The sequence below is a fragment of the Micromys minutus genome (assembly GCF_963924665.1).
Source record: "Micromys minutus genome assembly, chromosome: 18".
In the NCBI taxonomy this organism is placed as follows: domain Eukaryota; kingdom Metazoa; phylum Chordata; class Mammalia; order Rodentia; family Muridae; genus Micromys; species Micromys minutus.
Genome location: NC_137953.1, coordinates 24,722,853 through 24,867,031, shown reverse-complemented (window position 1 = coordinate 24,867,031; position 144,179 = coordinate 24,722,853). Strand labels below are relative to the sequence as shown.

The 144,179-nt window shown below is 39.9% G+C and overlaps 2 protein-coding genes and 2 pseudogenes across 4 annotated transcripts; 2 read left to right on the top strand and 2 right to left on the bottom strand.

Annotated features, from left to right (window-relative positions):
- Positions 1-31,355: 31,355 nt before the first annotated feature.
- On the bottom strand, positions 31,356-90,236 carry LOC308432243 (protein FAM98A-like; annotated as a pseudogene). The gene is made up of 2 exons: positions 90,227-90,236; positions 31,356-32,374 (listed from the first exon to the last, which is right to left on the bottom strand). The product of its transcript is annotated as a protein FAM98A-like (transcript).
- Positions 59,309-59,843, top strand: LOC308432806 (chromobox protein homolog 3-like; annotated as a pseudogene). The gene has a single exon. The product of its transcript is annotated as a chromobox protein homolog 3-like (transcript).
- LSM5 (LSM5 homolog, U6 small nuclear RNA and mRNA degradation associated) lies at positions 85,988-89,164 on the bottom strand (the record flags this gene model as incomplete). Its single annotated transcript, XM_080932210.1, has 5 exons — positions 85,988-86,224; positions 86,557-86,629; positions 87,512-87,539; positions 87,829-87,924; positions 89,119-89,164. 5 exons carry the CDS (start codon positions 89,162-89,164, stop codon positions 86,192-86,194), a joined length of 276 nt encoding a protein of 91 aa, XP_080788336.1. The 3' UTR covers positions 85,988-86,191.
- A 6,187-nt stretch (positions 90,237-96,423) lies between the features above and the next one.
- On the top strand, positions 96,424-137,659 carry AVL9 (AVL9 cell migration associated). The gene is made up of 16 exons (XM_080931848.1): positions 96,424-96,617; positions 102,723-102,843; positions 104,167-104,252; positions 105,278-105,349; positions 110,648-110,737; positions 111,608-111,674; positions 112,687-112,727; positions 113,596-113,634; positions 116,433-116,502; positions 117,172-117,710; positions 122,025-122,159; positions 123,909-124,128; positions 126,140-126,257; positions 128,803-128,856; positions 129,297-129,385; positions 137,387-137,659. The coding sequence occupies exons 1-16, from the start codon at positions 96,525-96,527 to the stop codon at positions 137,500-137,502; spliced, it is 1,950 nt and encodes a 649-aa protein (XP_080787974.1). The 5' UTR covers positions 96,424-96,524; the 3' UTR covers positions 137,503-137,659.
- Positions 137,660-144,179: the final 6,520 nt, after the last annotated feature.

Sequence of the window (144,179 nt, the reverse complement as noted above, 5' to 3'; positions counted from 1 at the left end):
GAAGGAGAAGCAAGAGGACCACAAGTCCCAGACCAGAATAGGCTACATGATAAAACCTTGTCCCTCCCCATCCACACAAAACCTCATAAAATGCCATTTATGACTCCTCCAAAGTCCATGTCACCTCCCCCTATATCTCTAAAACTTTTGTGAGCCTTACTACACTTGCCAGCAGGAGCCAATGGCGCCCTCAGACTGACATCCCATAACCAGAGCATTATACAGTGAGGATGTTGGCATGCAAAAGAAGTCACACTCTAACACCAGATTTATGGGGGTGACAAAAAAAATAATAATGTAGTTGGTTCTCAGGCTCACACTAAGGAAGGCAGCTTGATCCCAACCTGGCTAAATATTAAACAAAATTTTAAAAAGTCTCAAAAATTACTGAACTGTGCAAGAACAATTTTATACTCAGAATGGAATAGACAATTTTCTAGGAAAACAGATTTTCCCTGATATTCCTTAATAATTTAAAAAAATAAGTATTCTAAATTCTCAAAGAAGGTAAAAACTTTAAAGCAAAAACAAAGCAAAACAAAACAAAAATCAACATGTCTACTGCAAAAAAAAAATGATCAAGTCTCACAGTTTTCTAGAATATTTACATAAATGTTCAAAGATAAGATGGTTTGATAATTTTTACACTTTTCTAGATTATAAAAAGAAAAAAGAATGTCTAATTTATTTTTGGTGGTATTACATTAATAATAACATCTAATAAGTATTTCATGCATGGTAAATTCTAGAGGAAAATCTCACTCAAGAAAGTCAATACAAACTCTTAAATAAAACACTAACTAGCAGATGACAGCAGTGCATTAAAGCAATAATACATCATGTGACTAAAGCTTCTTCTGGAATCAGAGATGTTGAAGTGTTAGGAATTCTAATCATTCATTTGTATTTATTGTCAAAGGGGGAAAGTCATACTGATCCCTTAGAGGCAAGAAGAACGGTTAAAAACTGCAATCCTGGCCTTGATGTAAAAAATCCAAATCAAACAAAATAGGAGCCATTGAAAAATTCCATAAATATCTATTATGAGGTATATAAACATATACAGACAATGGCATACATATATTCTTTACATGGGACTATATCCCTTAACATAAAATATATATTCTTTTCCATGTATGCATTTACACGCATGCCTACAGTATTTTAATAAAATTACAAATAATAAGCCTTACTCTTGCAATTACCATTTAACCTAGTCCCAGAGACCAGAAGAAGGCAGTTTTATATGTAACTATGCACAAGAAGAAATGAGAAGAATAAAAACTGGAGATAAATATATATAATGGGGGTGGCTTTGTGAAGTTCGTATAACAACTGGGGGAAAGGCTTGGTAAATTCAAGCAACCCAAGCATAAGGATTAGAGCTTAGATTCCCCAGGACCCACCTGCAATCCCACATCTAGGAGGCAGAGACGGAGTCCTAGGGCAAGCTGGCTAGCTAGACTCCACAGAATTGACAAGCTCTGGGTTCAGCAAGAGACCTTCCTAAGTAAGAAAATGGAAAGCAATCAAAGATGACATCTGATTTCCAGTTCATGTTACATGTGTACAGATAAGTGTGTGTGTTTTTGTGTTTGTGTGTGTATGTGTGTGTGTGTGTGTGTGTGTGTTTCTCTTCTTTTGGTGTTGCTTGTATGGAATTATCTATTTATTGTGTTTCCTAGGATATAGTTACCTTACCCTCCTTGTGAAAAACACTGCCTATAAGAGAATATCTATCTCTGTATGTGTCTGTTTCTCTGTCTCTCACTCCCCCCTGATGCAAGCACTTCTCTGGTTTATTTCAAAATAGACCCTACTTCAAATAAAAAGTAAAGTTGTAAAACATTTTTAAGTGGCTGTGATACGTGTGTAAGGATGAAGAAGAACATGAAAAAAAGTTCTGGAATGATAGTCATGTCTACACAGGGGTTTAACTTGTAAACATTTCTCAAACCTTGATTTAATATTTCTGTACATTTTGTTTTATAAGTTTTTCATCAAATCAAAAAAACAACAAATATAAAATTTAATAGCATGCAGGCTCTTTGTAGGACATTTATGCTGTCTGAATTTGATTTTTTTCTTACAACTTTATATTTAAAAAAGAGAGATACATGTACATATTTCTAAAAGCATTTTGGCATAAAACTATATGAATATATTTTTGTCAGTACTTTATTTTTTTAAAGGTTTGATAGTATGCATTGAAATCTTACTAGTTACCATAAGTATAAAGTACATGTAGAACAGTCAAGTGAAAGTTTTCTTGGTGTATATAGATTAAACATAATGATTTTTAAATACCAAAAAGCCCCACCATGTTCATAGCAGCCTTATTTATAATAGTCAGAAGCTGGAAAGAAGCTAGATGTCCTTCGGTAGATGAATGGATACAAAAATTGTGGTATATTTACACAATAGAGTACTACTTAGCTATTAGAAACAATGACTTTATGAAATTCCTAGGAAAATGAGTGTATCTAGAAAATATCATCCTGAGTGAGGTAACCCAATCACAAAGAACAGACATAATATGCAGTCACTGATAAGGCATTTTCAATTCATGCTAGAATACTAATTGTAACCACACCTGTGGATTTAGAGCAACAACGGCTCTCAGAAAAGGAAGACTCTCACCCTATGTTTGAGTTCTCACAATGTCAGTGCTTGCCAATAGAATAGAAATTCAAATTTCACAACAAACTCCAAGCTTGACACCTATGCGGCCATGGGTACTTGCTTTGTAAAATCCCCAGTGACCAGATTATTCAGACACCAGAAGTGCTATAGTACTCTTTGGCTTAGGCACTAGAGAAGATTATTCCAAATGGCATTAGTAAAGATGATGATGGTAGCAATTAAAACACAGTATGGATTCACAAGTCATAGAATATAAAGTAATAATAATAATAAATAAAAAAGTAATATATACTAAATCAATATATTCTCTTTAACTCCAGATTTCTAAATACTTGTAGGAAAAGAAATAAAATAAATATAAAGAACATCCCTGTATATTTAGACAAAAACAAACCAAACAAAAACAAACAAAGATTGAGGTCCATCCAGCAATCAACAGCTGAGGGGAAGAGATTATGGGAACAACGCCAACACTGGCTACATGGCCAGAATATATCTTAAAAATATTTATATTTTTAAAGGATTTTCTCTAAGAGGAAAAGTGAGACCTCTGTTAGATATGGGTCATTTTACTGAGAGAAAGCATTGAGTATGGGTCAATCCTGAGGCTCCCTGACTCTCCTATGCTTTCTCCTCATCTGACCTTGGGGAGCCTGAAGCCCACTATTGATAACGAAGCAAGGCCTGTAGGCCAGAACAGAGCTGGGAACACAGCTGCCAGCTTCCCTTCTCCCTGGAGAACTCACGGTGAGTAAGGCTGTGGAAAATGTGACGAAGTGGAAAACACAAGAACTCAAGTCAGCCAACTTTCAGCCTAGGTGTCTCCAAGGTCATAAGACAGGTATAAATCCCTACAGCAGATAAAATTCTTCCACACTAATGTGGGCAGACTAGCTCTGAGTGGAGCAATGCAGAGGGACTGTGTGCCCTGACCCACGGTGGACAGGCCAGAATTCTCTTAAGTCTCCCTCCAGGAGATTCTAGATGCTGTATTGTTTGACCATGCCTTCATGCAGAGCCTGAGAGTTTGTCAGGGGTATATATGTATATATGCAGCAATATATATATAAGTATATATGTGATGTAACAGGAGGCAGTTTCCTGGCCAGAAGATTACATTGAATATTTTTAATCTGAGGTAAGGGGTCTTCCAGAAACCACCTTTCAGGCTCTTTATGGTATGAGGGTCTCACAGTATACTCTAGAATAACCTAAGCATTTATACTCAGAGGAAAGTTGAGGGCCTCTAGATACCTCCTTCCCTGTGTGTACCTTAGAAACTGTGGGCATTCCAACAGCTATTGACATAGTTGCTTGATGTGGTACATAACTCACATTATTTTAAAGATGTAAGAAAAACAACACATCTCATTTCTTCAGCCAGCTTCATCCTTGGCTGCTCACCCAGGCTATGGCTTTTTTTTCCAGTGTATAAGTAGGTGCCCTGTGATGAGACAGTCTGTGAAAATCAGTGAGACCTATGGGAAGCAGAGAAGGTATAAGGCAGTACAGTTCAGGCTTGGATAGGGTCTAGGCAGTCTTAGAAAACACAAACTGCTCGGAGAAGGGACACGCTAAAATATCCACTTAGACACCGCTTCTCCACAGACGAGTAGTCTTTAAGAGTGGAAGAGGAAGAGGGAAGAAGAGCCACAGACGGTGCCCTTAGCAGAGACCAAGAAGGACAAGTGGCCGGTATGATAAAGAAACACAGAAAAGAGCTAGCCTCAACCCCCCACCACACCTCATGTCTGGCTGTCACAACCAACACATTAGCAGTGTTCCACAACCTCAGTGCAGACTGAGCCTGCCTGTCTGTGGGAAAGCGCAAGGCTCTAATGAACTGTAAATGCCACCAGGAGCAAAGTGCCATGCACATCTGGGTCTCTTGATTCCACAGGGGCTCCAGGTGGGCACTGCCAGTTTTCTGGCACAGGTATCAAATCGGGGAGATCCAAAGATGACTAGCAAAACTGTGCACAACAGAAACTCGGGCAAAGTTAAATCTTAGTTCTAACTAAACTCTTAGAAAGTGGTAGTGGCAGTTTGGTTTCAAAACAGTGCAATTGTGTTTTCAAAAAACTTTATTGTGCACACACACAGAGACACACAGAGGGGTGTGGAAGGCAGAGGACAACTTATAGATGTTGGGTCCCTCCTTCCACCATGTGTGTAGTGGGGATTGAACTCATGTTGTCAGGTTTGGTGGCAGTCACCTTTATACCCACTGTTGACCCACTGAGCCACCATTACTCACTCATTTCAGGTATCAGAAATCCATATTAAAATAGACATTACTGCTGTTAAAAAATTATACCTCTAGTAATAAAGATCCTAACTGAGCAGGGTGTCTGCACCTAACCCTGTGCTAAGAAAATCACACTAAGCCCATATACAACAGTATAACTTCACGGTGAATAAAAATCCCTATTTATCAGGTGAGAAATCTGGCTCTGAGGGGGTTTGACTAACATAGAGAAGCCAGCACAATAAATGAAGACAAAACCCACATCCTTCCTGTCTACTCCAGAGCTTGGCTCCTACTCGTTAGTATGAATTCCCAGAAAAAATCTTGATATTTTTATGCCATGATTTCAGCTAGGTAAAGGCCTTAGTATACACCTAAACAAAGAGTGATAGGGGTACACATAGACAGTAAAACCCCTGTTGTATTAGAGAGACTGTATTTCAGAGATTCTTTTTCTTATTTCACCTTTTTTCTTTGTATTAGTTATCCCAATTTATTCTTCAGTCTTCACCAAATAAAAACAATCTGACTCAGTAGTAATTGAATGTTACCTGTCAATGTGTTTACATCTTACTCTGGTTGCATAAATGAAATTGTTTATAATATGTGCTTTTTTGCACATGTCTGTGGTGTGTGTTATGTATGTTCTCATATATGTAGATCCACATGTGTGCTCATGAGTGTAGAGCCTGGAGGCTGACCCTGGGTATTTTTTTTTAATTTGTTTAGTGAGGCAAGATCTCTGGCTGAACCCAGAGCTTACCAATTCTGACTAGTCAAGGTAGTCAGCATGTCCTGGAAAGTTAGCCAATCTTTTGTCCATGGGTATAAACTAGTGGGTTTCTTTCTCACATACACAGAGTGTACTTAGATTGTATTCAGGCAACTATCCAATTCTTATTGGCATATATATTACACATGATAAGTTTTCATAAGAGCATTTTCTTGTTTCAGTGTGTCTGTACCACACATGCATGATGTGTGGGTAGGCGAAGGTGTAAATATCACAGTACACACACACGTGCAAGTCAGAGGAAAACTTTGTGAAGTCAGTTTTCTCCTTCCACCTTGGCATGGGTTCTGGGGTTTGAACTTGGGTCCCAAGGCTTGGTCTTCAACCACCCTTTTCTGCTAACCATCCTATAGCCCTGTAAGAACATTTTAACAAAGAATATGCTATAATTTGACCATGTTCTCCCCTACTTTTTTATTTCTTCTTATTTGTTTTTTCTGTGCCCCCACAGACCAGAGATAGGTTCTTCTCTATTTTCATAATGTGCGTGTATGTATGTGTGTATATGTGCTATATGGTCTTATGTACCTATATAGAATATATTTATATGTTCCCCAAATGAGATAAACATCCAGTATTTGTGTCCTGACCAAGTCGGTGAACTTTCATCAGATTTGATCTCTAATGCCTCAAGCAAATCAGCGCCGAGCTTAAGCTCTGGGTTCATATCTTGCCACTTGCTAGGTATGTGACATCAGATGATGCTCCATGCTTCAGTGACTCTGTTTATAAAATGGCACCCAGAATTGCTACAGCATTCAGTGCCTGACCAACAAGTGCTTGTTGAGAAAAAGCTAACACATTGTTCCTCAGATACTGTTATTTGATTAGTTGTACTTTTCTAATAATTAAACGGAAATCAAAGGCTGGTGAGATAGTTCTCTGGGCAAAAGTACCCCTGGGAACCTAACACCTGATGCTATCCCCAGAATCCATGTGGTGGGAGAGAACTGACTCCCTAAAGTTGTTCTCTGACCTCCACACATATGTGTGTTGGGTGTGCACACCCACACATATTAGCACGCACATAGTAAATTAATTAATGTATTTTTAATCAAAGGCATGGTAGTAAATACCTCAGACAGCTAAAGCAGGAGGAATTCTAAGTCAAGGCCAGGCTAGATTACGTAGGCTCTATCTCACAATTAAAATGATAAAGGATAAACATGACCTCCAAGTACTCCAAGAAAAAAAAAAAGCATACACATTCCAGTAGAGTCATCAAAAGTCTCTAACCTGGGGTTAGGGGGAAGGTAACAGCGTCCCTGTCTACTTGACAAGGTTATTAATCACCATGGTAACTCACCTCTGAGTTTATTGATGACAGTGTTTTCAGAAAAGTTTAACTGAGTAGGAAAGACTTTACCCTGAATATGGAGACCACTCCATGGGCTTTGGTCCTGGACTGCAATAAAATGAGTAGGTGAGCTGAGCATCAGAATCCATCTTGCTTTGCTTCTTGACTGAGGATGGCTTGAAGCAGTCTTCTCTCACGCCTGCTGAATGCCTACCTTTCCCACATGCTGACAGTGTCCCTGCAGACTATTAGCCACTTTAAAGGCATCTTTCAGTTGCATTTTGTCAGATACATTTGCCACAAGAACTAGAAAGGTAACTAACTTGGGAGTCTGGTACAATATCTTTGTCTCCCGGGCTGGAAGAAGATGCCCAGTTATTAGAATGTCAACATGCAAGAATAATAAACTCACAAACAACTGCCAGAGATGGAGAAACTCTCCAGAGCTCTGATGTGTAAATTTTTTAGGACATGAAAATAAGGGCTTCTCAACTGTTGAAGTGACTGGGCTAGGAGCCAGACCTACTAACCCCAAGGACTTAATGAATGGTATCTGGCTGTTCCGACTGGTCCCTGATTTGGATTGTTGGAGTTTATTAGGAATCTCTGAGGTCAGCAAGGTTGTCTAGTCCACTGACTGGCAGAGCAAATGACAAATGTGATAGACTATCCCTGGAATCTCAAAGTGATGGGGCGGGGAAGGAGGTGTTGAAAAGCAACCATGAAGAAAAGAACTTGCCACTGAATCTGAACATCTAATAAAATTTATTGAAGCTCAGAAAATGCCCTGAATTATTATACCCTGGAATACATTTTTAATTAAAGGCACTTGTATGTTTTAATAATCCCTCCAATAGATACAAATTTAGTTCATGAAAACTCAGACAAGGGACCAAAGTTAACTGAGAAGGTGGATCTTTAGAAAAAAGGGGATACAAATGCCTTTGCTAGCACCAGAAGCACTGTATAAGAGACTCTGTCTGGGAAAACTGATCACAAGCTACTTTCCCTTTGCTAAGCATCACTCATTTCCCAAACATATCATTTACCACTGTAAGATCATCTGGCCCACTCATTCACATAAGATCATTTGCTACCCCATCAAAATTGCCATAGCCCCGGTGTTCCTCTCTCTTATGAGGAGGCGCGTAAAAGTGCCTGGTTCTCACTGAGCTACTGGGTAATCACATTTCTGTGACTGTTCCTTCTCGTGTTAAATTAAGTTGTTTGCTTTCTTCTGTTGATCTGCCTATTGTCAGCTCAGCCCAATGAACATTCACATAGATGACTTTTTCTTCACCCTGAAAATGTATATGTCTAAATTAACACCTTTTTAGTATATTCTAGAGCATTTTGTTAAGACAGATGTAACCAAGAATAATTTCTGAAAAAAAAAAAAAACAGTAAATGCAAAAAAAAAAAAGAAAGAAAAAAACGGATATTAGAGAAGGTCCAAAAGTGCAGCCCCTCCAGCTACAGAGTTGATCCTCCCAGGATCATTCTAGATCCATCATGGAGGGTAAGCTCTCAGAATGTGAGGGGATCAACACTGAGAGCTTCACACAGATCTAGGCATCTGAGGAGACATGTATGTACATGAGCAGTGTACAGAGGTACGCATGTGTTTTTTTTTTTTAAGTAAAGAAAAAAAATGTGGCTAAGTTTGTTGGCTTGAATAAGGATCGCCCCATAGGCTCATATGGTTGAATGCTTAGTCACCAGGGGCTGCAACTGTTTGAGAGAATTAGGATTAGGAGGTGTGGTCTTTTAGACTCTGCCATTTTCTTTCTTTCCTTTTAAATTAGATATTCTCTGCATTTAGATTTCAAACGTTATTCCCTTTCCTCTCAATCCCATCCTCCCTCCCCTCCCCTTGCTTCCATGAAGTTGCTTCCTTTCCCAACCACCCTCTCCACCTCAGCGACTTGGCATTCCCCTAAACTGAGAAAACAAGCCTTCACTAGACCAAAGGCCTCTTCTCCCATTGATGCCAGACAATGCTATCCTCTTCTACATACGCAACTGGCACCATGGGTCTCTCCGTGTGTGCTCATTGGTTGGTGTTTTAGTTGCTGGGAGCTCTAGAGGGTTTAGTTGCTTAATAATATTGTTCTTCCCATGAGATTTCAAACCCTTTCAGCTCCTTCAGTCCTTTCTCTAGATCCTTCATTGGGGTCCCTGTGCTCAGTCGATGGTTAGCTGCAAGCATTCTCAACTGTATCTGTATGACTCTTGGCAGAGCCTCTAAGGGGGAATCCATATCTGACTCCTGACAGTAAGCACTTCTTTGCATCAGCAATAGAGCTTCGGTTTAGTGGCTGCATATGGGGTGGATCCCCAGGTGAGTCAGTCTCTGGATGATCTTTTCTTCAATCCCTCTTTCTTTATTTGTCCCTGTATTTCCTCCCATGAGTGTTTTGTTCTCCCTTCTAAGAAGGATTGAAGCATCCACATTTTGGCCTTCCTTCTTTTTTGAGCTTATGACCTTCTTTTTAAGGTCTGTGAATTATTCTGAGATTTTGGGGCTAGTGTCCATTTATCAGTGAGTGCATATCATGTGTGTTCTTTTGTGATTAGGTTACCTCACTAAGCATGATAGCTTCTAGGTCCATCCACTTGTCTAGAAATATCATGAAGTCATTGTTTTCAATAGCTGAGTAGTGTAAATGTACCACAATTTCTATATCCATTCTTCTTGAAGGACATCTGGTTCTTTCCAGCTTCTGGCTATTATAAATAAGACTGCTATGAACATGGTGGAGCATGTGTCCTTGTTATATGTTGGAACATCTTTGGGGTATATACCCAGGAGTGGAATAGCTGGGTCCTCGGGTACTACTATGTCTAATTTTCTGAGGAACCGCCAGACTGATTTTCAGAGTGGTTGTTCCAGCCTGCAATCCCTCCAACAAAGGAGGAGTGTTCCTCTTTCTCCACATCCTCACCAGATCTGCTGTCACATGAGTTATCTTAGCCATTCTGACTGGTCTGAGGTGAAATCTCAGGATTGTTTTGATTTGTATTTCCCTGATGACTAGAGATGTTGAGCTTTCTTTATGTGCTTCTCAGCCATTCGATATTCCTCAGTTGAGAATTCTTTGTTTAGCTCTGTACCCCATTTATAATAGGATTATTTGATTCTCTAAAGTCTAACTTCAAGAGTTCTTTGTTTATATTGGATATTAGCTCTATCAGATATAGGATTGGTAAAGATCCTTTTTCAATCTGATGGTTGCCATTTTGACTAATTGACAGTGTCCTTTTCCTTACAGAATCTTTGCAATTTCATGAAGTCCCATTTGTCTATTCTTGATCTTAGAGCATAAGCCATTGGTGTTCTGTTCATGAAATTTTCTCCCATGCCCATGTGTTCTAAGCTCTTTCCCACTTTTTGTTCTATTAGTTTCAGTGTACCTGGTTTTATGTGGAGGTCTTTGATCCACTTGGACTTTAGCTTTGTACAAAGGATAAGAAATTTTGATTTGCATTCTTTTGCATGCTGACTAACAGTGGGAATAGCACCATTTGATGAAGATGCTGTCCTTTTTTTCATTGAATATTTTTAGCTCCTTTGTCAAAGATCAAGTGACCATAGGTGTGTAGGCTCATTTCTGGGTCTTCGATCTACCTGCCTGTCTATACCAATACCATGCATTTTTTAATCACAATTGATCTGTAATTCAGCTTGAGGTCAAGAATGGTGATTCCCCAAGAAGTTCTATTATTATTCTGAATAGTTTTTGCTATCCTGGGGTTTGTTGTTGTTATTGTTGTTGTTGTTATTTTGAATTAATTTTCAAATTGTTCTTTCTAACTGTATGAAGAATTGAGGTGAAATTTTGATGGGAATTGCATTGAATCTGTAGATTACTTTTGGCATGATATCCATTTTAATTATATGAATCCTGTCAATCCATGAGCAAATTTCTGTTGTTCAAATAATAAAAAACTGACTGTAAAACTGAATTATTATTTTTAAAAAACAAACTAAAATTAGTAACTTGTTAGCATTTTTTTTTTAATTTTGCTTAGGTTCAGGCTGTTGAAAATAGAGATGATATCTAAGAGGTATTTATTTAAGCAGAGCACACCTTGGTTTCCTGGAATATCTATTCATCAGTTTCTATTCCTCCCAATACTGATCCAATGTCCACTTTCCTGTTCCCTTTATTCCATGAAAATCAAGTTTCTGTCTAATGTCTGCATACTGCCTCACAGCCCTCCAGCATACGCAGTCTCATTTGACCCAGTTGTGACTCATTCTGTCCATGAACAAATAAATCATTTGTACTCTCTATGGATGCTGTGGACACTCTGGGAAAACCGTTTTCAAAGATAAAGTGAATACAATTCACCTCACTCTACAAATCACAATGTAGATTTCTTGTATTTACCTCTAAAGATTCATTCCAGATAGAACTCTGTCTGGAATGAATCTGAGGGGTCCTGAAAGAATGTATTTAAACAAGAATCCAAGTAATTCTGGGGCAGGGGTTTTCCAGCACCCTTTGAAAAAACGATAGTGCTTGCAATGTACAGAATCAGGCTTTCTCTTACACTGTTCATCTTTATAAATTTGACTTAAATTTATCTTCTCTCTACCCAAATTACCAATATGAATCCTAGCTTTGCTGTCTTTTTATAAGGTCTGTAGTTGTTTGACTTTTATGAGCCTGTCTTCTACCTGTGAATTATATTTTTAAAAATAGACTTTAAAATGTGCTAATGGTCAGTGTGCAAAATATCTATTATTCTGTCTCTGTCCCTGAACACCCATTCTCAACATCTTGTGCCTACGTGAGACTATCTATCACATGCCAAGAAAGCAGGTCAGCCATGTGAACAAGAGCAAGTCTTAAATCCTCTGCCATTAGCATCCGGTCGAGGATTGTAGAGTAGGAACCACTGAGGAAGGCACACATGGAATCAATATCTGTGGGCAGGCATGGATAGAACAAGGACCACTGGGCAGATATGGATGGAAATGGGGCCGCAGGGGGCAGCATAGGTGGCATGACACATCAAATTTTTACATCTAAGACATTTACTAACAGAAGGGCCTGGTAAGATTTCTGAAGAATTGACACTTCTTAAACATCACTTACTTCCCTGCTGAAGAGTATTTCTAATTTTTCATTGATTGATTTTAAAAACTTTTAATATGACCAAATATAGCTGCAAATATAATAATTCACTACACATTGAATATTTTATTTGGATAGTACCATTTATTAACCTCTCTCCCCAGAGGACAGATTAAAATCAACACACATTGCAATCTAAGTTGACTAATTTAGTTTGTAATAGACAAATTTTCAAGGATGATATACATATGTGAGACTGTAGGTCTTGACCCCAGAAGTAAGTGATCTAGACCACAACCCCTAACCACCTACATGTTTGTTCCTTGTCTACCTCTGCCTTCAGTTTATCTATGGCCTCTCCTGGTTTGCTTACTCTGCTTAACTGCTTGATTCCCAATGAAGAGTCCTCATGTCATAATTACATGAAATGATGGCTATGCCAATAGTATGGGCCAAGCACAAATATATAACTTGTTTAGGTGAGGTCCATACCATTTCCATTTCCCAGATAAAGACTCAAAGCACTCTGTCCTTAAAGTTAGGGAATATCCAGGCCTCCATGATTACAGACAAGCTTCCAGAGCTTTCTGCCCTGGAACCACAGTGTGAGAAAGAATTAGTACTAAGATTCCTGAAAGTCTAACTAACTACCACATAATGAATAACCTCCAAAAATTAATTATGTATATTCCCTGTATTGAAGGAAAAACCACAGATGCTCTAGCATCTGTTGCTGTGATAAAACACCAGCCAAAAGAAACTTGAAGAAGAAAACGTTTATTTCAGTTTATAGCCCATCAAGAAAGGAAGTCAGGACAGGAACTCAAAGCAGGAAGTTGGTGGCAGGAACGGAAGGTGAAGCCATTGAGGAATTCTGCTTACTGGATTGTTCCTTAAGGCTTGCTTAGCCTGCTTTCTTATACATCCCAAGACCACCTGCCCAGGGGTAGGCACCACCCACCATGAGCTGGGCCCTCCCACATCAATCATTAATTAAGAATGTGCCCTACAGATTTGGCTACAGGTCACCTAGTTGAGGGCAGCATTTAATTGACTGAAGTTTTTCTTCCCAGACAGCACTAGTTTGTATCAAACTGACAAAACATATCTAGGACAACAGCCATTGGGTTTATCCATTGAGAAAATGGTGAAGATAATAAAGAGACCTCTCTGTGTCTCTTACACTATTAGTACAGTAGAGAGCACAAGCATTCCTTCCCTCAAGTCATTCACCAGCAAGAATAAATGCATCTCTTGTGCCTGGAGATGCATTTGGCTAAGAAGCTTGGTGCTCTCTGTCATACATTAAATCTGACTCAAGAAAAGAAAAATAACTCATAATTACCACAGGAGAGAATCAAAGGACAAGGATCCGTGACTTCTCAACTGTGATAGGACTCTGAGTCAAGGACAGGCCCCCAGGGTGAAGGAAGAAATTTGGAAGAGCCCCTGGAGATAACTGCTGAGTCCAAGAGCCTAGCACTCAAAGGTCCTTGTTCTTACCAGGCCTCATCTGTATCTCCTGTCACAAATCTAAGCCTTAGAAGTTTGCTTCTGTCTGTTTAAATTAGCTCAGAATAGGGACACACATCAAGAGATGCCCTGAGTGGTGAAGATGAAAGCGCTTGGATGCAGCCACCTACCCATCCACCCACTATTTTAGGATGATGGGCGTCCTGTTCTATTTTCACATTAGTCAGTCTTTTTTAATTCAGATGAAAGTTATCAAAAAAATTAATCCCAAGTTAAAAGCTTGACTGGAAAAGGTTCATAATCACTCTGACATATTAAAAGCTGGCTTGAGAGTGGTTGCTAAGGGACTGGGGAGGTGAAGGGATGAAAATGGCTTCCCTGACCCCAGAGCATCTACCCTTGCTTAAGAAAGGAGACCCATGCTTCTAACACCACATTCCTGGCTAATGTTGTCCTTCATGTTATTTCTACAGATGTTCTTCAAGTGTGATCATTTGAGCAGTAACGGTAGAAACATCTGGGAACTTGTCAGACATACAGATTCTTGGGTTGCTCATCTGGCTCACAAACAAATCTGAGTGGCTCTAAAATGTTATCCAGTAACTGTTATCCTTAGGTGGGAACACAGTCACCTGGGAGAGTTGGTTCACATACTACTATCCCTGTCCTGTCCCATAACCACCAGTCTGGGCTTCTGGAATTGTCTTTCTAGGTGAGACCCACTGATCCTAACGTTTGAGAGAACCTAGGCAGAGATATACAGCAGTAATTTTCTTAGTTGTCATAAAAGATATAGCCAGGAAGCAATCAAAACCTCTACAACACAATGCTTCAAGATTGCAGTTTAAAAATATTGATTTTACATTGTGTATGTATATATGTATGTATGTATGCACACATACACTCATGCCTGTGTCTACATGTGTTACTAGAGTGCACGTGCAGGTATTTGTGCATACACAATCAAAGCAGGAACTTGTGTGCTTTCCTCTTTCATTCTCTGCCTTATTGCTGTCCCAAAAGACCACTGGTCTTTTAACAAACAGAAAGTTCAAGGTCTCAGCTATTCTAGTTGGCCAAAGAACTCTTCAGACCCATCTGTCTCCACCCCAATATCGAGGTTACAGGTATATACAGCCATGCCAATCTATGGCTGCGGGGGACTCAAACTCAGGTTCTAATGCTTTCAAAGAAAGTGTTCTTATCCACTAAGTCATTTCCCCAACCCTTTGGCTGTAATTTTAAATCACTGCTTTGAGATTGGAAGTGTACCTTAGTGGTAGATCACTTGACAGATACAGAAGGCCCTATGTTTCATCCCAGTAAGGAATCAAGAGAATGAGGAACAGTGACATGGAAGAATGAGAGATTTAACACTTATAACTCATGCAAATGTTAAAACAAGACCAAAAAAATGTCAGGCAGAAAAAAATAAAACTTTAAGAAGTCTCCAAATGGCTAATGACTGTTAACCTTAATAAAACGACTTTTGCCAACAGTATCAAAATAAATATCTATTCATTCAGAGAGGTCTCTAATAAAAGCTAGGAGCCACTGGTAATCTGCCATAGAGACTTGAGCAATACACAGACAGCTATGGAAGGCTTTTTTCCTTTTATTTGTTGTTTATTCTGAGTGAGATTTTCACTGAAAGTGGATTGAGATTTAACCCTAAGACTCTGAAAACAAATAAATATATAAAATACCTGTTTGGGACTCAGATGGTAAAAGCAATGCTCTACAAGCATGAGGCACTGAGTTCAAATCCCCATGAACCCATGTACAAAGTTAGACATGATCATAGCTTTCTGTCTCCCCAACACTGGAGGAAGCAGAGGCCGCTGTATACCAAGAGCTCACTGGCAACCAGCCTAGCTCAAACAGTGAGCTTCTGCTTCACACAGCAACCTTGTCTCAAGGCCATAAAGTCAAGAGCCATAAAGGGAAACTCCAGATATCCTGCTTTGCCGTCTCCACGGACATAAATGAGTGCACATACACCACATAACAGACAAATAAGTAGACAAATACAGTAAACACTCATCCTTACAGTATGCCAGATCCCCATTTGAACTTTGACACCTTATCTCATTGCATTTTTACCAGGAAATAAAAGAGGAATAGGGGACTATCTCCTTCCTCAATGAAATATATCTCAGAGGCTCAAAGAACTTACGTTTCTATGATAAGGTACAGCCAACTGTGGACCCTGAGTTCAGATATCCTTAGCCTCCCCTGGCTTTAATTATCACTTCAGTAATACCCAAGGTGATCCTTTCTCCTTCAAAGCTCTGATACTCTCCTTGCAGAACTTTCCATTGCCTCTCTTCCCCACAACTAAGACAAAGCTTTCAAAGCATGCCACAAAGTCAATAAACTACAGGAGTTATAAATGAGAACTAGACACACAAAATCTAATACCTAAGCATGGAGAAATGAGTTTGCATCTCTAGAGACTTCCTGAGACTAGATTCCTGAGTTTGCTACATGAGGAGTTAGCCTTTGCCTTACTGTCTTCCTCTGTAAAAATGATGGCACGGTTTTCCATGTGGCAATCTCACTCAGCACTTGTCAGAGTGGCTCATACAATTAAACACTTAGGATTCAGCATAACAAGCTAATGTGTTCCTGTAGTTCACAAATTCTGTGCTATTTTGTATGATATCATAAATTTATAGTGAAATCCAATGCAGTTCAGCCAAACACAAACTAATACTATGAGGGCAATTCACCCTATTCTTACAGAAGGTAAAAATCAACCTGGTTTACAAGCTTAGTTACCTAAACCAACTGCAGTTTTAAGATATGACCTTCACTCCCTCCTCCTCTTCTTCTTCCTTCTCTTCCCCTTCTTCTTCCTCATCTTCCCCCTCCTCCTCTTCTTCTTTTATTTTTCATTCCTTCTTAGTCATGGTCTTACTATGTTGCCCTTGTGGCCTGGAACTTGCTACATTAATACATATACCAGGCTGTCCTAGAACTCACAGAGATTTACCTGCTGTTTCTGCCCCCTGTGATCTGGAATTAAAGGTATATGCTGCTGGGCTTGGTGGCACATTTCTATGATCCCAGCATTCATTCGGGAGATAGAGGCAGGCAGATATCTGTGAGTTCCAGAACAGCCTAGTCTGTAGAGTGAGACCCTATTTCAAAAATAAAAAAAAAGATAGAAAGATCAGAAAAGAAAGAGAAAAAGGACAGATGGACAGACAAGGGACAAGGCGTGGCATGTCTGGCCTATAGCTTTCTTTAAAAAAGAGAAAAGTACAGAAATCTATTAGTTTTGCTTCTGCTTAAGAATCTTATGTGATCTAAAATTCAAAACATAATTTCAAATGGACATAAAGACATGAAACAAAAATTGAAGACTTGTCAAAGCTACTCTTAAGCAATGAAAATGTTAAAGTAAAAAGTACTTCCAGGGTGTACTCGTGGCCTCTAGAACAGAAATTAATCCAGTGCAAACTACCAGAAATTTGCCTTATGAAATTATAAATTATACAAATTATAATACCCAAATAATTATTCCATATCAGGAATGTATATGTTTTAAATTCAACTATACCACCAAAAGCTAGTACTGAAGAGTTCCACAAAGGAAGCCCAAACTTCATCTTATGGAATTAAGGCACAAACCACGACACATTGTATAAAAGCTAGGTATATGTTCACGTTAGAAAATACCTCTAAATAGCTTAGTACTGCCTCAGTATGGATTCTTTTCTGACCATTTTACCTCTAATACTTCCTTTGAGTTTTCACTGCAGAGGAAGCAACACAAACAGAGCTGAGCTCACTTTAAAGCAACAACCTATAAGCTTAAAGAACAAGTACCTGTCCTAGAATGCTGACCTTAGCAGAACACACTCTTCTTTCCAGGAGTACACCAATGCACTGCTTCTAGATGGAGAAAATGTCCATACAAATAACATTTTACAATAGCAAACCCTCCCGTCAGGACGTTATGTATGTATCCTCTTTCAGCGGAAAGGTTGTTCTAAAAAGACAAAAGCTGACACAGACATTGACAATATTTATAAGAAAACGCTTAAAAGCATGAACGTGGATGTATTCTTAGCTCTCAGAGGGTTGAAGTGTAAGCGAGGCTCCCCTCCACTAGCCTCAGTCTCTTGCTTGTTAGCAAAACCAAAATTGCACACCTAATCTACTGAGTCCTTCAGAACATGACAAGCAACCCCACCTAGTATTCATGACCAAAGGGCAGGTCAAGGAACACTTTGTGAGTTCCTGTTTTTTGATAAGCTAAAGAATTTACTTCTAGTTTCACAAAATAAAAAGACCTGATTTGATTCAATGAATCCTACAAATGTCTAAAACTAAAAAATGTCAAAATGGGTTTTTCCTCTTTTCTATTTTGAGAAGGTGGAAAGATTTTGTGCCTGTATAATACTCAATATTTGCATAGTATTCTTTCATTTACAAGTCTCTGCTTGAATTGTATTCCAGCAAACTAGTGAAATAAGTACTTCTGCTACCCCCATACCACAGATGAATAAATTGAGTCTCAGGCACCTGTCTGACTCAAATTCACAAGAAAATCCACCGGCGGAAGCTTAGACTCACATCTTTGTTCAGATTCTGTGTGAGCTTTTCACTTCTAGCACACTCCCTATCCAAGAAAAGTTCTACCCCACCAGCACACCTTCATTCTTCACCCGTAGAACATGGTCTTAGACCTGCAGAAATTTCCTTATCACTTCCTGATCCCCCTGGAAGGAAGCAAGAAAAAATGACAAAATTCTTTTGTCCTGTGTATGACAAGAAAGCTTTCTTCTCGTGGTGCTGATACAGGTGCAAAGCCAGAAAAGAGGGTCTTTAGGGTACATCTGTATATTTCCCTTCTGAACTTAAAACCCTATGAAAGAATGACAGTCCTGAAATAACCCTTACCGAACCAGAAATGAATCTTAACTCCAGAAAGACGCCATGGGTACGAAGACAAGAAAACTGAAATAATGTTGCAAGACAGAACCTCTTCTTATCCCCAAAGGCAAGAACCTACGCGCGCTTCCGCGGGTCTCCAAGCAGGAGCAGCCGGCAAAACTCACTTGCTGGACTGTGGCTGGGGGAGGGTTGGGACATAGTCGGCAAACGCTTCAGCACCGGGGACAGCTCCACACTCTCCAACTTCGGAAGCTCCTGCGGGCTGTGCCTGGCCAGCGTTGGCTCCCAGGCTGGGGACGGTCCCGAAGAGCCTTGAAGCCCGGGTGGCCGCCGCTGGGTTCTAGAGTCTTTGAGGGGTGTGGGATCAGCGAGCCGCACTTCGGGCTGAGGCGGCGACGATCCTGGCTGTACGACGGTGTTGCGGGACCGTGCCAGCAAGGAGGAGACAGAGCCCATCCCAGCGGGCCAGGCGGAGATCCTCGGGGATCCGCACCCCTTGGCAGCCAAAGGCTGGCTCCCTTCCCACCCAGGGTCTCCCCTGGCGGACTGCGCCTCCTCTGACAGCCACAGGAAGGCAGCTAGCTGAGCAGGGTGCAGGGAAGACTAAATGCTGCCAAGGGAAGTGGACTGAAAGTAGTCTGGTTGGTGTCTGCCTGTCTGGCTGACCAGAGTGGATAGGGACACAAGGGGATGGAAGTTTGCTGATACAGAAGATGTCCTGAGGCTTTACTGGAGGAGAAAGGGCGTGGCAGTAAGCGAGGAGTAGTGTTTCCTCCTTCCTCTTTAGTACAGTCCCCAGAGAGGATAAAACCAGCATCGTTTTCATACACACACACACTCACACACACACACACACACACACACACACACACACACACACAGAGCAATATTCTTGATAGTTTCATGCATGTAATACAATGAAATCTGATTACATCTATTCACATTTTTCTCCCCCCCCCAACTTCTTCCAAAACCCACATACACACTTTGTGTTCCCAGTTTTGTGTGTTTCTTTTAATAACCCACGAAGTTCAGTTAGTGTGTCCATCTGTGCACGGATGCGGGCTGACCACTAGAACATGAGAATCTTACCAATAACCTCTTAAAGCTAATGTCGCTTCTGTAGGCTGTGAGTCTTTGATGAAACCCTGTTCAGTTCTGTCCCTGAGCCTAGCTTGTCAACCACCTTCCTTCCCTCTGTGTTTTCACTATCCCCTCAGCCTGGGCACTGCTCCCTTTGTGGCTGCCAATACTGCCTACTCTGCTTTTCAGAGGGTGATCCCAGGGAGGGAAGGAGAAGTAGAGAAAGAGTCGTCTCAGCTAGTTCTGTTCTTGAGAGCCACAGAAGAGGCGCCAGCTCTGAGAACTTCCAAGGCATTGCATCGGACAGCCTGGGCTCCGTTAATAGCCTGCCTTTCTGCCTGCCACTGGCTCCATTCTGTTCTGCCTGCAGTAAGAAGATAGTGATGTGGGATGCAGGAGGGGAAAGGGGAACCTGGGACCGTGTTCTAGCTAAAAGATGTTGCCCAAAGGGGTTTTAGGTACTGCGCAAGGTCACACAACCCACTAGTTATGGAAGTGGACTGTATAGGACCCCTCTTTCTAAACCCAGTTTCCTATCCATTCTGTGCCTGTTGTAAAGGTTTTTAGACACTGGACTGTGAAGCCAGACAATTACTTGTTCAATATACAGTATGTTTGAGGTTACATTGTATAAAGGAAGGCAGACCTCCCCTGTACAGACAGAGTCCAGCAATTTATTTAGAGGTATTTAGAGATAAATCAGAAGATCAGCCAGGGCAGGACACCTACGGGACACATAGCTTTCTGTCTTTAGACTTGTTTCACATAGGTGGGAAAAAGCCAAAATCATAACGCTTGAGCCACAATGTAACTCAGGAGACTCTGACTAATTGGACCACACAGGGCATAACCCCACTCCTTTTACCTTGCAAGAGCTAAGGCAGTGTCTTTTTACTCAGCCAACCTCAGAGACCCACCCTTTCAGGGCAAGCCACATGTTACAGGGCCCATGAACAGGGAGAGAAATGCAAAAAAAAATAAGCAGATATAAACAGAGGAACCGAGGTGAGCATAAGGAACTGGCTCGGATAAAGGTGAATGATGGAGGATGAATGGCCTCGAGGCCTATAGTTGTCTAATTGAAGGTCCAGAAGAGGTTCTATACATTTCAGTTCCGTTCCAAGGTCTAAGAAGTGGCAGAGATGGGATCAACCATCTGAGTCAGAATCAGGACAGCCAGAATCCCTGCTTGAATACACAAGCCCCTGCTCCTTACTCCACCTCTTTGTTCTAGTCAAGCCATTGGCTTGACTAAGCTTCAGAGCCCATAGCAGGGGTAGGCAGACTGCTTTAACCAGTCCACCAATTCAAACATAATCTTATCCTCACAGACACTCCTAGGATAACATTTAACCAAGTATCCAGGCTCCACCAGTCAACATGAAACTAACCCTGCCACTGAAGCTACATCAATTGCTTTTTAATTCTTTGACCCCTTTTTATCCTTTCTTTGCTAACCACAGATCTATAGCCTTGTTGTAAATTCTCACTCTGGGAGGCACCTGTAGGAGGCAGAATTTCTAGGCATGCACCTCTTATTCTGGCACTTGACCTGGTTTTCCTGTGAACCACACTTGAGCAACTTGATTGGCCAGGTTCAGACATAATTCAACCACCAAACGTTTGTATACATATATATATATATATACTCATATACTCACTTATAAGTGGATATTGGCTGCTAAGTAAATAATAATCATCACAATTCACAGACCCAGAAAAGCTAAGTAACAAGGAGAGGTCTGAGGGGGGATGCATGGAAAGTCCCACTAGGAGGAGATTTTCTCTAGTCCAGTATTTCCTCCCTATGCCCCCATTCTCCCTTTTTGGAATGGTGATATATATATCCTGTGGCATTTTTTGTCAGAAGCATATTATCTGCTTATTTTTTAAAACATGAGCTTACAATTAAGCGATCTCTTCAAGTCTAAAAAGAACTTTAGACTTGGGCTTTTAAATGGTGCTGAAACTGTGAAAGACTGCAGGGACATATACTGTTGTATAAGATGCATGTTGTATCATAATTTGGGCGAGGGAGTGAAATGTGGTGTTTTTAATGAATAATGTTCCCTAGCAGTCTTAAGAATTTGAATAGTGGTAAGGCTTAGATGGTACAGCCTGTGTCACTGGATGTGGGCTTTGGAATTTAAAAAAGCCTTGTCTGGTTCTAGCTTGTTCTCTCTGTTTAGTGCTTGAAGTTCAAGACATGAGCTCTCAGCATCAGTTCCTGCTGCCATGCCTGTCACTTGCTGTCTTGTTTCTCCTCTGTGAATGTCATCACTTTGGAACTGTGAGCTAAAGTCCATCTTGGTGAACCAATGAGTTTTTGTTGCGGTACCAACAGGAATATGGCTGCAGGGTTAGTTATAAGAGTGGTAATGACTCAAAATGGCAGCTGGGTATCCAGGAATCCCACCCACAAGGATAATGACTCAAGAGAGCTGCAATCTAAGAACTCTCTGAACAATTTACAGGAAGCTTAGCACAACTAAGAAGTCTCTGTTCCCTGTAGTTTTAGCTGCTTAATCTTTCCCTTCACTGGCTTTGTGCTCTTTTTCTAGAGCTGGGAGGGGCTTTCAAGAGTCTTCCAGGGCTAGAGAGATGGCTCAGCGGCTAAGAGCACTGACTGCTCTTCAGAGGTCCTGAGTTTAGTTCCCAGCAACCACATGGTGGCTCACAACCACCTGTAATGGGATCCGATGCCTTCATCTGGTGTGTCTGAAGAGCTACAGTGTACATATGTATATATGTACACTGTATATATATTATATATATATATAATATATATATATAATACATTTAGAAAAAAGAGTCTTCCAGTTTTCCACTTTCCCACATACGTGACCTTTAGTTATCTCCTGGGTCTAAGGAGCTTCCCCCTCTCTCTTGAGAAAAAAAAATGTTTTGATTCAGAAAAAAAATATGCATAAAATGAAACGTCCTATGACCTGGGCATGGTGGCTCATGCCTTCAATCCCAGCACTTGAGAGGCAGAGGCAGGCAGATCTTTGTGAGTTCAAGACTGGCCTGATCTTTACAGCAATTTCCAAGCCCACCAGGGCTACTTAGTAAGAACCTATCCCACAAAAACAAACAACAAAATTGAAAACCATCTACTTGACAATTATTGAGTTTGAATGGAGGTGCCCATTCATGCTTGAGTGAATAATATTGCTCCCAGAATCCACAAGTTACTTTTCTCTCATTATGATCAAACACTGACCAAAACAATTTATAGAAGGAAGGGTTTAAGGAAGGCTTATAGTTCTAGAAAGTTAAGATTCACTTAAGTTAAGTGATAGGGACATCATGGCAGCAGGCAGAAGACATGGTGCTGGAGCAGCCACAAAGAGCTCATATCTCACACCACAAATAGGAAGCAGGGAACAAACTCAAATAGCACAAGTCTTTATGTTCTTAAAATATGCCCCCAGAGTTATATTTTTTCAGCAAGCTACACCTTCTAAGCCTCTCCCAAACAATGCCACCAACTGGAGACCAAGTATTCAGATACCCAAGAGTATGTGGGACACTTTCATTCCAACTACCAGTTATTAAACAGAAATCTCAGTGCCAGATGAAGAATACCATATTGTGAGGTTTTTGGTCAAGGAATTCCCAGAGATTCCTAGTATAATATAGGCTATCTTGGTCAGGGTTTCTATTCCTGCACAAAATATCATGACCAAGAAGCAAGTTGGGGAGGAAAGGGTTTATTCATCTTACTCTTCCACATTGCTGTTCATCATCAGAGGAAGTCAGGACTGGAACTCAAGCAGGTCAGGAAGCAGGAGCTGATGCAGAGGCCATGGAAGGATGTTACTTACTGGCTTGCTTCCCATGGCTTTCTCAGCTTGCTTTCGAAAGTAGAACCCAGGTCTCCCAGCCCAGGGATGGCGACACCCACAATAGGCTGGGCCCTACCCCCTTGATCACTAGTTGAGAAAATGCACTACAGCTGGATCTCATGGAGGCATTTCCCCAACAGAGGCTCCTTTCTCTGTGATTAACTCCAGCTTGTGTAAAGTTGACACAAAACCAGCCCTTACATAGGCTATTGCCAAAGTCCTCAGCAACTTTGACTAACAGTGGACCTTTCAGGTTACAATACCTATTTGCCAGGCAAATTTTGCCCACTGATGTAATAGTGGTATGTCTGTTGTGAAAGTAGCCAACCAACAACTGAATGGTTATGAGATCTTTGTACACCCATGTTTATTGCTGCACTATTCAGAATACTTAGGAAGCAGATCTCTCTTCAATGTCCATCAACAACTGAGTAGATGTTAAAAAAAATGTGGTACATATACACAACAGAATTTTACACCACCCTAGTGAAGAATGAACTTGTGACAATTTCAGGAAAATGGGTGGAGCTAGAGATAATTATGTTAAGTAAAATAAACGAGACCCAGAAAAATCACATTTTCTTTCATATGCAAGATCAAAAGCAAATGCAAAATTAAAACAAAACTATGTATGTGTGTGTTTGTACACACAGATGATGATGATGATGATGATGATGATGATGATGATGATGATGATGATGATGATGTTCTCCTGAGTCTGTGCTTGGGAAGAACAGCAAGTTGGTAAACTGAGAATTGTCCTCATCTTTGTTTTTCACTTGAATTACCACAAGTCTGTATATGGACAGATGGAGCTTGGCTGCAGGAGCTGTCAGGGAATGTACTGACTATAGGTGATATAATTTTTCTACATGTACCTACAGTCTCTCCTCCCACGCTTGTGACTTCATCCAGCCAGGGCAGGAAGCAGAGTTCTGCACTGAGAAAGACAGTAAAGATCTGACTCACCTGCCAGCATCCCACTAGAAGCTGAACGTCATCAATACGGAACAGATTTTGGGGGGATACTGATGGTTTTTTTTTTTTAAATGACAGTGTTGAACTTTCCCTGAGCTCTGTGCTTCTGGAAGATGATGGAACTTAATACTCCCCCATCATTCTCAGTCAATCCAGGCTGTTCTGAAACAAGGAACACTATAGACTCAGTGATTTATGTAATGTTTGTTCCTCATAGTTCAGAGGCTGGGAATCTAAAACTAGGAATTCGGCATAGTTGTGGGCTGAGTGAGGACCTTTCTCCTCACGTGCTTCACATAACTTTCTTTTTTGTTTCCCCTTCATTTAATGAACACTTTACAAAGTACAAAATATACTGTCTTTTTTAGGGGGAACATTAGGTACTTTTTTTTCTCGTCATCATACGGTACACAACTCTCAAGGGTTTTGTTTCTTTGACAAGGAAAACGAAAGCATGAGGGGCCCTGGAGGCAGACAGAGTAGGACACCACCCCCCCTTCACCCAAGCCGCAGGACTAATGAAGTGCCATTGTTGCTGGTGACCTGGGCACATGCCAGGTGAGGGTCAGCAGGGGCTGTGGTCAGGGCAGGGTCCCTTAAACGCCACAGGGCACCCATGCCTGCTCCCCTGCCTCAGGAAATGATTTTGGCATACAGGAGGAGGGCTGGGAGGACGACTGCTGTACTTCTGTCTCCCTGTTGTTTGGAGGATGACCCTGCTCTGACTCCTCCTGTGACATGGGTAAACCGAGTCAGTAGAAAGGTGAGTCGTGCTAGACTCAGCCCACAGAAACCTAAATTTTGCCCATTGCTGGAGTCTATAGCTTTGTGGATCCTTTCCCAAGACGAGTTTCTGGGAAGCAAGGGGCACCTCTTGTCCCTAACCTCTCTCTGTGCAAATACTGTCTTTAGAACTGAAGTGTTTGAAGAACCCCATGGGTGGGCCTAGGCTAGCTCAGGCTGCCTGCATGGACTTCCTGGGCTGCTGAGGAGCCTTTAGGGATGCAGTGAATGGGGAAAGAAGCCTACCCCACATTCCACCTTAGAGCCAGGGCCCGCATCCCTATCTGCCACATTTAACTGAGTGGCAATGGGTTAGGCTAGGGGGGCAAAAACTGCACGAAACAGCTCTCAGATCTGAGATGGGCTCTGCACACATGGGCATAAACACTCCTGCCTACTACATGTACACACACACACACACACACACACACACACAAATAAACAGCATTCTGACACATGGGACCAGGCCTCCCTGCATTTCTGACTCTCCCAGCTTCCCTTCTCTTCTACCAAGAGCCACAAATCACCCCCAAACTGATACCCGAAAGAGCTATGGCCTAGGCCTCGGGCCTCTCCTGCTGCCTTCAGCTACAGGCCAGCATCTGCCCTTCCCCGGTTGAGTCACCTTCAGAAGAGGGGCTAGAGGTCAAGCTGGGGTTTCCCTGGGTCAGTTAAATGTGTCCCTTTGCTGCTGATACTTAGAAAACGAACATGGAAAAGGAAGCTGGGATGAACTCTAAGGTTAGGTCTTGAGGTGCCTTCTACGCCTTCACAGCAGCTCCTGACAGCAAATCAAAGCTGGCCATGTTGGCCTCGCTTCCCTCCTGGATGTAAAAATGGAGGTCTGCCATCCTTCCAGACTACAATCCCACCTTTAGCACACCCTTCACTTGAAAATCCCAAGTTATGTCCCTATACCCCCTCCCTGTTAGAGAGCCCCTCAGTCTCAGCAAGGCTCTCCTCACCAAGCCAAGTGCAGATGCCACCTACGGCATCCCCAGCACTGCCCGCAGAGGAACACAGCAGGGTGAGAGGTGTCCTGTGATGGTTAGCAGTCATCCTGACAGGATCAATACGGCCTCGAAGACAAACGGTCTTTTGAGAAACGGAAAGATTCCGAGTCAATCTGTCAAGAAGACCTACCCTAAATGTGGCAACCTTCCACGGGCCAGGCTCTGGTCCTGAATAAAAAGGGGACAGTGAACAGAGCAGCAGCCACCTCTCTGCTTCCTGACTGCAGGTGCAATGTGGCCGGCTGTCTTGCGGTCCTGCCGCCTGTGGTCCTGCTGCCATGCCCTTGCCTGCCATGATGGACTGCACCCCATCAAAGCCAAGAGTTAAAACCGACACTACCTCCCTTGGGCTCCCCTCTTCAGTTGCCTCAGCAGAGGCAAGAAGAGCCTGTATTGTCCCCACATCCAATCCAGAGGCTCTGGCCAGTGGCCCAGAGGTGGCTGGGGACTTTTAAAGGGCAGCCTCGGAGATGTGGCTAGGAGCTGGTGGCAGGTAGCTCAGACCTTTGAAGATCATGTACCAGACAAAGGGTGGAGGGATGGGGTGGGCTGCCTGTGCTTAGGGGCTAGCTCTTTTCCATCTGTCTGAGTATCTCTTTACTTCCACGGTTCCTTCCATTATGGGGGGAACCGACTCACCAGCCTAAGCAGGCTGCTTCAGCAACACTGCCCAGTGGGCAGCAGACAATGTCTTCTTCCCTTTTTGTAAAAGCAATAATCCCATTAATGGGCTTCCAGCTTCTCAGCCTAATCCAACCCTAGTTAGCTCTCAAGGATCCTACCTTGAATATCATTACACTGGGGATTAGAGTTTTAACAAATTATTTCGGGGGGCAACATAATCAGTCTATAGCATTCTACCCAGTTGTATTCTAAGAAACCACTAACCAGAGGAAAATAATACCTTTCCCTTATTACTTAGAGGCATTATGAAGACCATTTTACCTCCTTGCTTACCTATTACAAGGCTAGACATACACCTTCCTCTCTATTCTCTATTTTAAATGAATCACTAAATCTTTCATTAACACTGGCCTGTGGAGAGTTTAAGTGTTACATATACAGAGCCAAGTTATCTTGAGCTTTCTTTTGCCCCCATTAATATCCATTCATTGGCCAACTCTGTGTCTGACATAATATCCTTATGACTACCAGGTAATTCCATTTGGAATGTATCAACAGGGTGCAGCAGAGATGTCTAGTGCTTTTCCCAAACACACCTACCTGATATTCCCACCGACTGATTCCTAAGACATCTCTGAGGACTCCAGAAAAGGCCCAACCCAGGCAATGGGTTATTTTTAGTCATGTCAGATGTTAACATTGAAGTTGTAGTCTGCTCTGAGTTGCTCCATTTGTATAAAATAGTCTTTTCTGATTGCCTTGCCCTGAGAGACTCCAGTTTAAGATGACTCTGTACTTGGGTTCACACACACACACTTAATGCCATCTGTCTGGCATCACTCATATGGAACAAACTGATAAATGACCCGTTCCTATTGAAAGTAGGAAGAATGAACTGGGTCTGTAAGCACATTAATATACTAAGAAAATACCAAGAGAATCAGGCACAATGACTTATCAAACACAGCAGACTAAGGAAAGAGTACAACCCCTTCACCTGTGCCCCATGAGAAAGGTGGAGATTCGATGCTGCAATGGTAACAGTTCGCAGTACCAGGTCACCTAACCAACCCATGTGTGTGTCAGAGGACCAGAAGACAGGTATTTCCCAACTGTCCCAATGACTTCAGCTCAACTCAGTCCCTGCTGTTGATGTAGCCTTCTCCAGTTGTCATCTGTCCACACTCCTGTTCACCTGTCTGGAATTGCCATACTTCTGTCTGCTCTGATCCAGTCCTGTCTTCCCCCTCACTCTAATAGCTGAACTCTGACCCTGTGGCCTGCCTTTACTGCCAACAGCAGCAGTAGCTTCTCAGTGTTGTCTGCCCATCAGCTGGTGAATTATTTCACTCCCAGGGTATTACTTTACATTTTTATCAATTTCCCAGATTTGGCTTCTTGGGTGTCTTTGAAATCTTTTCCTCGTTAACTTCTTATTAACCTACATATACACATACACACAGATAAATTTACCATGTAATATCTGATGTGCAATCTGAAAGCGTGGAATAAAAGGAGCTTTGAAAGCCTCCACCAAGACTATTGAGAAAAGCAGAAGTGTCTGCTCATTCGTTGCCAAAGACACTGCCAGACATTGCGGATTTATTGCTATTCAATAAATTCTGACATTGGGGATGACACAAACTTTCCATGTTTCTGATATAGCCCTGCTGACTACACCAAAACACAAGTGCGCAGACTCGGCCTCCACAGGGATCATGGAGCATTGATGATCATCGAAGCCAAGTGCAGAACTAGAGGTGGTTTCTACCCAGTGGGAAATATGTGAGAAAACCCATAGTGCTGGGAGTATGAGGACTCAGCACCGGCACCAGTGAGCACAGGGAGAAATGTGCAGAACATAGTCTGGGAGGGAGAAGGGATTTGCACCAAGGGGCTTCACCGTACACGTCTAGTATACAACAAGGATAAACATCACAAGTGTTGATTTTGAAAATAATGGTACACAGGATGTTTTTCTGCTAGATGCTCCCTTGTTTAATCTTCCTTCGTAGTATCCTTGTAGATTAGAAAAGTTAAATGTATTAGTCTTTCTAGTTTCTTAGTCTAACAAAATTAAGACTAAAATAGATTGTCTCAGCTTAAGTAATGAGCTAACCACTGCTCAAACTATCATAAAACCATTATCTTCAGGTGTAATACTCACATACGTACACACTGAAAAAAAATGGGCTGGAGAGCTATATACTCCACTTTTCTATCCAGTATGGGACTTCTGCTAAATCTCTAGCAAAAAAAAAAAAAAAAAAAATAGTAAAATTGACACTTATAACCTATAATTAATGCCTAGGATGAGTCCACCATTTTTTGAAATTCATTCTTTTTAAATTTTTATCATCTTTTTATTAAAGAAAATGTATTGAAATAATATAAAACTATGGGGTACCAATTTCATAACTGTGGAAAAACATAAACAATCAAAGTTAACTATCAGCAGTGCTAGGTTTTAGATGTAGAGTGAGTGTTCTAAGAGGTCTGACATGGATTTCTGAGAAATACTGGGTTGGTTAAGGAGTAATTAACAACTTGGAGAGACAGACAAGAGGCACAAAAGCATGGGAAGCAGAGCACAGCCCAGCTCCATAGACACATGCATGTGTGCCTGTGAAGAGAATCAGACCCTCTGTGGTGGAATCGGAGTCTAATATTGTACTTTTCTGGGAATGGCAGAAGGTTTCACACCACAAGCCAGCAACAGGCAGGAGGCAGAGAATCAGGTGGGCAGTGGGATGAGCCTGGCCCCAATATCCTAACACCCTGAAATCAAATACCTTTGGTGTTAACTCACTTCCCAGGTGAGAAATCCTGTGGGCAATGTCAGTATCTGAGAGAGGATAGCTGTTACAAGGGGCATATTACACTCTTAGAGAATCAGCCCAGTGCAGCTACAGGTAGCTGGAGGAGTGACCCACAAACCTAGGGACCTCATTCGGGTAAAGCCAGGTCCTAGACGACACCAGAGAAAGGAATTTCTGGAGAGTCAGACTCTGAACACAGTCTAGTTTATCAAGTTGAAATAGGGGATGGTGGGTGTCTCAGATTTAAATGTGACAGACAGAAGGGGAAGGAGAGAGACAGACTTGAGTATCTTTAGTGTGTGTGTGTGTGTGTGTGTGTGTGTGTGTGTGTGTCTGTGTGTCTGTGTGTCAGTGTGTCTGTGTGTGTGTGTTTAAGTTGCATTGTTTAAAAAATGTAATTTCCAAAAGGTTAAAAGGTTAAGCACTTTTAAATTTAAGTAAAAAGATAGCTGAGCTGGTTTTCGTGTGTGCATGTGTTTCTTTTGTAACTGAAATTATTAAGTGGTGCTGTTGTTTAGATTCAGAAACGAGAAGAGACAAACTCAAAGTCACAAACACTGATTCTGGGAATGTCTGTTTCTATTATACTCCTGAAGAATTGAAGAAGGAATGTCCTGTCTCCACAGCCAACTTTGGTTTGATCAGTTGTGTAGAGGTTTCTTTTTCTTTTTTCTTTTTTTTTTTTTTTTTTTTTTTTGAATGTACAAGTACTTTATTGCTCACCTCTCACATAAAACATACCTCCAGCCACTTTCTTTCACAGCTTGACAGTGTTCACACATACAAAAACCCGGCAGAAGCATCAAGTGATTTCGGTACAGACATGGAGGGTGACTTGGCCAGGCTCTGTCTTCTGCAGCAATAATGAAGCCCCCCCTCCCGCACCGAGCAGACTCGCTCCCACTTCGTAGTGCACTTCCGTCACAAGAAAGGTCTCTTACCTAAAGCAAGCTAGCTTGCATTTGCTGAGACAGTAGCACGAACTAGTGCATAAAGCTAGTCTGCTCACCATTTCTTTTAGCAAATTTCAAGTAAAAAACAAGGTTGAAGGAGGGACTTTTGTCTCAGACAGATGCAGGTCTATTGAGTTGCTATACTTAACTAAGTGGCTACAGGTACTACGGTTCACGACTCAGTTTGCTTTTGTCGTCTTTATGGATTTTGGCTGTGTTCATGGGTTTTGGAGGGGCATGTGGTACAGGATTCCACCAACAGGATAAGGCTACTGAATGTGATATCTGCAAAAGAGCTCATGTAATAGGAACCAACCCAACAGGTCTATCAGAAAGAAAGGTGATGAAGTCTCTCTGAATAAAATGCCAATCAGGGCAGAGCTAAGCTCAGAGAATAGACATCAGATAGTTTACAAAAAACACACATGGGTTGTTAATATAAGGAAGGTTTCCCAGCAGTAAATATAAAAAAAGTCTAGGCAAATCCTCATTTTCAAAACTTGCATATTGAAAGTGTAAAAACTATTTTATTCAAGTAATTTCTTCAAAAAAGCATGTATGTTCCAACTGGATTAATCTACTGGTCAATTAAAGGCAACTTAAATTGCCTTTATGATTTGTTTTTCATAGAAAAAAGAGATATGTTTCTTAAATAAACAATGTTATGTAAAACTGTTTAGTAATTAAAAAGAGAAAGAACTGAATGAAGACCAGCAAATGGTTGTCCCAAGCACGAGTGTGGATGTTGGATTGAGGATTCTGAAACTAAGTTTCTATTACTTGAGCTCTAGCAAAATACGAGTCTGTAGCCTCAGCTAGTGTAATGTCTTCCTGTCCAAACCCAGAGTGAGTGTACTGATAGCCCCCGTGCTGGAAGTGCTGTTCAAACTGGCCGCCTTGGTGATAAGTCTGGCTCCCTCTTCCTCCCCAGCCTCCTCCCCAACCTCCTCCCCAACCTCCTCGACCGCCTCTTCCCCCACTACCACTGCCTCGTTCGCCATGGTGCCCACCATCGTGGTATCTATTGTCCTGCTGGTAGCCACCACCCTGGTATCCACTTCCTGTATATGAAGGTGTTTGGAAACCACCATAGCCACCACCTCGGTAGCCACTGTTGTGGCCGCCATGATAGCCACCAGGCTGGAAGCCCGAATCTCGATAACCACCATCCTGGTAGCCACCTCCACCTCCACTCCCTCCGTCTGTCCAGCCTCCTTGATGCTTACTTCCTCTTCCTCCCCCTCGGCCACCATGCTCATAGCCACCACGTCCACCTCTCCCTCTTTCTTCATGACCTCCTCGGCCTCCATATGAGGAACGTTCATAACCACCTCTCCCTCCGCCTCGGCCTCCTGCTTGCTGCTGGGAGCCATCTTGTCTTTTCTGGCACCGTGGCATCTCTGGGGGTGGAGGCTCAATTTCATTAGGTCTGCCACCTCTGCCAGGCACCCTGCCCATCAGCACCTTATTAATGGCACAGGCAGTCTTTTCTCTTATGGACCCACTACTTGTCCTTAAAACCTTTGACAAGTCTTGTCTGGTGGCCAAAAGACGAGCAATGGAAATATTACCTTTAGGAGTCAAAACTGAATGCTTTGGCTGGTAAACCTTAGCTAATTTTTCTGTCTGACTCTTAGCTCTGTCAGACCAGCCAAAGGACTGGACGGTGACATCCAAACGTTTGATCAGCAGCTTCCTCCGGACTTCATATACATTGGTTATGGCTTGGTTAATGGCATCTATCTTTTCCCAGTGGGCTGGTCCCATCGACTTCTTCAATAGCGGCTTTCCCACATGATTAGGTGGAACTTTTGCTAATGTTTCCTTTAACTCAAGCTGGAACTCTTCAGCTTCACCTGGACTGTTAGTTGTCTGCACATTTTCTTCTAGTTGACAGAGGACTCTTAATTCAGACACCAGCCAAGCACAGAGTTTGGTAAACTCCGGGGAAGCGGCTCCAGCAGAGACGGCCTGCAACAGTGCACCATCATCCAACAATGGGCCCTTGTAACCTAGATCTTCCAACTACTCCAAGATGTCAGCCTCCATGAGGTCACACTCCATGCTACTGTGGTATTCAAATTTCCGAATCGTCAGGCTGCCCTCTCGCCTGCAACGCGTACATTCTCGCATGCGCTTCTTCCCGTGTAGAGGTTTCTTGACTCTCAGACATTAGAAAACAAAAATTGGATCCCAGGACTGAGGCTCCTCACTCTTCCTATGTTTTCTTAATTTTTCCTCTTTCTAAATTGCCTTATGTGCACAACTTTCTAAGCATGTCTGTACATATGCCTGTACGTGTGCACGTGTGTGTGCAGGGACATGTACATATGTGCACATGACAATGGAGTCCAGGAGACAACCTCTGTGGTGTTTATATTTATTGGATTTTGTTTTGTTTTCTTGAGATAGGGTTTCTCACTAACCTGGTCTCCAAAGTAGGCTAAGTTGGCTGACCACAGAGTCCCCAAAATGTATCTGTCTCTGTCTCTTCAACACTGGAATCACAAGCAAACACTGCTATGACCACCTTTTTCACATGGGTTCCAGAATCAAACTCTGGTTCATGCAAGCTCTTTACGGTCGGAGTTATATTCTCAGCACCTAGATTCACTTCTGATGATGAGTTCCCTCAAAGACCTGATATATATTTAAAATATATTCTGACAGAAGAAGCTGGTGAGGATGTGGAGAAAGGGGAACACTCCTCCATTGCTGGTGGGATTGCAAGCTGGTACAACTACTCTGGAAATCAGTCTGGTGGTTCCTCAAAAAACCAGGCATAGTACTACCTGAAGATCCAGCTATACCACTCCTGGGCATATACACAAAAGATGCTCCAACATATAGCAAGGACACATTCTTCACTATGTTCATAGCAGCCTTATTTATAATAGCCAGAAGCTGGAAAGAACCAGATGTCCTTCAACAAAGGAATGGATACAGAAAATGTAGTACATTTACACAATAGAGTACTACTCAGCTATTAAAACCAATGACTTCATGAAATTCTTAGGCAAATGGATGGATCTAGAAAATATCATACTAAGTGAGGTAACCCAGTCACAAAAGAACACCCATGGTATGTACTTACTGATATTAGCCCAAAATCTTGGAATATGCAAGATACAATCCACAGACCACATGAAGTTCAAGAAGATGGAAGACCATAGAGTGGATGCCTCAGTCCTTCTTCGAAAGGGGAACAAAATATTCACAGGAGGAAATGCAGAGACAAAGTGTGGAGCAGAGACTGAAAGAAAGGTCATCCAGTGACTCCTGGGGGTTTATCCCATATACAGTCACCAAACCCAGACAATACTGTAGATGCCAAGACATGCATGCTGACAGGAGCCTGATATAGCTGTCTCCTGAGAGGCCCTGCCATAGCCTGAGAAATAGAGTTGGATGCTCTCAACCAACCACTGGACTGAGAATGGGGTCCCTAATGGAGGAGTTAGGAAAAGGACTGAAGGAGCTGAAGGGGTTTGCAACCCCACAGGAAGAACAACAATATCAACCAACCAGATCCCCCCCCCAACAGAGATTCCAGAGATTAAGCTACACATGGAGGGATCTATGACTCCAGCCACATGTGTAGCAGAGGATGGGCTTGTTGGGCATCGATGAGAGGATGTGAAGGCTCAATGCCCAAGTGTAGGGGAATGCCAGGGCATGAAGGCATGGGAGTGGGATAAGGGGATTAAGGGGATCCCAGAGGAGAAACTGGGAAAGGGGATAACATTTGAAATGTAAGTAAAGAAAATATCCAATTTAAAAAATTCTTTAAAACCTAATACAAAGGAAAGAAATATATTCTGTCTTAGCAAATAATCAAAAGGAAATAAAAAAGTTGATTCTTCTTATTACATTCTCAGTAGTCACTTATAAATCAGGACAAATAGTCTTTAAAGGTGTTCTCGTAAAAAAAAAAAAAAAAAAAAAGTCAGCAGAGGAAACTAGAAAAGACTCAACTTAACCTTAAAATGGTGAGAGTGGACTTTAGAGTTCTAAGAGCTGAGTATCCCCAAACTTAGAAGCTCTGTATTTGAGGTTTAGGCAGAACACAATGTGCAAGGTCTGAGAATCAGTGTTTGTAGTGGAGAAAGGAGAGGAGTTGGGGGGACAAAGTAAGAAGTGGGGAAGCTGGGAGAGGAGAGAACCTAAGAAACTGCTCTTCTGGATAAACTTGTTTGGTTTTGCTTTGCTTTGCTTTGTTTTAAATGCTTGATGAGAGCAAGTCATAATGTCTGGTTTTGTTATGGTGGGGCTCCAGGGTGTGCAATGGGGCTTATCATGGGTAGTAGAATTTTTTAAGCCTGAGTGTTTATGCCCCTAGTTTGAGGATGGGAGCTTTCTTTTAGTTCTTACTACTTGTTCTGGCCAGTTACTATCAATAGCCCCTAAAATAACATAGAGAGAAGCCAACCAGAGAACACGTGGAGGCTACATGGCAGCTTGTGAAGCTATGTTCCAGCTAATGGGACCTCAAATGAGATATACCAACTGCGCCCAAACTTTTGACTTTGAGAAATGGTTTTGTCATTGACAAATGTATTGGGCAGTGGGGCTGTTGGTTGAATGTACAGGGTGCACTGTGAAACTGTAAGACGAGCAATGGATTTCTTCAACAAATACATTGCAAGCATGCTGAGGAAGGGGCCATAAGAATCTTAATTGAGCTATTTACATAAAATCAACCAGTGGCTTGGTGTGTGGCTTAGTGGCTAAGAACGAGGGCTCTGCAGGCCTGAAGTCATGAGTTCAGATGCCCAGCATTACTGTGTGTTCCTGTAACCATAGCCTTGTAGAACAGTGAGAGGTAGATCCTGAGAGTTCACTACCCACCTAGCTGAGCTGGAACGGTGAACATCCAGTTCAGTGAGAGACCCTCTCTCAAAGCAAAAAGCCTATAGAGTGATGAGGATCCAGATGCCCTGCTCTGGCATAAGTGCACTCAGCTCTCGAGTGCATGCACAAACACACACACACACACACACACACACACACACACAAACACACACACTGGTAGGGGGCTTGTGGAGATAGATAGGGGAGAGAGGGAGAGAGGGAGAGAGAGATTGAGAAAAAAAGAGACAGATGAGACAGAGAGAAACAGGGAAACATATCAACCAATTATATTGATTTTATTTCGCTTTCCATTCAAAGAAATTACCAGAAACATTAATGATGTGATTGTGAAAATATAAAAACTAGCTGGATATTTGATAATATTAAGAAATTATTTACTATTTTTTTAGACAAAACAGGTACTACGCTTATATTTTGTACATAATCCTTAAGTGTGCTTATTGAAAATTTTACACATTGTATAATAGAACTAAAATTGTCTGGAATAAACAGGTAAGGATGAGAGAAATGGAATAAGGAAGGTGGGTCATGAGTTGGTAAAACGACATGCTCCTGGATGTTGATAGTTCCATTTCTCTGCTTTTATATGTACTTTCAGTTTTCGGTAACAGAAATGGATTTTTCTTCAGGCGACTCTTGGTAGTGTGCTGCAATTGCTCTTACTTTCTCTCACTGCACGTTCTAATCCCTGAAGCGGTGTTCACCAGCTCCGAGCTTGACTTTGCACTGGGTCATGAAGCGAATGCAAAAGCTTCCTTTCCTCCCCAACTTGCTTCTTAGTCATGATATTTTGTGCAGGAATAGAAACACTGACTAAGACAAGTCTCAATGGGCTCAAAATCTCTAAATAACAAGGTAGGTCTCAAATGCACTATGCTCCTGTGCAGTCTCCTGAAAGCTGAGCTTGCAGGAGGATACCACTACATCTGGCACACAGAACTGTCCTTTTGACACGTTTCCCTATGCATGTCCAGGCAGAGCAGGAAAGAGCACACTGATGACATAAAGATGCTAGTCAAGGAGATGGATTCACATGCGCTCTAGCCATTGTCTGCCCACAAGGGCTGATGTCCTTTTACTGTGATTAGCTTTCTGCCAAAGTCCTGTGCTTGAAACCTAAAGGCTATAAGAAAGACTAGTGTAATTGCTCTTAATTGTCACTACCATGTAGTAGGAAATAATGCCAGAAAAGGAAACCTAATGCCTATAATCCACAACAGCGTAAAGGACAGCTGTGTGTGCCACACTAATTCTATCCAGCTGCTTTTGAGCAAGAGTGTGTACTCGGGGCAGGAAACACTTCTAAAGGAAACCAAAAGAGAGAAGAAATGTTAGTAATGTTATGCTATTTTTCATTAATTAATTTATTTATTCACTTTACATCCCCATCACAGCTCTCCCTTCCTCCCCCCCCCTTAAACAGCCCTAACCCTCACACTCCCCTTCCCTTCACCTCTGAGAAGGGGGAGGTCTCCACTGTGTACCAACCACTCTGGCATCTCAAGTCATTGCAGTACTAGATACATCCTCTCCCACTGAGGCCAGATAAGACAGCCCAGTTAGGGAAACAGGATCCACAGGCAGACAACAGAGTCAAGTAAGTCTCCCCTTCAGTTGTTGGAGGACCTGCATGGGGACAAAGCATCATATCTGCTACATATGTGCAGGGGACCTAGGTCCAGCTCTTGTATACTCTTTGGTTGGTGGTTCAATCACTGGGAGCACCGATAGGTTCAGATTAGTTGACTCTGCTGATCTTCTTCTGGAACAATCTATCTCCTCCTGGCTCCCTAATCCTTCCCCCAACTCTTCCACACGACTTCCCAAGTTCCATCTGATGTTTGGCTGTGAGTCTCTGCATCCATTTCAGACAGCTGCTGGGTGGAGCCTCTCAGGGGACAGTTGTACTAGGCTTCAGTATACAAGCATCAGAAAGTATCATTAATAGTGTCAGGTTCTTGCCTGTGTGATGGGTTTCAAGTTGGGCCAGTCATTGGTTGGCCATTCCTTCAGTCTCTGCTCTATCTTTGTTCCTGTACATCTTGCAGGAAGGACACATTTCTTGTTGAAGGCTTAAATTGGGAAAAAAAAATAAACCCGCTTCAGCCTCAGAACTGGCTGGGACCATGCTACAAAAAATATATTTATTTTTGTTTTTCTGGGATACAGGAGATGGCCTTCAAACTAATATCCCCTACTGCCAGGAGTCTCAGCTACAATCACCCTTGTAGACTCTCTGGAAACTCCCCAAACACAGGTCTCTGGCTCATCCTAGAGATTACGCCCCCCCTCCATCCACTCTTTTGGCCCTTTTTCGCTGGCTTTCCCTACATCTGATTCATCCCCATAACCCTCCCCCACCCAGTTTCTTTCTTCCATCTACTTCATGATGTTATATAAATACAACTTGTAGAATAGTTACTTTTCTCATTGCTGTGGCCTGACAAAACACACACACACACACACACACACACACACACAGTAATAATATTCCTCTCAGGAGACACAGACCCAACTACCTAACTACCTAACTAAACCCCAAGTGATAGGAAGTCCCTTAAATTGTTAGTCAGGAGAGTTCAAGGGACTTACAACACAAGATAGGCTATTGCCACTGCCCTTGGGTGCCTCACAAAACCTGAAGGTAAATTTGCTGAAAATTCCAAACACTTTGGACACAAGACTTAGAAAACTGAGCTGTAACTGACATGGAAGCCTCCTCCTTGAAAACTAGATCTTATATTATCCAAAGGTTCTATGCAAACTGACAAGGAGAAAAGCAAATAAGGAGCTGTAGACAGTAGATGGCTGCTAAAAGAGAAAAAATAAATTTTCTTCAGGGAGATGGATTATCTCCATGGTAGATTATCTAGTCTCAAGTGGCCATCCCTAAGTACATACATATATGACTAACACTAACTGGATTCAGTGTGTTATATATGTAACAGTAATGATGCTATATGAGGCTGTGAAATTGAATTAAGAGGCAGAGGAGGGCACATGGGAGGAGTTAAAGGCGGGGAAAGAGGAGGGGGAAATAATGTAGTACAGTATGCATGTATAAAAGTCTCAAAGAACAAAAGTAAATATATTGTTTGAAGCATGACCCCAGCCAGTTCTGAGGCTGAGGTGGGTTTATTTTTTCCCAGTCTGCTTTCATACCATTTTAATTACATGCAAGTAATAAGGTCAGTTCTAGATTAAGAGAACAAGCAAGACAATAAACAGAAATAGTCAAGGAACAAGCAAGGCAATAAACTAATAATAAAATAAAATAAAAGTCCCTATTACTGTTTCTAAGGGTTATCAATATCTGAGCCTACTTCCCTGTCCCAGCCCAAAGTCATATTCTTGCCTGAAACTTACTTCTTTGTTCTAGTCTAAACTCAGATTCCTGCTTGAGCTTATTTCCATGTCCTGGGCAGTGTCAAGGTAAATACATTTTTTTAATTCTACAGGTAACTTCTTGGCAGAGATGGTATCAAAGTTTCTGAGGAAAGAGATGGTCATCCTGTAGCTCCTAAAATGACTTTACTATTTTCCAAAGGTAATAGCAGGCTCTTAGATTTAGGAAATAGTTTTATACCCATCTTGCTTTCATTTAATTTTAGATATATTTATTTTATGAGCATGAGTGTTGTCCCTACATGTGAGTATGTCCACATGCATGTGTGGTGTCTGTTCTGGATGGTTTTATGCCATTTTTGTATCTATATCTTGACACAAGCTAAAGTTACCTGAAAATGATTACATAAGATTTAGTTATAGGGCATTTTCTTAATTAATGATTAATTGGGTAGGGCCCAGACCATTGTGCCATCACTGGGCTAGTAGTCCTGTGTTCTACAAGAAAGCAGATAAAGCAAACCATGACAGACAAGCCAGTAAGCAGCACTCCAGATGGCATCTGTATCAACCCCTGCTTCAGGTTTCTGCCTCACTTGAGTTTCTGTCCTGACTTCCTTTGATGACAACCTGTGATGTAGAAGCATAAATTGAATAATCCCTTTCTTCCTCAAGTTTCTTTGCTCATGGTGTTTCATTATAGAAAGAGTAAGCCACTTCTTGTTATGATTAATAATTTGAGTCTTATTTGTAACAGATAAGAGACCAATGTATTTTCCATGTATTTTCATGTTAAAAAAAATAAATCTTGTTTTGAAGACAAAAAAAAAAAAAAAAAAAAAAAAAGAGTAAGTCTAACTAAGACTATTGGTACCCATTGAGAGAAGTGGGTATTGGGTAACTGTAACAAAAATCACAGGTGGTTGTGAGTCACCACATGGGTGCTAGGTTCCAAACCCAAGTCCTTGGAAAGAGCAGTCATCTCTCTAGCCCCCTTTTGCTGTTTTCTCAAGCAATGAATGCACTCAGAACTCGCTCAGCAAAACAATAATATAATTTCTTTTGTTTTGGACACATCTTGCTATGTGGTCCTAGCTGGCCTCATCCACTTAGTGTAGTATAAAGTGTTATCATTTTAAGCATTCACCAACATATGCTGTCATTCTTTTTTAATGTTGAAGCAATAATTTTCTTAGGCTTACTGTTGTTTCTGCTTTTATGGGAGGGAATTTTTTTTAATGTACAGAGATTCAATTAAAATAAGATGAAGCACTTTCCCATAGCTAGTTTGTTGATTTTTTAAAGTATTATTATAGTTTTAAAGATTTGTTTATCATATATAAGTATGTAGATTTATATTAAGGTGATACAAGTACATTGCATTTATCTTCAGACACACCAGAAGAGAGGATCATATCTCATTACAGATGGTTGTAAGTCACCATGTGTTTTCTGGGAATTGAACTCAGGACCTCTGGAAGAGCAGTCAATGCTCTTAACTGCTGAGCCATCTCTCCAGCCCGTGTTATTACATTTTTACTTGGGGTAATGTATGTGGAAGTCAAAAGACAATTTGTCGAAGTCTCCTTCTAGCATTTGGGCTCTGGCTATCAAACTCAAATTATCAGACTTCACAACAGGTCCCTGTACACACACAGACACTGACCAGGTTCATTAATTTAAATGTGAAGTGTGTATGTGTATGAATTCAGCCTATGGATTCTGATTATTGATGTAAAGACAATCAACAATTGCTTAATACCTCAGATAACAGATCCTCCAATTTTTTTGGATATATATTATCTACATTTCAAATGTTATTCCCTTTCCCAGTTTCCCCCTCTTAAACCTCCTATCTCCTATCTTCCTGCTTCTATGAGGCTACCCCTCAACCCTTCCTGGAATTTTCCTACACTGGGGCATTGGGCAGAGGCAGGACCAAGAGATTCTCTTCTCATTTATGCCTAACAAGGCCATCCTCTGCTACATATGCAGCTGGAGCCATGTATCTGTCCATTTGTACTGTTTGGATAGTAGTTTAGTCCCTGGGAGCTCTGGTTGGTTGGTATTGTTCTTATGGAGTTGCAAACACCTTCAGATCCTTCAATCTTTTATCTGATTCATCCATTGGGAACCCTACTCTGAGGTCAAAGGTTGGCTATGAGCATCTGCCTCTGTATTTCTCATGATTTGGCAGAGCGTCACAGGAGACAGCTATATCAGGTACCTGGTACATGTAATTATTGGCATCAGCAATATCGTCTGGGTTTTGTTGCTGTATTTAGGATGGATTTCCAGGTGAGACAGTCTCTGGATAACCTTTCCTCGTGTGAATATTTTTGTTCCCCATTCTAAGAAGGACAAAAGCATCTGAACTTTGCCCTTTTTTTCTTTTTGAGCTTCATAAGGTCTGTGAACTGTATCTTGGGTATTCTAAATTTTCAGGTTAAAATCTACTTATCAGTGAGTACATACCATGTGTGTTCTTTTGTGATTGGGTTACCTCACTCAGGATGATATTTACTAGTTCCATCATTAGCCTAAGAATTTCATGAAGTCATTGTTTTTAATAGCTGATTTCTTCTGTTGAAGGACTTCTAGGTTCTGTTCAGCTTCTGGTTATTATAAATAAGGCTGCTGTGAACATGGTGGAGCATGTGTCCTTGTTTTATGTTGAAGCATATAAGAGTATAGACGAAGGAGTGATATAGCTGGGTCCTGAGGAAGTACTATGTCCAATTTTCTGAGGAACCTCCAGAATGATTTTTAGAGTGGTTGTACCAGATTACAACCTTATCAACAATTCAGAAGTGTTCCTCTTTCTCCTCGTCCTTGCCAGAATCTGCTGTCACCTGAGTTTTTGATCTTGGCCATTCTGACTGATGTGAGGTGGAATCTCAGAGCTGTTTTGACTTGAATTTCCCTGATTACTAAGGATGGTGAACACTTCTTTAGGTGGTGCTCAGCCATTTGATATTCCACAGCTGGGAATTCTTTGTTTAGCTATCTGCCACTTTTTAATAGGGTTATTTGATTCTTGGGAGTCGAACTTTTTGAGTTCTTTGTATATATTGGATATTAGCCCTCTATTGAATGTAGGATTGATACAGACCTTTTCCCATTCTGTTGGTTGCCATTTTGTCCTAATGACAGTGCCCTATGTCTTACAGAAGCTTTGCAATTTCATGAGATCCCATTTGTCAATTCTTGATCTTAGAGCATAAGCCATTTGTATTCTGTTCAGGAAATTTTCCCAGTGCCCATGTGTTCAAAGCTCTTCCCCACTTTCTCTTCTAACAGTTTTAGTGTATCTGGTTTTATGTGGAGGTCTTTGATTCACTTGGGCTTGAGCTGTGTACAAGGACATAAGAATGGATCAATTTTGGAATCTGAATACATACATTAGGAAGTTATTTGTCAATAATTAGTCATATTCCATTTTATCTTATGCATTCATACTTACTGTCATAGTGCTTTGTTATTATGTTTGTGGACATAAAATTATATATGTTCTCATTACTTTTGTATGAGAGAATTTATTCATATGTTTTACATAATACATTTGTTTTATGCAACAAAAAAAGAAAGGATCAATTTGCATTCTTCTGCATGCTGACCACCAGTTGGACCATCATCATTGGTTGAAAATGCTGGTTTTTTTTCCACCAGATAGTTTTAGCTTCTTCGTCAAAAATCAAGTAACCATAGGTGTGTGAGTTTATTCCTGCATTTCCAATTCTATTCCATTAATCTATCTTCTTGTCTCTGTGTCAATACCATACAGTTTTTATCAAAAGTAATCTGTAATACAGCTTGAGGTCAGAGATGGTGATTCCCACTAAAGTTCTTTTATTGTTGAAAAGAGTTTTCACTATCCTGGGTTTTTGCAAATTGACCATCTACTCTATGAAGAATTAAGTTGAAATTTTGATAGGATTGCATTGAATCTGTAGATTGCTTTTGGCAAGATGGCAATTTCTAATATATTAATCCTGCCAATCCATGAGCATGGGTGATCTTTCCATCTGCTGAGGTCTTCAATTTCTTTCTTCAGAGACTTGAAGGTCCTGTTATACAGATCTTTCATTTGCTTGGTTAGAGTCACACCAAGGTATTTTATATTATTTGTGACTATTGTGAAGGGTGTCAATTTTCTAATTTCTTTCTCAGCCTTTTTATCCTTTGAGTAGAGGAAGGCTACTGATTCGAGTTAATTTTATATCAGCCACTTTGCTAATGTTGTTTATCAGCTGTAGAAGTTCTCTGGTGGAATTTTTGTGGTTACTTAAGTATACTATCATATTATCTGCAAATAATAATATTTAGAATTGTTCCTTCCCAATTTTTCTTCCTTTGACCTCCTTTTGTTGTCTAATTGATCTGGCTAGGAATTCCAGCACTATATTTAATAGTTATGAAGAGAGTATACACCCTTGTCTAGTCCCTAAATTTAATGGGATTGCTTCAAGTTTCTCTCCATTTAGTTTGATGTTGGATACTGGTTTGCTGTATATTGCTTTTACTATGGTTAGGTATGGGCCTGGAATTCCTGACTAGTCAAAAACTTTTTTTTAAACAACTTTATTTTACAAAACAAAGATAAATGTAAAGATTTTAAACATTTTTTGCTTAAAATTATACATTTTTGTCAGTACTGTTTTTTTCAGACATTAAAATAATTTTTACATAAAACCATGTGAATATATTTTTTAGTCAGTACTTGATTTTTAACATGAAGGAGTACTGAATTTTGTCAAATGCTTTCTCTGCATCTAATGAGATGATTATGTGTTTTTCCCCCTTTGAGTTTGTTTACATAGTGTATTGTGTTGATGGATTTCCATATATTAAACCATCCCTGGATTTCTGGGATGAAGCCTACTTGATCACAATGGAAGATTGTTTTGATGTATTCTTGGATTTGGTTTTCGAGAATTTTTATTGAGTATTTTTGCATTGATATTCACAAGTTCTCTTTCCTTGTAGGGTCTTTGTGTGGTTGAGGAATGAGCATAATTGTGGCTTCATAGAAGGAATTGAGGAGTGTTGCTTCTGCTTCTATTTTGTGGAATTGTTTGGAGAGTATTGGTATTAGGTCTTTTCTGAAGGTCTGATAGAATTCTGCATTAAACCCAGCTGGTCCTGGGCTTTTTTTGGTTGGAAGACTTTTTATGATTGTTTCTGTTTCTTTAGGGGTTATAGGACTGTTTCGATGGTTTATCTGGTTCTGATTTAACTTTTGTACCTGGTATCTGTCTAGAAATTTGTCCATTTCATCCAGATTTTCCAGTTTTGTCAAAATAGGCTTTTGTAGTAGGATCTGATAATTTCTTGAATTTCCTCAGTTTCTGTTGTTATGTCTCCCCTTTCATTTCTGATTTTGTTAATTTGGATACTCTCTCACTGCCCTCTTGTTAGTTTGGCTAAGGATTTATCAATCTTGTTGATTTTCTCAAAGAATCAGCTCTTGGTTTCGTTGATTCTTTGTATAGTTCTTTTTGTTTCTACTTGGTTGATTTCAGCCTTGAGTTTGGTCATCTACTCCTCGTGGGTGTATTTACTTCTTTTATTTCTACAGCTTTCAGGTGTGCTGTGAAGCTGCTAGTGTATGCTCTCTCCATTTTCTTTTTGGAGGCACTCAGAGCTATGAGTTTTCCTCTTACAACGGCTTTCATTGTATCCCATAAGTTTGGTTATGTTGTGCCTTCATGTTCATTAAATTCAAAAATGTCTTTAATTTTTTTCTTTATTTCTTCCTTGGTCAAATTATCATTGAGTAGAGCATTTTTCAGTTTCCATGTGTACATGGGCTTTCTGTCCATTTTTGTTATTACTAAGGCCAGTCTTTTTTTTTCTCATTTTGTTATTCAATATTCTCTGTATTTACATTTCAGATGTTGTCTCCTTCCCCCAGTCCCATCCCCCTACTTCCATTGCCTCCATAAAGGTGCTTCCTCTCCCAACCACACTTTCCCACCTCAGCACCTTAGCATTATTCTACACTGGGAAAAAAAAAAAGCCTTCACTGGACCAAAGGCCTCTCCTCCCATTGATGCCAGAAAATGCCATCCTCTGCTACATATGCAACTGGAGCCATGTGTCTCTCCATGTGAACTGGTTGGTTGGTGTTTTAGTCCCTGGGAGCTGTGGTTTGGTTAGTTGATAATTTTGTTCTTCCCATGGGGTTGCAGACCCTTTCAGCTCCTTCAGTCCTTTCTCTTGCTCTGAAGTCCAGTCTTAGTCTCTGGTGATCTGATAGGATGCATAAGATTATTTCAATCTTCTTCTATCTGTTAAGGCCTGTTTTGTGACCGATTATATGATTAGTTTTGGAGAAGGTACCATGAGGTGCTGAGAAGTATCTTATTTTGTTTTAGGATGAAATGTTCTATAGATGTCTGTTAAATCCATTTGGTTTATAAGTTCTGTTATATTCACTGTGTCTCTGTTTATTTTCTGTTTCCATGATCTGTCCATTGATGAGAGTGCAGTGTTGAAGTCTCCCACTATATTTTTTGATAAATATATCAAAATTTTTTTGGTTGAAAGTTGATTTTATTTGATATTAGAATGGCAACTTCACCATGTTTTTGGGACCATTGCTTGGAAAATTGTTTTACTGCCTGTCTTAGTCAGGGTTTCTATTCCTGCACAAAACATCATGATCAAGAAGCAAGTTGGGGAGGAAAGGGCTTATTCAGTTTACACTTCCATATCACCGTTCATCACCAAAAGAATTCAGGACTGGAACCCAAGCAGAAGAGGAAGCAGGAACTGATATAGAGGCCATGAAGAGATGTTACTTACTGCCTTAATTCTCCCTGGCTTGCTCAGCCTGCTTTCTTATAGAACCATGTCTCCCAGTCCAGGGATGGCACCACCCACAATGGGCTGCCCCCCCTTGATTACTAGTTGAGAAAATGCCTTACAGCTGGATCTCATAGAGGCATTTTCTCAACTGAGGTTCCTTTCTCTGGGATAACTTCAGCTTTTGTCAAGTTGATACAAAACCAGCCAGTACACAGCCTAACATAGTGTCTGTCTTTATCACTCAGATATGTTTCCTGTATGCAGCAAAATGCTGGGTACTCTTTATGTATCCATTCTGTTAGTCTATGTCTTTTGGAGGGGGATTGAGTTCATTGATGTTGAGAGATATTAGGGACTAATAGTTGTTGTTTCTTATTATTTTTGTTTTTAGAGGTGGAATTATTTGTGAGGCTGTCTTCTTTTGGGTTAGTTGAAAGAAAATAACTTTCTCGATTTTTCTAGGGTGTAGTTTTCCTCCTAGTATTAGAATTTTCCTTCTATTATTTTTTGTAGGGCTGTATTTGTGGAAAGATATTGTGTAATTTTGGTTTTATCCTGGAATATCTTGGTTTCTCCATCTATTGCAATTGAGAGTTTTGCTGTACATAGTAACTTGGGGTGGCAATGTGTTCTCTGAGGGTCTGTATGACATCTGCTCGGGATCTTCTAGCTTTCATCATCTCTGTTGAGAAGTCTGGTGTAATTCTGATCGGTCTGCCATTAGATGTTACTCATCGTTTTTCCCTTACTGCTTTCAGTATTTTTTTCTTTGTTTTGAACATTTGATGTTTTGACTATTACGTTTCGGGAGGAATTTCTTTTCTGGTCCAATCTATTTGGAGTTATGTAGGCTTCTTGTATGTTCGTGGTCATCTCTTTAGGTTATGGAAGTTTTCTTCTATGATTTTGATGAAGATATTTAATGGGCCTTTCAGTTGGCAGTCTTAGCTCTCTTCTACACCTATTTTCCTTAGGTTTGGTCTTCTCATTGTATCATGAATATCCTGGATGTTTTGGGTTAGGAGCTTTTTGATTTTTGCATTTTCTCTAACTGATGTGTCAATGTTTTCTATAGTATCTTCTGCTCCTGAGATTCTCTCTTTCATCTCTTGTATTCTGTTGGTGATGCTTGTATCTATGATTCCTGACCTCTTGCCTAGGTTTTCTATATCCAGAGTTGTCTCCCTTTGTAATTTATTTATTGTTTCTAATTCTATTTTTAGATCCTGGATTGATTTGTTCAATTTCTTTACCTGTTTGGTTGATTTATATTTTTTTTTCTTTTTTGAGTTCTTCTACATGTTTACCTGTATTGTCCTGTTTTTCTTTAAGGGAGTTATTTATGACCTTAAAGTCCTCTAACATCATCATGAATTGTTATTTTAAATTAATTTTTCTGATGTGTTGGCATATACAGGACTTGCTATAGTGGGGGAACTTGGTTCTGATGATGCTAAGTGGCCTTGGTTTTTGTTTGTTTAGGTTCTTGGACTTGCCTCTCTCCATCTGCTTATCTCTGGTTTTAGCTGGTCTTGCTGATTTTGACAGTGGCTTAACCCTCCTGTAAGCCTGTGTGTCAGCACTACCAACTCTCTCCCAGCAGGGTCTGGGTACAGACTGCTGTGGCACAGGGTCAGCACAGGGCACAAACAGAAACCTGAAGGATCCTGTTCCAAACTGCTTCTTGATTCCTGTGTCCTGAAGGCTCCAGGTCAGTCCCTCAGAGCAGAAGTGTTGGTATTACCTGTGCTCTCAGGTGTGTCAGCACTCCTCGAAGACCAGCTCTCTCCCAGTGGGGTCTGGGTACAGAGAGGTCTGGCACAGGATCAGCTCGGGGTGCATAAGAAAGCCAGGAGGATCCTGCCCCAAACTGTTTCTCCATTCCTGTGTCCTGAGGGCTCCAGGCTGGTCCCTCAGAGCAGCAGTGGTGGTCTTACCTGTGCTCTCAGGTGTGTCAGCACTTCTGGGAAACCAGCTTTCTCCCAAAAGGGTCCAGGTATAAAGAGCTGTAGCACAGGGTACAAATTTAACTAATTAGTTAGGAAACTTCAAAAAAATAAATCTCAGGTGGACTTGAGGAGGGGGTGGGGAACACTGATCCTCTTTGTTCCTCTCCCTACTGTGACTGTGTTAACTAAACCTTTTTATGCTTTTCCCTAAATACAGAGGAAAGGGAAGAGGAAGCTTCCCAGTATTCTGGTCACAAGTCTCAGCTGCCTGGCACTCAGAGGTCAAAAGCATCCATGGTCCAAATAGGTCCAGTTACTTCTTGAGCCCCTGACCTTGACTAAATGCATTTGATGTTTTATCTTCAGGCATGCACGAAGGAAAAATGTGTGGGTCGTGGAGGCTCAAGGGAAGGTATAGAAATGTAGATAAGGAACAGCAAGGCTGGAGTTCCTACAAGCAGATCTTGACAGAATGATATACGAAACTGTCAGGATTCAACCTAAGCTGTAACAGAGGAACCTAAGCCTATAAAGGAGCACAGCAGGCAGTGAGGCTATCAGGCAGCAAACACATAGAGGGAGATCTGCCAAGACCATTGGAGATGGTCTTGTGGTGCCACATGCTCCAGGTGCCAAAGAGGAAGCCTCAGCATAAAATTTTCACCTTAATACTTCCCAGCCATACTTGGATCCAACCTCCCTTGCTATTTCCATGCCCTTCTTTTTTGGACTCAAAATGCTTTTATTTGGTGATTTTATATTAGAATTGGTTTCTTATTGGATAGGAACTCATAGTTAAGCATTCAGCTTCATAAGAACCTTGAACTTAGACCTTTGAGCAATGTTAGTTCTATGAAAAGTCTGGTGACTTGTGTGTGTGTGTTGTGCATGCGCATAAATGCAAGATCATGAAGAATAAAAGAGGGTATCTTCTACTCAGTTGCTCTTCTGCCCATTTCTTAGAGCAGGGTCTCTTCTTGAAATCAGAGCTCATTGTGGGGTCAAAATGACATTAACCTTATTCAAAATAATGAACAGTCTTAAAAACTAACTTCAGCGAGACCAGCAGACAGCAAGTCCCAGAAATCCTCAGGTCTTTACCCTCCACAGTACTGTTGTTACAGAACATGTGAGGCCATCCCCGGCCCATGTGGATGTTGATATACAAAACCAGGTCCTCATAGTTCAGAATGTGTGGGATAGGTTTATTTCAATTTTGCACAAAGCTAAAGCCATCTTAGAAGAGAGAACTTCAATTGAGAAAATGCCTTCATAAGAGGGGCTGTAGTCAAAGGTGTAAGGCATTTTCTTAATTGGTGGAATTAAGAAATTCCTGATGGTAGAAGCCCAGGCTATTGTGAGTTCTGCATCTGTGAGTTGGGAGTCCTGGGTTCTATAAGAAAGGAGGCTGAGCAAGCCATGAGGAGCAAGACAGTAAGCAACACACACACACACACACACACACACACATACACACACACACACACGGCCTCTGCATCAGTTCCTGCCTCCAGGTTCCTGTCCTGCCTTCCTTTCATGATGAACAACAATAAGAAAGTACAAACAATCCTTTCCTCCCCGAGATGCTTTGGCCATAATGTGTCATCATAGCCATAGAAACCCTAACTGGGACAAGCAGCAAGTAAGCACTCCTCATTCATTCAACTGGCTGATCTCAAGACCGAAAATGTTAGGAACTCTTAAAGACTGACTAAATATAGTTTGCATTATAAGATGTCCATGAGTATTTTGGAGATCCAGGACAGAATTGCTGCGGTTTGAATGTGAAATATCTCCCACAGGCTCACATGTTGGCCACTCGGTCCAGATCTGGTAGTACTATTTTAGGAGATACTGGAAACTTTAGGATGTGACTCTGAGTTGGAGAAGTAGTTAACAACTTACGGGTTGCTGCTTTCTGTGCCATGAGGTCAACAGCATTCTCTTGCTTCCCTCCTCTCTCTCTATCTTTTCTTTGCCTCCTCTTCTCCCCTTCCTCTTTACCCTTCTCTACTTCCTCTTCTTCCTCCTCCCCCTCCTGCTGTTTCTTGCCACTGTGATGTTCTGCCCAAGAACATAGGACTAAACGACCAAGTACAGAACCCTCTGAAATGGTGAGCTAAAAATAAATCTCTTCTTTCACATCGTTCATAGCAAGTAACTGTCACAGTGACATAAAGGGATACAGAATATCTCAATGGGACATGTTATCAATCACTAATTTAATATTACCAAGTTTCTTTGTATCTACTGGCTTGAGTCATTATTGTTTTATCATCTTTGAATGGTTTTTAAATGTTAACATATATATCTAATGGCACTTCAGATTTATTATATTATATATATATATATTGTATATATATTATATATATATATATATACACACACACAATAATCATATATAGCCTTTGCCGAGCATCCGTGAGGTTAAATGTAGCATGTGGCTTATTGTTTAGAGTATGACTTCTGGTGTTCGATGCCCTGAATTTGAAGCCTATTTCATATTTTTTGTCTTTTGTTTTATTTTTCGTGTTATACTGGGGTTTATCTTGCCTCTCTACCATTCGGGTTCTTATCCTGTAGAATATCAAAGATAATTAAAGTTTTCCACTGGACTTCAAAAATGGTTGGTCCATATGACTATCCACAAATGTCAAAACACTGCTGAAGTGGAAACTTAAGGGCTCTTTGTCAATTGTGTTGGCTGACGTTCTGTTAAAGCAAGCACACAGAAGGACGCACGATGAAGGATTTTTCACAAATAACGCACATGTACTGGTCCACCTTACATTGTATAGTTGAGCTTGCTTGTCGGGACTCCATAGAAAGAAATGCACCAAGAAACTTCTGGTGGTGTGCTGCAGACTCTTGTTGCTTCCAAAGACTTGGGCTAATTAGCATTGATGTCAGTTGAGACAGATGCACATGCCGAGTCAAGACCCATGGAGGACACGTGATGTTTAGAAGGAGTATAACTAGAACTCTGGACGGTGACGGAGCTGAGTCAGGCTTGCTGTACAGCTAGCTGTGCAACACTTGTGGGTCTCTAGTCATCGCTGATCTTTGTGTTGATGAGAGAGGCACAGCAGAGAACTTCTCCTGGAGTTCTTCTGGGTCCCTTCTGCTGACTCATGTTGAGGCTGAGGCCTGGATGTCTCTGTTAGGTAGTGCCGCTGCTACTGATTTGTGTTTGCTATTCTGACTCAACCAAACTGGACTGCTGGGTGTATCTGTGAAGTGTTTGTGAGTGGATCGAACTGTGCTCTTAACCTGTGAACTGAACCGATGATTTTCAGACAACACAAACAGGAGTTGCTCCAAAGATCCTTTCTAAACAGGTCCACTTCTCCATATCCTTTCTTTTCCACTGGTTGGTAGTAGGCTAAAAGGGGAGTTAAAGCATTTAAGCACAATTATTAAAAGTAAGATTTGAAAAAAGTAAAATTATACACAGTTCATCTCCTCTTATAGGATCTCCAAATTCTGTGTTTTGGGGGTGTTGTTGTTGTTTGGGGGGGTTGTTTTGTTTGGTTTGGTTTGGTCCTCAGTGAAGCATTCCATGTGGAAGGTTTCCCCATGGCCACAACCAAAGTTGGGCCTTTGAGTATACCAAAATACTAGTTAAGATGTTTAAATTATGGCCTAATAATCACTGACAGAAATTAGTCCCAGCTTTGAAGCCAATACTTAAAATACCAATGTGAATTCTACAAGCATGCCCCCCTCATTGCAGACAAGCCTCAGCAGAACATTCTGGATCTCACCTTCCACTATGGGAAACAGCTGCTCTATGTGAATAAGGTCCTCTAACTTGAGGCTCGGAATGGTTACCCTGGTGCTTAGTCTTTCTTTGTCTAGAATCACAAGATTCCCTGTCTTAGGACTGTCTGGAGCAGTGTCGTACAGAAACTCCAGTGCTATGGTTACTTAAGACAGACCATGTGCCACCACCATAACACAGTGAGGTCAGTATGTGTTAACCTCATTTGAAATAAGAAAGCACACTGAAGAAGGTTCTGCCACCTGTCCAAGTTAACACGAGTTCAAACCCAGGTCTTTCTAGCTCAGACCCACGCATGTTCTTACTCACAGTGCCAAGATAACCTCCCACCATTTATCAAGTCTGCAGCATTTTGGAAATGACAGGATTATCTTAGGTCTGTGCACATTTATTCCGAGTGCATTTATTCCTCTTGTTTTGTCTGCTTTTTAACCTTTTAAAATGTTTTCCCCAATATGTCTGAAAGCTACTAATTCAAAATAGAAATTAAGCCATGACAAACTATCAAGAGAGATGGTCAGAAAAACAAAACAAAAAACAAAAAAGAAAAAACATTTCCAGTTTGGAGCTATACAGAGGGGGTGGATTCCCAGTAACCAATAAGAAGAGACATTTCTTAAGATAGATCTCACTGCTAAATACAACTATTCTCTGGAACTCACCCAGCAAAAATATCTGTCTTTACATCTTACTGGCCAGAACCAGATCTTGTGCCCTGGTTATGGGTAAGAATATCTCTCCCTGGTTAGGGGCACTGGCTAAGAACAGTGGATTCCCCTGAGTATTTAAGACAATCCCTGTTTCTCTCTGGAAGCTGGTAATTTCCAACCAAAGAAATTTGGCTTCACCTAAGAGAATTAGGTGGGTGATAACAGCCCCATGGCCTATGACTAGCCTCCCTCCCCATGAACTTGGTTCTTGATTTATCATATACACTTGCCACAAACACTACCAACAGAACGCAGGAAGTATGGGTCTCCTGGGAACATCTCCCACCACTCACATCCAATGCTCAATAGTGAATACATCTCAAAAAAGCAACAGTTACAGTTATAGATCCTTTACTGAACACCCCATAGATATGAAGACAAAGAAGTAGGGACTTCCAGCACATGGCCCTCCAACAAACCTTCAGATTTATTCTCCTGATTCTCTATCTCCTTTACACATCCTTCACACACACACACACACACACACACACACACACACACACACACACACACACAAAGTGCCCTGATTAATCTGACATGAGCTTACTCTCCCCACTCATCCAAGCAAAGGCTTGAGAGCACTTTGTAGATCTGTAGCCAAATAGTCCCTCAAGCAAAGAAGCTAAAATTATCATCTGATACCGTAGATGTTGATAAGTAGGAAAGCCAAAGACAGAAATAGATACTGAAGTAACACTTCCCAATAGGGAATATTGCAAAAGGACAGCTGAATGCTATGCCTTTGGATGGGCAGCCATCTTGAGGTTATTCAAGAGGTAAATAACATTTATAAATAAAAGCCTTTTATTGAGAGGGGGAAGGGAAGAAGAGAGAGGGGGAAGAGGTGTGGAGAGAGAAGGAGAGAGGAAGAATTTTTAATTTTTAAATGCACCTAAAGCAAGAAAGAATGAAAGAATTTTGGCTCGGCACATCCTATTTCCACCAGGTCTAATTTCGTTATCATTTTTTTTTCTACATGACTGTACATATGGATTTGAGCCCTAACTATCAAGACTAGTTGGCTGAATAAACCCAATGCCTTGTGAGATTTTGCTAAAGTGAAACCAATTTATGGGCATCTGTCTGATAAAGAGCCAGGTGTTGGCATTATTCTAGGACCTGCTGATCTTGGGGGCTTGCTGTGCTGCCTTTATCTCCAGTCAGATCTGGCCAGAACTAGCAGCTAATAAAATAAATGAAGCCCTCAAGGACTCACTAGCACAGTGTGCTGAGACCTGGCCCAAAGGCAACTCAAACAGAGGGAGCACTTGCTACCCTCCCAGAGCCAGGAAATTCCTCCTGTTCCCCTCACCCCCTTACCCCATCTCAGGCAAAGTGCTCCTATCCTGTATTTCTGCTTTCTGTTGCTATAACACACACACACACACACACACACACACACACACACACACACCGAAACATTGCAACCTCAATTATTGGCAGTATCTCCTGCCTGCGGGTTCTTCTGTTCCATGCTGTGTTGGCTGGTTCAATCAGACCTTTTATATTCCATGAGGAATTAATTCAACTAGAGCCTTACATTTTCCTCACCACAGTCCTTTATCTTGTGTCTCCTGATCAGGCTTTGATCTCTCTCCAACAGGATAACCAAGACTTCATGATAACCTGGTGATTTGGCTCCAGCCAGTCTGTTCCAGCAGACAGGCCACTGTACAACTATGGACTCAGCCTGTGCTTATGTCCTGTCTGCTAATGTCTCTTTAGCCAGAAGAGGTCATGTAGCCATTATGGAGGAGACTTCACAAGAGGCCCCACTATACTTGTCTATCATGATCTTCAAGCACTAACTGCTTTACTCATTTTGCTGAGAAGCAAAACATTCAACCCTGCAGACTAAAGACTCTCCAAGACCATAGAAGTCTGAGACTGACAATGAACGTTGACTTAACTTAATGCAGCTGCCAGGCATGGTGCTGCACACCTTTAAACCTAGCACATAGGCAGCAGAGATGGCTAGATCTCTGAGAGTTCCAGGCCAGAATGATCTAATGACAAGTTTCAGGCCAGTCTGATCTACTTGGGGACCTATCTCAGACAAACAAGATACTTGCACTCCAATCCTGACTGCAAACTTAAAGCCTGCCAGGCAATTTCTTTGGACTTTAGTTTTCTGATTGGGAAGGCAGGAACACTGAAAACCTCAGAGTGTCATCCAGTGACATACCTTTGTGGAACAATATTGCACAAGGCCTACTGCATATTATGTGTCCAACATGCACCATGATAAGCTTAAAAGACACAACAACTTTTGCCTGGACAGTGAAGATTACACAGAAAATCGTGATACATTTCTCTAAGTGTCCATTAGCTATTAAGGTTTGGTTTGGAGAGGAGAGGGAGTTTTTTCTTTGTTTGGTTGGGTTTTGGTTTGCTTGCTTTATTTGTTTAGGGGGTAGAGTTGTATTGCCCTTTGTTTTAGTGTCTACCTTAGTGAGATTTCGGGAATAGAAAAAGGAAAAGAGTGGCGGCACCAGCCAGATGTTGTGTTGCATTCCTGTAATCCCAGCACTTGAGACGCAGATGTAATAAGATCAGGAATCCAAGGTCTTCTTCAGGTGTATAACAAGTTGGAGACCAGTAGCCTGGGACTGTATTATTACCCCAGTGACAGAAAAACAACCCCCAATATTCTCTCTCTCTCTCTCTCTCTCTCTCGGATCCTAGTTCCAAATCTTTAGATGTAAACACACAACCTGGACCAGGAAAGTAAAGCTGACTGTGGGGAGAGGAGTTCTAGAGAGGAGAGAGTAGGACACGGGTGCTGTGGAAGGGGAGATGGGAAAAAAAGGGGGAAGGACTTCAGCTGAGGCAGAGAGGGGCAGGGTAATAAGGAAGGAAAGAAGGGGACAAGTAACACTAAAGATTTTTTTAAATGCCATATAGATTCATATTACTTTATGTTTACATAATTACTACATACACATGCATATATATATGCCCTGAATGATCAAAAAATTAAATTTAAAATTGAATTTGCATTTCAGAATCTAATTCTAAAAAGGGTTGAGAGACGATCTTGCTTTGCTTTGATTCACCGAAATCCAAGATCCAGCAAAAGAAGTACACTCTGGTCGGGCGCCCTAGATCCCAGAGCAGACTCTTGGAGGCAGGTCTACTGGAAATGTTCCTAGCTCTTTCCACAGGATTAATTAGGCCCCAGAAGGGCTCTGCAACAAACAGGAAACATGAAGTCCTTTTGTCACAGAAGAAACAAAACAGCAAGTCCCTGAAGCTGTTTGAAGCAGCACTGATAGAGACCTCAGGCTTCCTACCAGTGACCTTCTGATGCCCTGCCTTCTCCAAAGCCCCCCACATACATGCACACACAGGCTCACAGCCGGATTAACTTCTTGGAACAGATGAGATCAGGTTTCCATCCTGAGGAGAACAAATCTGCTTCTCTTTCCTCTAGACGGTGCCCTATTTTATCTCCACTTTGCCATGTAGCTCAGGACACAAGCTTTTGAAATTAATGATGCTTTCTAAAGAGTAATAGCTCTACTCTAATCAGATGATATCCCTTGCTACTCACAAGCTCACCATTAAGACTACTAAAGAAATAATCAGCCAATCCCCATAATGCACTGCTTTCAAGCCCACAAGTTGCTTAGTAAATGGTAAGGAGTCACTCCAAGCCAGGTAGCCACCTCACACCTATGTAATGGAACATGCAGTGTATGTTCCAACAGGCAAGTCAGAATGTGAAGCTGTGGATGTAAAATCACAGTTTTAAAAACATTCCTACTTTGGGTGGTAGTGGTGGTGGGTTTTTCTTCCATTGAGATAACAATCGCACAATTAATTATTTCTGTGTGTGCAATTCTATGGTAGTTCATGGTACATAACCATCAACTTCTCCAGTTTCAACTTTTTTCATAGTCTCATAAAAACATCCTGTGCGCATTAAATAGCTATTTCTCATTTCCCCTGACCCTATCTCCTGACAACCTCTATGCTTCTTTTTCAGTATAGACTTTTCTATTCTGAATATTCCGGAGGTGCCAGGGACTAGGGCAATGGCTTAGTCAGTAAAGTACTTGCCTTTGCAAGCGTTAACATTTGAGTTCAGTCACCAAAACCCATATAAAAATTCTTGGCATGATACAAGCATGTACTACAGGGTAAGCATGTATTATAAGCATGTAATATGAGCTTCTCATAAACCAGAGAGCATAAAATCTCTACCCTTTCTCTAAAGTCTGTAAGAGAGAAATCTTCATATTGCACTGTAGGTCACAGTTCTCTGCAGAGTCCTACTGTGCTATTTTTCTTAACTGTGATGTTAAGAACACTGCTAATGAATCTCTCACCCCAAAACAACAGTAAGCAATAAATGCACTGCTGCTGTGGCCAACTTAGGCTCAGGGCTACTAGAAGTTGTATGTGAGACTGGGCAGTGTGCACCTTAGAGCCAACCTTCATCAAGAAACAAAGTTGGACTCCTTATCCACCAACTCCTGGGCCCTTAGATGTTGCTCCTAGGAATATTAAGTCCACAGCATTTCAGGCATAGCATGCTCACGAGGCCAGAGTAAAGCTTTAAACAGAACAGTACACTTGAAGCGGTCCACCCAAGACACAAGTGATCTACAAGGTGAACCAAGAGACTGTCATAGGAAACAATGACAATATCCACTATCATTCCTAGAACCCACTCCATGGGCAGACCCCTCACTTTTCATGTCTTCAGCACATTCTCCCCACTTTTTATGTGCCCTGATGTCTACTTTACCTAGATGTTACCTCGATGCAAGCAGCAGCAGGTAAGAAGCAGCTATTCCACAGTATACACTGAGCTGCCCCCAAGGCATTTAGAATGGAGGGGACTTGTATGTATGTATGACCTACCAAAAGTCATACGGTATGTATACATATCTTATTTCATGCTCAGAGCCATGCTTACAATGCTCACGAGAGAAGATAGAAAGAGGCTCGGGCCAAAGGGTTGCATCCTGGTTCAGGTTACATGGGCTTTAGCCACAGTCAAGAAGGCAGGAGTCAGGGTCTCATTTCCCATCCTTATTCCAACAGAAAATGAGAAAGACCCTTGTCTTCTCTGTCAACCTTGTACACAGACCCCAGATACAACCTCTCATGCTCCTGAGAACATGAAAACCCTCAGTGTAACCTGTGAATGGGGATGCAACTTTATTTCACTGGTCCAGCCTTGGAACTCCTACCATTATTTCCTGGTGCTCTAAAGCCTATTGCCTTGCTTATATATCTACTTTCACCCACAGTGAATTAGTTAGTGCAGACCTAAATGTTTCTGGGGGAGACAAAAATAAGGGTGTCCTCAATAAGGGCTGTTCGCAGACCTTAAAAGAGTATGTTCCCTTCCCTTCCCATCACCAGGCTGGGAGATCTTCGGTTTGGCTCCATCAAATCCCAACCAAGCCCAGTTGGCAATGCAACCTGCCCCCAAATTACTCAATGAGCACAAGACAACAAGTTCAATGGTATGTAGCCTGCACGCTGCTACCCTGTGAAAATCTCTGGGGTAGACGGTGTCCATCGGTTATGCTGATTACAAAGGGAATAAAAACAAAAACAACAAACAAAAAACAAAAGAGGCAGAGGCTTCCAGAGATGGTGAGTGGCCTGCTTTCCTCCTTCTCCCCACTATTTTAGATCTTCACCCCCAAAGGAAGAAATACACTGCTGTCTCAGCTAGGAACATCCCCAAGACCTAAATCAAGTGCAGAGTTAAACTCAAACCCCAAACTCTTCTAACACATGAAGAGAAGGCACTGCATCTTCACCAGATGGAAACAATATTTCCATTAAATAGAGAAAGGTTAGGAAGTTTATAAAGGATTCAGACAGGGTCCTCCTAAACATGTAGAGTGAGATAAATCTGACAGTTTAATGGGGTATATTTTACTAGTGACTGAAACAAACCTTGTTTGTGTGCAACTGATTCCTTAATTTCCTGAAATATCCATCTACCACAAGGCCCTTTGCACAATAGGCCAGCTAATTTTGCTGCTTGGAGTTTATCTGAAGAGAGTGAGGTGTGGACCAAGCTTCTAGAAAAGGCCTTTACATGTTAGCTGTCATCTCAGGAACATTTCCCAGGGCTGAGGATTTAAGAGCTTGTGTTTGCCCATCAGAGGAGCAAGTTCTAAGCTATGGTATATGAGGCAGTGAACTTGAGTAAGATTGGGTTGCACTAAAGAGCTAGATAATTTTAGCACCATTGCCTGCAGGTGACTTCCCCAATGAGCCACTCTCCAGAGACAGCTGCCTCCTTTCCCTGGCCAGCATTCTTTCAGCTCTCAGAAGATAAAGGAGCCTTCATATCATAAAGTCACTTCCCTACCTAAGAAGGTTCTAGAATTAGCAATTGCTAGAGTTTCAGTTTACACCCCTTCACATCCCTCCCCCTGCCCTATGAAAAGCACCAAGAAACAAATTTGGTCAAGAGTTTTTCCAGCCATCCAAGGACTTGAAGAAATGGATGCTTGGCATTTACTGTATGTGTTACAGCTGACAGGAAAGTTTCTACCACTGTGACTGATACAGATGGGTACAAGATGTATCTCTGTTTCCTTTCCCTTAATATCCTATGAAACACTCACTCTCTTGGGCCTGTCTTAATTTCTCAGACCTTCTCCAAACCCAACTTGGAATGAGACAGGATAGAACAGTTAAGTATACTAATCCTGTGAATACAAATAAAGCCGTCATTACTAGCCTCGTATTTACTTGAGAATTTGGAACCAGTTAGGCCATGTGGTGGCACAGCAGTTAGGAGTCTGGGCTTTGAAATCTGGGTCAAAAGTCTGACTCTATGTCTTATTGAGAAATTCTGGGTTTTCTTTTTTATACTCAGAATTGAGCCAAAACTTTTGTCCATATTGTAAATCCTCGTTTCTCGATATGATGTGCTTCAACAGTCTGCCTTAATATTCTTTAGGAAGTGTCATAAATAATTTTTTACTTAATGTGTAATGTATATAGATATTCCAAATGGCAAGGAAGGCAATAAAACATAGCACCTTCTGTTCTGTTGTACATAACATGTTTGGAAAGTTTCTGTCAAAAAGAAATGGTTATTCTAAGAGGTCATGTGGCTGTGTGGAAAATGTAAAATAACAGTGCCATTGTTTCCTATCAAAGAGTTACAGGAAACAAAAGAATTTCCATTTTAAAGAAATTTGCAGTCGGATGTGGCGGATGTGGCGGAGCTGAAGCGCGCAGGCGGGAGACTCTGCAGGATCCGCCGCCCTGAGCATCTGAACGGTGAACTCAAGTCTCCGATTAAATTTAAAAAATGGCCTCCAACAAAACTACATTGCAAAAAGAATGCGAAAGAAACAGAATGGAAAGAGTAAAAGAGTTGAAGAGGCAGAGCCTGAAGAATTTGTGGTAGAAAAAGTACTGGATCGTCGTGTAGTGAATGGGAAGGTGGAGTATTTCCTGAAGTGGAAGGGGTTCACAGATGCTGACAATACTTGGGAACTAGAAGAAAATTTAGATTGTCCAGAATTAATTGAAGCATTTCTTAATTCTCGAAAAGATGGTACAAAAAGGTAATCTTTATCTGTCAGTGAATCTGATGATAGCAAATCGAAGAAGAAAAGAGATGCTGCTGACAAACCAGGGGCTTGGCCAGGGGTCTTGATCCTGAACGAATAATCGGTGCCACAGACAGCAGTGGAGAGTTTATGTCTCTCATGACAGGGAAGGACTCAGACGAAGCTGACTTGGTTCTGGCAAAGGAGGCCAATGTGAAGTGTCCTCAGATTGTCATTGCCTTCTATGAGAGGCTGACTTGGCATTATTGTCCTGAAAATGAAACACAGTAATTGTTTGCATGTGTGTGTGTGTGTGTGTGTGTGTGTGTGTGTGTGTGTGTGTAATCTGGATCTTGGGTTTTGAATTACTAGTGTGGAAAAATAGCATTCTAATGAAAATCAAGTTTGATATGCTGGTTTTTAAAGTATTGACAGTAGTTGGGATATTTTTTGGGTTTTGTTCGGCATCAAAAGGCACTGATTCATTTGAGCAAGTAAGAGCTTTCTGTAGTGGCTTCCTTTAACAATAGAATATATGATACCATGTTGTATTTCCTCGGCTTTGAAGAATAGCTTTTCTTAAATGCTGGGGAGATTTTACAGTCATTACTAAGGTCAGAACTTATTTTTAACTGGGACACGAAAGGACCATTCTGGGTTTTTTGTTCTTATGCAGTGTATACATAAAACACATAATTTGTTTGTTTTGTCTTGTTTTTAATACTCAAAACAACTGAAGAAAACACAAGTTGATGAGATTCCATCATTGTGAACATTTTCCTAAACCATAACCTTTCAGATTAAGCAGTCTAATTTATTGGAGAGTTTAAAAGCAAGCACATGAGAATTGACGTATTATCAAGTAAATACAGTAGTTTATTTACAGAATGTTGTCCATATCAACTCCACCCTTCAGAAAATGGAATTAGACAAAGTAGTAGTGTGATTCAGTAACAAGACTTGGGCCGAGTGTGGTGGTGCACACCTTTAATCCCAGCACTCTAGAGCTCTGATTTAAGAGGCCAGCTGGTCTACAGAGGCAGGAAGGACCCCGTCAGCCAGTCTTGTGAAGGTTCCTCTGATGAACCAACATTCCTTTGCAGATATTAAAATCTGTACTAAAAGGTTATGATTCATGGAATCTGTTTGATGTGGAAATAGAATCATGGTTGGAGTTGATGTTGGCAATTTAAGACCTGCTGACTGAGTGAACAAAATTTACTAATATCAATTAATGACCTGCATGCTTTTCTTTAACCTGACTCATTCCTTACTAGTAGGATCAATCTTTTCAGTATTTGGGATCTGGTTTAATGAACCAGAAAAGTAACTTTGTAGTTTCAGAATGACATCCAACTGTATATTTGCTTTATTGTAAATAATGGTGAACAGTGGTCAATAAATAATTTCATATTCCTTTAAAAAAAAGAAATTTGCAAAGGAACATCTGGCAAAAATCCTGCCCAATTAACTTAACTCCTGTTCTAAAAGTTGTCCCATCTTAAGGTAACCAATTATATAGGATTGTGAAAAGCCAGGCAGTGGTGGTGCATGCCTTTAATCTCAGCTCTCAGGAGGCAGAGGTAAGAAGATCTCCATGACTTCAAGGTCAGCCTCATCTACATCTCGAGTTCCAGGATGGCCAGAGCTACACAGACAAACCCTGTTTTGGATGGGATTTGTCATAAGAATGGAAATATTTAGCATTATACTTTGCTTTTGTCTTGATCAACCAAAGAAGAGCTTATGTGATATTAAAGAACGGTTGAGATGAAAGCTTTGAGTGTGCCAGAAAGGATGTGTTCTTCTGGAAAAATATTGAAGGTAAGGAAAGAATGAATGATGTCTGAGATGAGAGGTTTTCAAATGGTGTCATGTCAAACTCATTCAGAATTTAAATGCACATTTTATAGACAAGATGGAATTATTTTGTGGGGCAAACACCTATTTAACTTCTAAAGCACTGTTATTTGAGGTTAATATACTGCCTTAGAAAATTTTACTTCCACTACCTGGAATCCCTTTCCTTTAGCAGGTAAATGTATACCAGCATTTCAATAATCTCTTTATGAGGAAGGCCATTCCTGATCAGCCCCAGGGACTCTAACAACCTTCCCCCTTTCCATTGTACACCACACCATTCTTCTCCACAGAAGGCCTGCTCTGTCTTCTAAGTATTTCAGTTACTGATGCTGTCCTATGCAGAACACAGTGCTAACACAGACATGGGGAGATGAGAGCACACTGGGAAGGACTTTAAGGTGATCCACATTTAAATAAACAGAGCCAAGGGCAGAGTTTGCGTCTGAAGGGAGAGGTGTGCATTGGTCATGTCTCATGATTCACTCTGGCACTGAATGGTTCCAGACACAAAACTCGAAGTCGTACACCTTTGAGCAATCAGAGACCTGTGATCCTCAGCCCTCATTGCTCTTTCTCTCTCTCAGATTTGTTCTCTTGATCAGCAGCCAGAGTTCAAACATGTGTGTCCCAGTACAGGCCCAGGGTTTGTTCTTGTAACAAGAAAATTTGCAATGAATGGAGTTGGCTTACATGCCAATTCACACAAATCCCTATAAGAAGATAGATTTTGGGATCACTGGGTAAATATTAGTACAGGCTGTGCATTAAACAATATTTACAAACTACTTCTAACTAGATGCCTCATAGTTTCTCCTTGGTTCAACTTGATTCTGTGACCAACTAGCCCTAACTCTATACTCTGTAACAATAACAAAAAGTCTTTTAAAGAAAAATATAGAGTTGTTTAGAGAAAAACTGGTATATTGGCAGAATGATGTTTTCGCAGGCAAATAGATGGAACTAGGAGATGTCCTGTGTGAGGTAACCCAGACACAAAAGAACACGCATGGTATGTACTCACTAATTAGCCCAAAAACCCACAATGCCTATAATACTACCCACAGAACATACAGAGAAGGAAGACCAGGGTGTGGATGCTTTAGTCCTGCATTGAGATGGGGGACAGGATGACTGTGGGAGGTGGAGGGAAAGGGTTAAGAAAGGGGGCGGGGAATAAGGGTGGGCATCATCAAGATCTGAAGATGTGAGAGAGGTCAGGAAATTAAACAAAAACATGTAGCAGGAGGGATGAGAAACTGGGGATAGCCACTGGAGGATCCCAGACACCAGGGAAACGTGAGGCTCCCAGGACCCAAGAGGGATGGCTTTAGCCGAAATGTGCAGAGAAGGGGGAAGATAGATCCAGTAGATAGGCACGGCCTCCTTGAGGGATGGGGATACCCACTCATCTCAAAGTTTTTAAACCCAGAAGTGTTCCTATCCAAAGGAAGAACAGGGACAAAAAATGGAACAGAGACTGAAGGAAGGGTTATCCAGGAACTGCCCCACCTGGGTATTCATCATGTCTGCAGACACCAAACCCAACACTGTTGCCGTGGCCAAGAGTTGCTTGCTGACAGGAACCTGGTGTGGTGGTTCCTGAGGAAGTCCAGCCAGCAACTGCCAATGCAAATGTGGATGCTTGGAGCCAACCATCAGATGGGGCTTAGGAATCCTGGTGGGGGAGGTGGCAGAAGGACTGGAGGAGAGGAGGGAGATTGCAACCCCATTAAAAGGACAACACAGGCTGGCCTGACCACCCAGTTCTCCCAGGGTCTAGACCATCAACCAAGAAGTGTACAAGGAGGGATCCATGGCTCCAGATACATATGTAGCAGAGGATGGCCTTGCCTGACAAGAATGGGAACGGAAACCTTTGGTGCCATGGAGGCTTGATACTCCAGCATTGGGGGATGCAGGAGCTATGGGGCGGGAGAGTGTAGGTGAGTGGGGAGTGCTCTCATACAGGCAAAGGATAGGGGGAAGGGCTGGTGGAGGGGTAACCAGAAAGTGGGATATCATCTGAGATATAACTGAATGGAATGATTATTAATAATAACAAAAGACTATAGCCAAAAGAACACAAAGACCATATTAGTTACTTATACCTTTTGCCACCATCTGCGGACCAAGTATCCAAATACATGAGTCCCTCAGGGACATTTCACATTCAAGCCATAGTATTCTGCCTCTGGCCCCCATAGGTGCACAGTAAAAAAAAAAAAAACTTCAGTAAAATTTCAAAAGGTCTCATAGTCTTGCAGTCTCTACCACAGTTCAGAAATTCAGTCTCTTCTAAAATTCAAAATAATCTTTTGAGTGTGAGTCCCTTAAAAATTGTATTTCCAACATAAAATAAGTGTGAGCATCTACGTCTCCAGAAGAGAGAAACAGCGGTAAGCAAAAAAAAAAAAAGGAGGGGGCAAACCAAAGTATGAGTAAAGCCTAATTTCAAACCCAGAAGCTCCTTGTCTAGCATCCACTGGTATCATTTATGTTCTAACACTATGGAAAGTAAATGTAAAGGAGTTAACCAAATAAATATTAAATAACCTTCAGCTTCACTTCATTCACATAAACAAGATACTAAAGATCTGAGTGACAGGAGACCTCTAAGTCAGTTATGTCAACAATTTTCAGACCGGCTATGGGTAACATCACTTCCTTTGAAAAATGCTGGACTGTCTTTAATGTGTTCTGGGTTTAGATATGATAGCTTCTAGCCTGAAAAGGAAAAGAAATGGAGGGGGGATGGGAGGGATGAAGAGAAAGAGAGAGAGAGAGAGAGAGAGAGAGAGAGAGAGAGAGACAGACAGACAGACAGACAGACAGAGACAGAGACAGAGACAGAGAGATCCTCTGCAGAGTCTATCCGGGCCAGTTAGGACACAGTGGTTTGCATTTGTGTCTGTATTGGTTAGGCTTGCATGGCCTCATTGATGCATTGGCCAGGCCTAGAAAGACACTCCATAACTCCCAAGAGTTTCTTGTTGCTCTGCAACATCCACCTGGTACCCATCGTTTGAAACTGAATTGGCAAGAATCTTAAAATGTAACATATAAACACCATTCGTGTGTGGCGTTGTTGGAGGAAGTGTGTCACTGTGGGGGTGGACAGTCTTCTCCTGTTTGCCTTCAGAACAAGATGTATAACTCTCAGGTTCCTTCTCCAGTGCCAGGGTTACCTGGATGCTGCCATGTTTCCTGCCAGGATCATAATGGACCTCAAAGCCAGTAAGCCATCCCCAATTAAATGTTGTCCTTTATAAGAATTGCCTTAGTCATGGTGTCTGTTCACCGCAATGGAAATCCTAACTAAGACACAGAAGCTTAGAAATGTAGCCTTGGTGTGGTACCCAGTTATGACCTTGTATTTGTAGATAGGAAGAAAGCAGGAAAATCATCTGCCCAGAAAGGCATGGCTAGTATGAAGAATTATTTGACAAATTATCTCAAGAAAGGAAGGAAGGAAGGAAGGAAGGAAGGAAGGAAGGAAGGAAGGATGGATGGAAGGTAGGAAGGAAGAAGGAGAAGGACGGGGAAGAGAGTAGCCTAGTGGGGGTAAAGTTCATTTGGTAGAGTACTTTTCTAGCCCTAGGCTTAATTCTTAACTTTAACCAGGCACTGAGGCACAAATCAGTAACTTAATAATTAGGACCTAGAAACAGACAAATCAGAAATTTAAAGTCATCCTTAGATACATAGTGAGTTCAAGGCCAAACAGGGTTCCATGTGACCTTGTCTCCAAGAAAGAAAAAATAAAAGGAATCAAATAAAAAATAAAGAAATCTTTAGCTGAACAGCAGTGCAAGAAGCGAGTGAAAACCAGGGCAACCAGACATTACTGTCTCCATCCCAAGCAAAAAAGGACTTTGTTATCCTCTATGTACGCACACTTCCTGGGACCACTTAGAGTAAATTAATTGATCAGAGGTAACAATTCATTTTTCAGGGCTTCCAACAAAAGTTATTTTAATGTCACTTTACTGGGGACATTTATTGGTCTCTACTGGTGTTCTTTCATCAAGTCTGTCTAGGCATCAGAATGTGGGTATGCACCCCTGCAAATACAGTATCCCACCTCATCCCCATGTAGGCCTAAAGCACATGACATCATTCCACTATAGAAAGAAAATATTAAAGCTTAGAAACCTCAAATAACTTGAGTGGGTGTGTCCATCTGTGATGTCAAACACGCCCTTCTTCAGTCTTTCAGCGTGTGCTCAATATTAGCAGCTCTCTAGAGAAACCCCAGTCCTACAACAAATGCTGCAGTTGGACTATTAAGGAAACCACTTTCTTGGAATAGACAGTCTGATTCTCTGTTTCACCAGCACACAGCCATACTAGATTACCCCAGCAAATCTAATAAATACCTTTTAATAAAGTGTTCATACGCTCTGTTGGTTTTGTTCCTTGAGATAACCCTCAAGCCCTACTCACTAGTATATCAGAAGTCAAGCTTCCTTGGGTAAAGTGTTTCTCTCTCAGACTTACCATTTACTTTCCCAGATGTCAAGTGGACAGAAAAAATTATGTGTCTGGGGAGGGGTCTTTTTAACCCCCTTCTGCTTCTACAATCACTGCCTTGATGATGTGCAAAGTCATTCTAGGTCTATAACACACGTGAACCCCAACCTTTTCTCACTCTGTTCGTGACACAGATGTCTCTTGCCTGACTCAATGTTCTCTACTAATTAAATATCACACTTCCAACTGCAATTACCAAGAGCAATTCTCCAGGCAATTCTATAGAATAAATAAGGCCCTCTGATTTCTCACTGCCCCCATGAGATGCTGACTGTAAAGCTAGTTAAAACCAATGACAAATCACAGGGTTTTTTAATGAAGCATTAATGAGCCTGTGAAGTACAGGTTGACTTGGATTCATTAAGTGGCTCAGGCTGCTCTGAACTCTGATGATACTCCTAGTATAGCCAGCATGACAGAAATATTTTAAAGAGATATCCATGCCTCTCAGTCAGACTGTTGGAACTGTGGACCCCCATAAAATGAGAATATTATGCTGGAAAAAGGGAAGGGCAACATCCAGAAAAAGAACTTGTCTTTCTGAAAGGCATTTCACACAGTTCTGGCAACTTGGCAGACTACCTTTTAGGATAAGTCTGAAGCTCAGATAATGGTGTATCAATAGTGTTAGGATCACACCTTGACCGGCATATCTTTGACTCTCTACTTAAACTTTGATCTTACCTCAGGATAGACTTGGGTGTTCTCTAGGCCTCTTTGTTTCTCCATATGACCACATTGAATAAATCTCTTTTCAACTTTTTTTTAAACTTTATTTTAAAAAACAAAGATAAAAGAAAAAAAATTTAAACATTTTTGCATAAATGTATACAAATACAATTGTGCCAGTGCTTGGCTTTTTTTTTTTTTTCTTTTTTTTTAAGGTTTGATACTCTGCATTAAGGTCTTACTAGTTACAATGAGCAAAAAGTACATGTAAAACAGGATGTAACCCGGGATTACTCAATGTTTTCTTGGTGTGTAAGGATTGAGCATGATGGTTTTTTTTTTTTTTTTTTTGTTTTTTTTTTTTTGGTTTTTGGTTTTTTTTTTTTGTTTGTTTGTTTTCTTTTTTTCTTGAACTTCACACAGTCTGTGAGTTGTTTCTGAGGCAGTCCGAGCCTCTGGGGTTAGCATCCTACTATCAGTGACTGCATTATGTCTATTCTTTTGTGACTGGGTTATCTCACTCAGGATGATATTCTCTAGATGCAAACATTTTCTTAAAAATTTGGTTAAGTCGTTGTTTCTGATGGCTGAGTAGTACTCCAGTGTATAAATGTACCACAATTTTTGTATTCATTCATCTACTGAAGGACATCTGGGTTATTTCCAGCTTCTGGCTATTATAAGTAGAGCTGCTATGAACATTGTGATGCAAGTATCTTAGTTGTATATTGGAGTGTCTCTGGGGTATATGCCCAGAAGTGGAATAGCTAGATCTTCAGGTAGGACTATGTACAATTTTCTGAGGAATCACCAGACGGATTTCTAGAGTGGTTGTATCAGTTTACAACCCCACCAACAGTGGAGAAGTATTCCTCTTTCTCCGCAACCTCGTCAGCATCTGCTGTCATCTGAGTTTTGGATCTTGGCCAATCTAACTGGTGTGAGGTGGAATCTCAGGGTTGTTTTGATTTGCATTTCCCTGATGGCTAAGGATGTTTAGCACTTCCTTAGATGTTTCTCAGCAATTCCATATTCCTCAATTGAGAACGTTTTGTTTAGCTCTGTACCCCATTTTTTTAATAGGGTTGTTTGATTCTCTGGTGTCTAACTTTTTGAGTTCTTTGTATACCTTGGATATTAGGCCTCTATCTGATGTGGAGATGATAAAGATCTTTTCACATTCTGTTGGCTGCCGTTTTGTTTTCTTGACAATGTCCTTAGCCTTACAGAAACTTTGCAATCTCATTAAGTTCCATTTGTTAATCTTTGACCTTAGAGCTTGAGCCATTGGTGTTTTGTTCAGAAAATTTTCTCCTGTGCCTATGTGTTCTAAGGTTTTCCCTACTTTCTCATCTAATAGCTTCAGTGTATCTGGTTTAATGTGGAGATCTTTGATCCACTTGAGCTTTGTACAAGGAGATAAGAAAGGGTCTATTTTCATTCTTTTGCATGCTGAGTGCCAGTTGGACCAGCACCATTTGTTGAATAGGCTGTCCTTTTTCCATTGAATGATTACAGCTCCTTTGTCAAAAATCAGGTGACCATATACGTGAGGGCTCATTTCTGGATCTTCTATTCTATTCCATTGATCCACATGCCTATTTCTGTACCAGTACCATGCAGTTTTCAGCACAATTGCCTTGTAATATAGCTTGAGGTCAGGGATAGTGATTCCAGCAGATGTTTTCTTGTTGTTGAGGATGGATTTCACTATTCTAGGTTTTTTGTTATTCCAGATGAAATTGCACATTGATCTTTCCAACTCAATGAAGAACTGGGTTGGAATTTTGATGGGGATTGCGTTTAATCTGTCGATTGCTTTTGGTAGGATGGCCATTTTTAAAATGTTGATCCTTAAATACATGAGCATGGGAGATCTTTCCATTTTCTGAGACCTTCATCCATTTCCTTCTTTATAGGTTTGAAGTTCTTGTCATACAGGTCCTTCACTTGCTTAGTTAGAGTCACACCAAGGTATTTCATAGTTTTTGTGACGATTGTGAAGGGTATCTTTTCCCTAATTTCTTTCTCCACATCTTTGTCCTTTGAATATAGGAAGGCTACTAATTTGTTTGAGTTAATTTTGTATCCAGCCACTTTGCTGAACTTGTTTATCAGCTGTAGGAGTTCTCTGGTGGAATTTTTGGGGTCACTTAAGTACACTATCATGTCATCTGCAAAGAGTGATGTTTTTACTTCTACCTTTCCAATTTGTATCCCCTTGATCTCCTTTTGCTGTCTAATTGCTCCAGCCAGGACTTCCAGTACTATGTTGAATAGGTAGGGGGAGAGTGGGCAGCCTTGTCGTGTCCCTGATTCTAGTTTAGATTGCTTCAAGTTTCCCACCGTTAAGTTTGATGTTGGCTGTTGGTTTGCTGTATATTGCTTTTATTATGTTTAGGTATGGACCTTGGATTCCTGTTCTTTCCAGGACTTTTAACATGAAGGGGTGTTGAATTTTGTCAAATGCTTTCTCAGCATCTAGTGAGATGACCATGTGATTTTGTTCTTTGAGTTTGTTTATATGGTGGATTACATTGATGGATTTCCTTATATTAAACCATCCCTGCATCCCAGGGATGAAGCCTACTTGGTCATGGTGAATGATCATTTTGATGTGTTCTTGGATTCGGTTTGCAAGGATTTTGTTGAGTATTTTTGCATCAATGTTCATAAGTGAGATTGGTCTGAAGTTCTCTTTCCTTGTATGGTCTTTGTTTGGTTTAGGAACGAGGGTTATTGTAGCCTCAAAAAATGAGTTAGGTAGTATTCCATCTGATTCTATCTTGTGGAATAGTTTGGAGAGTATTGGTGTTATGTCCTCAATAAATGTCTGATAAAATTCTGCACTGAACCCATCTGGACCTGCGCTTTTTTTGGTTGGGAGGCTTTTGATGACTTCTTCTATTTCTTTAGGTGTTATGGGATTATTTAGATGGTTTACCTGGTCCTGGTTTAACTTTAGGATCTTGTATCTGTCTATGAATTCATCCATTTCCTCCAGATTTTGCAGCTTTGTTGAGGTTAGGCTTTTGTAGTAGGATCTGATGATTTCTTGAATTTCCTCAGTTTCAGTTGTTATGTCTCCACTTTCCTTTCTGATTTTGTTAATTTGTATACTCTTTCTTTGCCCTCTAGTTAGTCTGGCTAGGGGTTTATCAATCTTGTTGATTTTCTAAAAGAACCAGCTCTTGGTTTTGTTGATTCTTTCGATGGTTCTTTTTGTTTCTATTTGGTCTATTTCTGCCCTAAGTTTGATTATTTCTTGCCATCTACTCCTCTTGGGTGTATCTGCTTCCTTTTGTTCTAGAGCTTTTAGCTGTGCTGTCAAGTTGCTGATGTAAGCTCTCTCCAGTTTCTTTTTGGAAGCGCTCAGGGCTGAGTTTTCCTCTCAGTACTGCTTTCATTGCATCCCATAGGTTTGGGTATGTTGTGTTTTTGTTTTCATTGAATTCTAGAAATTCCTTAATTTCTTTCGTTATTTCTTCTTTGACCCTACTATTGTTTAACAGAGCATTGTTTAATTTCTATGTGTATGTGGGCTTTTTGTTGTCTTTCTTGTTGTTAAAGACCAGCCTTAGACAATGGTGATCTAAGAGGATGCATGGGAGTATTTTAATCTTCTTATATCAATTGAGGCTCGTTCTGTGTCCAATTATGTGGTCAATTTTCAAGAAGGTGCCATGGAGTGCTGAGAAGAAGGTGTATTCTTTTACTTTAGGATGATATGTTCTGTAGATATCTATTAATTCCAGTTGGTTCATAGTGTCTGCTAGTTTAATAGTGTCCTTGGTCAGTTTCTGTTTCCATGATCTGTCCATTGGTGAGAGTGGGGTATTAAAGTCTCCCACTATTATTGTGTGGGGTAAATTTTTTGTGCTTTATTAGGGTTTCTTTTATGAATGTGGGTGTTTTTTTATTTGGAGCATATATGTTAAGGATTGAGAGTTCCTCCTGACAGATTTCCCCTGTAATGAGTAAAAAGTGTCCTTCCTTATCTTTTTTGATAATATTTGGTTGGAAATTTACTTTATTCGATATTAGAATAGCCACTCCAGCTTGCTTCTTGGGGCTGTTTGCTTGGAAGTTTTTTTTCCACCCTTTTACTCTGAGATAGTGTCTGGCTTTGTCTCTGAGATGAGTTTCCTGTATGCAGCAAAAGGCTTGATTTTGTTTATGTATCCAGTCTGATAGCCTATGTCTCTTTATTGGGGAGTTGAGTCCATTTATGTCAATAGAGATCAAGGAATAGTGGTTGCTGTTTCCTGCTATTATTGCTTTTGTAGGTTGAGTTGTGTCTGTATCTTTCTTCTTTTGGTTTTCTTGCTTAGGAGTTTTCTTGTTTTGACTAGGATGTAGTTCCCCTCATTGTATTGACTTTTCCACCCATAATTCGTTGTAGTGCTGGGTTTGTGGTCAGATATTGTGTAAATTTAGATTTGTCTCGAAATATCTTCATCTTTCTATCTATGGTGATTGATAGTTTTGCTGGGTACAGCAGCTTGGGCTGGCACTTGTTCTCTCTTTGGGTGTGCATGATGTCTGTCCAGGCTCTTCTAGCTTTCATAGTCTCTGTTGAGAAATCGGGTGTGATTCTGATTGGTCTGCCTTTATATGTTACCTGACCTTTTTCCCTTACTGTTTTTAGTATTCTTTCTTTGCTTTGGGCACTTGGTGTTTTGACTATTATGTGTCGGGAGGTATTTCTTTTCTGGTCCAACCTATCTGGAGTTCTGAAGGCTTCTTTTATGCTCGTGGTCATCTCATTCTTAAGGGTAGGGAACTTTTCTTCTACAATTCTGTTGAAGATATTTACTGTTCCTCTTAGTTGATACTCTTCTCCCTCTTTTATTCCTATTGTCCTTAGGTTTGGTCTTCTCATTGTGTCCTGGATCTCCTGGACATTTTCGGTTAGGAGCTTTTTGGTTTTTGCATCTTCTCTGGCTGTTTTGTCTATGTTTACAACGTTGTCTTCTGTCCCTGAGATTCTCTCTTCCATCTCTTGTAGTCTATTGGAAATTCTTGCTTCTGTGACTCCTGATTTCTTTTTTAGGTGTTCTACCTCTAGGGTTATCTCTTTTAGCATTTTCTTTATTGCGTCAATTTCTGTTTTAAATTCCTTCTTCCATTCCTTCATCTCTTTGTTTCTGTTTCCCTCTAGTTCTTTGAGTTCTTTGAGTGTTTTTCTTGTTTCCTCTTTAAAAGCTTCTGATTCTTTTTGCTTTTCCTCCCGTTCTTGTTTAAGGATCTCTATCATCGTCTTGAGGTATGATTTTAGGTCTGTGTCTTCTTTTTCTGGAGTGTTTGGCATTCCAATGTTTGCTGTGATGGGAGAGCTGGGTACTGGTGTTGCCAGGTTGTCTTGGTTTCCTTGGGATATGCTCTTTCGCTTTCCTCTTGCCATCATGTTGTCAGTGATATGTTCTTTCCATTCCCTTGTACCTGGTCTGTGTCCCTGGATCTCCACTGGTCCAGGTAGCGGATGGTCTGAGCCCTGTTCTGCGCCCCAAAGCCGCCAGGTGGGAACAGAGGTCCCAATTCTGGGTTCCTGGTCCCTGGATCAGGCAGGGCAGGGGCGCGCTTTCCGTGCGCACTCGGCAGAGATCTCTCTGCTCTCTGGCTGCTCAGATCTCCTTCTCACTAGGCCTTAACCTTTGGGAACTGCTGGTTCAGGTGGAAGATCTCTTTTCAACTTTTCATTTGGGTCTTTTAATTGGTTATTGAAGACACGTGGCCAGCTTTGACTTAGGCACAAGTTCAAGAACACGACTTCTGCCTCCCTGGTGTGGGGATTATGGGACAGTGCCACTATATCTGCTTTGTATAAGAGAAATTCAAGTTAAAATGTTACAATTTGAGTCCTGTAGATAATTGTGGAGTAGAAGAGGCATAAATTCTTGTTTTAGCTTTAAAAATGAGGAAACCACTACTCAAAGAGGATCAATGACTTGTCTTGACAGATTTGGTCTGCAAACAATATACCAGACATTATTTCTATTGAAATTGTCTTCACTCTAATGGTTTTCATTTTTCTTCCTATTGACACAGCATAAAAGGGGATAAACAGCTAGTAAAATACCATTTTAAAATATCAACTCAGGGCCAGCCCTATTCCCACAGAACATGAAGTGGATAGCGATTTACAAATACATGAATACATTCTCGAGACCCTATTGGCACCTAGTGGATTCCAAACACAGCATAGCTAGCAATGGAAGGCTAATGGTTAAAAAGAACAGCATGCTTGACCTTGAGGATAGGAGTTGCCCCTCATCATCAGCATCCCTTCTTTCCCCCTTACACGTCAGGATCTTAGCTGATTTCATCCTCTATAGAAATGCAGACAACCATAAACAGAGCTGGACGAAACTGGAGAACAAGACTAAGAGTAAACCCAAAACGTTTTACACAAAAGTTACTGTTGCTTTCCACTAATTGGTAGGAAGGCCCCATTGTTGAAGGCAACACTCAGACATACAGAAGTGGAGCTGGTGGCAAACTAGAGGCTTCACTTCTATTGACTGGCATTCATGGTACTAAAAAGTGCTCTGCATGCTGCCAGAGGCAAAAGATAGTCATCTACCCAGCTACAAACCCTGCAAACTATAATAGCCACCTGCCTTTGAAATGTGTTGGTGCAGTGTGGTACAAATGTAAAAGGAGTAACGAACCACTCTTTGGCTGGGTTTAGGTCTTAGTTCATGAGATGGAACCCGTGCTTGCCACTGCCAGTGACCTGAAAATATAAAGGCCATAGGGCTAAGGGAAAACCAAATATTATTGTTTTGCTAAAGAAACATAGCAATAAAATGATGCCTAGTGATATTCTGTTACATCCATAGGTCAGTGCTTTTGCTTAGCCAATAGCAGAAAGGCTTCTTCTTGCAGTAGATAAGCACTAACACAGAGATAGATTTGGAACACTCAGTCCTAAATAGGGATGTCTTCATCAAAGCCTTCCCCTTGGGGTTCAAGGATCTATACATAAAAAGAAGCATAAACATTGTAAAACTGAGTGGAGGTGCACAACACCAAGGAAACAGTATCTTCCAGACACAATAGGACCAATCCACATATGAACTCACAGAGACTGTGGCTTGCACACGTTCAACACAGTCCTAAGATGGGAAAGCAGACACAGGCTCTTGTCTCAAACCAAGAAGCTGTCTGCAGTCGATACCTACTGGCAAAGGGAAAAATCAGCTGTCCCCAATGGAATCTCCTTGGGTATATTAACCACAGTTCAGGGCAGGCCTTATACCCAGGGTTAGATGGTCAACACAAAATAATATTTGATATGTTTGTAGACATTTTGCCTCATTTTGATTTGTTTTACCATGTTTTGTTTCATTTGTCTTTCGTTTGCATAATTCAGGGTTTTTTTGTGTGTGTTTTCCTGGGGGTTGTATATGTATGTGTGCTTCATTTTTGTTTGTGTTTGCTTTTATTTGTTTAATTTTTAAAGGTATAGAGTAAGTGAAGGCATGGAACTAGGTGGGTGGGGAAGATCTGGGAGGAATTGGGGGAGTGGAAAAGTGATCAGAATGTATTGTATGAAAAATGATTGATACAAAAAATGCAAAACAAGCATGCAAAAGACTAGGCTTCTCTCATCCCCAACCCACTGCCTCCATTAAGGCTAGAAATAGCAGGTAGAGCTCATAGGAGAAAACTGCTATGTTAATATGGAAGGAAAACCTCATTATGAAAATAAACTACCAAATCCCAGTCTTTATGCAAAGGACAATTGAGTGTCTAACTTCCCTCCCAGCTCTGGCCCACGTCCTTTTCTTTCTAGTCCTATCCATATGCCCCTGTCCAATTCTTGGTTCCAGGACATGAAAAATAAAAATTCTGGTGGGCGTCCTCCAAACCAAGTGTCTGCCCATTTCAGTTGGACTTAGGTTTCTAACCTTAAACTTTCTACTCATTCTGGGGCTGCCTGGAAGGAGCCACCTCAAATGGAGGTCACCGGTCAGACACTTAAGAACCATGATGGTGCCTGCTTCTTGAAGCTATTGTGACAGGATAATCTGGTCATGAGCTGAAGTTAGAAATCAGCTAGTACCATATCCAGGAAATGCTTGTGCATCAAGACACACCAAATTATGCACTGTCCTTTGTAGAAGCTCGCCAGAGAAGACTAATAATCTCAGAGGACCTTAGATTGCTTTCCTTCTCTCTCTCTCTCTCTTCTGTTTCTCTGTCTTTATCAGCAGCCACTGACTCCCTCCCTCCCTTCTCCTCTTCCCTACGCTCCTCATAGGCCTGAGATACCTTGAACTGGGGTGCAGGAATGCAAGGTTATGCATGATGAGAGATAGGTTTCTCTGGGTATTTTTGTTGGTCAGACACCAAGGGTTCAGGCCACAGTGATCCAATCATGACATGTAGCTAGAAGACTCAGGAAGATAGATAACCATCTTGCTAGCTGGCTCCAGGCAGGGATGAAGGCAGCACTGATAGCCACTGTTTGATTGGGATTAACGGAGGCTGAGGGAGACAGACCTCTATTGAAGGAGATTGTCAATTATTCTATGTTTCTGTTGGAGTGGAGACATCATGGGACTTTGGAGTTTTACAGGACAGAAAGTTGCATGGCTCCTGCATATGCAACTGGGGCCATGGGTCTCTCCATGTGTGCTCAATGGTTGGTATTTTAGTTTCTGGGAGTTCTGGAGGGTTTGGTTGGTTGATAATGTTGTTTTGCCCATGGGGTTGCAGACCCTTTCAGCTCCTTCAGTCCTTTCTCTAGTTTTTTCACTGGGGTCCCTGGGTTCAGTCCAATGGTTAGCTGCAAGCATCTTCCTCTGTATCAGTATGGCTTTGGCAGAGCCTCTGAGGAGGCATCCATATTTGGTTCACGTAGTACTTCTAACAGCAGGAGCAAGGACTGTCTCTGACTCTGTTGCCTGACTTTGGATCTCTTTCTAACTGCATGGCCTTGTCTAATCTAACTTCAATAGCAGAAAGATGCTCCCACTCCTACTATGATTTGATACGTTAAGGTGGATTGATATCCAAGAGAGGTCTCCCCTTTTCAGAGAAGGTGAGAAAGGCCTGGGGGGAAGGGAAAAGGAAGGTGGCAAAGCTCTGGTTGGGATGTAAAATAAATAAAGGAATAAATTTTAAAAATCAAGTGTTCTTTCTGGCCACATTGAAAATTTGTCCACAGAAGTTACCTTTCGAGGGTGTATAATATGACTTTCCATAGACTTTTTCATATTTATGTAGTATGGGTTTTTACCGTATTAGGGACACTTCTACTCCCAAAAATGGACACATCAGTTGGAAGATTGTCCACTACTTGTTAAGGAAAATTGGCTGAGGGAGGCCCCAGTGCTTGGAGATGAACCAAGGCCACTTAGTTCCTTGCTGCTATAGAACAACAGCTCTTCGGAACACTGTCAGCAGAGAAGTGGACAGTGAGTGTGGGACATCTCTTGTGCAGAGTCTCTGTTCACAGACCTTACACAAGCTGCTAGAACCCAGTCAAGTAAGGAAGTAGGGAGCCTTTTAACTACATTTTTCTCTCCCAGAGGGAAGGAGGAACCTTTGATCTGTAAACGTCTCATTTTTTTAGAAGTGAGGAATCATTTGTTTACATACAGGATATGAGTCCTGTGTGTATTCAGGAGGAGGTGTGAGATCACAGTAACCTGACCTCATAAGCCTTTTTCAGTGTGGTGTGAAAGTGGATAGGGTGGGGAAAGCAAGAGAGGCAGGTGTGGGGGAGTTCAACTCAATGTGTTTGAAAATGTCATAAGGACAGCTGCTATTTTGTTGTATATGTTACTCTAACTAAACAATATGGCTATGTTTTAATAAAAAAGAAAAAAGAAAAATTCTCTTCAACAGAAAAAAAAAACTTCCATTTCCTGAGAATTTGCTATAAATCTAAACTATTATGGATGTTTTTTATATCTTGTCTTCGTTAATCTTCAGAAGCTTGAATGGTAGTTATTTTCCCCCCAGTTTACAAGTTAGGAAATCAAAGCCAGCACAGTTAAGTGTGTAACCTGTCCAAAGCCAAACAACTGGCAAAGATTAAATTACAGTCCTGAGTCCTAGCCTACAGCTCAGGGTTGAGTTCACAACATGACATTCAGGCTGAAGCCGGTGAGTCAAAGTTCAAGACCAGCTTGAGATAAAAAGTGAGTTTCAATACCAATCTGAATAACTTAGTGATATCTTGTCCTTAATTTAAAACTACAGAATATAGGTAGAGCACTTCCCTAGCAGGCATGAGACATAGTCCAGGTAAACACATTATTCTTCATGAATGAAAATGTGTTTCCTCTTTAAAAATAATTTATTGGTATTTTGACTACATGTATGTCTATGTGAGGGTGTCAGATCCTCTGGAAAAGAGGTTACAGATAGTTGTAAGCTGCCCTGTGAGTGCTGGGAATTAAATCTAGCTCCTCTGGAAGAATAGCCAGTGCTCTTAACCGCTGAGTCATCTCTCTAGTCAAAATTGATTTTCTTTTTATAAAAAGTATATACAGGGCATGGAGTGTGAGTGCCTTTAAAACCACAACTCAGGAGGCAGAACTCTTTGAGTTCAAGGCCAGCCTGGTCTACATGGTAAAAACCTGTCCAGAAAAAGAAGAGGAGAAGGAGGAAGGAAGGAAAGAAGAAGAAGGCGAAGGTGATAGTGAGGAGGAGGAGAAGAAAGAAGAGGAGGAGGAAGAGGAAGAAGAAGAAGAAGAAGAAGAAGAAGAAGAAGAAGAGGAAGAGGAGGAGGAGGAGGAGGAGGAGGAGGAGGAGGAGGAGGAGGAGGAGGAAGAGAAAGAGGAAGAGGAAGAAGAAGGGAAGGAAGGAAGGAAGGAAGGAAGAAACATTCTCTCTGGGTTTATCTTGTAATCCAGCAATACTGCAGAGTAGGTAACCAGAAACCGAGTTTCCTCTGGGCTTCTGGTAGTGGGGAAAAAAAAAAAAAAAAAAAAAAAAATCACAGACTACTGCCACTCAGAGGCTAGTCCTACAGCGCCCTCTGGTGGTCAGTTGATATTAAGACTGCGTTTGGTTTGGTTTGGTTTGGTTTGGTTTGGTTTGGTTTGGTTTGGTTTGGTTTGGTTTGGTTTGGTTTGGTTTGGTTTGGTTTGGTTTGGTTTGGTTTGGTTTGGTTTGGTTTGGTTTGGTTTGGTTTGGTTTGGTTTGGTTTGGTTTGGTTTGGTTTGGTTTGGTTTGGTTTGGTTTGGTTGGTTTGGTTTGGTTTGGTTTGGTTTGGTTTGGTTTGGTTTGGTTTGGTTTGGCTTGGTTTTAGTGCTGGGATTAGAGATAGAAACCACCATCGCTGTGCTTGGCTTCATAAATTTTCTTAAAGTTGAAAATGAAACCTTAACAACCAAATTCAGTCTGTGTCACCCTCGGATAAGTAGATTTAATCTGCTTTCCATCCATCTTGTTCCTGCAAATGTACCCTGACCTCACAGACCTTGAGACTGGGTCTACAAGGCATGAACTCGGCATCAGACCCTGAGATCACTACTTGGAGATGTCAGATGCTGTCTTTCTAAAGTTCACAAGAGCACAAGAACTGACCTCCTGATCTTTAGCACAATCTTAATAATTGTGCCTCCCTGCACTGAAGGTCTAACAACCATGCCAGCAAACTATGCTGGTGCTGCTAAAACCAGCTTAAATTCTGAATTCTAACCTAAACAAGGAACAAGATTCATCTCCCTTGAAAGAAGGACTTTGCATGTCATCCATACTAGATGCTATTTTCCCAGCGATGAACAGCCGAGATTGGGGAAGCCTTTGAAGTCTCTACCGTGCATCTATGTGAGCAGTGGGTGGTGCTGTAAGGGATCTTAAAGGACTTCCTGGAGGATGAAATACTACAGTCCATCATAAATAGAAGACCATTTCCCCAGAGGCTTAATATGCATTAAGCCAAAATCCAAACTGGGGAGCAAGAGCCAGGAACTTCTGTTAGTGGGTCAATAGGCCCTAGAATCCTGCTGTAAAGCTTGGGCTCATTTCTAGATGGTGGGTTACTGAAGGATTTAAAGCCAACATTCTATGTCTGTACTCGATATGCTAGAGAAATCATCCCTGTGGCTGGGGGCTGCGAAAGACATATATGATAAGGTAAGGGACAGCCAGAAGCCTGAGAAGGCTGCTGTACCAGTGCAGCAGAGATGGGGGCTATTGGAGTCTTACAAAAACACATAGACTTGGTGGCTTCAATCAGTGAACTGTGGTTAACATCGTTGTATGAAGTTCAGCATTTCTGAAATTCACCCAACCTCGGATTCTTGTGTAGAAGCAGATGGCCATAAAACAACAAAGATGGCAGACTCCAAGCAACTCAGTCCCAAAAGGAAAGTGGAGTCAGTATGCCTACATTTCTTCTCCTTTCCATAATCAAATCCGCCCATGAGAGCAGAGAACACCCAGGTGTGTTGACTAATCTCCCTGCACACAAAAGAAAACACACAAAAGAAGTGGCAAAGCAGCATTCCTTCCTTTCTTCTCTGTCTTTTTGTGCTTTTGACCTGCTGGCCAAATTCCAAGTCTAAAAATGCATTCAATTCCCCATGCCGAGTTATGCCCAGCTAGCTCCTGATTTAAACTGGCATATATGATGGCTTAGAGTCATCAATAATGATAATAGCCCCAACTGAATTAAGCCTCTCATTATCAAGTTTATAAAGAAAATTTAAAAGTTGGATATTGAAAAACAATATCCAAAAAAAATGTTAAATTTAACAAAATAAAAACCTAACTGAAACTGCCTTTTCTCCGTGAGTTGAGTTCATTTGCTTGTGCCTTTAATCGCAGCACTCAAAGCCACCCTTGTCTATATAGAAAGTTCCAGGTCCAAATAGTGAGTCCCTGTCCATCCCAACCCCATGTGTTAAAAAAAACAGTCCAACCTTCTCAGGCTTATGGCCCAAAACAATATTCCTTGAACTCTTATTATTCTAGCTTAATCAAAAATACTTTCATCTATCTATCTATCTATCTATCTATCTATCTATCTATCTATCTATCTATCTATCTATTCGTTTGTTTATTTAACCAGTTATTATATACATGGGTCTGAGTGTGGAGGACAGAGGACAACTTGCTAGTTCTTTTCTTCTTATCACGTGGTTGGGTCCCAAGGATTCGATTCAGGTCAGGCTTACCAGCCAGTGCCTCTACCCACTAAGCCATCTCACCAAGAGGCTTTGATGTTCAGAAAGTGTTATTTCAGTCACAGGCTAAGCAGTACTCATGGAAATGGTTCTTTAGTCTCATTAAGTTATAGATCTCACCTCATCCTGAGTTTTAAAACTGAAATATAATCTGGGTGCAAAATCACCTGAGTATAGTAAGTTTCCATATATTCGCAAAGCTTTGCAGACTGTCACTACTAATTCCATGTTTGCACCACTCAAAGACAAACACTGTGTCCTTTATCAGTCACTCTCCTGTTCTCTACCCAGCCCTGGCCACCAACTCCTCTTTGCCTTCTGTGGATCTGCCTGCTCTGGAAACCACACCGAAGAGGTCAATTTCTCAATTGAGTTGTCCCTTGATAGTACTTCATCCTTTCTACAGCTGGTGAAGGTATGAGTGGGGACAGCTGGACTGTGAGCTAGTTCTGCTGAAGGTGTAACCCAGCAGTGGGACTGGTATGACACATACACACTACGTAACTCTGTGGGTCTGTCAAACTGTTTCCCATGGTGGCTACGTCTTTACCCCAGCAGTCCCCTAGAATCCAATTTCTTCCATTTCTCAGCAACACTTTTTTTGCTTCTGTTTTCTGACTACTACGGTCTAGCTATCAAAGTACTGAAGTTCAGAAATCAAAAGCCCCCTTTGGGTCACCTAGTTAACATGCCCAATTTTTAAAATGAAACACCTCATCTGAACACAGGGTTTCCCCTTGTACCTTTATAAACTGCCATTTTCCTATGTGCCATGTCTGTCTCTCCATTGAGAGACTCTCCTTTGTCTCCCTCCGGATAAATACCACTTGCTCCTCTCCTTTGTCCCCTTCCTTCCCTCTTTGTTCCCTTCCTCTCTTCCATCCATCTTCCTGTCTTCCTCCATCTCCTATCTTTGTCCCTTATTCCTTCCCTGTCTCTCTAAGGCAAATAAGTCTCCTTTGTGCTGAGAACTCAGTCTTGGTGGTCCTAAGCCAATACTTTTCCTTTCAAATTTAAGTCACAAATACTTTCTCGTACTCTGTGGTTCATCTTTTTCACTTCCTGAGGTGTTCTTTGAAAGAAAAAAAAAAAAGTTTTGTTTTGTAGCCTGGCCTGGCCTTGTCCTTACTCAATACATGTATCAGGTTGGCCTCAAACTTGCAGCAACCTTCCTTCTCTGGCACAAGTGCTGAGACTGTAGATGCATGCCATTACTTTGGAAATTTTTTTTTTTTTTCATTTTAAAGACATCCAGTTCATTTCTTGTTACTCATGCTTCACTTTTCATTTTTTAATTATTTTTGTTTACATGTATGAGTGTGTCAGTCGTGTGTTTCTGGGTTAGTGGAGGCCAGAAGAAAGCGTCTGATAACTCTAACTTGGAGTTAAGGCAGTTTTGAGTCACCTGATGTGGGTGCTGGGAACCAAAGTCGGGTCTTCTGACAGAGCAGCAAGTGCTCTTCCCTGCTGAGCCATCTTTCCAGGCTCATGTGTCACTTTTCAATGGGGCCAAAGATACAATATCATCAGCCCCAACATTGGATTTAGAAAACAACTCATTCCAGATCCCAGCTCATGATTCTTTCAAGTAAAAATGTCCTAGAGCCTGAAACCTAACACTGTCAAAGTCACAGCACAGGCTGTGAGTAATGGGTGCAAATACAGGTCTGATCAGTGCAAATCCTGAAGACTGTTCTTCAGATGTGGCAGGCCTTTCTTTCTGCCACATCTATTTCTGAAGCAGTGGCCCTTGTCCAGGTCCACTCTAATCCATTTATGTGTGTGCCCCTGCTTCTTTCATTAAGACCTGGTCACACTCCTGCTTCTGTTGCATAGCTACTTCCTCTGAATCAGAGCATCCCTTCATAGAGGGAGGTGCCTGAAATTCCAAAAGCTCAGAAAATTCCTAAAGTTTCAAACTCATAAAGCCCCTCCTCAAGGTTAGAAAGCAGTAAACAGTCCCTGGAGGTGACCAATTCCAGTGGACACTGACTACAAGGTGGGCAGGGAGCTCAACTATCATCTTGCCAGGGGCTACCAACCAGCCAAAGTGAAAGGTCAAGTATGACTAGCACCCAGCTTAACATCCTTCCAGATTAAACCCACCCATCTTGCCCAACTAGACCCTCTACCACAGCATCTTCTCCCACAAGTTCTAGTTATCTAATGCCAGTGCTCCTGGTCCTTGACTAAATAAATATTAGATGACTTGGGAGAGCCCAATAAATAACACCTTATTCTGATGGTTCAAAGAGAGATTATATAATCAGGATACTTGGCAGCGACTAGACAGTTATAAATGAACAGAGAATAAAGGGGGTAGTCTACTCATATTTTATGGTTAGAGATCCTGACAGTGCCAAGGCAGAAAAATTCAGGGGCTGGAGAGATGGCTCAGTGGTTAAGAGAGCACTGACTGCTCTTCCTGCGATCCTGAGTTCAAATCCCAGGAACCACATGGTGGCTCACAACCATCTGCAATGGGATCCAGTGCCCTCTTCTGGTGTGTCTGAAGACAGCTATAGCATACTTATACATAATAAGTAAATAAATCTTTTTTCAAAAGAAATTTAAAAAATTAAAAAGAAAAATTCAGAATAGTGTCTATTCTAAACAAACTGAGGATAAAAGTATAAACAAAAGGGAATTATATAAATTTTATTACTGTTACAGAGAAGACTGGGAGAGCTGAGAACGCAGCTCGGTGAGGCGTGTACAGGACTCTGGATTTGATTCTCAGCTCTGAGAACAGACTAGGAGACTTAGTGTGACTGGAAGCAAGTGGCCTCATCCATGCAGCCACATGAGCAATTCTGACTCCTCCTATAATACTTACAGCACACTGATGTTAAGAACATATGCTCCCTGCAGAGTGCTAGGTCCTCAGAGAAAAGAAGTTGGCAATGACCACCACGTTTCCCTGGTACTGAAAATGAAGAGGTGGGAAAAGCCAGTGTCGCATCATTCAGCGTGTTCCAAAATGAAAAGAACAAGCAACCTGTTGATGGTCCTAAGGCTGTTTATATTTTAATGCTAATTCTACTTCCCCAAGAAGTGCAGCCTAGTCACATACTCAGGACTTCATCAGACCTTCCCATTTTAATTAATAAAATAAAATGAGGGCTGATGATTGGGCAGGGTAAGAGAAGTGGAGAAAGGGGGTCAGAGGTCAGAGGACAGAAGAGGACCAAGAGAGAAGTTCCAAGATGGACCTTGGGAAGGATGAATTAGATCCAGATGGGCTTAATTGGTGTTAAGTAGCTATGAACATTTTAAGGATTTTATAGGTCTTATATCTCATATAGAAGGGCAGTTTGTACCTTTGTCTATTTGATGTAATCTTATTTTGTAGGTTTGTGGATTGAGAGTTTGATATATAAACTTGTATGAAAAGCTATGAGGCCCTAAGAGTTGTGTTTGTGTTGGGATTTGGAGTAAAGAAACACCCCAGGATGGAGGTAGTAAGATAGGCAGGGAAGAGAGTCGTGCAGACAGAGTGAGATCGGGGACGGCTTGGACTGAGCAACAGAGTCTGTGTGCTGGCTCTGTACTAGAAACGGACCCACAGGGTGAGCCCTCGAATAAGCCATTTTTATATTTTAATACTTACTGCAACAGCAACCAAACCATAGTTATCCTGAAATTAGGCAATATAGCAATATGTATATCATGTAAGCCAAACGGTATTATAAGTAAGTAACTTTGTTCTGGAAATTAAAAGAATGTTTTTAAAAGCAGAAACGCTAAAATATTTATTATACTAAGTAATATTTTTCCTTTTCTGTTAACACACACACAGAGCAATGAACTTTCTGATCAATTTGAACCAGAAGAAAATACAGCCTAACATAATTACATAAAAGTAAATTCTATCAAAAATACCACTAAAAGTCAAGCTATAGGCTGGGGATATTATTTATAAAACATGTGACAAAGAATAATTTGATTATTCATCCTCATTTTCAATCTGATGGGAATTAGAATCACCATAGAAACAAACCTCTAGGCTTCCTGTAAGGGATCCTTTTAAAGTTGAGGTGGCAATCATCCCATAGCTGGGGTCTAGTCTGAACAGAAGGGATACAGGAATACTGTGTAGCAGCATTCATTGCCCTCTGCTTCCTGGCTATGGATACTATGTGACTAGCTGTCCCTAGCTGTCCCATGCTCCTGCTGCCATGTCTTCCTAGTAATGCTGACTTACCTGTCCCTGGAACTACAGAGGAAAGCAACCCCTTCGTTCCTTAAGTTGCTTCTGTCAAGTTTTTTTTTCAGCAACAAGAGTAAAATAATCTCACAAGTTTTTGCAAATTTTTAGAAACATAGGCAAAAGCTTCATATAAACATTTTGTAACTTTTTTAAAGATTCACTTATTCATTTATGCATGAGTGCTCTGTCTGCATGAACACCTGCAGGCCAGAAAAGACTATCAGATCCTTTCGCAGATGGCCATGAGCCACCATGTGATTGTTGGGAATTGAACTCTGAACCTGAGTGAGCAGCCAGTGTTCTCAACCTCTGAGCCATCTCACCAGCCCTGCTTTATGTAAATTTAATGTGGTAGAACCTCCTTGTAATTCTAGTGCTGGGGCACTGAAGCAGAATTGCAAATTCAAGGCCAGCCTGGAAGGTATGGCAAGATTCTGGCTCCAAAAAGGACTGGGATGAGAAGACTTCAAATAATTCATAAAATACAAGTACATTCAAAGTTCATTTTTCAAAGTTTATAAATTGGGTTTTGCTTATTAGCACATGGAAGGAAAAAATATAGCATAGTTGAATGTTGCTAAGGGAGAATGAAAAAAACTGGCAAAAGTAGTGTGAAATAAACTTTCTGTTGGCAATAAGGCAAATATGTGCTCTATGGTTTTACTCTAGGAAAAACAAAAAATCATATTTAGTTAAAATTCCTGTAGCCTATAAGCATAGGCAAAATAATTTATAATAAAAAACACAGTAAAATTTTATAGATATTACTGCTGAAATACTTGATACAGAAAAATACTGATCATTGAACCTTCTTTAAAAGTATACTTAGCCTGGAGTCTAAAATTTAGGATAAGCAAGTTTTTGTTAAAATGTACATACTCAAAAAGCCTTTGAGGGGAATGGGTGAGATGGATCTGCAGGCAAAGGCACTTGCTACCCAGCCTGATGGCCTAAGTTCTCTATTCAGGACCCATATAAGACAGAAGAGAGAGCTGTCCTCTGACCTCCATGGCGCGCGCGCGCACGCGCGCGCGCACACACACACACACACACACACACACACACACACACACACACACACACACACAGCTGGCTCAGCAATTAAAAACACTTGCTACTCTGGCACATAACCCCAGTTCATTTCCAGCATCCATGTAAGATTCACAACCCCTTATAATTCCAGTTCCAGGGAATCCAACATCTTCTGGCCTCCAAGGATACAAAGCAGGTAAGTGGTACACAGAGATAACAGGCTGGCACTCACACACACTTAAAAATAATAAAATTAATGGGTTTTTTCAAGATAGGAAAATATAAGATGTGATTACCTTTTGCTTACCTGCACTTGTACAATATGGCACACATGGTTTGTGTTTTTAATAGGAATTAAGAAAAACTGAATTCAATATGAAAAGCATCATTATGAAACATTAGAGTTTGAACTGAATTTTCTTAAGGAATCATTAAGGTTTTTTAAATGACATATTGAAACTCAAAGTTCATTTTATTTTGGAATGAATGGTGTTTAAGAATTAAGTTCAGGAGCTGGAGAGCTGGCTCAATGGCTAAGAGAACTAGTTCCTCATACAGAGAACCCAGGTTTAATTCCCAGGCCCACACTGCAGGTAACAACCCACAGTAAGTCTAGTACCAGGGACCAAACAGCCTCTTCTGGTCTCTGCAGACACTGCACATGAAGCAGACCTACATGCAGAGAAGATACTCATACTCATACACATAAAATAAAAACAAACAAGTTTTTTTCAAAAAATAAAACCTAAAAACTAAGTTCACTTTTAGCAAAGAAGAACAGCCAATGGGGGACAGCATATCAGGCAGATCTGCTCTGCCCTGAGCTCTACTCAAGCCACTGAGTAAACTTATGCCTGTGTCAATCAAGTTAATATAGACAAGGGCGGAAAAAAGCAGAAATCAATATGAAACCAGGTATCAAAATAACTGTATTTGTTCCACTAGCTATTTCAATATAATAAATCGAATCACAGTTAACCAAAACATCTTTATTTTTTTAGTCTTTAAAAATAACAAGACAAAACAAAACTCTTCTTTTCCCAAAATAACCATGATTCGCTTAGAAAAATGGATGTATATCTTCAAAGTGTTTCCCTTTAACGGAAACTTCATTTTATAGATTTTAAACGTTAAAGGTTTAAAAAAAAAAAAGCCAGAATCGAGCATAAGTCAAGGAAATCCATTCATACTTCAGGCCCTTCTCCTCCAGGAACCAGCTGCATTGGAGAAAGAGAATTTATTAATAACACTATCATATCACCTAAATAACCCTGAGTGTAAATCCCATCTTCTCCAAAGCCTCTGTATGTAATTCCCTACAACGTAATTCCTGATGAGCTACAAATCTACCAAGATTAATAAGCAAACTAATGTTAAGCTCCAATGCTCTTTCAACAGCTGCTTTGGGGCACAGACCCCCCCAGGTTCCCTTCCCATCCTCAGCCCATCTAGGCCAAGAACACTGTCAACTAAGTATCAGTTAAGTCAGTTCTGTAATCCCTGCTCCACAAAGTAAAATCATTTCAAAAGAAAAGTTTTAATGTCTTACCATTGTTATATTATTTCCATTTAGTAGAATTTGATCTAATTTTGTAATTCTTCTTCCTTCTGGTGTTATTTCACTAAATAAATAGATTAAAATGGAGTCAGGATAAACAAGTAATCAAAGTCAGTATTTTGGAAAGACTCTCCCTCCCTAAAGTTACTCCTGGGGTAAGGATAGCTTGGTGGCAGAGCACACACACAAGGCCCTGGGTTCCATCTCACATATGAATGAATGTGAACTTACATAGTTACAGTAGGTTTCAGAAATACAAACTGCCGACTGGATGATATTCATGTAAATGTAATGCACCATAAAGCTTGTTCACACTAATTTCTTACAAATTCTGGAATAATATTAAGATAATAATTCTTTAACTGGACCTCACAAATATCATTAAATAACATTTCAGTATTAAGATGTTTTCCAACAAGTAATTTTTTTTTAAATCAATCATACTAAAGCTGCTATGTTGGTTTAAAGGAGAATAGGGTCCACTTGGTCCTCCATTGGTAGACTGGGAATGGTCAGGAGGTGTGGCCTTTTTTGAAGGAGGTGTGTCATGGGAGTGGGCTTTGAGGTTTCAAAAATCCTAAATTATACCCAGTTACAGTTACTGCTTACTTGCACTCAAACTATCTCTCTCTCTCTCTCTCTCTCTCTCTCTCTCTCTCTCTCTCTCTTCTCCCTCTCTCCCCCTCTCTGTCTCCTAGTTGTTGTCCCAACATATAAGCCCTTAGCTACTACTCCAGCTCCATGCCTTCCTGCCTGCTGCCACAATCCCCACCAGGACAGTCAAGGACTCTAACCATCTGAAACTGCAAACAAGCCCCCAGTCAGATGCCTTCTTTTATAAGATGACTGTTATATCTCTTCACAGTAATAGAAAAGTAAACAGAGACCACTTAAAAAGAGATTTCCTCCCCTCCTCCCCAACTCTTTAACTTTTAATTTTACTCACAACTCTGTGACATCTTCTAACACCATATCTGAAATTTGATGTTAAGAAAACAAACAAGGTTGAATTTATTCTGGTGTATGTTTTTGTTTATAGCTTCAAATACGTTCGACACTATAGTAATACAAATTCAAAGGTTTGTTGGCAAAAATTCTATCATCTCTCGGCAAACACACCTCTTAAAATGCTACCAAGTTCCTGGAAAACAAAATTATTCTTAATGTAATAACCAGAAATACATTGTCTGTCTATAGTTCTTACTTATATTAATACATCTTTAAAAAGCTGTATTACACCATTACTACTTTTAAAAAGGATACTGACAAAGTCATCAAACCCTAGAAGTGTACCAACAATTTCTTTATCACTCTTCATCACAATGTGAATTCTTGATCCTATACACTTGTCCACTAGCTCTGTGGAAAGAAAAAGGTAATTTTAGCCACTTATTAAATCAACCAACATTTGAGTGCCTACTTATTAGTTTATCATTAAAGATAAGCAAGAACAGTCAATATTTTTGCTTTTTATTTATGCATTTATTTTTACCAGTCATTCCATTCGTTTACATCTGAAATTATATCCCCCTTCCCAGTTACCCCTCCATAACCCCCCTCCCCCATCTGCCCTCTCCCACCTCCTCTTTGCCTCAATGAGAGTGCTCTCACACCCACCTACCTACCCACTCCTGCCCCTCTACCCCAGTATCCCCCTGTGCTGGGGCATCAAACCTCCACAGGACCAAGGGCCTCCCCTCCCACTGATGTCGAACAAGGCCATCCTCTGCTACATATGTATTTGGAGCTATGAATCAACATTCAATAATTTTACATCTTATACAAATTTCTGTTCAATCATTAGCACAAATATTTGCCTAGGCTTTCACTTAACTCTTTATTTGCAATTAATAGGACTGTGATTTTTATTTAGATTATTTGATTAATATAGGAAAACACACACACACCATGAGGTGGAGATCATGACTTTTTCTTCATCAGTGTTTGTACCGATATACAACATCTAACATTGCAAAAACTTTCAATCACAGCCACATTCCCTAAGTTCACCAACCCCAGAGGATTACAGGGAAGAAGCATTATTATAGAGACCAGCTTTCCTGTCCCTTCTTCTCTGAGCTCCGGAACCAACCCGTCTCGGCATCTTGGAATTAATTGTTCAGCACTATGTGTGCCGGTGTGCTATCTGAAAGCAATGTCTGTAATTTAAGTTCGTTATTCAACAGTTCTCTGGCACTGCGCGGGAACTGCGTGTTGAATTAATGAATAACGGGGCCAGTTTCCAGATTTCTATTGTAAGATTCGTTGTATGCCGCGGATACTATACAGGGTCTACCTAAGCTGGAAACCGAAAAGGCCAAGCTGAGAACTGGGAATGCTACTCAGGACATCTTAGGGGAGAGCTCAAAAATAAAAAAGGCCGAGCATGCCCTTCAGTGAGACCTTAGCGGACCACCGACGGCAAAACGGGGTCTGTCTGTCTTCCCAGCGACGCCAAGGGCGGGACAGCCGGGCACGGAGGGGCGGCGGCCCAGCCTCGGCCCCCAAAGTGGAACTGCAGCAACCCGCCCGCTCCCTGAGCAAGACTTTTACCTAGTGGCAGGAGTTGAGACGGGTTCGTAGTCGCGTTAGCCGCCATGGCCACGCCGGAAGTGGCATAAGGACACCGGCGCAGACTTTAAAATAGCGCGCTTCCGCCCTTTTCCCACAGCTAGGTCAGACAAGACGAATCGGAGGCCGATCTTGCGATCTGGCGGGCCCAAACGGATTGCAGAGAGATTCATTAGAGAGATTCGGTCCTCTATCCTTGCAACGAGCCTTTTTATGGTCCCCTGAAGTTTTCCTAAACTCCCGAAATAGTTTGCTCCGTCGGCTAACTTTCTTCCAGAAGGTTCCATCTCAGGCCGGCATCTTTCTTCAGAGCAATAAAATCAATTTATATTTCCCACCATGCACTTGTTCTGAGTGTTTCTCAACCACTACTCATTTTCTTAAGGAATCTGGTACTTTTTAAGGCCAAGGGACTGAAAACCCATAAGCAGCGTTATTTTTCACAAGCTTTTGAAAGAAAAAAAAATTTTTACTACTTATTTTCTTCTTGTCGTTTCTAGAAGTCTAGCTTATTACAGGCTTTAAGATAACTATCGGATTTTTGGAAACCTTGCTATCGCACTTCTGCTTTGCAAAAGATTTTAAAGGCCCCCATTAATGTGGAATGGTCAGTAAACCCAACACTTCAGAGACAGAAGAGGCATCAGTTGCCAGAATGGCCATCTTAGACCCTGACACAAAATAAGAAATTAAAACTAGCAAAGCTAGCCGGTAGCTTTGCCACAGAGTGATTTCCTAGCATTCATGCGGCCTTGAGTTTGAGGCTAGCGTTTTTTGTTTGTTTGCTTACTTGCGTGTTTTGTTGTTGTTGTTAAAGCAGACAAATTCTTTGCCTCTGTCCTTATGTGACAGACTTAAAACCAAACAGTCTAAGTATGAGAGATCATTATGAACAACACTGATTCTTACCGTGTATGTAAGCGCCCTTCATTCCTTCCTTGAGCATATCTGTCGAATACTGTTTGACTACCAGCTTGCTGGGTATATAAAACAATGTCCAGAAAAGCCTTCGACCAACCAAGTGAGTGGGAAGGACAAAGAATACATTCCATGTACACAGCACTGTGGAATTTAATATAGAACACTCAACTTCATTCTCAATCCCAAGCCAGTGGTGGCTTGTCTTCTGCTCCCGATCCATAAATCTATATCTACTAGGTGCCAAGGCAATTACAAACACACTTTACAGCCACCCTTTGAGGCAAGAATCAGGATTTGAGTGCCACGTGCTTAAAACACTGTCGCCTGGCCACACAGGACAGCTGAAAGGACAGAGGAGTTGGGGGTCTAGTCTTGCACAGTGATTAAGGATGGATAAGCAGAGAAGGGGCAAAGGGAGTATTCTGAGAGAAGGAAATATGGTGTGCAGTGGGCATATGTCACTGCCAAGCTTCTCTTGTTCAACTTGTCTTTAAACCATACCCATTTCTCCTACAGTTAGCATAAAACACTTGCCTTTTCAAATGTATCTTCAGACTAACCGTCAGTCCTCACTGATTTTCCTATTAATTAACTTCATGATATTCCTCAACATCCTGGTAAAGGTGCTCATATTTCAAGACGATGATCACCTATCCTGACATGTAGAGTATTGTTGGAGTCTGTCGCTGGCTGGCAGCAGCATCCATAGCTGTTAGAGTTATTTGGGTGTATTTTTCAATATAATTATTCAACAAAGCTACCTGCCCTTAAAAAAAAAAAAAAAAAAACTGAGTTCCTCAAGACTAAGAGCATTGGGACATAGTATTGTGATTAAATCCATTGGTTCTGAATTTAATGACTTTTATTCAAATCCAAATTTCAAAATTTTTAAAAGCTTTTAAAATGTTTTTAAAATTACACTTAATTGTGTATACCATAAGAGCATACACACATGTGTGTAACAAGAAGGAATGTGTGAAAAAGAAGGAATGTGTTCTTTCCTTCTTTCATGTGGATTCTGGGGCTCAAACTCTGGACAACAAACTTGGCAGAAAGCACCTTTACCCACTGAGCCATCTCACAAGTTACAACATAGTGTCTACTAATTATTTTTTCTTCTGGGCACACTATTTATGCTTTTAAAATCTGTTTATTTGTTAGAAGCTTTGATGGCAATGGCAAATACAATATTATTTTTATTTAACTAATTAATTATGTATATGGGTGTTTTGTTTGCATGTATGTCTGTCTTTGTGACTTTTCTGTTTTTGTGAAGAGACACCATGACCAAGGCAACAACAAGCATTAGTTGGGACCTTGCTTTAAGTTGCAGAGCTTTGGTTCCTTATCGTTCTTGGGGGCAGGGGTGTGCATGGCCGCATTCATGGAACTAGAGCAGTCGCTGAGAGCTACATCCTGACCCAAAGGCCAAAAGAAAAAGAAAAGGGTCCTGGCATGGCTTTTTAAAACCTCAAAGCCTCATTCCTAGTGACATACTTCCTCTAAGGTCACACCTACTACTCTAAGGCCACACCTACAAATCCTTCTATTCTTTTCAAACAGTTCCAACTCTGGGTAATTACTGGTTCCAAATATATTAGCCTATGGATTTCATCCTTATTCAGAACAGCCTACTGTCTGTGTACTACACATGTGCCTGGTGTCTATGGAGGCCAGAGAGGGCATCGGATCCTCTGGGACTTAAGTCACAGTTATGAATTCCATGCAGATGCTGGGAATCAAACCCAGGTCTTCTAGAAGAGGAACCAATGTTCTTCACCATTGAACCATCTCTCTCACCCACTTAAAATGTTCTAATGATTAAATGAGATGACCTATGAAAACTGGTTAGGTCAAAATCTAGTACACAGTAAATTGTATTCTATGTGATGTAGTGTTACTTACTGATCTTTGTTTCCTAATCCTAGCATTATGTTTGGCTTAGGGTATGAGCAGCATACAAGTAGCATTATTAATTGCTTGCAAATGTATGTTATTGGAGGGGGCTGATGAGATGGCTCAGGGATGGTAAAGGTGAATGTTGCCAAGCTGGATAAGCTGAGTTCAACCTCTGGAACTCACAAGGTAGAAGTAACCCAACTTCCAAAGGCTGTACTTCCATTTCCACATAGGCACCCCAACAGGCAAAATAAATGTAAAAGGCAGGTTATTTTATAACCATAAACCACATTAAAGCATCAATTTATCTGCCTTGGCACAGTAAACGTGCCATATTCCCAGATTTACTATAGAGTTTACTCAACGCTCTTTGAATTTATTTTATCTCATTTACGCCCAGTGGCACACTCCTTAATCTTTGTAATGTCTTAAATACAGAGTAAGGCCAAAGTTGTTTATGAAGTCCCTTTCTTTTCTAGCTTTTCTTTTTTTATCTGTATTCCTGTTTTATTTTCATTTAAAAAAAAATACAGTCAATGCTTTAAGTCTTCAATGATATGAATAAACTGAACTCTAGCAACCTTCTTTGTGCAGTGCTAAGGCTGAAACCAGGCACCTCATGCATACAGGAAAGTCTTGTATTGTTTTGACAGGCTGTTGCTAAGCTACTCAGACTGGCTTCGAACTCACTCTGTAGCCCAGGCAGTCCTTGAACTTTCTCCTCTCCTGCCTCGGTCTTCCAAGTGGCTGGACTTAAAGGTCTGCACCACTGGACTCAGCAACAGTAGCAATTTTTAATGCCACAAAAAAAAGAATAAAATATTTTTGTATTGCAAAAAAAAAAAAAAACCAAACAAATAGTATTTATACAGTAGAGTGAGCAAGATTTCTGAATGGGAACAGTTCTTTCCCAAGGCAAAAAAAAAAAAAAAAAAAAAAAAAAAAAAAAAAAAAAAAAAAAGCCAGAAACAGCCAGCAAATTCCAGCCACAATTTCACTGAGTTGAAAATAAATAAATACTAGAGTTTTTTTTTTTTTATCTCAAAGTGTACCCATCTCCTCTTTGGTGCTTCCTTACAGAAAAACTGTTTCTGTATCTAAAAGAAATCTGTTCAAGATGTTATATATTCAGAAAAGCATTTTCAATTTTCCCTGAAGTTAAATGTCATTATATGAACACAACCAAACTTTTCTTTCAAGACAAAGTACAGAAGCATACTTGGACTCATTTGTCTCAAACTAGTATTTCTTCCCCAATACTTCAAAACATAAAAGAATTTTTTTTCAGTAAGGCATTTGTCCTTGTGAATAATATCAGGTTAATGCAATTCCCTTAAAAATTAAAGCAGAGTCTAGAAAAAAATGGCTTAGTTGGTAAAGTTTCTATCACACAAGTAGGAAGTCCTGAGTTTATTACCTAGTACCTATATTTAAAAAAAAAAAAAAGTTGAGAATAGTGACTCATGTTCACAGTCCCAGTGTTGGGGAGGTAGAGACAGGATTCCTAAGACTCACTGGCCATCTAGTTTAGCCAAATCGGTAATCTTTAGGTTCAGTGAAAGACCCTGTCAATAAATAAAGTACAGAAGCAATTGAAAAAAGGTATCCAGCATTTACCTCTGGCCTCCACATGCACATACAAACATAAACATGTACATATACACACAAAAACTAATATAAGGGAGGTGCTATTGAGTAAGCCAGTTTAAGACCACACAGTCTTCTGTGTCTCTCCCTTTTTGTACTGTGTCGTCTCAACCCCTGCACTGCAATAAATCCTCTCTTCCTCAGGTCACTTCCTGTATGATGATAACTAAATACAGCATGACTTTAAGTGACACACTCTATCAAACATTTAAGCTTCGGAAACCATTTAATCTCACATGATGGATTAAGAATCCAAAGTGACACCTCTCATGTCAGAACTCTGACTCCTGAACAGAGGAATAAATAGCGATTTTTTTTTTTTTACTGGAGACAGAGTCTAGCCACACATTTCAAGCAAAAGTGTGAAATTAGACTTAGTTTTAGCTATGCCAACTGTGGAAAATATTTGCACAGGTTACATCAAGAAAATAGCAAAAAAAAAAAAAAAAAATCAAGTAGTTAACATAAAAGGGCAATGTGGAAAAAAATGTTAAAGTACTGTGTATAGTGGAAATCATAGTGTTTTCATGAAGTCTTGAACACTGCCAAGAGTTTGGTTATACAAAAAAAGATATGGTTGTAACATATTAAAATGTTGAGTAGTTTTAGAAGCATTTAAACAATTTACTTTTCGAAACTGTAGCACATTCTGAAAAAGATATGGAAATTCTAGGAACAAACCTATTTTGTGCCAACTATAGTAAACCCCAGAGAAATCACTAAAATTACATAAGTATATTTTAATCACAGCACTAGAATAATCATTTCATAGATACAGTGTAAGTATTAATTAGTGAGGATATTATGACTCAAGGCTTAAATTGCTTCCAAACTCTTGTATATAATCTATGTATCTATGTATTTATCTTCACACAATGAGAAGGATACCTGTTTGCCTAGACTGACCTTAAATTCTCTGTATTAATCACGGTTCTCTAGAGTCACAGAACATATGGAATGTCTTTATATATTAGGAAAATTATTGGACTGACTTACAGTCTGTGGTCCAACTAACCCAACAATAAGCAGCTGTAAATGGAAGTCCAAGAATCTAGTAGTTGCTCAGTCCCAACAGGCTAGATGTTTCATTTCAGCTGATCTTCTGTATAAGCTGGAATCATGAAGAAGTAGTTTCTAATAAATGGGTTTGGCAAGTGCAAGTAGGTAGAGAAGGAAGTCTTCCTTCTTCTATTGTCCTTATGCAAGCCTCCAGCAGAAGGTGATGGCCCAGAGTAAAGGTGTTACCATCACACCCAGGTTTGGAGCTTGCTCTGTCCCAGGCTGGCCTTGATCTCAGAGATCTGCTTGTCTTAGTCTGTTGGATTTAAAGCTGTGTACTACCTTGCCAGGGCCAGAGCTTTTCATGGCCATTGTGCTTCAAGATCTGGATCAAAAGTATATGTCATCCCTTGTCAAGATCCAAGTCAGAAGCCTGTTGTCTTCCAGCCTCAAAACCTGGATCCCAGATGTGCCCTCCATTTCTGGATTGTAGTTCATTCCAGCTGTAGTCAAGTTGACAACCAGGAATAGCCACTCTCCAATGCAAGAAATTTGTCCTTTACAGCTTTAAAATCATGTGTCTTCTTTGTGTCCTCTCCTGTCCTTCATTAGTTTATCCAGGTGTCCTCAGTTTAAATACAGCCTACTCTGCACTCTCTCTTTGTTCTCTTTTTCCAGTCGCATCTTAAATCAGGATGTGAAGCATGAAGTAGGACCTCAGCTAAAATGGAAAAGTCAACCACCACCACCTGGCCATCCTGAACAGATTGTGTTTGCTCCTATGGTTTTTGGACTATGACCCTTCTCATCTGAAGTTATTATTATTATTAGTAGTAGTAGTAGTAATTGTTGCTGCTGTTGTTTTTCAAGACAGGGATTCTATGTAGGTCTAGCTGTGCTAGAACTTGCTCTGTAGATGAGGCTGGTCTCAAACTCAGAAATCTGCCTGCCTCTGCCTCTGGAGTGTTTGAATTAAAGGCAAGCACCACCAAGCCTGGACTGACTTCAAATTTATAAAGCTTTGCTGGGTCATTATACTTGCAGTATTGATCTTTTACCTTGTGAGCACATTTCTAACACAGTGTAGCCCAGGTTGGCTTAAAACTTGCAATCCTCTTACTTCAGCCCCTCAAGTTGTGGCATTGTACACGTACAGCCTACTACTGTATGAGACTGTACATAAAAAATTAAATGAAAAAATTCTAGAGTAAAAGTAACCTCATGAACATGCCTCCTTGTGAAACATTTAAAACTCAAGGCTGAGAGATGCCAGGAAAGATTTAGAGAATGAAGAGAAAATACGTTTTAAATAAATAAAACTGAAGGAGGAGGAGTAAGGATATTTCACAATGGAAAAATAAATTTTAGAAGGAAGTGATTTGACAAAGATCCCTTCAACCCCTATGCCTCTCCACCACTGACAGCAAAGGATTCTAAATGGTCAGCGCCTGCCCTACCTTGCCCCGCCCCGCCCCGCCCCGCCCCGCCCCGCCCCATCGGCCGTGTAGGCCGCGCCTTCAGCCGGGGTCCTTCTCCTCCAATCCTACTCTCAAAGCAGGCCCCGCCTCTCCTGTTATACAGCTCCGCCCCTACCCGCCTTCTTTTCCTTTCTTCCCGCCCCCTGGTCTGGCTCCGCCCACACTGCCTCAAACCCAGCCGGGACAGGGGCCTCAGGGTGTCGCCCCGCCCTGCCGGAGGCGGCTGTAGCGTCAGGTGACAGCCCGGAAGCTGCGAAAGCGGATGAAGCAGAGCCGTGGAGGCCCGGTGGGGCTTCGCGCAGGTGAGGGAGCTGGTCGGTGGCCCCCGAGCCCGTGGCGCAGCGCGTATGCGGCGCTCCGGCTGACATCTGAAGGCCGTCGCTCTGGGTCGTGCGGCCTGGCCTCGGTGTTCGGCGTCGCGGTGCGGGCCTACGGCGGGCGACCATGGAGAAGGCTGGGCGTGAGAGTGACGGCGCCCCCTGCGGGCCCGTCCTGCACATCGTGGTGGTCGGCTTTCACCACAAGAAGGGATGCCAGGTGAGGACCGGCCCGCGCCCACTCGGCGCCCCGCGGCCTTCCGCGCGGGGTGCCTCTGGGAATTGGGTGACGAGCAGCGGGGGGTTCGGGTTTGGGGAAAGAACGACGGTCCGAGCCTTCTGTTCCCTGTCAAGGAAATCTCGAGGAAAAACTCGGCGTTTGAACGCTGGCAGGAGGTGAGCTGTGGGTTTTCCCGCAGGAACGCTCAAGTAGGCTGACGCACTTGTAGGCTCCGCTCCCGAGAATCACCCTCCTTTTGTTTATCTCTGGCAAGCCCTGGCATCTGTAGTTTAGGGTTGGCGACCAGCCCCGCCCCCTTCTCTTTGTGTCATTTAAGATTTGATCCTGCCCAGAGCTATTCTTTTGGTTGGGTTGACCCTCCAAGTCGGTTGCAGGAAGTAAAAATGTAATTTGCCAAACAGATAGTGCAAATGCAACCTGCTTCTTAGCTGACTCTTCCACTTGCAGTCTGAACAGAGCATTTGCTTTGAGTTGAAGGCAAAATAGAATAGGGTTGTTCAGTCTGAACAAACACTGGAAGGCAATGATGTCATAATGTGCTAGTGGAAATATATTGAATACTTAAGGTATTGAAAAAGAACAGGAATACTACTAATAGAAAACAAAGCATTTGGTTTCTTTCCTTTCACAGAATATGTAACATTAGAAGATTTATTGACAGAAGTTCCGTTCCTTAGAAGATAACAAAAGTAGTGAAGGGAGTGGAGAAGTGGTAGGTAGCTAGCTGTCTGTGCGTGTGTGTAGAGGTGTATGTCGACTGTTAACTTCAATCTAGGTGTGGCGGCACACAGCGGGCATCCAGCAAATGGGAGGCTGTGGCAAGATCCATTGTAAGTTGGACAGGGTACTTAGACCCTACCTCAAGGAGACTATTAACTTTAAGATGTTATATTCTTTTATCCTCAGATATAGAAAGATATAGAAAAACACCAAAGAGAAAGTAGCAATATTGTGTGATATTAAGATTTCTTTTTTTAGTATTTCATGACTACAGCCTTTGAACTAACTAGTTTTTATAAGCTAGAAGTAAAGCGACAAAATGACAAAAATCACACTAAAAAAAAAAAAAAGGTTACTGAGATCATACTGTTGAAAAACAGCCCTGGAGTCGGTCAGAAGTAGTAACCTTGCTTCCTGTGCCATGTGTGTTCATGTGTGTGGCAGTATAGTGGAAGCTTGAGTCAGAACCACACTGAATGGAGTTCTGGAAAGGAGACATCAGAATTGATAGGAGATAAGGTACTCTTCTGATTCTTGCTGTCATTTGAAAGTCAAGATTTATTATGTTGTCTGCCTTTCTTAGTAGCTTTATTGATAATATAAATTTCAATGAAGCAAACAGTATATAGTGCCACATAAAGACTAGAGAACTGTTTTTAAAAGCAAAGATACAAGAGCAGCCTCCATGCTATCTCTCCCTCTCTCTCTCTCTCTCTCTTGTTTTTTTTTTTGTTTGTTTGTTTTTTGTTTTTTGTTTTGTTTTTTTAGCATGCAAGTAAAGGTGACCGCATTTAAGCAGGAGGTCTACATTTCATTATTCTAAGACCAGCAAATCCAAATAGCAGTTATTTTTCAAGCCTTAAAATTGCTATTTATTGTGTGTATGATGTGCTTGGAATGGGGTGTGACCCATGTGCAGAAGTCAGAAGACAATTTTGTGGTGTCAGCTTTCTCAACATTTTCATGAATTTGGGTCTTCATACTTCTATTATCAGGCTCCAGGCACCTTTACCCACTATGTCACCATGTCACCACTCTAAATTTTTGCTTTTGACCTATTTTCTGATGAGTCCTGGTTTGTATACATAGCCAGTACCTTTCACTCTTGAATAAACTGATTTATTTTGTTTTGTTTTTACCAAACTGTATTTTCTTTCTTTATTATGCTTTGATAGTATCATGCAAGTATGTAATGTCTTTGGGTCATTTTCATCTCTCATTACTCTCTTTCACGCCTTCCATGCCAACTGAACCCTTCTCAACACACCTTCCTTCCATTTTCATATTTCTTTGTTTTGGTTGTTGTTGGTATGTGACCCACTGCACAAGCATGGGTGGAGAAATTAGTCACTGGAACTTGGGCAGCTTAATGGCTAAACCACGAAAGAAAATGATCCACTCCCATCCCCTAGCAACTATAACTGCTTATAGCTACTCAGAGACGGGTGGGGCCTTATGACTCTCCCCAGGACTCTCTTTTTTTGTTTGTTTGTTTTGTTTGTTTATTTTTTTTGAGACAGGGTTTCTCTGTGTAGCCTGTGGTGTATTGGAACTCAGTTTGCAGACCAGGCTGGCCTGGATCTCAGATCTGAACTCTATTTTTTTTTTCTTTTCTCCCCTAAGATTTATTTATTTGTTTTGTGTGTATCTGTGTGTGCCTGACTGTATATATGTTCACCATATGTATGCAGGTGCCTGTGGAATTTAGACGAGGGTGTTAGATTTCCTGGAATTGTAGTTACAGGCAGTTGAGAGCTCCTCAAAGTAGATGTTAGAAATTAAAACTGAGCTCTTTGCAAGAGCAACGAATACTCTAATCTGTCTCTCCAGCCCCATTCTATATTTCCTGGGAAGAAAAAGCAGAATTGTTAGACAGTTGGAACTTTACCAGGGAAACTGGGATTTCCTAACAATTTAGAAACTGACTCAAAAAGAAGTTCAAGGGTCATTTGATAAAACAAAACAAACAGAAACAAAAGGAGTCAGATGGTGGTATTGACATCTTTAGTCCCAGCACTGTCAGTCAGAGGCAGGTGTAACTTTCAGTTCCAGGATAGCCTGGTCTACAAAGCAGTTTCAGCAAGAGTACACTGAGAAAACCCATCTCAAAAAACAAACAAACAAACAACAAAATAATAATAACAACAATAATAATAAATAATAATAATAAAAGGATCATCAAGTTATAAATTTGGCAGCCACCAGGCTGGGGAGACAGAGAAGAGAAAAGAAAGTCATCGCTTGTTTTTAACTACATTTTAATTTTATTTTGTATGTGCATGAAAGTTTTACGTTTCTTTTGCTATGAGCCACAATCAATGGATTCGTAGAGAGGGAGACTGAATCTTCTTCAGAGATAAGCCCCTGATGGGTTAATCATTTCAAGTGCTCAGACCAAAACACACACACACACACACACACACACGAACAGCACTAAATAGTTTATATGAACATTTGTTTGTGTCTCTGTGTGTAACAATGACAATCCTGAGAGGGAAGGACATGGGAGGAGTTGGAGTAGAGAGAGAGGGTGGAAATTGTGTAAATACAATACTCATGCAGGACATTAAAACACACACACACACACACACACACACACACACACACACACAGCTGGGCATGGTGGCACATAACTTTAAGTCCAGCCCTTGGGATGCAGAGGCAGGCAGATCTATGATTTCAAGGCCAGTTTGGTCTACATAGTAAGTTCCAGCTAGTCAAAACTACATAGGAGACATTGCTCAAAAATAATAAATCAGTTTTTTAAAAATGGCAGTCTGACAGTTATACTTTATATACTGGAACAAATAAAAATCTGGGTTCTATAGCAAATTTACTGTAGAGATATATACATAAATTATTTCATGTCCAATAGTCTAATTTCAGGCAAATTTTAAGGGAAACAAATTGGAAACAGTCCTCTCCTTGCATGGTGGGAGTTCTGAAAAGGAGACTCCAGACATTAAGCTTGATGCCTTTAACCTGCTGAGCCATTTCATAGGCCCTGAAAGTCATGCCTTTCAAATTATAGAGTCCAATAAACCAGGAGGGTTTAGCCCTGGAAGTCAGTAAACAGTTGTAAAAAGGAGGTGGAGGAGTCTTCATAGAAAGTAAAAAGACCTGAGCATTTGTTGTTAGGGTTTTTGGAGTGTATCCAAAGAAGAAATAGAAAGAAAAGGAAATGTTGGCAGACTTAGTACTAATCGATGGAAAAGCTATAAGCAGCCTTTCAGGAGTGGGACTTCTGGGGGATGAGTACATGGTCTCAATAAGGGGATCATTTTCCCCATCTCCATAACGACTACAGGTGAACCAGGTTTTCTAACTAGGTTTTCTGATCAGGTGATTGACAGAGCAGGCACACAAGTGGAGTTAAAGACCAGCTGGGGAGAGAATTCTCCCCTTCTACCATAAGGACTTGTAGGATTGAATTTTAAATTTTCAGGATTGACTGCAAGTACCATTACCTGCTGAGCTATTTTACTGGCCCAGGATTAATGTAATGTTCTAATCTTTGGAGCATATCAGAATGGCATGTCTCCTCCTCAGACAAAAGGCATAATCAAGATTCTATTGTTTTTACCCAGAGAACTTAGCTTTCCCTTAATGGGCCTCAACATAGCTTTCACCTTTTTATATATTACTTTAAACTCTATGTGGCAGTTGTAATATTTTCTATTAGGTACCTAAATAGGAATTGAGAGTGTGAGAGGCCATTGAGGATGGATCCCTGCCTCCTGTTTCTTTGGTAACCACTAGAAAAAGGCACCCACGTGGTGTTTTCATACATAGATGCAGGCAAAACATCTGTACATATAAGAAAGAAAAAAATTACTTCTTCTGACTTAAAACATCATTATTGTTTCCACTTTTTAAAGTCAGCCATTGTCTTCTTTTCTCCTGTTATCACTTCATAATAAGTATGTAAAATAATTAGAGTCAGTGTAGAGCTGCCCACACGAATTGGTTATTTAAAGAGAGATACTTAAAGTTTTCTTGGTTTTAGCTTTATCCCTTTGGGGGACATTGGTATCTTCTTCACACTGATGTGTGTTTTTTTGATCCTTAGATTTTACTTAGATTTTGGTACGTGAACGACTTAGTAGTAGATAATGATCAGGAAAAGTATTTCTTAATCTCTGGTAGCTTATTGTGCATGCTTGATCTCAGGTTTTTACCTACTTTTCAGACCTATTACTACCTAGAGTTAATTAACACCCATCATCTTAGGGCTTGGATCCATAAGACTTATTACAAAGCCAGTTACAGGTGCCAAGGTCCCAGACCACCTGAACTTCTATTCAATTTAACCCCAAATTGAAAGGTTCCCATAGCCCTCAGCTCAAGAATAGCCAGATGAAGAGAGTGGTATGTAAAACAGAATATGAAGGAGAGATAGGGAGCATACATTCCTTCCCTTCATCTTCATGTATTTAGCAACTAAGGAGCTCTCTGAAGCCCACTGTTATGGGATTTAAAGGTTTCATTATATGAGCATGATTGATTAACACACTGGCTAATGCTGGTCTCCAGGCTCTCTCCTAGGATCAAAGGACAAGCTTGAAAGTTCCATCTTTCTAATCAAGGCATGGACTTTCAGGTGACTACTCCTTATTCTAAAGATAGCTTAAGTATTAGATAGGCTGTATTGGGGCTGATTATAAATAATTTATGACTCAGGAAGTTTTAGGGTTTTAGCATCTTTGTTGTAGAACCAGGTAGTATTTTCATGCTCATTTGAGTAACAATAACTAGTTTATAAAGCTATTAAAAACCTTCTAATATAACAAGAGGATTGACTAAACAAATAAGTAGTAGTATTATGTAGCTATTAAAGTTGTTCATGTAGAAAGTGTTCATGTAGAAAGGAGATTAACTATTTTGAAATCGATTAGCAAATTCTAATTTTCAAGTACAAGTATCTAATGGTAGCAATTTTGCCAGCAGGAAACAAGAATACTAAAATTGCCAACATAAGGAAAGCAGTTTACAATTTATGGATGAATTGTGTTCCCAAAGTTGGCTGTTTAAAGTCTGGATCACATTTTCCCAAAGAAACTTACAGATACTATGAACCCAAGTCATCCTGCCGTAGTCTTAATTTCACTTATAGAATTCTCAAGTATGTTTAGCACCTAAACTCTCTTTAAACATACTTACGTGTAGATAGCACTTTGAGTTACAACTAGATAGACCCTTTAAATCAACCGGGAATAGTCTATAAACCTTCCCATCTTTCTCCACTTTTTGTGTGTGTTTGCTGATAATCTTCAATAGCATCATTCGGGATTTAAGAGATTACAGTTTGTCAGTGTAAGAGCCTTTCTTTGATCAATGTTTGGCTAGCATTTTTTTCCATTTTAGGTTGAATTCTCTTACCCACCACTAATTCCAGGAGATGGACATGACAGCCATACTTTACCTGAAGAATGGAAGTATTTGCCTTTCCTTGCCTTACCAGATGGTGCACATAACTATCAGGAAGGTATGCCATTAAATAATAGACGATAATATTACTAAGTGCAATTTTGGAAATTTTCTCATAATAGTCTTGAATATTTAGGATAAATGAAAGCCTTTGGACCTATTGTGATTATTTACAAAATGTGTGTGTGTTGGAGGTGAGACATACACAAGAGAAGCTTCAGAGAGTACTGTGCCTATTTTCTTGGTCAGTGACCCTTGGCACCCCTCCTGCCCAGGGCTTTCAGGTATTGCCAGAGTAGGGCAGTTCCTGATGGGGTATGACTTCAATTAAATCATGCTGGAGGCTGGACTCAGTGGCAGAAATGAAGAGTTGCCTGCACTAGCTACACATGGTCTGGAAAGCTCTAATTTCAGACTTACTAGGTCATCCTCTAATGCCCACCTGAGTATTGTTGAGATTGTTTCTTTTACTTTATATCCACTGCTGCAACCCTGCCTGTCCTTTCAGTGTTGCTTGCTTCTGAGAATGTTTGTGTTCTCAGAGCAGTGTGCTGACAGTTTCACTGAGTCTTCCGCCATATGGGAGTGCTTTGCCACACCTAATGAAGAACTATTTTACCTTGGCTAAACCAGATTAAACATCATTGGAGTATTTGTTTTCCTCATGCATTACTTAATACTTCTCTTATAAAATGAATCAGATGTTACTGTGCAGTTTAAATAAGTTTTATTGTAAGATTTGTAACCTCAGAAATATGTTTCTTCCTAATTTTTTTATTATGGATGCTTTCAACCTGGTGGAAAAATCAAATTAAGATTACAGGAAATATTTGCAAGGTTTCTTTGTGTGTATTGTCAGCTTTGTTTCTTTTTGTTTTAAAGTCATTTAGAATAATGACAGACACCTGACTTCCAAATATTTAAGTACATGCACCCTCTAAAAATGTAATCATTTCCCAGCATCCAGTTGTATTATCATAGCTAAAAAACTTAACAGTAATTTCATAATATCATCTCACATCCAGCCTATGTTCAAATTTCCCAGTTTTTAAACCAAATTTCTTGAGTCCACTCAGAAAATTGAAGAATCCACATGTTGCCATCAGTTTTTATGATTTGATTTTTCTTTAGTATGGAACAGTCCCTGTATATATTTTCTGTGATTGTATAGTCAGGTTGACCTGTTATCTTTGACACTCTTAGGGTTTGTGGCAGACACGTACTATAAGAACTGGGGAAAGTGTGATGCCAGAAATAAGTATCACATGGTTCTTGGGTGTGTCATTATGTTTTTGTTAATGACTACATTATAGTTTCACATTTGATTGTTCATTAATGAGTAACTAATATCACTACTTACATTTTTCTGTGTATCTCTTAGATACTGTGTTTTTTCACTTGCCACCCAGAAATGGAAATGGAGCCACAGTATATGGTATCTCTTGTTACCGACAAATTGAAGCCAAGGTATGATGGAAAGCAGCAGCAGGAAAAAGCTCCTCCAACCCTTTCTTGGCTGTTGTTCATTAGGAGAATCACAGTCTTTAGCTTTCATGTAGTACATGTGTGCAAAGCCCAGAAGAGCGAGTTCAGTCCCGTAGAGTTGGAGTAATGGGTGGTCGTGACTCACCTGACTTGAGTTTTGGGAACAGAACTGGGGTCTTCTGCCAGTGCAGTGTGTACTCCTGACTGCTGAGCCATTGTTCCAGATCCTAAGTTTTAGGTTTTTGAGGAATCTCCATACTGATTTCTATAATGGCTGTAACAATTTCTGCCCTTACTAGCAGTGATTAAGGGTTTTTCTTTCTCAACGTAGGTACCAGCATTTGTTATGATTTTTTTTATCATGGATTATTTTTATTAGCATGTTCAAGTTTATATAATGAGAACTAGTGAAAGATGGAAGGCATCAAAATACATTAAAAATTAAATTCAATAGTAGTTAAATGTAAAGAAAATGTTACAGCACTTCAGTAGCATTACTAATGAAAAGAGGAAATACATCCATAATAAATCTGAGCATCAGTTTCTTACAACACATTTATGATGACATTCTTTATCTCTCCTGACTAATTTTGAAGTCTGTTTTAGCAACTAGGAATTTAGCAATCTAGCAATGTTAGTTTTTATGTTTATATTAAGGCTCCATCCATTTTTTTAGGAGACAGTAAATCTTGTTTTTTTAATTCAGTCAGTTTTTGTTAGTTGGTTCTCACTAAATGATTGGTCTGATATATGATTGGTACATAAAGCAGTTTCTATGCACCAGTAAATTCTGGGAGAGTAGGGATTACCCCTTCACTATTTTACCCAGGGCCTAGGTAGCTTCTGACATTCAGTATAAGGCTGGCAAGTACTCAACTAGCATATCTGAGATTCACTGTGACATTCTTTAACCAAATGCACAATTTTTGTTATGTTCTTATTGAAAACTGTTTTGTAAATGCTGCTGTAAAGTATATATCTAATACATAACTGTTTGCTTATAATAGGCATTAAAAGTAAGGCAAGCTGACATCACCAGAGAGACCGTTCAGAAAAGTGTCTGTGTTTTAAGCAAGCTGGTAAGAGATCTAGTAACTTACTTACCTATTAATATTCAAGGCAGAACTTTTTTTGAGTAAGAGATGTGTGAGAATTGCTAAAATTAGTCAAGTGCTTACTAATATGCTCTTATATCCTCTGTATCCAGCAGGGTGCTCTCATTTCTAACTGCTGAAGACTCTAAGATGAGCAAGTTCACATTTGCCCAAATGAAACTGCTATTATATTTCACTGCTTTTTCTTTGTTCCTAAGACTTTGGGTAACTGTTCTTTTAACAATTTAAAAAAAAAAACGTAACTGCTCCAATTTTATTGATAAAAAAATTCATGCAGCCTCTACCTCATGAATACAGAGATTAAAGGTGTGCATCACCATGCTATAACATAATAACTCTAACCATAATTTATAATAATAACAACACAGATTTCTAGGGTAGCGTGAAAAATACTCTTCAGTTAATTTGTTCATGATTATTGCAGTGAAGAAATTTAGCCTTAACATGTACTTTAAATTTTAGAATGTTTGAGAAAAGCCAATGACATAGTAAAACTGTACTAAAACAAAATTTCAGAGTTGTGTTTCTTCTTAGTGCAGTCTTCAAGTTTACATTAACAATTACACATTTAAACATATACTTTCCCCCCCTAATTTGTACTGCTAGAGAAGGGGAAGGAGTACACGCCAGAGTGCACATGTGGAGGTCATAGGACAACTTTTCTGGAGTCACTTCTTCCCCTCTGACTTTATGCCTGTTCCAGGGATCAAACTCAGTCATCAGAGCTCTGTCAACTTGCAAGTACCTGTATGAGCAGAGCCAATGCCATGGCCCCTATCTTAACATTATCTTGTTTTTAAGGCAGGCTCCTATATGGCCCAGGTTGGCCTGGAACTCTTTGTATAGCTAAGACCTTGAATTCCTGCTGCCTCCACTTCTAGAATTACATGTGTGTATGGTCACATTCAGCTTATTTTTATTTTTTAAAGAAACAAATGACTAGGGCATTAATCTATCCTGTGTAAATCCTAATGACTAGGGTATTAATCTATCCTGTGTAAATCCTAATGACTAGGGTATTAATCTATCCTGTGTAAATCCTAGTTCTGATCCCTAGGGCCACAGTGGAAGAGTTGGGGAGAGGGTCAGAGAGAGGAAGGAAATGCTATATTCAGTGATATTGTTGGTTTCCATATCTCTCAGTTGAATAATTTAAAATATTTGATGTCTATTGATAATGACACCTTTGCATCAAATGCCTAATTCTACAGTAAAATTTATCCCCCCCCCCAAAAAATTGTAAGGAATAGTCTAACTCTACATCATATTAATTACCTATATTTTATGATTACTATCTTAGTCATTCTGTAATTACTCCAAACAAAAATTGAGAATATTTTATTGGCCCAATTACAAGATATATGTATGTTTTGTCTGGTTATTTCTTGGGTACTTATCTAATTTCCTTATCCACAGACAGTTTAAATAGGCTTTGTATAGCTAGGCTATACAAGTGTGGTAGCACACCCCCTTTTTTTTTTTTAATTGAACAACTTTATTTTAAAAAACAAAGATAAATGTACAGATTTTAAAAGCATTTTTGCATAACAGTATATGAATACATTTTTGTCAGTACTTGATTTTTTTAAAGGTGTGATAGTATGCATTAAAATCTTACTAGTTACAGTGAGCATAAAGTACATGTAAAACAAGATGTAACCTGGAAATAGTCAAAGTTTTCTTGGTGTGTAAAGATTAAACATAATGGGTTTTTTTTTTTTTTTTTGGCCTTTGTTTTTCTTTAACTTCACACAGTCTGTGAGTTGTTTCTGGGGTGTTCAGAGCTTTCTGGGGTTAGTATCCAATTATCAGTGACTGCATATTCTGTCTGTTCTTTTGTGACTGGGTTACCTCACTCAGAATGATACTCTCTAGATGCATCCATTTTCTTAAGAATTTCATAAAGTCATTGTTTCTGATAGCAGAGTAGTACTCCATTATGTAAATGTACCACAATTTTTGTATCCATTCATCTACTGAAGGACACCTGGGTTCTTTCCATCTTCTGGCTATTATAAATAGGGGTGCTATGAACATTGTGGTGCATGTGTTTTTGTTGTATGTTGGAGCTTCTCTGGAGTATATGCCCAGAAGTGGAATAACTGGGTCTTCAGGTAGGACTATGTACAATTTTCTGAGGAACCGCAAGACTGATTTACAGAGTGGTTGTACCAGTTTACAACCCCACCAACAATGGAGAAGTATTCCTCTTTCTCCACATCCTCGCCAGCATCTGCTGTCATCTGAATTTTTGATCTTAGCCAATCTGACTGGTATGAGGTAGAATCTCAGGGTTGTTTTGATTTGCATTTCCCTGATGACTAAGGATGTTGAGCACTTCCTTAGATGCTTCTCAGCCATTCGATATTCCTCAATTGAGAACTTTTTGTTTAGCTCTGTACCCCATTTTTAAATAGGGTTGTTTGACTCTCTAGTGTCTAACTTCTTGAGTTCTTTGTATACCTTGGATATTAGGCCTCTATCAGATGTGGAGTTGGTAAAGATCTTTTCCCAATCTGTTGGCTGCCATTTTATTTTCTTGACAGTGTCCTTAGCTTTACAGAAACTTTACAGAAATGAGTTGCAATCTCATTAAGTCCCATTTGTCAATATTTGACCTTAGAGCACGAGCCATTGGTGTTCTGTTCAGGAAATTTTCTCCTGTGCCTATGTGTTCTAAGGTTTTCAATATTTTCTCTTCTACTAGTTTCAGTGTACCTGGTTTAATGTGGAGATCTTTGATCCACTTGCACTTGAGCTTTGTACAAGGTGGTAAGACAGTGTCTATTTTCATTCTTCTGCATGCTGAGTGCCAGTTGGACCAACACCATTTGTTGAAGAGGATGTCCTTTTTCCATTGAATGTTTATAGTTTCTTTGTCAAAAACCAGGTGACCATATCTGTGAAGGCTCATTTCTGGATCTTCTATTCTATTCTTGATCCACATGCCTATCTCTGTACCAGTGCCATGCAGTTTTTTGCACAATTGCCTTGTAATGTAGCTTGAGGGCAGGGATGGTGATTCCTGCAGATGTTTTCTTGTTGTTGAGGATGGATTTCGATATTCTAGGTCTTTTGTTATTCCAGATAAAATTGCACATTGCTCTTTCCAACTCTATGAAGAATTGGGTTGGAATTTTGATGGGGATTGCATTGAATCTGTAGATTGCTTTTGGTAAGATGACTGTTTTCATGTTGATCCTTCCAATCCATGAGCATGGGTAATCTTTCCATTTTCTGAGATTTCCTTCTTCAGAGATTTGAAGTTCTTTTCATACAGGTCCTTCACTTGCTTAGTTAGAGTCACACCAAGGTATTTCATATTGTTTGTGACTATTGTGAAGGGAATCTCTTCCCTAATTTCTTTCTCCGCATGTTTGTCCATTGAGTAGAGGAAGGCTACTGATTTTTTGAGTTAATTTTATATCTAGCCACTTTGCTGAACTTGTTTATCAGCTGTAGAAGTTCTCTGGTGGAATTTTTGGGGTCACTTACGTACACTATCATGTCATCTGCAAACAGTGATGTTTTTACTTTTTCCTTTCCAATTTGTATACCTTTGTTTTCTTTTTGCCTTCTAATTGCTCTGGCCAGGACTTCCAGTACTATGTTGAATAGGTAGGGGGAGAGTGGGCAGCTTTGTCTAGTCCCCGATTTTAGTGGGATTGCTTCAAGTTTCTCACAGTTTGATGTTGGGTAGCACATACTTTTAATCTCAGTATTTGAAGTAGAGGCAAGCAGATCTCTGAGTTTAAGACCAGCCTGGTCTACATAATGAGTTCAGGCAGCCAGAGTTACATAGTGAGACCCTGTTTCAAAACAAACAAAAAACTTTGTATAATGTCAATCGGTTTGTTTGGGATTTTATTGCTAGCCAAAAACAGAGGAGAAAGAAGAGGAAAAGGGTATAGAGAAGTGGACGGAGTGAAATTTCAGACAGTAATAATTTACAGCAATATATAATTATTTTCTTGCATGGGCAGAGTCTCACTATTGTACCCCGTAGCTGGCCTTGAACTCACATCTATCCACCTGCCTCTCCCTCTGCCTCTGCCTCATGTATACCAGGATTAAAGATTCGCATCCCCAGTCTATAGCATAATGACTAACCATAGTTTATAACACAGATTTTTAGAAGGATAGTCTGAAAAATACTCTTCAGTTAATTTGTATATGAGGCCAGTTATCCAAAACATAGGAATAAATCACATATGTAAATAGATACATGCTGAGTGGCTTCCTGAGTAGTCACTCTTCAAAGGGCAATTTTGATAACAGAAACTGAGTTTTCTGTGTGTCAGGTATTTTTACCAGACTTTTATATAACATTGTCATGTTTAATTTCCTAACAATGTTGAGATATCTTTGCTAGTCTCATTTTACAAATACCCATATTTTAGAGTAACAATATCTATTTCTCATATATGAGACTACTAAGTATAAATATAGAGTAAAAATACAATTTTGTTGTATCTAAAACAAACTAAGCAATGAAAACAGCTTACTTAGAAAGGTTCACTTGTTTATAGTGCATTGTAGTGGTTATGAAAATGTAATGATATTGTACTTAATGATGAGTCATATTCACAGGGATGGGTACTATTTCAGTATTAATTAATTGCATTCTAAAAGGGAGAGATAAATGAGAAAGTGTCTCAATATAAATAAAAGTTGTGTATGATTTATTTTGGGTAGGAGAAATAAATATTAAGGAATAATTTTGTTCAAATATACAAAATAATGTGGTAGAGGACCTAGACTAGGTACTCCCACCATCCACAGATGATGGGAAAGGATGTGAGCTTAAATCAAATCATGAGTGTTCCATTTGGTGTAAGAACCAGACTACTTAAGCATGATTAAATGTTACCACAATAGAATGAAATGCAGTAGCTGTTGACATTTTTGCTATGTGTCAAAGACTCTGCTAAGTGTTTTGCCTAATCCTTAACATAGCCATAGAAACTGCACCTTTTGGTAGACAGGATCAGCTTGGTGAGGAGGTATGGAGAGGCTCAGGACATTTAATTAAGCAGGCTGAAAGATGGAGCTCAGCCCAGGGTCTGTCTCACAACCTTGCCAAGAAAGCTTTTGCCTGCTGCCAAAGATCTGTGATATCAGCTTCTGGTTCTGAACGTGAGTCCTACAGTTTGTAGTTACTAACTTTTCTTCCCTGATACCTTCATATTAAAAGCTGTATGGATTTGTTTGCTGCTCTTGTTTACTGTGATCAACCTAATGATGGTTTCTCTTCTTCTTTAGCCTCTTTATGGCTTACTTCAAGCAAAACTTCAACTCATTACACATGCATATTTTGAAGAGAAAGATTTTTCCCAAATTTCCATTCTAAAGGTAACCAATTTCCATATTGATGTATTTGGCAAATGGTAGCTTAATGCATCAAATAGCTCTTGTGGCAGTACTATACAGGATAGTCCTGATAGTTTAAGAAAAACATTGCATAAACATCTATTTGTTTGGGCCTGAAATGGTTTGGTGCTTAAGAGTTCTTATAGAGGACCCAAGTTTGGTTCTTAATGTCCACATTGGATGGCTCACAGCCAACTAGGGTTCTAATGTCTTTCTTCTCTGATTTCTTTAGGTATACACATTAATAAAAAAAATTTAAGATGAATCATTTTAAAAATATATAATAAAATAAATCTTTATTGCATTAAACATTGAAGTGCTAGTAGATTTACCCAAGTACTAAATTCAAACTGTCTTTGCCGAGGCAGTGACTGTAGACAACTATTATCACTGTCTCCTGGGAGAAACAATGTTTTGCTATGGCATGTGTCTATTCAGGTTCCTGGTATTTTATTGAAACAAGAACATTTTTCTCAGGACTGGCATCAGTATACGTCAGTACACAGTTCTTTCTCTGTCCTGGGCTTTAGTGAGAGTTGGAGCAGTTCAAAATTTAGTGGGGAGACAGGGAAGGTAATTTACATTACTGTTAAAGCTCTAAAAAGAAGCAAGAGAGATGGGGGGCGGGTATTCTGAGAAGAGTTTTGTTCTGTTTGCTCAGATACTCTACTGTTCTTGTCTACAAGAAAAGAAATGAGTGCTGAACACGGGCAGGTCTTGGAGACTGTGGTTGCTTATTTTATTTAGTAGGTGGTAGAATAACATACAAAGTCCTTTTCTGGTCATCGTATTTCTAGGAGCTTAGTGGCTAAAGTGACAGTGTAAAGTTCTAAACGAGTCTCTATTCCACAGGAGCTCTATGAGCATATGAACAGCTCCTTGGGAGGGACCACATTAGAAGGATCACAGGTGTATCTTGGTAAGTAACTTGCAGGTCAAGCTAATGTCTTCAGTTTTCTGTTGTCAAACTGTTGCATGTAACTGTTGATGATCAGAACTGTTAAGCATACGTGCATTCCATTGGATATTATATAACTAATAATTATTCACACAATACTTGTATAGGATCTAAGTTCTTAAGTTTGCTTCTTCCTTAAATACCCAGCTTTCAGACTGAGCTGGATCATTATTTTATACTGGTGATATTTACATGTATTGCAGAGGCAAGTTTCAGCTTTTTTAGAGTAGTACTAGACTTTTTCCCATTAATGCTAATCAGCTCAATTACAATAGAATGGGCACAGATGCTGTGTAGCTCTTGACTGAGGTTCTTCAATTTGGGAGGTTTGTTAATGTATACCGTTGACAGCACAAAAAAATTCATTGTCACCTGAGGTAGTCAATAAATATTCTTTTGTGATAAAAAGTTGTAATGATATGGTCCTCAGTTTCCATTTCATTGTGAAGTTGCCAAGTTGTGGTTTACTAATGCAGTCTTAGAAAGTCAGCTAGATGTTCCTGTTCTGAGACTGTATTTATTGTTTTCTCTTATACTATGGGGTTAGAGATATGTTATTGGAAAGCACTGTGATTCAGAAATAACAGTATATGTAATGCAGTGACCAGAGTTCACATTAAAAGACTGATTGCCATTATGGTGTAAGCTTTACAATTTTTAAATTTGTGTAGTTTATGTGTGTAGAATAGAAGTGTTAAACCCAATGTCTAAAAGTGTATGCACTAATAGTATAGACTAAGTGTATTCTATTACAGTTCATAAAATTTGAAAGCCACATTTGAAGTGCTCAGTGACCACATGACTAATGTCTCCAACAGGGCATTTTTTAATCATCTTCATCCTTGTGGAAGATACTCTTTCTGAGTATATATGGATTTCACCAAATATTACTTAAATGATCGAATATTTACATATTCTCATTTACTTCTTTAGATATTCTCTTTCACATTTACCTCTTCTGTTTACATTGTAGGTCTGTCTCCTCGAGATCTTGTTCTTCATTTTCGACACAAGGTGTGATAAGTATCCTTCAACTTTCGATATACTGAAATGGGAGAGGCTGTTCTTGTGCTCCTTTTCCTGCGAACTCGGAGCAGCATCACAATCAGCTGGCAGCATAATTGTGGTTTTGCTCTTCTAAGACAGCTTCTTAACTATACAAGGCTGGAGACATCAAGAGTATTTGTGTGGTAAAAGTTTGGAAGTACCTCTTGCTCAATAGAGTTTGCTTTTGATTTCTAAGGTGTTTCCCTGAAAGTAGAATTTTTTCTACATGAATAACTTTTTCTTTTGTTGTGGTTTTGGTGTCAGAGATTAAGGTCCTTATTGTTAAAGCATAAGTTGCCAAGAACACACACACACACACAGAGTCACTGATTTACCAAACTTTTATTGAATATCCATGTAAATGTCATATCCCAGACTAGCCTTGAACTCACTGTGTAGGTAAGAATTACCCTGAATTTGACTCTCCTGCCTCTACCTCTCAGTGCTGAGATTATAAGTGTGTACCCCCATGCCTAACTTACATGTTTCTGGGAATCTAAAAAACAGACTTTCATGCATGGTAGGTGAGCACATTACCAACTAAGCCATTCCCCAGCCTCAAATCTCTGCCACTTGAGAAACTCAAAAATTTCCAAGCAGTGATGACACTATTTTTTCCAAAATAAAAATTACTTCAGTTAAAGGTTAAATGATTCACATTTTTAGAGGACAATAGTTAATGCTTAATTTCTCAGTTCAAGTTCAGAGTTTCTCATGTATCTTAAGTAGTAGTTATTTAAAATTATTATTTAAAAATAATTATTTTAAAAAGAAATGGCAAATTATTAATAGATCTGAGTTCTTGTTTTAAAATTGTATTTTTCTCTTTCTGCAGGTCTTGATTCTGTTTAAGCTAATTCTTCTTGAAAAGAAGGTGAGATAAAGAGGATAAAAGGAAGAACAGGGTTTTATTTTTTATTGGCATTTTTACATACTATTGTAATGTGGGAATTAATGATTAAGTTTTAAGGCATATTTTGTTTATCAAATGCAAAATTCTTACTTTACTATCACACATACAAATTTGTGTGTTCTTTTTAGAGACAGTTAGGTAGTATATTCAATTGTACTATCACCATAAGAAGCTTAAACTAACTTAACTAGAAAAGGAAATGTGTTGGTTCACTCAGACTTCAGGATTGATGGTTGACTCGGTGCTTCCAGGGTATCACAGTCTTGGGTTTTCTCTTAGTCCTACAGTCCAGCTAGTTTTACTCAGAGGTGATCTCTGTTGTATACAATAAACTGCCAACGATAATTTGGCTATTGCTTCCTCAGATATAATACCACTTCCCAAGTTATTGAATATGAATTTGTTCCATCAATTTGTTATCAAAAGTCTGCCTAAACTAATTGGCTTAAACTTGGGTTCCAGAGCACAGTATACTACAAGGAGATGGAATTGTCATGGTCATTGTGGACCTCCGGTCTATAAACGAGGTCTTGTAGGCTACTCTGGTTTACCACTTTCTTTTGTAGATGTTTGTTGTTTTTAAGACTTATTTTATTTGTATTTATGTATGTGTGTAGGTATGTGCCTCTGCTTACATGTTTCTGCAGAGGCCTAAGACAGGACATCAGATACTTTGTAGTTATGGTTACAGTGTACCTAATTTGAGTGCTAGGAATTAAACTCAGGTCTTTTGCAAGAGCAACAGCTGTTTTTAACTACTGAGCCATGATAAGAACTTTATTGGAAAAAGGCATACTTATTGTTTGCTTGTTGTTTGTAGCTGTTTTTACTCTGTAGGAGTAGTTGAGTAGTTATGAGAGACTATATTGCTCACATAGCATATGTGTCTGACTCTTCATAAAAAAAGTTTTCTGAAATTATGCTTTAGACTAATCAGAAGCTGTCCCTGAAATACAACCTTTAATCTCAAATTATTTTATAGTACAGTGGTAGTACATCTAACTCCAAGTCAGATTGTACCATCATCACTTCATACTCCTGTTTATTCATTTTTTAAGATCTATCTTGTGTTGAACTATGTGTCGATGTATATATCTGCAGATATGAGTGCAATTGTGCTCAGAATCTCAGAGATCTTTGAATCCTCTGGAACTGGAATTACAAGCATTTTAGACTACTCATGTCTTCTGCTAAAGTAGTATACTTTCTTAACCACTGGTCTGTCTTCCCAGTCCTGCCTCTTTCCCATTTCTTCTTGAATTTTTAATTGATCTGTATATGTACACTTATATGCAGGTGTGAGCATCTGTGCCTGCATGCTGAGGCTAGCAGAGGGTAGTGTGTATCCTTGTCTATCAATCACACTATTCATTTTGAGTCAGGATCTCTTGTAACCTAGGACTTGTATTTCTTCGGATATACAGGAAACCAGCAAGCCTCAGCAATCAGCTAGGCTCTGCCCACCTCAGAGCTACTATTGACAAGCTTGTTATCTGGGGGGCATTGGAACCTGAACTTAAGTCCTTAGGATTGACACGTTTTTAAATTATGGAATGCTTTGTGAATTTGCATGTCGTCTTTGCAAGGGCCATTTCTCTATATAATTCCAATTTTAGTATCTGTGGTGTTAAAGCAGGTGCAATTGGCACTTTTAAAAAGACTCTAGTCGAGTATTACAGAATTAGATGTGTGATTGTTTTCTTGTGGTTACTTTCATTTTAAACATTTTTAGCAAGGTGCTAGATTAGTGATGATATAACCTCAATGTGGTAATAGGAATTTTGATCATTTGATTAAGTTAACCAATAATTTGTGAGACAATGAATCTAACATGTTGTGACTATTCTATTACCCAACCATCCACCATGGTCATTTAGTGTCTGTTGGCAGTATTTTTTAAGTTACATTTTTAAAATTTATTAAAACCTTATTTTAAAAAACTTGGATTAAAAAAAAAAAAACATGAAATTAACCCGACTAAAAGTCTGGTTAACTCAGTGTGTCTGTGTGTGTCTTTGTGTGTGTGTGTGTGTGTGTGTGTGTGTGTGTGTGTGTGTGTGTGTGTTTGCATTCCCACAGTCACCAAAGCCTATGTATATAGAGATCAGAGGACAGCGTTTGCAGGTAATTTTTCTCCAACCACGTAGGATACACAGATTAAAGTGAGGTCATCCAGCTTGGTGGCACTTTTATCCTTTGAATCATCACCAGATCTCATTGGCAAAATGTATCTTAATTGTTGTGGGTAGGTGGTTGATGCTGTTTTAAAACATGACTCATGGGTTTTTTGGTTTTGTTTTATGTATGTGGGGTCCTCAAATCATCCAACTTGTTATATTTCTCTGTCATTTTTTCTTTGTCATTTTTTGGGGTGCCATGTACAAATCTGCTAGTTATTTTTTATATAATTAGTATTTATTTATTTATTTAGCTTTGCTCTGCATCCTAATAGCAGCTTCTTCTCTTTTTCTTACTCCCATGGATATCAACCTGCCATGGCATATCAAATTGCAGCAGGACTAGGTGCATCTTCTATTAAGGCTATATGAGGCAGCCTAGTTTAGGGGAAAAGAACCCAAAGGCAGGCCACAGAGTCAGAGTCAGCCCTGCTCCAGGTGTTAGGGATTCCACGCAAAGACTAAGCTGTATATTTCTTCATGGGCTTTTTAAAGTATTATTCTTATGCAAAGAATCCTCCCCTTATATATTACTACAGACTTGTGAATTTTCTAATTTCATTTCATTTGAATCAATTTCAGGTTCTGTTTTACATTTCTCCAGTGAATAGATTGGTGGGTGCATTAATGACTGTGTTATCCCTTTTTCCAGGTAAGTGGATAGCCATTGCTACTTTTGCTTGATGTTGTTGAAATTTCGATTTTTTTTTTTAATAATAAAAAGTAAACTCGTTAGGGTTAACATTTTCATTTTAATTTTCCTTTTGGCAATAGGTTTGTTTTGTTTTGCTTTGTTTCCCCCTTTAGCCTGGTTTTCTTATTTTAATTTTGACATTGTGGTAGGGAACATAAGCCATGGCATGCTGTGGTCAGAGGACAGCCTGTGAAAGTACCTTCCATTGTGTGTTGTGGTATTTAACCTAGGTCTTCAGGCTTGGCTTGACAGTAAGCACCCATCTTGCCAGCTCCCATTTTCCCTTTTTTTTGTTTGGTTTTTTTGTTTGTTTGTTTGTTTTGTTTTGTTTTTAAGATACTGTTTCTCTGTGCAACCCTGGCTGTCATAACTCACTTTGTAGACCAGGCTGGCTTCAAACTCGGAGAATGGCCTTCCTCTGCCTCTTCAGTGCTGGGATTAATTTGTGTGCTACTACACACAACTTTCCCAGATTTCCCCTTTTTAATAGAAATTTCATTTAAAAGATGCAAATATAGCTTTTGAAAAATTTTTGTAGGAAATGTCCACTATATAAAACAGAAACTACACCTTATTTTCTTCCACACTATCATAAGCCAAGCTCTTCTTCAATGTTTTGTATTTTAGGCATGATTGAGCATGGCCTCAGTGACTGTTCTCAGTATAGACCCCGAAAGAGTATGTCTGAAGATGCTGGACTTCAGGAAAGCAATCCCTCTGCAGATGATTTTGTTTCTGAGTCTACTTCTGACATCTTAAATACCAACTTGGGAACTGTCACGAGAATCACGGCAGTAAACCATGGAGAGAATGCTGTTCCTCAGTCAGAGAAGCCTTACTTTCAGGTAGAAGGTAACAACAACAGAGGACAAGAGCACAGTGACACTGGCCGGTATTTGGAACTTCCACCTCGACCATCTCCAGAGTCTTCAGAAAGTGACTGGGAAACTTTGGATCCTAGTGTCTTAGAGGATGCCAGCTTGAAAGAAAGGGAGCAGGTGGGGTCGGACCAGACGCACTTATTCCAAAAGGACTCTGTGCCCTCAGACAGTCCTCCCATTACTGTACAGCCTCAAGCTAACACCAGGCAGGTGGTCCTAATACCAGGGCTCATTTCTGGTTTGGAAGAGGACCAATATGGCATGCCTCTGGCCATCTTTACAAAGGTAAAATTGAAATATCCTTTATTGAGGACATTAATTGTAACTTTATGTGTTTGAACACCTTTTTGGGTCTGAAAATTCTCCTTGAAAACTTGAGAAATATATAATGAAAAATGCTATTAGATAAAGATGTTGGACTTGTAAAGAAAACTTGGACTTTTAAAGTGTTGAAATATTTTCAAGACTAAAGAACTTTGAAATTTATTGTGTTTATATAGTGATTATTAATATGAGATTCTGGGGAATGAACAAGAAAGGTTATGATATTATGTGAAGTGTTTGTGTGAAGTTGACGAGGGGTTAAATGAGCCTTGACATACCTGGGAAGAGAAAATCTTAATTGAGATTAAGATTGGCCCTGGGCAAGTCTGTAGGGCATTTTCTTGATCAAATGTTGATGTGGGAAGACCAGCCAGCCCCCTGTGGGTGGTGCCATTCCTGAGCTGGTGGTTTTGGATTGTTTAAGAGCAGTTTGAGCAAGCTATGGGAAATAAGCCAGTAGTAACATTCCTTCATGATTTCTGCTCTAATTTCACTCAGTGGTGGATGTGACCTGAGAATTGTAAGGTGAAATAGAGCCCCCCCCCCCAGATTTGCTTTTGGTCATGGTATATTATCACAGCAAGAGAAACCCTAATTATGAAAATATATGTACATATGCCATGTGTACCTAGTGTTCAAGGAGTACTAGATCCCTGGAAAGTGGAGTGACAGTTGGAACCCAAAGCTTCAGGTGCTATTAGTGGTTGAGCCATCCTTCTAGCCCCAAACTGTAAAATTTCTTTAACTGCCATTATTTCTGCATCTCTAATAGCACTTCTTATCACGAGGCAAATAGACTGAAAAAGAACTTTGGTTTTGAGGGTCAGGTTACTCAAAGTGATCTGAATTTTTTCAATAAACCATGTAAGCTGTTAGATTTATGTGCTTTATGCCAGCACTAAGTATGTGATAGATTGACCACTGTTGCTATGATAAGTCATTTTTCCTCTTGGATGATGAGTAAGACCCAGTGTGCTGCTTAATCACACTTCTAACTACAAATACTGATCCCTTTGGTCAGTAACTTTGGAAGATGAGATGTTGTAAAAACCAAACTGTCTTTAAGCTGTTTTCCTCTTGGGATTCTTTTACTTTATTATTTATTTTTATCTTATGAATAAAGTTTTACCTGTATGTATATGTATGCATACTGTGCCTGCTCAGGTCAGAAGGTATCAGATCCCCTGGAGCTCAGGTGACAGAAGATTGTGAGCTGCTATGTGGGTGCAAATGTGTGTGTGTGTGTGTGTGTGTGTGTGTGTGTGTGTGTGTGTGTGTGGCCCTGAATGTTCTAGAACTCTTATTTGTAGACCAAGCTGGCCTCTAATTCAGAGTTTCTCCTGCCTCTGTCTCCCGAGTGTTGAGATTAAAAGCATGTGCCACCACCTCCCAGCTTCACCCTGTACTCTTAACCTCATAGCCGGTTTCCCTGCTCTTAGTTTAAACTTGGATGAGAGTGATGCCACACCTTAGGTTACACCAGGTTGTTTAATAATCTGTGTGACCATTTTCTGAAAACTTATTTAAGAAATACACAGATAGGGCTGGAGAGATGGCTCAGTGGTTAAGAGCTCTTCCAGAGGTCCTGAGTTCAATTCCCAACAACCACATGGTGGCTCACAGCCATCAGTAATGGGATCTTGTGCCCTCTTCTGGTGTGTCTGAAGATAGCAACAGTATATTCACATACATAAAATAAATCTTAAAAAAAAAAAAAAGAAAAAAGAAGAAGTAACAGAAGGGCTAAGGAAGTGATGAGTCTAGGAGCATCTATCCAGCAGACCAAGATAAATAGAAAAATTGAAAACAAATCATGCCTGTATACTCTGCTGGTATGGAAATGAATGAGCAGAGGAACTCAAATGGGGGTGGAGTGAGATAAACTGAGAAAGAGAGACAAGATTTGGGGGGCGTGGAAGTCCAATACTGAGGGCCTTCCTTCTGTTTCCTCCTGACTTAGTACTGGAGTTGGGCACATGTGGGCATAGTTAAATGTTAGAATGACTAGAAAGGACTGGGATCCTTTTCTGTTTAATATCCTGTGTAAGCTTTCCTCTCCAATCACGAGTCTTTTAGTAAAATCAGTTGATGTACTATAAAACCAGAAGTTACATTGTTTTAATTTCTACAAGGCATTTTAAATAGTGAAATTTAATTATCTCAGCCACGTATGGTGACACGTGACAGTCACCCAGCACTTTGGTAACTAAGGCATGAGGATCCTGAGTTTGAGGCCAGCTCAAGATACATAGCAGTATCATATCTCAGAACATAAAAAGTCATGTAACTTCTCAATTTGTAGCTGAATATAGAATTTTTTACCACATATTTGAAGGGGAGATGAATAATATTTCATTATATTCTACCCTACTTTTTTATTAATTCACTCCTCATTGCCTCCAACTCTTGGCTATTATGAATACTTCTGAGATTATAGATATGCAAATATCTCAATGTTTGCTTGTAATTTTTATTTTTGTAATTTATGTATTGGTGTACGTTTATCATACATGATAATTTTTCTGTGGTTTTTGCTTGTTTTATTAGTATATGGTGTCATTTCAAGTCTGGGTGTTGAATTGTCTTAGGTAAATGAGAAGCCAGGAGTAGGTTTGGATATGAATTTTTTTGGGGGGGGGGGGAAAGACTTATATTCTTCTGTAATCATACTCCAGCACCTTCCAAAAATTTTAGTTAAATTGAACGTTATGAAAAGAAAAATAATGACACCATATTAAAGCTGTTTTGAACAGTTATATTAATATGTAATATTTCCACATAGTTCAAGAGTAAATCAGTCCAAAGCACTTGTAGTGAATTTTCTGTGGGGCTGGAGAGATGGCTCAGTGGGTAAGAGCACTGACTGCTCTTCCAGAGGTCCTGAGTTCAATTCCCAGCAACCACATCTATTTGAAATCTGATGCCCTCTTCTGACGACAATATACTTGCATACATAAAAAGTTTTTAAATTTTTTTCTCCCTGTGGACTGAGGATGTGGAATGCATGCCTAGTATATACACAACACTGGATTCAACTCCCCGAACCAAAAAAGAAATGTTTCCTAATCCATCTCTTCTGCCCATCTAGCTGCCTTCTCTAATAGCTGTGAATATTACCAATATCGTGTTTCCTTCTGGTGGTATTTTTATAGCATAAGGAAATGCTTAGATTTTTTTTCCTACCCCTTTTACACACATGATAGCAGTCTGTGCCCATCTTTTTCTAACCCTTGATCACTTTTACATTTCTGAGAATTGAACTTTATCACTTTTTATAGTTTTAGAATGTTCTGTTATATAGCTAGAAATGTATATACTCCAGTTTTCATGAAGTGATAATTCCTGTTTGTGATAAAAGTGCTATATTAAATAATTTTAAAATATATCAACAGGTGAGCAGGTATAGGATAAATTTAGGTCAGGTACTGGGAGAAGGGTGTGTGTGTGTGTGTGTGTGTGTGTGTGTGTGTGTGTGTATCCCCCTCCCCAGACAAGGTTCTTTGTAAGTAGCTCAGTTGAAAAATTTACAGAGAAATAGAAACTGTTGCTGAAAGATTCTGAATTAGAATAGGTTTCCAGTAAGTATGATGGTTTATGTATAACCTGAAGCTACAAACTGGGTCAGAGACTATACAGCTCTGTCCTTCCTTTATGCACAGATCATTACCACTGACCACACCCTTAACTCTGGGGATTGGGCTGGGTTAGGCTTGTTTTTGGTGGATTGGTTTGCAGATTTAAATGCCTATAGAGGATTAACTCAGTAATTGATATTCAGCTATAATTTTAAGGCAGTGCTTTTTTTAAAATGGAAATTAAACAGATATTGCCACTTTACAGCAAATATTTTGACATATGTTTGCATTGTGTCTAACAATTGGGCAGTAAAGTGGATGCTTTACTATTCTCATTGCCCATGGTGGCTGTGTGAAGATGCATGCTTTAAAATTCTTAACTGCTTTCTATTAGCAACATACTTTTTAATGGGTGTAATAGGCTTAATTCCCTAAACTAAAAGAAAGTCAGACTTTAAATTGAATCAAGGATGAAGGGAATCAAGTAAGGTGGCCTTGCAATGGTTTGACCATTTGTGAAGAAAATTAGCTAATCACTAGCTGGACATACTGAAGTCAAGGCAAGCCATTGCTCTGTGAATATTATTTTAATGAGTCAAAGATTAAATGGGCAGGCAGGAGAGAATGGACATTCATGAAAGGTGGAGAAGCTGTTTTTGTTCATGTTTCTGTTATTTTCTATTGCTCTTGTAATCCATAGGGATATCTGTGTTTGCCTTACATGGCATTGCAGCAGCATCATCTTCTCTCTGATGTCACTGTTCGGGGATTTGTAGCCGGAGCTACTAACATCCTTTTTCGACAACAGAAGCACCTCAGTGATGCCATTGTGGAAGTACGTCTATGTCTGAGTATATGAACTTGGCCTGCTGGTTCACCAGGCTTTTCCCAAATACAATTATGAGCCTGCTGTAGCAGAACTAATATGAAAAATAACGGGGGCTGGGGAGATGGCTCAGTGGTTAAGAGCAGTGACTGATCTTGCAGAGGTCCCGAGTTCAAATCCCAGCAATCACATGGTGGGTCTCAACCCTCTGTAATGAGATCTGATGCCCTCTTCTGGTGTGTCGGAAGATAGTGACAGTGTACTTACATATAATAAATAAATAAGTCTTTTTTTTTTTTAAGGAATGTTTACTGTATTTCAGTCATTTTAATTTTATATTGTTTAGCTTTTAGTTTTTGTTTTGTTTTTGAGACAGGGTCTCTTTGTAGCTCTGGGTGGCCTGGAACTTACTTTGTAGATGAAGCTGGCCTTAAACTCAGAGATCTGCCTGCCTCTTCCTCCCAAGTATTAGGCTTAAAGGCATACCTCACTATGTTCATTTTATATATATTAACTGATCTTAATTTTCCTAGTAGTGCTATAAGTTAGGTACTATCTACATTTTACAACATATAAGCTGAGGGACACAAGTTAAGTGATTGTCCTATTATCAAACAACTGGTAAGTGCTTGAACAAGGATGCTAGCCTGAGCAAACCAGGCCTGTCATGACCTCAATGCCTTGTTAAAATGCGGACATTTTTTTCTCAGAATAATTTAAACACATACCTGCTTAATATGTTCCTGATGTTAAAGAACTTCATAGCAGTTATTCAGCTCTGTATCCATACATTTAAATTTTTTAATTATCCACTTAATTTCACAATTGAAAAATGTTGGGATTTTTAAACTGTGCTAAAATTTTTATAATTACTAACAGATTTATTATTATCCCCAATATAAGCAAGGGGAAATTTTTTTACATTCCAGATAGATGGGTACAGTGTGAGAGCACAAGGTGCTTTAACATTCAGAAGTTGATTGATAGATGTTTTATTATTTTACTCCAAAATAATTAACCTTTGGGAGTGAGTTGACTTGTAAGTATGTGTAAGGGCATAAGTTTAATCACCAGCAGCTAAAGAACAGAACAAAACCTTGCCAGGTGTGTGTGTGTGTGTTTACAGTATTAAAAATATTTCGAAGTATGCATGCCCTCAAAATGGAAAATTTTGAAGGAACTATGACTAAGCTTATTCTTTTTTATGTTAATATAAGGGCAAGTTTCATTGTGTATGTGTCCATGTTTTCCAAAGCAATTACACTATCAAAGATTTTAAAAGCATGGATTACTTTTATAGTTCAAAGTCATGTTCTTAGTTACTCAGGTATTTTCTGTGAGTCTTTTCTTAAGACTTATTTATATGTGTGCTTATTTTCCCTGCATGCATATATGTGTGTGTACTGTGTGCACACAAGATGACCATGGACATCAGAAGAGGGTGCCAGATTCCCTGGAGCTGAAAGGATACAAGCAACCCTGGGAGGCTGTAACCAAATGCAGATCATCTCCAAGAGTAGCAAGTGCTCTTAACCACTGAGACAACTATCATCCTCTAAAATTAGAGAAGACACTTTTTCCAATAAAAAGAGAATATATAGAAATCTCAGTATACAAACTTGCCTCTTTCTTAGATTTTGAGAATGTTGTTCCTCATATTTTTTTTAATTCCAGTACCAATTCCCCAGTGGTTCGTTTTTATAATGTGGCATAGATGTCTGTGTCCCAACTCTGACTTGTATCTGGGTACTCTTCTAGGTAGAAGAGGCACTGATCCAGATCCATGATCCAGAACTTAGGAAGCTGCTTAACCCAACGACTGCAGACCTAAGGTTCGCAGATTACCTAGTGAGGCATGTGACTGAGAACCGGGATGATGTCTTCCTGGATGGCACAGGCTGGGAGGGAGGTGATGAATGGATCCGGGCCCAGTTTGCAGTCTACATCCACGCTCTGCTGGCTGCTACACTGCAGCTAGGTAAGAAGCATTCAGCCACAGTTCCTCCTGTCAACCGTCAGGATCTGATATTTATGGATGTTTTCAGTTGCATAAGAAGTAGTTAGAAAATCATTGGTACCCTTACAGAACAGATGACTCTTGGACATTATGAGTACTTTATATCCCCCCAAACCTTTTTCTTTACATCTGTTTTGGACTTTGATTTTATGGTTTGGGATAATCTTTTATAAAAGTGAGTTTATTTAAGCATTTTGTCTGACCATTACTCTTTTCTTTATGATAAAAATTAATGGGGCAGGTGAAAATACATTCCTGTTAAAACTGCTTCATTCTACTTAGAAAACATTATGAAGTGTTTTTTATGTTGTGGAGTTTTATGATAAGCATTTCTACCCTGGAACTCTGGCAAAGACTTGTAGACTTGTAGCGCAAAAAGATTTCCGCACACTTTTTGCTTTTTATATAAAATAGCAGTGAAGTGTGTACAGTGTGCAGTTTACTTGGTTGTAATAGTCTGCAGAGTGCATGTCTGCAGCAGCATGCACTTACTTGCATTTTTGTGTCTCTTTGTTAGTTTGTAAGTCAGTACTATCGTCCCACCTACCAGCGTAGTCTGAAACCTAGATTTCAGGGTTGTTCTTCATCATAAAGAAAAAAGGAATGAACAGGTCCTCATTTATTAGCTGGATATTCTTAAATGTCTATCATCTGTACAAATAAAGCAGCAGAGGCATCAAAATTAAATCTTTTAACTTTACTTACTAATCTTAAAAAGAAGGCCAGATGTCTACCAGTTATTTAGCGTCATGAATAATCATTCTTTGTTGGTTTTCAAGACAGAGTTTTTCTGTGTATCCTTGGCTGTCGTGAAAATCACTCTGTAGACCAGGCTGGCTTCAAACTCAGAAATCTGCCTGCTTCTGCTTCCCAAGTACTAGGATTAAAAGTATGTGCCATAATTGCCCAGCATTCAACTTTTTTAAAATTAAAAAAAAAATCTATACATGCAAGGTGTGTTCTGAACACTTTACAGCTAGTAATTATTTTGGGCCTTAACAATAATCCTAAAAATTCCAATTTACTGAAAACAGGAAACAATACTCTGTAACTTAGCCATCCATCTTGTTGAGAGGTGTCAGCAGTCTGGTTCAAAAGTCCATTCTCATGCATGATTAGCAGAGGGTGAGCAGCAGGAATATCTTGGGGGAAGCATACCTTTATGCTGTAAATGGAACGTTGTGTCTCCTAGCCCTTTCCTTGCATTTTACCTTAGCAAACAACATAGCCAGACATGATGGCACACACCTCAGATACCATCTGCCTGGACAGGAAGAAGCCAAGTTCTGAGTGCATAGCAAGACTTTGTGTCAAAAACAAAATAGCGAGCCTTCATGTGTGATAAATGTGGCAGTAGCTACTGGAGTCAGTTCTTCAGACCTTTTCTGCCCAAGCCAAAGATGGGTTCATTGACACTTCCTCATGGTATCAATATAGCCAAGAATTACTTAGCATTGATGTGAAAATCCTATATTGTTTTAAGTATTTTTGACAGTACAAATGCTTCAATAATTCAGGAATGAACACCAAATACTAAGACAAAGTCCAAACAAAGAAAATATGGACACTTCTTTTAACAGTTGGGAGGAAATTCTGACTGCCTCACCATATACATGAGCCAGTATGTCCATTGTAGTGTTTGTAGTGTTTAATAAATTATATGATCTTGTTACAGTAGGGGAAACATGGAAACATCTCGGTGTCATAGCGAGCCTTGGGTAATGTTGGCTCAGTCCTCTTACTTCCCAGAAATGAATTTCTGGATGATTAAGTGACTTGGCAAAGGCTGCATCGCTTCTTAACAGGGTCTATGGAACTAGAGCCAAGTTTGCTTACATCTATAGGCTATGTCTCCACAGTGCGAGCGTGGGATTCAAAGCTGTAAAGGGACTTTCGTCCTTTACGGTTACTAATCTTCATGTCCAGATGGCTGTGCTCCAGCTTAACTTTCCTTCAACCACTTTCTTGGCAGATAATGAAAAGATGTTATCAGACTATGGAACAACTTTTGTTGCCGCCTGGAAGAATACTCACAACTACAGGGTGTGGAACAGCAATAAGCATCCAGCACTTTCAGAGATAAATCCAAAGTAAGCGTGTTCTCTAGGCTTGATGGGATGGAAAATGGTTGCTTTACAAAGAAAGCTTTTCTGTTATTGAGACAGTCATATTATGTAGCCCCTGCCTAACCTGGAACTCACTGTGTAGATGAGGCTAGCCTCAAACTGAGAGCCATCTGCCTCTGCCTTTCCAGTGCTTGGATTGCTGGTGTTTACTACTGCTCCTCTCTTAAATACTTCTTTTAATAATACAAGCATAAATTGGCTGTTTTGATGGTACTTTGAACTTTTACTTCTTGGTGGAAAATGGACAAAGTCAACTTCATATTCAACACCATGTTACTTGGGAGCTATTGTTTATAGTTTTTAGCTAAAGCAGAAATGTGATTTAAATGATGCTAGAAAAATACGCACACGTTCTGAAGTACAGATTAAACAATATAAACTTCTAGATGTATTTGCTGGGGAACATGGTTTCAGAAGATTTTGGTGGACAAGTCTATTATTATCTTTATATTATCTCTCAAAGAAAATAAATAGGTTCACCTCTAACTTTGGTAAACTTTTTGGCTATAGCAAAAGCTATATTGCCATCTGAATGCATTAAAACAATTAAGAAGTAGACTATATTGTTGTGCTATTAATATTAAATAAAAGAACTAAGACTGTTCAAAGTAGTCTACCTCACCAGTTGTAAGGTCTAGGTGCTGAAGCATACAAAACCAGGGACACATGACATGGCTCTTTTTATCAGTTCGGTCACCCTTACTAGTCAACTATCCAATATGTGAGCTGTCTCAGTCATTGCACCTGATGCTGCTAACCTGAACCACCTTAATGCTGGCTGGTACATAGGCTTAGCTCGACTGGGCTTTAAAAAAAATGGTACCTAAATATATGTATAAAGAAACTAAGGTTATGGGTGTTGAAAAGCAGGCTGGAAAGCACACAGAATTAGGTTTGATAGCACCTGCCTGTTATCCTACACTCAAGAAGCTATTGGAGGAGAGTTGTAAGTTTGAAGGGCAGACTTACTTCAAAAACAAAAATAAAGAGGACACCAATAGATATGCTAACGTGGAAGGAAAAAACCTCATGGGGCTCCAAACTCAGACCAAGAATTACAGGCGAGTAAGGAATGCAGAGCACTGAAGCAGCAGGAGAAAAAGGGAAGAGCCCCCAAACTGTGGTCAGCCCTGAAATCATATACATACAGTTAGCATTATATGTTACACAGACTGGAAGGTGTGTGTGTGTGTGTGTGTGTGTGTGTGTGTGTGTGTGTGAAGGTATGTATAACAACAACTAAAGAAATAGAGGCCATGAATTTGAGACAGCAAGGTGAATTGCATTGTAAGGGTTGGAGAGAAGGGAGGAGGAAAAACCATGTAATTACATTTTATTTTAAAATTTTTTTAATAAAAGTACACATAGAGATTACTTTGTTTTTACATTTTTAAAACACAAAGGGGAGAAGATCTAGGATGAAGAGGCCCATTAGAGTAGTAATTAGGGAGTCATGATAACCAGATTTTAAGCATTTTCACCAGATTAAAAATAAGAAAGGGGGAAAAAAAAGAAATGGTGGTCTTCATTAATTATCAGGAAGTATAATTTGAAACATTCCAAACTAATTACCTTGAGATCTCTCTGACACTTTTCTAGATTCTAAAGAGGAATCCTCTAAATTACCAAGCATCAGACACATCCCATCCCTGAAATCAAGCTTTTTGGGGGAATAGGAAAAATGACTGATTAGGGATGTTTTTCTGATACTGAACTTGGGGCTTTGAGTATGTTAGGCAGCTACAAGCACAGCATGTTTGTATGACTTGTTAGATAAGTTCTCTGATCCATTAAAGGAAGAGCTGTTTTATATGCTAACTTTAACTCACACACTTTTCTTTCATTTGACAAAACTATCACATTGTGTTCTGTAATACAGGACAGAGGGACCCTGAGTATGAGACAAGAACTGTTTATTGTCCTGTCCCTTTCAGTCTTAACTGTGCTTAAGTCTCATGGTTGGCTTGGTTTTGGTTTTAGTAAAATGTTTTTCCTTTGGTGTGGCAGAAATTTTCACAAAACTACAGTGCCATTTTAAGTTCTTCATTTTGAGTTGCTTTTCTAATAAAGTACAGATTTTGCTCGTTCACTGGCAGATTTTCATGGCCAATAACACATATTTATAGGGTGACCAGGATCAAGGTAAAGTTGAAACTGGCCTAAATCAGCTACTCACCTAATTTTTTGATGTATTTTAAGTGGGACTGATGCTTGGACCCTACCCCAAATGAAGGAATTCCTATGTCAGAGTAGTGTTAGCACTTCTGTCCCCAGCACACACATGTCCACTGCTAACTACATTCATTCATTGCACAGGGAAAGAAGGTATAACTCAAAACTGTTGAGCCACTTGGAGAGTTAATGCTCGGAATGATGCATGGGGCCCCACTGTCACTTTCAGAGCCCTGTGTCCACTTGTGTCTCCCAAAAGGTTTACAACAGTTCATGAGACTGCTCTTTGCAACATTATTGATATATTCCTAACATAAACTTAAGCTTTGTTTTACAGCCATCCTTTTCAAGGCCAGTACTCCGTGTCAGACATGAAACTCAGATTCTCACAGTGAGTACTTAGAGAAAATAAGAGGAAATCATTTTGTCTGAGTATATGCCATATGCTGCCAGTTAGGTATTTTGTTTACTTACTTGATAGACTAGTGTTCCAAATTAGTGTTCCAAACCCAGTGTGTATAACATTCTGTAGCTCAACAGCATGTATTTCAAAATGAAAACTCTGTCCATACACAATAGTGTGACATAATAACCAGTCTTGCCATTCTTATTTTGATGATAAACTCTCAGAAATCATGTCTGTCAAGGAGTTATAGCCATATATCTTTATGGCCTCCCCTCAGCTCATTTTTGTTTTGTTTTTTCAAGTAATTGTTCATAATCATTTTGCTTTTTATTTTATCAATACTAATTTGGGATGATAATAGAGTGGTTGGTTGTGGGTGTTCTCAAATGTTTGAGATTTTTTAAAATGTTATTTTTTTTCCTTAGTTCTGTTCAGAACAGTGAACGTGGCAAAAAAATTGGCAGTGTCATGGTCACAACCAGCCGGAATGTGGTACAAACAGGAAAAGCCGTTGGTAAGGCACACCCTCAGCAGGAGCTTTGTCATGTGTCCATTTTCTGTCTTCAGTGTGCAATTCATTACAATAAAGTCATAAAGATACCTGGATCACATAGCAATACAAAGGGGCTTTTATGGTTTTCAGTTTTAAAATAAAAAAGGAATTTGTTTTCTAAGTAAGTAGAAGCATGAAAGGAGACACTGCAGATAGCCAGTAAAGTCGGAATAGCTCTGGATCTGCTGAAGAATCTCACCTGGTGCAAGGTTTCTAATTTGGTCCACATCTCTGTTGGCTTGGTTCCTGAACTCTTTCCTTTCTTCTTCCTCCTTCCTTTCTCTTTCCCTGCCTCTCTTTCTTTCTTTCTTCTCTTATTTAGCCCTTCTTGTTTGTCAAGACAGGGTCTCACCTTGCAGTCCAGATTAGCCTCAAACTCTGGATTCTCCTGACTCAACATCCCAGGTGCTGAAATTACAAACTTCACATTGAAATTCTATTAGATATTTAAGGAAGAAATAACATAAATTGAATACAAACCTTTCATAAAGTAGTGAATGAGATAACACTTTTCCAACTCACTTTATGAGGGCAGAGTTAACCCAGATACCCAAGGCTAGATAAATCATAGCATGATAAATCATAGCATGATAAATCATAGCATGATAAGTCATAGCAGGATAAATCATAGCATGCACATATATTCTTTGCCTAGCATATTTTTCATTCAGATTTGTTGAAGATTATTCTGTGTTGTGTCTGAATAAATTCCTCATTTCCTCTTTCCCTTTTTTGTTTGTTTGTTTGTTGTTGGAGCCCCGGGTAACCTGGAACTTATTATTTACACTAAGATGGCCTTGAACTCAGTCTGCCTGCTTCCCAAGTCCTGGGAATAAAGATGAGGTGCACACCTCCACCCCCAAACCCTCTGCTCTAAACTTCTAACTTTAATCCAGCAGACCTAGAATCATACGAAAAGCAAGTAATATCACTCTGACCGCACCAGACAGAAACAACTCAAGGGAGAGCTTTGCTGTGGCTCATGGGTTTAAAGGACACCATTTGCCAGGTCAGCAAAGTCAGGACGTAATTCTTAACACCGTGAGCATGTGGCTGCTCCTTATATGCTAGTAGATCTGGAAATAGATACAACGTCAAACACCACAGGTCCCAAAGTTCCTTAGCCTCTAAAAGCAGTACCACAGTGCAGAGACAAAGTATTCACATGAGCTCATGCGGGACACTTTGTTTAGCCCATGACAGGAAAAACTGTGAACTTTTATTGAGCAAAACTCAAAAGCCTCAATATAAGAATGGCTCATACTGGTCTTGGTAGCTAGCATTCCTTAGACCTATTGAAAGTTTTTTTTTGGGGGGGGGGGGTGTTTTGTTTTGTTTTTGTCAATACTTGATTTTTTTAAAAGGTTTGATAGTATTAATTGAAAACCTACAAGTTACAATGAGCATAAAGTACATGTAAAACAAAACATGGAAATAGTCAAAGTTCTCTTGGTGTGTAAAGATTAAACATAATGATTTTTAAATACCAAGGATTGCCACAAGACTGCATTCTTAGCTCTTGAATTATCAATGATTTAAGGTCTACGTGTACCCCACTCTGAAAGAATGCTGTATACTTATGCTTTTTCAAAGAAGTACTAAGGCTTCCACATATTGGCCTTCCTTCCTTTTTGAGCTTACTGTGGTCTGTAAGCTGTTTCTGGGGTGTTCAGAGCTTTCTGGGGTTAGTATCCAATTATCAGTGACTGCATATTGTGTCTGTTCTTTTGTGACTGGGTTACCTCACTCAGGATAATATTCTCTAGTTCCATTCATTTTCTAGGAATTTTATAAAATCATTATTTCTAGTAGCAGAGTAGTACCCCATTGTGTAAATGTACCATAGTTTCTGTATCTGTTCATTACTGAAGGACATCTGGGATCTTTCCAGCTTCTGGCTATTATAAATAAGGCTGCTATGAACATGGTGGAGCATGTGTCCTTGTTATATGTTGGAGCATCTTTTGTGTATATGCCCAGGAGTGGAATAACTGGGTCTTCAGGTAGTACTATGTCCAAATTTCTGAGGAACCACCAGACTGATTTCCAGAGTGGTTGTACCAGCTTATAACCCCACCAACAGTGGAGGAGTGTTCCTCTTTCTCTGCATCCACACCAGCATCTGCTGTCATCTGAATTTTTGATCTTAGCCATTCTGTCTGGTGTGAGGTAGAATCTCAGAGTTGTTTTGATTTCCCTGATGACTAGGGATGTTGAGCATTTCCTTAGATGCTTCTCAGCCATTCCATATTCCTCAGTTAAGAATTCTTTGTTTAGCTCTGTACCCCATTTTTTAATAGGATTGTTTGATTCTCTGGAGTCTAACTTTTTGAGTTCGTTGGATATATTGAATATTAGACCTCTGTCATATGTGAGTTTGGTAAAAATTCTTTCCCAGTGTATTGGCTGCCATTTTGTTTTCTTGACAGTGTCCTTAGCCTTACAGAAACTTTGCAATCTCATGAAGTCCCATCTATCAATTCTTGATCTTAGAACATAAGCCATTGGTGTTCTGTTCTGGAAAATTTCCCCTGTGCCTATGTGTTCTAAGGTTTTCCCTAATTTCTCAACTAATAGTTTCAGTGTATCTGGTTTAATGTGGAGATCTTTGATCCACTTGCACTTGAGCTTTGTACAAGGAGATAAGAAAGGGTCTATTTTCTCACAAAACAAGAAGACTTTGACTATTTCCATGTTGTGTTTTGTTTTGCATGTACTTTACGCTTATTGCAACTAGTAGGTTTTCAATGCATACTGTCAAGCCCTTGAAAAAAATCAAGTACTGACTAAAAAACATATTCACATGGTTTTATGTAAAATTTATTTTAATGTCTGAAAAAACAGTACTGACAAAAATGTATAATTTTAAGCAAAAAATGTTTAAAATCTTTACATTTATCTTTGTTTTGCAAAATAAAGTTGTTTAAAAAAAAAAAGACATACAGGCAAGCAAAACATCCATATATAGAATATAAATTAGTCTAAAAGGAGATGGTAAAGAGTCCGTGAGTGAGGAAGAGAGAGAGTCATGGGGGTATGAATATGATTAACGCTCATTATGTAAATGTACCTAAGTATCACAATAAAACCCACTATTTTCTATATTTAATATACACTGACCTTTTTAAAGATTGAACTAATTGAAGTTTACAATTAGAGAAAATAATTAACAAATTAGTGAATTGTGCTTTGCTCATCTTTTAATTCCTAAAAAGGTTAATCAATTCTCTTAAAATTTCTTTTTTACTAAAAGCAAAAAAAAAAAAAAAAAAAACTTCTCATATAGAAAATGTTTACAATTTATCATTAGAGGAAGGTTATTTTGTCTGATACATGTACAGCATGTTATTAGTAAAGTGTATCAGTGTATTAACCAAATACAGTGGGGAAATCAATGGTTAAAAAAAAAAAAAAAAGAAAGGGTCTATTTGCATTCTTCTGCATGCTCACTGCCACTTGAACCAACACCATTTGTTGAAGAGGCTGTCCTTTTTCCATTGAATGTTTTTAACTCCTTGTCAAAGATCAAGTGACCATATGTGTGAGAGTTCATTTCTGGTTCTTCTGTTCCATTGATCTACCTGCCTATTTATGTATCAGTACCACATGGTTTTTAGTACAATTGCTTTGTAATATAGCTTGAGGTCAGAGATGGTGTTTTTCAAAGAAGTTTTCTTGTTGTTGAGAATAGATTTTGCTATTCTAGGTTTTTTTGTTATTCCAGATGAATTTGCAAATTGCTCTTTCCAACTCTATGAAGAATTGAGTTGGAATTTTGATGGGGATTGCATTGAATTTTTAGATTGCTTTTGGTAAAATGGCCATTTTTACAATTTTGATCCTGTCAATTCATAAGCATGGGAGAACTTTCCATTTTCTGAGATCTTCTTCAGTTTTCTTCTTGGGAGATTTGAAGTTCTTGTCATACAGGTCCTTCACTTGCTTAGTTAGGGTCACACCAAGGTATTTCTTATTGTTTGTGACTATTGTGAAGGATATCTTTTCCCTAATTTCGTTCTCAATATGTTTATCCTTTGAGTAGAGGAAGACTGCTGATTTGTTTGAGTTAATTTTGTATCCAGCCACTTTGCTGAAGTTGTTTATCAGCTGTAAAAGTTCTCTGGTAGAATTTTTAGGGTCACTTAAGTATACTATCATGTCATCTGCAAATAGTGATATTTTGACTTCTTTCTAATTTGTATCCCTTTGACTTCCCTTTGTTATCTAATTGCTCTGTCCATGACTTCCAATACTATATTGAATAGGTAGGGGGAGAGTGGTCAGCCTTGTCTAGTCCCTGATTTTAGTTGGATTGCTTCAAGTTTCTCACCGTTAAGTTTGATGTTGGCTGTTAGTTTGCTGTATGTTGCTTTTACTATATTTAGTTATTGGCCTTGGATTCCTGTTCTTTCCAAGACTTTTACCATGAAAGGGTGTTGAATTTTGTCAAATGCTTTCTAAGCATCTAGTGAGATGATCATGTGGTTTTTTTCTTTGAGTTTATTTATGTAGTGGATTACATTGATAGATTTCCGTATATTAAACCATCCCTGCATCCCAGGGATGAAGCCTACTTGATCATGGTGAATGATCATTTTGATGTGTTCTTGGATTTGGTTTGCAAGAATTTTATTGAGTATTTTTGCATCAATGTTCGTGAGGGAGATTGGTCTGAAGTTTTCTTTCCTTGTAGGGTCTTGGCGTGGCTTAGGAATGAGACTAATTTTTCCCTCTGTCTTATTTTGTGGAATAGTTTGGAGAGTATTGGTATTAGGTCTTCTATGAAGGTCTGATAGAATTCTGCACTAAACCCACCCGGTCCTGGGCTTTTTTTGTTTGGGAGGCTTTTGATGACTGCTTCTATTTCTTTAGTTATTATGGGATTGTTTAGATGCCTTATCTGATCCTGATTTAACTTTGGTATTTGGTATGTGTCTAGAATTTTTTTTCATTTCCTCCAGATTTTCCAGTTTTGTTGAGTATAGGATTTTGTAGTAGGATCTGATGGTTTCTTGAATTTCTCCAGTTTCTGTTATTATGTCTCCCCTTTCATTTCTGATTTTGTTAAATTGGATACTCTCTTTGTGCCCTCTAGTTAGTCTGGCTAAGGGTTTATCAATATTGTTGATTTTTCTCAAAGAACCAGCTCCTGGTTTTGTTGATTTTTTTTTTTTTTTTTGTATTGTTCTTTTTGTTTCTACTTGTTTTGATTTCAGCTCTGACTTTGATTATTTCTTGTCCTCTACTCCTCTTGGGTGTATGTGCTTCTTTTTATTCTAGAGTTTTCATGTGTGCTGTCAAGCTGCTAGTGTATGCTCTCTCCAGTTTCTTTTTGGAGGTACTCAGAGCTATGAGTTTTCCTCTTAATACTGCTTTCATTGCATCCCATAGGTTTGGGTTTGTTGTGCTTTAATTTTCATTAAATTCTAAAAAAAAAAAAAATCCTTAATTTCTTTCTTTATTTCTTCTTTGACTGTGTTATTGTTAAGTAGAGCATTGTTCAGCTTCCATGTGTATGTGGGCTTTTTGTTGTATTTGTTGTTATTAAAGACCAGCCTTAGTCCATGGTGATCTGATAGGATGCATGGGAGTATATCAGTCTTATATCTCTTGAGTCTTGTGACCGACTATATGGTCAGTTTTGGAGAAGGTGCTCTTAGGTGCTGAGAAAAAGGTATATTCTTTTGTTTTTTGGATGAAATGTTCTGTAGATGTCTGTTAATTCCAATTGGTTCATAACCTCTACTAGTGTCCATGTCTCTGTTCAGTTTCTGCCTCCATGATCTGTCTGTTGATGAGAGAGAAAGTTTCAAAAGGACTCCCTGGACTCCATTTAAAAGTCAGAGCACATAGCCCTACTGCTAGGTACATTTTATTGTCAGGGGAATGAAATTTGACATATTTGTTTCCATATGGTTATAAATTTGATTTATTTTGGATTCTTATATTAGTAGAAACAAATTAGCTTCACCAAAAACATATGCATCACTACCGTAGCATCCATCCCTCCACATCCAAAAGAGATCTATTCAAAGACTTACAGAATACTCACAAATACGGACACGCCATGTTTTTTCTAGCAAATCCAACCTGTGATAAAACATTAATACATAAATTAATCACAGAAATTAACAGCAATAATAAGATGAGAGAATTATAACAGTATATTTTAGTAAAAGTTACATGAATATATTCTGTCACTCAAAACTTTTTCACTTTTTTGTTTAAAGAAATCACTTTACAGCTCTTTGCCGTGTTCAAATTGCCAGCTCCACTGCTTTTGCCCTTAGGGTTACTGGAACATAGACACTTGGATACCAGGTATCTTAGGGCTCTATTGCTGGATAATCATGACCAGAAGCTACTTGGAGTTAAAGGGGTTTGTTTGGCTTACATGTCCTAGGACACCGCTCACTGAGAGAAGTCAAGGCAAGAAACGATGCAAAGACCATGGAGGAGCACTGCTTACTGGTTTGCTCGGTGCCTTGCTCAGCCTGCTTTCTTATCCCATCAAGACCACTTGCCCAGGAGTGGTACCAACCACAGTGGGCTTAATAATCCTCCACTAATCACTAATCAAGAAAATGCCCTATGAGGCTAAAGAAGTGGCTAAGTGGTTAAGAGCACTGACTGCTCTTCCAGAGGTCCCGAGTTCAGATCCCAGCAACCCCATGGTGGCTCACAACCATCTATAATGAGATCTGGCACCCTCTTCTGGTGTGTCTGAAGACAGCTACAGTGTACTTATGTATAATAAATAAATAAATCTTTTTTTTAAAGTTGAAAGTTGGTTTTAAAAAAAAAATGCCCTATAAGTTTACGCACAGACCAGTCTGTTAGTAGCATTTTTCCCAATTAAGATTCCGTCTTTGCAGGTATGTCTAGGATTTTGTCAAGTTAATGGAAACCAACCTGCACACCACGGGAGTAAGTGTGATAATCGGGTGTCTACCATGTGACTGGTAGGCAGGAACAGAAGCATGTATACATTAGACAAAAGGAGATATGAGTAGGGACAGAACTGGAAAGTGTGATGAGCTATCAGAAGAGACTAAAACAAAAAACAAATAGAATAAACTGAAACTTATAATTTATAAATAATTTCCCTTGATTATATATCATCTGAATATTACTGTCTAAAGATTCAGACAGCAGGGAATACAAATGTAAAACTGAAACCATAGGCAGGGAGGACAGCTATATTTGGTTTCCACTGTTGCTGCTGTTAATTAAATTGCAACACAAGTCTCCTCCACACCCCCTTTCTCTAACAGCAATGAGTCATGTAATCTCACATTCACAGCAGCTTCAAAGATAATATTATTTTAAAATAAAACTTGAGACCTACAAGGCTCTCTTCCAGTATAGCACTATTCTTCTAATATAAGTAGGTTCAAGGACAGAGAGAGAGCGTTTTCTGTCTACATGTATGCATGGGTACTCATGGCGGCCAGAAGCATTGGGTCCCCTGGAGCTAGAGTTAAAGGCAGTTTTGAGTCTCCTGATATGGGTTTGAGGAACTGAAATGGATCCTGGAAGAACAGTGAACAATCTTAATTCCTGAGGCATCTCTCCAGCCATATATTTAGCTGTTTAAGCTCTCCGATAATTCTTATCATAGTCAGAGTTGCTAGTGCTCTGGCTATAAAATTATGTTATTAGCCCCCACAGAGTACCTAGTGTGGGCTCCTATGGTGAAACATTACTCCATTTCCTTTAAACACTCGAATGGAAGATAGTCTTTTGAAGTAAAAATTTAAGTGATATCTTAGTCACTATGTTTCAGTGAGTCAACCTTATTTATGTTTATTGGGTTTTCATTGTCTAACAAAATCTTAAGTATAGGCTGGAGATGTGGTTCAGCATTATAGTACCTGCCTACATTCTATTCCCAGCATGCAAAAAATTTAAACATTTTATTAAGTTCATATATTTTTCCTTTTGTTTTTCTTTTTCACACAGGCCAGTCAGTTGGAGGAGCTTTTTCCACTGCAAAGACAGCTATGTCTTCATGGTTATCTACGTTCACCACATCCACCCCTCAGAGTCTTCCTGAGCCACCCAACGGGAAGCCCTGAATCCAGCAGCAGAAGCTGCTTTGTTTTCAGAGGTGTAATGCTTCCTCCCCATGTGCTGTTCCCAGGGTTTCTTTCTCTGTCCAAAGGTCCAGGGACCAAGATGACAAACTGTTTACATGGACAGTTGCACTCTGAATGAAAGTTGCAGGATGCTGAACGGCTGAAATCAACCATAGCAGAAATAGCTTTCCAGGTTGGGGTTAAATTGACTACTTTTACTTCATTCTGAGCCTAATTCATATACACAATGAACCTTGTAGTGAGTTTTAAGTTCTGAGATTGTACACTTGTTTACTTAGAGGAATTTTTACATATGTATATTTTGTTGTATTTTGCTGTTTAAATATTTAGATGGTCATTGTAATTTATATTGACTAAAATTAAGTTATGTTACTATTTCACTATCTCTGAAGTTTGCCCTAAAGCGTATTTGTAAAGTATAGGGACTATGCATTTGAGCCTGAGTTCTAGGGTGGGCTTTTATGGGGGTTAGAGGAAACCCACTAAACATACTTAGCAGCTCACTTCTTCAGGAAGGAAAGCTGAGGATAAGGTGTCACAGCTGGTGTGAAGCAGCAGATGCCCATGCTTCTCTCCTGCCGGCAGTGCTCATGCTGACTCAGCAGCACTGAAGGGTTGGCACATGTCTGGAGGGCAGTACTTTGACAACCCACATGCTAGCATGATCAACTCCAGTTATGTTGCTGTCGTAATCAGCACTTGGTTATTGAAAATATGTGCCTTGTTTCCTCATGTGAATGGCTGTCCATCGGATCGGGCCTTCTCTTAGTTTTGTTCTGCATTGAGCTTTTCAAAGGCACTTGGCCTTCCTACTTCCCTGACTGAAAATCCTCCTTTAGTCAGGTCTGCTCCTTCTAAAGAAAAACAAAGTGACCAGTAAAGGTTAAATACAAACCGTGACTTAGCTCACATTTAGAAAAACAAGAAGTGGGCCAAGGAGATGATTTAGTGAGGAAAAGTGCTTACTGTGCAAGCATGACAACCTGAGTCCAGATCTCTGGAACCCACATAAGCCACACCTGTACAGTCCGTATTCTTACAGTGAGGTGGGAGGCAGTCAGGAGAATCTTCTAGAATAGTGAACAGTGAATTGGCAGAAATGAGAGACCCTGCCTCAAAACCATGAAGAAAGGAAGAACCAACTCTTGAAAATTGTCCTCTGACCTCCACATAGGCAGTATGTCATGCACATGCTTTTATTCACACACACCTCAAAAGAAAGAACAGTAAGCAATGAATGAAGTCACACCCATGGCACAAGTCACTTGTTTGGCAAATCAGTACAGCTGGTTTCATGTTACCACAGGCATGAATTTGCCAGCCTCTCATTTAATTCATGTGTTGGTTACATATAGCTGTCATTTGCCTTCCAGGGGATTCTTAATCGGTGTTCTCAGGGAGTACTTCTGGGACACAGTCTGGCTTTTCAGTAGCAGAAGGCATGTGGAATAACCATGATATCTACATAAGATTTAACAAGCATTTGGAAAGTAAGGGGCCAATTAAGGACATTGATTGTATTTCATTTATCCCCTATGAGATTCCCTAAGGACTATAAAAAGAAGATAGGGCATAACTCAATATTTTTAAAACTTTGCAAGTTGTATTTTCACACAAAATTACACACACACTCAAAAAAGCAACAACAACAACAAAACCCTTCCAACTGGGCATAATAACTTGAGAGAATCCAGTGACAATAAGTTAATTGGTTAATGGGAGAACACCATTAATTTTCTTTGGCCACTAAATATTTGAAAAGAAGAAAGTAAAGCCACACAAAACTGTGAACGGCATGATAATCAGTGTTGTGCTGAGACTATTGGGAATTCATTGTAGATATCGTTCACGTGGCTGCAGCATACTGATAGAGCCATGGTACTTGACATTGATGGCTAGGAGCTCTGCCTGGGTTAGCTAGTAAGATAAGGATTCACTCTTTAGTTTGCATCGGGTTTGTATGGCTTAGGGAAATGCCTGCTGTCACTTAAACAAAAGCAATGCCACAGTCACCTTGAAATATACTTGCTTTGGGGGGGGGGGGGGTAACTGCTTTTGTTTTATATTCCCCATTTGAGTGTGTCTGTGTCCTCCTGCAGATGGCCTCACAGTCTTATTTACCACATAGGTCTCTAAATTGCCAACCTCCTCCCTCTGTCTCAACTGGGATTATAGGAGCACGCCACTGTGCCAGGCTTATGTGTATATTTTAATTGAATTTTCTCTTAATGGAGTTAAAAAGTTAACTCTTAAAATGGTCACTTAACTGGTCAGATTAAATAACTTACCTTGGAATATAAAACATTTTAGAATGGTCAAAAGACCATATGCCTACTTCCTTCAGGTTCTTGGAAATGTTGGCTTTTCACGGGCCAATATTTTGTTGCTGGCAGAAGCATTGCCTAATGCAGCAGCCAGTGAGCTGACACACAGGAAGTCTGTATTTTAGGCTCCAGTAAGCTAGACTAATAGCTGATGAGTAGTCTCCCTCCAGTCCTGGCGTGGTAGCCCTTTATCCAACACCAGGCCTTTTGACTATTGCCAGAAGATATGGCTATTGGAAACCACGCTTTCTCCAGTGATTGCCAATGCTTTTGTGTCTAAGGGTTGAGTGTTTGTAACTAGACCTGCGGGAGCGAAAGTCAACCAGCATTTTTCAGGTTTTCAGAAAGCAGACATTGGTGGTAGCTGCACTGCTGTGGTTTTGAGGAAGCCCATTGTGATCCTAGTGTAGTGACGGTGACAGAGATAAGGGGGAGCTAAAGCTGTGAGCCTGTGGCATAGAGTAGAAATTCTGAAGCTGCATGTAACAGATGGAGAGGGATTGTATATGTATCTGATCTATGTATCACATCTAACCAATGTGAAATGTCCATCCTCAAATCCTTCACTAGCTCACAAGCCTGAAAACATTCTCTCCTTTTGCATTAAGAAGCAGTTGGCTTTCTTGGGCAGCAGAGTAGAGAGTACTTGACAGAACTTCCTCAGCCCTTCTGCTTTTTGAATTTTGTACTAAGCAGTTAACTATTTTTTAGAATAGCTTTCTTTAGAAATTCAAGAAAAAAAGCAAATTAGGAAAACAAAACTAAGAAGCTGTTACATGGCTGAGAAACAGGGTACTTAAAGTCTGAATGGAGAGTATTTTGACATCAGTATTTAACTTACTAAAGGCATGAGTTTAGGCAGAAATTAGAATTGTAATCTATTTACATTTCTAAGTGAAACTATAACGTTCTTTTCCTGGTAGGCAGGTATTACTGAAGATATATTTTCTATGGAGAAAATTTTTTGGGAGTTAACAGCCAGTGCCCCTCTTCCTTCCATGCTGATAAGTCTAGAAGCCCTTCAGGCCAGTGTCTGCTGCAACCTCTACAGAGGGCAGCCTGATAGAACTGAAGCTGCTGGCTCCTGCCTATGGTGTACCAGCTAGCTGTACCAGCCTGTTAACATGTTGGGGTATTGCTTAGGATCCCTGACACATTTGCACACTGGTTCTTTAATGAGAAATGGCCCAGCATTCATGGCTTTCCACACCATCTCCTTGTAGCCTTTAACTACGACAGAATGCTCCCTGAATCACTTGAAGATGACCATCATTCCTCATAACATAATGTGCCGCTAGGATTTTCTCATTCCAAGTCTTCTGACTTCATTAATTTGGAATTGTTTTTCCATAATTTCCAACATTCCACAAAACTTTTTTTAGAGACAAAAGGAATGTGTTTTTATTTTTTCATATAAAAAACTTCATAAAAATGATTTCCTACCTACATTATGAAGAAGAAACTGGCTTCCTCGTATGGTATAACACTCCAAAATTAAAAGATTGTGCATGTCAAAGGGGTTGGATATATTTTGTAAAACTCTAAATACATTTGTATTTCTGTGCTGTTCAGAAATTTACCTTTCTACTTATACTAATTAAAGATATAGAAAACTATATATTTAAATCATGTATATGTAACAATGTACGGGGGTTTACAATCTTAATTTTTCATCAGTTCCTCATGCACATAGTATGCTGCTAAAGTTTCTTTTGTGTGCAATATAAACATTTGAACATTTCAAGTCAGGTACTGAGCCAGAAAAGGTCATTGAAGTTTTCAGAAAACTGTTTAGAGGATATTTTACTTTGTTGAGATACTGTTATTTAAGCTGGAAAAGCAAGATTACGCATTACATGTTTCAGTCCACTTGATCATCCATTCCGAAGTTTAGGAAGCATTTGATCAATGTCTTGGTGAAGACACTTAATGGTTGGAAAACAGTTTTTAAGAAAGTTAAGCTGTAGCTTCTCTTTTCTGTAGTCGTTTGTAATGTGTGCTGGTTCATTTCTGTTGTCATTTGTTTTTTAAAACATATTCAAGTTATACAAATCATGTCTAATCATGCTGAACTGTAGAGCTTCTATTGTACCTTTATTTTAAAGAAAACCTGATAATAAAACTATCCTGTTTCTCTTGCACACATGCTCTTGATCTCCTAGACCTAACTGTATGTTGTCCTTGTGATTTCTGGCCTTCACAACTGAACAACAGTGCATTCTTCATTTGTCAAGGAAGCAGCACAGAGGTGAGCTGAAGGACTCCACCCCCAGTTTAGCCTCCTCCTGATACTACTTATGGTGGAACCTCTGCAGAAAGAGCCCTGTATAGCATCTGAGGGATGCTGCGCAAGTTCTCAGGAGGTTGGTCATGTTCCCCTCGTGGACAAGGCCAGGGAAGGAGGACACGGCACTGCTGCAGTCTGTTTCTCCACCTGGACTGCTAAGGTTCAAAACACTACACTGAGGAGTCCAAGTGTGTTTGCCGTGCACCGTGGCTCTTTACGGCTTGTTCCTGGGGTTGTATGAGTGTGGCCTTTAGCACTGAGAAAGGTGATCTAGATTTAAATTTGTCATCTAGATTCTTAGATGATAATACAAGGTGAAATCAAAGCAGAATTCAGGTAGGAAGTTATAAACTCTTTAAGTTAGGAGAGATGTTACAGTAATGTACTACACTGACAGGGTTGACGGAATGGAAGTTGTTAGTGTACATCTTACCTTATAGTTCACATAATGTTATAACTGTGTTCAATCTACATCTGGGAGAAACGGCCTTTTTAATAGATGAAAAGGGGAAATTTGCAGATTGATTCTAATGTTATCTGTGTCAATTCAGCTCCCAAAATCACAGGGAGACCTAACTTCTGTCCGAAAGACACTGAGGATTCCTGCCCCAAGTTGGCTCTAACTCTGGCTAATGGCTGGGCAGAGAGACAGCGTCAGGACTTCCAGCAACGGAACCATGGAAAGAAAAGGTTTTAGAATTGCCATGCTAGGGAATCAGAAAGATCTAGCTTGAGAACTAGAGAAGGGAGACCATACAGACATATAGAGCAGTTCCAATCTCCCCCGTCCCCTACCACCATTTGGGTCTAGGGTAACAAAGGTAGAATTTAAATCTTAGTCATAATTTAGAACTTTTAGAGGGGAGACGTCAGCAATGTAAAAGTGAGAATGGCTTATCTATTGCGCTGCTTAGGGGCATGTTAAAAGTAAGACTACATGTGTGTCTTTCATCTGAGAATCCACAACTTTAGGGTGGTATCGAGAAGCACTAGCAAAGACAGCTGCCAGCCGATTAACTTCCACAACAGGACAAGATCTTTCAGGTAGCACACATGGATGTATGTGTTCCGCATACTGTTTCCTTGTCACTTCTTGTTTAACAAATATTTCCCATGATTCATTCTTCACAATGTCTTGAGGGTAGTTACTTTTTCTTTTAATTATTTTTAATTATGTGTATATTGAGGGGTGGGGGTTCACAGTGCAATGCCCATCAAAGCCAGAAGAGGGAATCCGTGTAGCATACAAGGGCACTTCTAACCACTGGGCCTTCTCTTTGGTACATGAATAAAATTCACATTTATCTGACTACATTTAGAAACTTTGTATTCTCTTTAAGAATCAGAGTAAAAGTTAGGAAGCCTTTAGGTAAAACAGTAAACTTACACTAGTAAATATTAGCTGATATTCTCATTTAACTTATCCACATTTTTCTCATTTTGTTTCAGGTTTTGGCAAAGTATTTCCTCAGCACCAGTTCGTAGAGATGGATGAGGGGACCTTGTTTTGGTGCTCTGATTGGCTGATGTCCTCAAAGTCAAATAGTCTCACAGTGGCTCCAGTGTTTCCAAACCTGTCCTGGGCAGCCACAAACTTTGAGGACCTTTTAACTGTACCTGAGACTCAGTTTTCTCCCAGGAAACTGATGTTTGCAGTCTGTGGCCACTTGAAATTAATATTAACATCAACTGAGTCTCTCAGGCTGCATATTAAGTTCTGCCTTCCTTGTGGAGCATTTGAGTATCTTCTGTGTGCTGTGTATATTGCTTGATAGCACACACTATCTCTGCCTGATATAGCTTGCTGCCATAGGTTGCCAGTTGCCAGAGGATAGATCATGCTAACTTGTGAGCCAGGGTACTGAAGTAACACCTTCCTAGGGGGTGGCAACTGTTCATCAGGCACAGTTAGGTCCCTATGAGCCTGAGCCAAAGCCTAAAGTTGTGAGTTGAGGATGAACTTGTAAGACACTAAGGACCCCAGAGCTATGTGAACAGCACAAATGAAGACTAGGGAGCAGCATCTTGGAGAAATCAAATGTCAA

What these genes read in the sequence shown, in the direction of transcription:
- AVL9 (XM_080931848.1), top strand. Translation starts at nt 96,525, where the DNA reads ATGGAGAAGGCTGGGCGTGAGAGTGACGGCGCCCCCTGCGGGCCCGTC. An exon ending in TTCTTCATTTTCGACACAAG is followed by an intron (nt 112,728 to 113,595) that starts GTGTGATAAGTA and finishes CTCTTTCTGCAG; the next exon opens with GTCTTGATTCTGTTTAAGCT. An exon ending in TAATTCTTCTTGAAAAGAAG is followed by an intron (nt 113,635 to 116,432) that starts GTGAGATAAAGA and finishes AATCAATTTCAG; the next exon opens with GTTCTGTTTTACATTTCTCC.